The sequence below is a fragment of the Chenopodium album genome, chromosome 3, assembly GCF_948465745.1.
Source record: "Chenopodium album chromosome 3, dcCheAlbu1.1, whole genome shotgun sequence".
In the NCBI taxonomy this organism is placed as follows: Eukaryota; Viridiplantae; Streptophyta; class Magnoliopsida; order Caryophyllales; family Amaranthaceae; genus Chenopodium; species Chenopodium album.
In genome coordinates, this window is record NC_137836.1 from 82223807 (window position 1) to 82338766 (window position 114960).

A 114960-nucleotide genomic window follows, 5' to 3' on the forward strand; every position below is an offset into this window, starting at 1 on the left:
TCTCTCGATCCTTCGTTGAGAAAGCTTAGATAAATAGTTCTAGCAATGGCCACTTACAAGAACTAACAATGAAACCACTTAAGCTCAACTAATTAACATCCCTCATTAGCTAAATCAACACATGCATACAAGTATTTGTGAATTCATCAATGGTTTCAACCATCCCAAGTAAATAAACTACTCACAAAACATTATAAATTGCAAAAGCTAAGGAATTAACAACTAAGAGCATGAAATCAAACACTAAATTAACATAAACAAGTAATTAAACTAGAAAATATGCAAAAATAAGTAATTAAAGCAATAAAATAAGAGAGAGAGTAAGAAATTCTCATTGATATTGCAAGAAATAATCAAATCTTCAAGTCTCCTTCCTTCAATTCTTCATATTCCAAGCTTTCAACAAGTTTTTCCCACTTTCTCTCTCTAGAAAATGAGAGTTTCTCTCTCTAAAAACCCTAACCTAAGCTAAAATTACACTAAGAAGCTCTCCCTTTTACAATCGGAGCTAAGAAGGTATTTATATTACCCCAAATAGAAAGGACGGAGAAAACGAGAAAAACGACCCGTCTACAGGTCGGCACGGACGTGCCAAAGGTTGCACGGACGTGCAGACCTGTTAAAATACGAGCAGTAGCTACTGCCTGACCTTGCACGGACGTGCTTCATTTGGCACGGACGTGCAGGGACCTGCACGGACGTGCCACTTATTGGCACGGACGTGCAGCCCTTTTCTGGCGAAACAGCTTATTTTCGGAAGGTCATAACTTCTTCGTTACTCATCGGAATAAGGCATGTGACCAGTCGTTGGAAAGCTCTCGAGATGAACTTTATTCTCCAATTTGAATCACTTCAAAATGTTAAGTAGAACAAAAGTTAGAGTCAGTTGAAGTTGACCCTTGTGCAAACAATCCTTCAAAGCTTTCCATTTCTCTTTAAGGCACTCATCCTTCTTCCTCCATTGCTCTATCAACCAAGCTTGCCCTTCTCCTTGTTCACTCATGATTGATCACATCCATATATGGTGCTAAAAATAGCTACATTACATCAAAAACACAAACAACCCATGAAGCATGGATGGTACAAAATTTGTATAAAAATAGGATAAATAATGAACTTTGATGTCGAATAATCACGAAAACAAGGTTCAAAAGTACCCTAAAATCGTACCAAATAACAAGTTATCAAATCCCCCCAAGCTAAGCTTTTGCTAGTCCTCGAGCAAAACAAACATGTCAAATCAAGAAGGAAGATAACTTGCTAATGATCAAACCAAGGAGAGGTAATAAAGAGGAAACACAAAAACACAAATCCGCATGGTAACAACCACAAACACTTTTAGCACAAGTGAAAAGCAATTTAAACCCCTAAGTCGCCTAAGAGGACGAGTTTTTATCTCGTGAGGGTTTCCATTGAGCTTAACCCACAACTCACACAAACTACAACACATCATCAAAAATCATGCATACAATTTCAATTTTTTTTTTTTTTTTTTTTCACCCAAGTCAACTCATCGGGATATGAGACACAAGCAAGACAAGTGAGCAACTCTCAAGAATTACCAATCATACAAATGTACACATGAGTTGGGGGTAAAGAGGAAAACTAAGCAAGGTTGCACTAGGATACTTCTTTATACCTTTTACTAGTTCATTAGAGCACATCTAGATATTCCAAAGTTGCAACAAGCCCTCTTTCGGTTATAAAATCTCAAAATGCAAGTCCCCCTCCCAAAATGCACACCCAAGCCCCTTTAACTACACTCTAACTCGGGAATTACACAATAAACATCAAAATAGATAATGTGTGGGAGGCATCCACAAGTTGACCTCTAGAATAGAAAAAGTGAAAATTTTGAGAATTTTGGAGGAGTTTTTTTTATCTCCCTTTCTTTTTCTATATAATTTTTCTTTTGGTTTCTCTTTTTTTTTTTTGTTCTTTTTTTTCAACATTCATTGCCCTCGCCTCTTTTAACTGTGAGCGGCTCTTTCTTTATTCAAAACATGTGGCTTATTATGCCACTTATTACACATGATACAAGTAGAACCAATTCCCTAATAGAGTTTCATTTTGGGGAGGAGAGGAGGCACATCAAGGGCACAAGGGACCGCAATTCGATTCAAACATATCCTACTTTGGGCAAATTTGACAATATCCTATGCTAGACGTGCAATTGAGCATTCTTTGGCTTTCATTCCATATACACTAATGCAATCAAGATTAATAAGCTTCTAAATGACCCCAACTCTAGCATACACCCATCTAAAGAACTAGTACTCATCACTCAAGAGTCGAGCAAGCAAAACATATAAGCATCATCATTTGAGTCTCATCATTTAACCAATGTCAACCGAAGTCCCCGGCAACGGCGCCAAAATTTTGATAGGCCGTCGTCGAGCCTACCAAAGATAAAAACCTAACTTGGTCTCTCTAATGGGTAGAAAGGGCAAGTAAGGGTCGATCCCACAAGGACTAAGGGGAGCACTAACAAATATTGATTTGTGATAAGCTAAGACAAGTCTTTTTGGGTTTTGAGTTATAAAGAAAAAAACTACAAACAATAATATAAAAAGGATCTTGGGAAGGTATCCACCAATTAAGTCATTCACAAACTACAATTTAACATACAAAACATAGCAATTGGGAATAAATTAGGGGAAGTCATCTAAGGCACCCAACTACTCTCTCAAGCTAGAGGGATTACTTGAATCATGAATACAACCTACTCTCGTGGTTACAAAGCATAAAGCAAGTGTTAAAGCATAATCACGATGACATAAACATTCCCTTGACTGGAAATTCCTATTCTCATGGCATTTCAAGTTAATTAAGCATAATGGAGCTAACTCAAGTTCATCTCTCGATCCTTCGTTGAGAAAGCTTAGATAAATAGTTCTAGCAATGGCCACTTACAAGAACTAACAATGAAACCACTTAAGCTCAACTAATTAACATCCCTCATTAGCTAAATCAACACATGCATACAAGTATTTGTGAATTCATCAATGGTTTCAACCATCCCAAGTAAATAAACTACTCACAAAACATTATAAATTGCAAAAGCTAAGGAATTAACAACTAAGAGCATGAAATCAAACACTAAATTAACATAAACAAGTAATTAAACTAGAAAATATGCAAAAATAAGTAATTAAAGCAATAAAATAAGAGAGAGAGTAAGAAATTCTCATTGATATTGCAAGAAATAATCAAATCTTCAAGTCTCCTTCCTTCAATTCTTCATATTCCAAGCTTTCAACAAGTTTTTCCCACTTTCTCTCTCTAGAAAATGAGAGTTTCTCTCTCTAAAAACCCTAACCTAAGCTAAAATTACACTAAGAAGCTCTCCCTTTTACAATCGGAGCTAAGAAGGTATTTATATTACCCCAAATAGAAAGGACGGAGAAAACGAGAAAAACGACCCGTCTACAGGTCGGCACGGACGTGCCAAAGGTTGCACGGACGTGCAGACCTGTTAAAATACGAGCAGTAGCTACTGCCTGACCTTGCACGGACGTGCTTCATTTGGCACGGACGTGCAGGGACCTGCACGGACGTGCCACTTATTGGCACGGACGTGCAGCCCTTTTCTGGCGAAACAGCTTATTTTCGGAAGGTCATAACTTCTTCGTTACTCATCGGAATAAGGCATGTGACCAGTCGTTGGAAAGCTCTCGAGATGAACTTTATTCTCCAATTTGAATCACTTCAAAATGTTAAGTAGAACAAAAGTTAGAGTCAGTTGAAGTTGACCCTTGTGCAAACAATCCTTCAAAGCTTTCCATTTCTCTTTAAGGCACTCATCCTTCTTCCTCCATTGCTCTATCAACCAAGCTTGCCCTTCTCCTTGTTCACTCATGATTGATCACATCCATATATGGTGCTAAAAATAGCTACATTACATCAAAAACACAAACAACCCATGAAGCATGGATGGTACAAAATTTGTATAAAAATAGGATAAATAATGAACTTTGATGTCGAATAATCACGAAAACAAGGTTCAAAAGTACCCTAAAATCGTACCAAATAACAAGTTATCAAATCCCCCCAAGCTAAGCTTTTGCTAGTCCTCGAGCAAAACAAACATGTCAAATCAAGAAGGAAGATAACTTGCTAATGATCAAACCAAGGAGAGGTAATAAAGAGGAAACACAAAAACACAAATCCGCATGGTAACAACCACAAACACTTTTAGCACAAGTGAAAAGCAATTTAAACCCCTAAGTCGCCTAAGAGGACGAGTTTTTATCTCGTGAGGGTTTCCATTGAGCTTAACCCACAACTCACACAAACTACAACACATCATCAAAAATCATGCATACAATTTCAATTTTTTTTTTTTTTTTTTTCACCCAAGTCAACTCATCGGGATATGAGACACAAGCAAGACAAGTGAGCAACTCTCAAGAATTACCAATCATACAAATGTACACATGAGTTGGGGGTAAAGAGGAAAACTAAGCAAGGTTGCACTAGGATACTTCTTTATACCTTTTACTAGTTCATTAGAGCACATCTAGATATTCCAAAGTTGCAACAAGCCCTCTTTCGGTTATAAAATCTCAAAATGCAAGTCCCCCTCCCAAAATGCACACCCAAGCCCCTTTAACTACACTCTAACTCGGGAATTACACAATAAACATCAAAATAGATAATGTGTGGGAGGCATCCACAAGTTGACCTCTAGAATAGAAAAAGTGAAAATTTTGAGAATTTTGGAGGAGTTTTTTTTATCTCCCTTTCTTTTTCTATATAATTTTTCTTTTGGTTTCTCTTTTTTTTTTTTGTTCTTTTTTTTCAACATTCATTGCCCTCGCCTCTTTTAACTGTGAGCGGCTCTTTCTTTATTCAAAACATGTGGCTTATTATGCCACTTATTACACATGATACAAGTAGAACCAATTCCCTAATAGAGTTTCATTTTGGGGAGGAGAGGAGGCACATCAAGGGCACAAGGGACCGCAATTCGATTCAAACATATCCTACTTTGGGCAAATTTGACAATATCCTATGCTAGACGTGCAATTGAGCATTCTTTGGCTTTCATTCCATATACACTAATGCAATCAAGATTAATAAGCTTCTAAATGACCCCAACTCTAGCATACACCCATCTAAAGAACTAGTACTCATCACTCAAGAGTCGAGCAAGCAAAACATATAAGCATCATCATTTGAGTCTCATCCTTGGGCTTTTTTTTTTTTGTGTTTTTTTTTGTTTTTTGAAGTTATGATAAAGAAAAGAAGAAAAAGCATGAATATCCAAATGTACAACTATGAACAAATTCAAGCATCAAACTAACAATCAACCCCCCTTCATGAAAGCGTGAAGGTACCCCCCCAAGCTTAGACGAAGCGTTGTCCCCAATGCTTAGAAGAGATAATCAAGAGAGAGGGAGGGAAGGAACACAATCAATCTCAACAAGTACATCTAGTCCAACATCCATAACTACAACGAAAAACCACAACATACAATAAAATCTAGCCCCAAGCCAAACTCTTAAACAAGCAACCAATGAATGGCAAAAATAATTATAAAATCAATAGCTTGAGAAGAGATGAATAGAGGAAGAGATATTACTCAATTTGACGCAAAATTCTTCATAAAATCTTCAAAATTTGGTAGAGTAAGATGTGTCTTCCAATGTAGCAAAATTAAAACTCCAAAATTCTTGTGAATTTGAGATTATAAGATGTAATTTGGAGTGGAGAGATCATAGAGAGTACCTAATTGAGAATCGTTTCATAAAGCTCGTTAGTTCAAATCATCATACAATTAAAATTCATGCACATCATTATTCAAAAATAAACAAATAAAAAAAAAAGGGAAGAAAATTTGCCTTTCTTTTCGGTCTTTGGCTAGACCTTAGCTAGTAAGTAATTTGACAAACTCCTAAGGAGCTTATCATATGCACTTGAGCACATTTCATAAATTAAAACCATAAAAATAAGAAGAAAATTTAATAAGAAGAAGAAAAGAATATACATTAATTTACAAAGCTTCCTAAAATAAAAATGAAAAGATCTAAAAAAGGTCCTAGATTGAAAAGAAGGAAAAATAAAAGTATAACTATCAACAAAACACATTGGAGATTCATTTGGTAAATCAAAAACTATATTTACATCAAATTCACCAAATTGAGTATCATTGGTTGGAAAATGGTCATGCAAATCATAGAATGAAGTACAAAGAGGCTCATGTGAAGTGAACTTGGGAAGAGAAGGGGGGCAAAGGTTTGGAAATGAGACAATAATATCAAGAGTTTTTGAGAAAGGGACATGAGGCTCAAAAAAAGAATGTTCAATTGGTAAAGACTCAACAATTACCTCACTCTCAACTCTATGGTCCTGAAAAGAGGGATTTTCCTCAAATTCATTCCTTTTATGCTTACTTTCCCAAAATTCATCATGAATATCTAGGCTACTCTTTCCAAATTGATAGTTATCCTCAACAACTCTTGAAAATTCATCAATATAATCAAATTGAAGAATACCATCAACATTACATTGGGACTTTAGTAGGCCTATATCATTAGTGGAATTCAACAAACAATCATCAACTTTGTCATCATTCATAATTAATGGTACATTAAGCTCATTATGCAAATTAATGATATTTGGAAAAATAGGGTCATCAAGCAATGGTTTTTCAAGAAGAGGCTTCTCAAAATTTTCATTTTCATTCATTTGAACCCTAGAAGTTTCACTATGATGATTCATGGATGTACAAGTGTTGTTTATGTCCATTTTTTTCCTATACTCTTCACAACCCTCCACAAAACGTTCTAGAGCAAGCTCTAAAGAAGACTTGGGTTCTTGAGGATGGGAGAAATTTCGAAAATCACATTGGGAAGAGGTGTCAACATTATGCACATTAGCCACATCATAAGGAGTATATGACATAAAATTGGAATCCAAGAAAAAATTTGGAGAATTTTGACAATTTGCATCACCAAAACTCGGAACATTAGAATCCAAAACATTATCACCACATTCTTCAAATGAAATTGCATCATTAAAATTATCATATGTCTCGTAATTAGCCATCTCCCAATCATAGGTATCTTTAGCTAGCCACACAAACATACTCCAATTCTCATTAATGGTATTAGACATATATTGACCTTCGGACATGGATTCAACAACAACTCGCATTTCATCATTTAAACCTTCAAAAATTACTTCACAAATATCCACCTTTAAAAGTCTATGACCATAGTTATAACCAATATAATCATTAACCCTATGGAAATATCTCCAAAATGTTTCATTCTCATATTGGGGAAGGGAAAAAATTGCCATTTATTTCAATGGAAGAAACCCCAAAATAAAATTAAAAAAAAAATAATAAAAACAAAAGAAATAAAGAAAAAAAAAAATATGTACAAACACCTAGACTCATCTAATCAATATTTAACCAATGTCAACCGAAGTCCCCGGCAACGGCGCCAAAATTTTATTCAAAACATGTGGCTTATTATGCCACTTATTACACATGATACAAGTAGAACCAATTCCCTAATAGAGTTTCATTTTGGGGAGGAGAGGAGGCACATCAAGGGCACAAGGGACCGCAATTCGATTCAAACATATCCTACTTTGGGCAAATTTGACAATATCCTATGCTAGACGTGCAATTGAGCATTCTTTGGCTTTCATTCCATATACACTAATGCAATCAAGATTAATAAGCTTCTAAATGACCCCAACTCTAGCATACACCCATCTAAAGAACTAGTACTCATCACTCAAGAGTCGAGCAAGCAAAACATATAAGCATCATCATTTGAGTCTCATCCTTGGGCTTTTTTTTTTTTGTGTTTTTTTTTGTTTTTTGAAGTTATGATAAAGAAAAGAAGAAAAAGCATGAATATCCAAATGTACAACTATGAACAAATTCAAGCATCAAACTAACAATCAACCCCCCTTCATGAAAGCGTGAAGGTACCCCCCCAAGCTTAGACGAAGCGTTGTCCCCAATGCTTAGAAGAGATAATCAAGAGAGAGGGAGGGAAGGAACACAATCAATCTCAACAAGTACATCTAGTCCAACATCCATAACTACAACGAAAAACCACAACATACAATAAAATCTAGCCCCAAGCCAAACTCTTAAACAAGCAACCAATGAATGGCAAAAATAATTATAAAATCAATAGCTTGAGAAGAGATGAATAGAGGAAGAGATATTACTCAATTTGACGCAAAATTCTTCATAAAATCTTCAAAATTTGGTAGAGTAAGATGTGTCTTCCAATGTAGCAAAATTAAAACTCCAAAATTCTTGTGAATTTGAGATTATAAGATGTAATTTGGAGTGGAGAGATCATAGAGAGTACCTAATTGAGAATCGTTTCATAAAGCTCGTTAGTTCAAATCATCATACAATTAAAATTCATGCACATCATTATTCAAAAATAAACAAATAAAAAAAAAGGGAAGAAAATTTGCCTTTCTTTTCGGTCTTTGGCTAGACCTTAGCTAGTAAGTAATTTGACAAACTCCTAAGGAGCTTATCATATGCACTTGAGCACATTTCATAAATTAAAACCATAAAAATAAGAAGAAAATTTAATAAGAAGAAGAAAAGAATATACATTAATTTACAAAGCTTCCTAAAATAAAAATGAAAAGATCTAAAAAAGGTCCTAGATTGAAAAGAAGGAAAAATAAAAGTATAACTATCAACAAAACACATTGGAGATTCATTTGGTAAATCAAAAACTATATTTACATCAAATTCACCAAATTGAGTATCATTGGTTGGAAAATGGTCATGCAAATCATAGAATGAAGTACAAAGAGGCTCATGTGAAGTGAACTTGGGAAGAGAAGGGGGGCAAAGGTTTGGAAATGAGACAATAATATCAAGAGTTTTTGAGAAAGGGACATGAGGCTCAAAAAAAGAATGTTCAATTGGTAAAGACTCAACAATTACCTCACTCTCAACTCTATGGTCCTGAAAAGAGGGATTTTCCTCAAATTCATTCCTTTTATGCTTACTTTCCCAAAATTCATCATGAATATCTAGGCTACTCTTTCCAAATTGATAGTTATCCTCAACAACTCTTGAAAATTCATCAATATAATCAAATTGAAGAATACCATCAACATTACATTGGGACTTTAGTAGGCCTATATCATTAGTGGAATTCAACAAACAATCATCAACTTTGTCATCATTCATAATTAATGGTACATTAAGCTCATTATGCAAATTAATGATATTTGGAAAAATAGGGTCATCAAGCAATGGTTTTTCAAGAAGAGGCTTCTCAAAATTTTCATTTTCATTCATTTGAACCCTAGAAGTTTCACTATGATGATTCATGGATGTACAAGTGTTGTTTATGTCCATTTTTTTCCTATACTCTTCACAACCCTCCACAAAACGTTCTAGAGCAAGCTCTAAAGAAGACTTGGGTTCTTGAGGATGGGAGAAATTTCGAAAATCACATTGGGAAGAGGTGTCAACATTATGCACATTAGCCACATCATAAGGAGTATATGACATAAAATTGGAATCCAAGAAAAAATTTGGAGAATTTTGACAATTTGCATCACCAAAACTCGGAACATTAGAATCCAAAACATTATCACCACATTCTTCAAATGAAATTGCATCATTAAAATTATCATATGTCTCGTAATTAGCCATCTCCCAATCATAGGTATCTTTAGCTAGCCACACAAACATACTCCAATTCTCATTAATGGTATTAGACATATATTGACCTTCGGACATGGATTCAACAACAACTCGCATTTCATCATTTAAACCTTCAAAAATTACTTCACAAATATCCACCTTTAAAAGTCTATGACCATAGTTATAACCAATATAATCATTAACCCTATGGAAATATCTCCAAAATGTTTCATTCTCATATTGGGGAAGGGAAAAAATTGCCATTTATTTCAATGGAAGAAACCCCAAAATAAAATTAAAAAAAAAATAATAAAAACAAAAGAAATAAAGAAAAAAAAAATATGTACAAACACCTAGACTCATCTAATCAATATTTAACCAATGTCAACCGAAGTCCCCGGCAACGGCGCCAAAATTTTGATAGGCCGTCGTCGAGCCTACCAAAGATAAAAACCTAACTTGGTCTCTCTAATGGGTAGAAAGGGCAAGTAAGGGTCGATCCCACAAGGACTAAGGGGAGCACTAACAAATATTGATTTGTGATAAGCTAAGACAAGTCTTTTTGGGTTTTGAGTTATAAAGAAAAAAACTACAAACAATAATATAAAAAGGATCTTGGGAAGGTATCCACCAATTAAGTCATTCACAAACTACAATTTAACATACAAAACATAGCAATTGGGAATAAATTAGGGGAAGTCATCTAAGGCACCCAACTACTCTCTCAAGCTAGAGGGATTACTTGAATCATGAATACAACCTACTCTCGTGGTTACAAAGCATAAAGCAAGTGTTAAAGCATAATCACGATGACATAAACATTCCCTTGACTGGAAATTCCTATTCTCATGGCATTTCAAGTTAATTAAGCATAATGGAGCTAACTCAAGTTCATCTCTCGATCCTTCGTTGAGAAAGCTTAGATAAATAGTTCTAGCAATGGCCACTTACAAGAACTAACAATGAAACCACTTAAGCTCAACTAATTAACATCCCTCATTAGCTAAATCAACACATGCATACAAGTATTTGTGAATTCATCAATGGTTTCAACCATCCCAAGTAAATAAACTACTCACAAAACATTATAAATTGCAAAAGCTAAGGAATTAACAACTAAGAGCATGAAATCAAACACTAAATTAACATAAACAAGTAATTAAACTAGAAAATATGCAAAAATAAGTAATTAAAGCAATAAAATAAGAGAGAGAGTAAGAAATTCTCATTGATATTGCAAGAAATAATCAAATCTTCAAGTCTCCTTCCTTCAATTCTTCATATTCCAAGCTTTCAACAAGTTTTTCCCACTTTCTCTCTCTAGAAAATGAGAGTTTCTCTCTCTAAAAACCCTAACCTAAGCTAAAATTACACTAAGAAGCTCTCCCTTTTACAATCGGAGCTAAGAAGGTATTTATATTACCCCAAATAGAAAGGACGGAGAAAACGAGAAAAACGACCCGTCTACAGGTCGGCACGGACGTGCCAAAGGTTGCACGGACGTGCAGACCTGTTAAAATACGAGCAGTAGCTACTGCCTGACCTTGCACGGACGTGCTTCATTTGGCACGGACGTGCAGGGACCTGCACGGACGTGCCACTTATTGGCACGGACGTGCAGCCCTTTTCTGGCGAAACAGCTTATTTTCGGAAGGTCATAACTTCTTCGTTACTCATCGGAATAAGGCATGTGACCAGTCGTTGGAAAGCTCTCGAGATGAACTTTATTCTCCAATTTGAATCACTTCAAAATGTTAAGTAGAACAAAAGTTAGAGTCAGTTGAAGTTGACCCTTGTGCAAACAATCCTTCAAAGCTTTCCATTTCTCTTTAAGGCACTCATCCTTCTTCCTCCATTGCTCTATCAACCAAGCTTGCCCTTCTCCTTGTTCACTCATGATTGATCACATCCATATATGGTGCTAAAAATAGCTACATTACATCAAAAACACAAACAACCCATGAAGCATGGATGGTACAAAATTTGTATAAAAATAGGATAAATAATGAACTTTGATGTCGAATAATCACGAAAACAAGGTTCAAAAGTACCCTAAAATCGTACCAAATAACAAGTTATCAACCATCATTGGTTAGGTAATGCTCCCTTGAAAGATATCATGATTTGTGATATCCCTCCTCACATGATCAATTGGAAGGTGTCTAATATAATCAGGAATAAAGCTTGGTACTTGAATGATATAGAACATCTTCTTCCACAACATATTCTCAATATGATCAAGGCCACTCCTTTGTCAAGGTTTGCTAACCTAGAAGATTTCATCACTTGGAATTTGAGCAAGGATGGTATTTTTAATATTAGATCAGCTTACCATTTTCTTCTTAAAGGGAAGTGTTTAGCTTCTTCTAATTTAAATTCCTGGAAAAGTTTATGGAAAATTCAGACTCCTTTTAAATATAGAATGTTTTTGTGGAATTGTGCTCATTCGATTTTGCCAGTGGCTGAATCTTTAGCGAGTTATATGCCTCTAATTTCTCCTATATGCTCAAGATGCAATCTTTTCTCAGAATCTCACATGCATATCTTTAGGGATTGTTTTGCTTCTTCTATCTTATGGAGTGATATCTTTGGGAAAGTTTATCTTCCAAAAAATTTTGATTTTAATATTTTTAAAAATTCGACTTGGAAGATTTGGATTAATTATAATCTAAGTTTGGATAGGAGATGGAAACTGATTTTTAGTACTGCTTTGTGGCATATCTGGTTACATAGAAACAATACCATCTTTGAGAATAAGCAAATTGGTCCAATCTCTCTTTTTACTAAGTTCTATTTCGACTATAAGATTTCTAGCTCCTTTTTGCAGGTGAATGACAAAAGGAAAAACAATGAGTCAAGTTCCTCTGCCACAGTTTGGGAAGCGCCTAGGGATGGCTATTTTAAAATAAATACTGATGGTGCTTGGCTCAACTCAGCTGTCTCTTCTGGAGGGGGTGTCATTAGAAGGTCTGATGGTTCTTGGTATGTGGGCTTTTCCTGCAAATATGATGCTATCTCTCCCCTTCTTACTGAGTTGTATGCCTTGAATGACGGTCTCTCGATTGCTGATGATCTAAGGGTTAAGAAAGTGATCGTGGAAACTGACGCCAAGGTTCTTAGGGATATGCTCATGACAATAGGACCTAATCCTCACCACGAGTTAGCTGCAGCAATATGTGATGTTGCTACTGTTCTTTCCAAGTTTGAAGTAGCTGTGGTGACTCACATCCCAAGAGAGGCTAATGAATTAGCTCATCGCCTTGCGGTTTTTGGAAGAGAGATGGTGGTTGGATACAAAACACACTACTTGGTTCCCGATTGCGTTTCTGAATTGTATGAAGCAGAGAAGGAGCGTGTTGCAGGGGCAGCAGCTGATCACTAGTCATGTGGGTGTTCTTCTCTTAGTCTTGGATGTCTATAGCTTTTGGGTTGGAAGTATGGTTGAAAATAGCTGTTAGTTTTTTTTTGGTGGCTGGATGTTTTTTGGTTCACAACTGTTGTACATATAGCTCTTTGTGTTAGCTTTATTTCGGATGTATTTATAGCCTGTTGCATAGGCGTCTTTTGCTGCAAAATCGATCTTCATTGTAATTATGGGATGCTCATTGTAAATATCAAGGCTATAGCCTTTTAATCTATATATCTTCTAGTTATGTTAAAAAAATTACTTCGTATATAGAACCAAACAGTACACAAACTTGCCTACTCCGCAAGTCCGCAACTAGCTGATGCGCAGTAATTGATCACTAAATTGTTTCTTTTCTAGCTATTTAAAAACACTTTACTCATTTTATTAGTGTATTAATTAATTTTCTCTTTACTACGGAGTACATAATTTCGAATCGTATTTAATAAAGGATATACAGTATCAGTTTCTAAATTAATGGGAGCAATGAGTAGAGTATTTTGTATAGTACAATTTAATTCAGCAGGCTTCAATCAAATCATCATATCAACTCATTAAATATTTCCACTCTTTTGACTCTCTTTAGTAATTAGCTTTTAGTTGATTGATATATATCTATTGTATTAACTGGTTTGGTTAGCTAGTTATATCAGCTTTTTTTACTAACTAATTTTAAGTGGCTGATTATGTAAAAGTGTTTAGTAAATAGGTGTTTATTATTAGCTGTTTCAGTGTATTTAATACCAAAAAAAAGGGGGGTTAATTCTTGAATAAGTAAAAATTGCAAAAAAAAAAAAAAAACTCTTATATTGAGTTTTTTCTAAACTAGGGAAGCCTACGCACGCGATGCGCGCGATACAGCTAGCCATCGTAGGGGAGTTATAAATTCGACCCTCAAAGTTTACGTACTTTGAGTTGCTGTTGAATTATACTTGTTTTAGGTCGATCAATAAGAGATTGTATCTTAATTTATTTAATTGTAGAAACATGTTTTGTGTTATGATTATATATTTTGAAAATGATCATATATATTATAACTCACCAATGTACGTATTACTATATAAAAAGGCAATCAAAGCAAAAGGCAATCAAAACTATTGCATCATTCTATGACTACAATAGTTGTGTTATGGAGAGGACAAAACCCTCATTGAACACCCTGACACAAAGGCTATAAGAATTAGTATATTTACCTGCAATTAGATAGTATGTGGACCATATAATGGAGGAGATAGCATTTATGACCTACGAGTATTTAACTGATGATGTATGAGTACATCTTAACTCTTCCCTATAATCATAAATTATAAGTTTTTCCTAGGATAAAAATTGAGATAATGACACAGTAATTAAAGCAAAATACATCTTTAAACAGGCACTTAATCAAAAAGCATAAGACTATAGTATCTCATATGTGAGACATAACTGCTACATTCCGTAGAAGACTCATCAAAAGAGTTGTTTTGTTTGACTCCCCTATAAACACGACTAAAAGAGATTACATCAAAAGTATTACTCTTATGTGTGTTTTTTTTTATTTTTTTATTTTATTTTATTTATTTATTTATTTGTTTATCATTTTAATGGTATCCAAGCAATTACACTCCACCACTAGAAGGTACCATTATTGCATTCATCTGTTAACTCCACCAATCTTGAGATGTCCCATATGTGAGACATAACTGCTACATTCCGTAGAAGACTCATCAAAAGAGTTGTTTTGTTTGACTCCCCTATAAACACGACTAAAAGAGATTACATCAAAAGTATTACTCTTATGTGTGTTTTTTTTTATTTTTTTATTTTATTTTATTTATTTATTTATTTGTTTATCATTTTAATGGTATCCAAGCAATTACACTCCACCACTAGAAGGTACCATTATTGCATTCATCTGTTAACTCCACCAATCTTGAGATGTCCCCAACTTTAACCGGATACGTGCGTCTCTAAATAGCATGCTTATTCACCTCTTCGTATAGCATAAACAAATAAATTGCACAAACTTTACATTTCCTTTAGTATATATAAAAAAACCAACCAGTAGGGTCATCATCCTTATAGAATTATCACTGCGGTGGGTGATGACCAGGGGTACTGGAATGGAAATTGACATGTTAGCAGAATTTTCCAGCAACCAGAATAGAAGTTCGTGAGAAGAGAGTAAATTGAGAAATGAGGAATTTTGGCCTTTTCGGTGGTATGATAAGAAGGAAGATAAACAAAAGAAATAGAGGACAAAAATATGAAAGGTTAAATACTTAAATGCATCAAAATTAATTTTAATTGAAGGCAAATTTGTAAATTAACTTTTTGAAGGATATTATAGTCTTCACACTATTCATAAGAGTATTCTTCCACTTTTTATAAGGTAGGGAAGAGCTTTTAATACCCAATAAATGTATTTAATACCCAAAAGTTTATTCTTTAGCGCCTGTTTATATTTACTGAACTGATCTGAATTGGTTAGAGCTAAACTGAACTGAAATAAATATTTTATGAGAGAAGGAAATTAGGACCTGAACTGAACTGGACTAAACTCAACTGAAATTAAGCTGAAGTGTACAGGCCCTCGATACCCAATAGCTTTTTTAAAATGGTCAAACATATATTAGTACTTAGTAAGTTAAAAGTTCTAAAACCTCTTTATCAAACAAGGCCAAATATTTTTTTTTTATCCATTTTGATATTTGTACACCGTACTATTCAATTTTCACACATACCCTACCATTTAACTTTTTTTTTTTTTTTTTTTTAAAAAAAAATTATACATTAAAAAAAATACACTTTTGACATTATGCAGGATCTTATTAGTTTTATTTATCTCACTAAATACGATTCTAGCTAGCTAGACCCTATAATACGTTGAATGATTCACTTTGTCTATACATTTATCATCCCCTCTCTCATGAATGTGGATAACTATATTAATTAATTATATGTGTTATCACCTTTAAAAAAAAAAAAAAAGGGTTGTTTTTAGTGACCCACAAGTAGTACTCTTATAGACTTAATTACAAAAAATTGTTTCAATATCTTTGTGTTACTATTTTATGAGTAGTCGATCTTTAATTGCTACATATATAATACAAGTATATATATATTTTATCACACGAGTACGTACTATATTATATGTATGGGGGTAATAAAAGATTGGGGGAAAAATAGAAAACCATAAACTTCGTATTTTATATGATGATTTGCATGTGAGATAAAGTAGGTGGAATAATATTCGTTGGTGAGTTGTTCTCATAAAATTAAAAGAAAAAAAAAAGGGCATATATATTGACATATTGTTGATTTGTTGCATACAGGCATACAGCATACTTGCATGCAGCAGCAGGTGGGGGGAATACGTGCGATGACATTCTTATAATAACTTGATTACTACTCAATCGTATACATACAGTACATAATTACATTCCACAACGTACTCTTTACTCCATGTAAATAATGAGGTATTAAAATTTATCTGGTCCAAAAGAAAACCCGACATGATTTAGATTTTGACATGTACGGACAGGCGGACACAATACTTTAGCATGACTCGGCTTTAAAATATACCTGATCTGGCTTGATCTATCCAAACCCAACCTATGTACCTAAATTTGATTGAGGTAATATTATAAATTGTCATTAACATTTGATTTAAAGTGGGGAATTAATTTCAGGATTATGAAGTATTTTTTAAATTATAAAATTAATCTCTAAATTGGTATTCAATCATCACGTCATGTGATTTCTGCACCAATCTAGTTTGCCCTCATTGTCATGTATCGATAGGCTTTCAATTTATTTAACGAAAATTTTGTCATCTTTTTCAATTAGTTAAAAATTTTCTAACTAGTATGTTATTGATGTATTCTTCCAAAAAAAAAAAAAAAAAAAAAAAAAGTATGTTATTGATGTATTACTACTGTATTAGTAATTTACTAGTGGCATATACAGGTGGCTTATTGAGAGGACTAAGGAGTAGAGCTAGCAAAAATTATGTAAAATGTAAGATAATTGTACAATTTAACTACTTATTTTAAATGGGTTGTGTTTCGGCTGATTTTGTGTCTTGTTGTGTCGATTTCGGTCATGTTATCGTATCGTGCTAGTGATTATCAGCTCTACTGAGAAGGATACAATTCATACAAGTTGAAAAACTATTCTCTAAATAAAAGTGACGAGAATTCCACCAAATGAAATATAATGAATGATCTAGTGGAAGGAGCAATACATTAATTTTTTCTTGTGTGGTAACAATTGGGCCATAAGGTCCATAACCATGTATGAAACAATCATTTTCAATATTATTAGAAAGGCGGTTTGATTTAGTGATTCATAATTTCTGGTGTCACAAATTCGATCATCTTAGTTTAATCTATCATCGTATAGACTACAGACTATTGATTTATAGATTGCACTATAACATGATATGCAATTACGATGGTTACTCGAATGAAAGAATTACAAGTATAAAATTCTTTGTATTTATCCATGTGTGATGTGTACCCATTGTTTTAAATAGGGAAAGCAACATAAAGAGTATATCCACAATAAAGAAAAAAAAAAATGCATTGGTAGCGATAATTAATGGAGAAAAGAAGGGGTTGGTAAAGATAATGGAATAATAGTTTTCTTTTGGGAAATTCTCATTGGTAGCCTTGTACTTTTGCGTATTTTCATTGGTAGCCACTTTATATATGAATTATCTTTGGTAGCCTTGCATTCTTAATGTTTTCACTTCCGTAACCCTATTTACTCTAAACTGTTATGTGGGTGTTAAAATTTAAGTGAATTTATTTTTAATTTAATTAATCTTTTTTTTAAAATAATTTTTTTTAACCATCCCCCATCCACTAGCCCAACCACCTCCCTCCCTATTCCTCTCTGCCGGCACCGCTGCTCCGGCTACCCATCCCCCTGACTCCGGCTGCTCATCCCTCACCCTCAGTCGTCGACTTCCCATCCCCCCTAATCCACCGGGCTACAACCACCAATACACCACAAAATCACCTCTTTTCTCTTTCCCTTTTCTATGAAACCCCAAAAAAACGACCATGTTCTTCTTTCCTTTCTTCGGCTGCTCACGATCTTCACCATTCAACCATCATCATTCGTCTACACCGACCATCTCCATAAATCAGAATTATATATCATCAAGAAAAATAAAAAAACCTTGGTCGATTTGGCTTAATTGAATCAATTGATTTGGGCTGAAAGTGGAGATTGTGGCTCTAGATTGTGGGCTAGTGGCACTGCTCGGTAGTGCGGTGGTGTGGTGCTCTTGGTTGCAGGTTGGTGCGACGTACGGTGGCTGGTTGTTCGGAAGCTATTGTGTGGCGGTTGTGAACTATGGAGCTGCGCGATTGTTGGTTGTTGTTGCGGGTTTGGGCGTGAGGGGCTAGGGTGTTGAGAATTGGGTTAGGGTGTTGAGAATTGGGTTAGGGTGTTGGGGTGTCGGGAATTGAGCGCCGGTGGGAGGGGGAAGCCTGGACACCGGCTGTTGAGGGGGAGCGGGGAGGGTGGTGATTATTTTTTTTAAAAAAAATTAATGAAATAATGATATACTTACATAACTAATTAACCTTAGTTTAGTATTTTTAATTATTATAAAATTGATTTTAGGTTAAACTTAACAGCGAGTTAACAGTTTTAGCAAAATATGGTTATGGAAGTAACATTTCAAAAGTAGGCAGCTACCAAAGATAATTCATATACGACGAGGCTACCAATGAAAATACTCAAAATTACGAGGCTACCAATGAGAATTTCCCTTTTCCTTTCCATGCCTTTTATGTTTCATAAGTTTTTTTTTTAACATTTCATAAGATAAGATTTCGAAAATGAAATAAAAAATTAGTAATATATGAAGTACATGTAATTCTTAACAATCTTGATGTAACAATCCTAAATCTACTCCTTCACTTAATTTATCAAAATTAACTTTGATCACCTCCTTACTACTTACTAGTAATATGATTATAGAAAATACTATTATGATATTATCACAAACTACTTACTAGTAATATGATTATAGAAAATACTATTATGATATTATCACAAATTTACAATGAGTGTGTCAAAATTAATTTTAAATTCCGTAATAAATCACTGGTATGCCAAATATCTTTCCCATCAATCCCATGATTCAACATTCGGCTGTCGGTTGACAATTCTACATTTTTTTAAGTCCAATTTTGACCTTTAATATATATATATATATATATATATATATATATATATATATATATATATATATATATATATATATATATATATATTTTATAAAAAAACTCTACATTTCTTTAATATTTTGAATGGAGTATAAAGGTTAGTTCCACCATTTCCAGATTAAACATTCATAAACCTAAACCATGGCATTAACACTAATCTTCATCATCTTCACCATCTTTCTTTCACCAACCAAAGCAGAAAACATCAAACTATTTAGAGAATACATAGGAGCAGAATTCACTAATGTCAAATTTTCAGATTTACCCATCAACCCAAATCTTCAATTTGATTTCATTCTTTCTTTCGCAATCGATTACACAAATTCAACATCATCCCCAACTCCCACAAATGGCAAATTCAACATCTTTTGGGACACTATAAATCTCTCTCCTACCCAAGTTTCCTCCATTAAAAACAAACACCCAAATGTTAGAGTTGGGTTAAGCTTAGGAGGTGATAGTGTCTCCAACAACCCAGCTTATTTCCAGCCAAAATCAATCAATTCCTGGGTTTCCAACGCTGTTTCTTCATTGACGCATATCATCGAACACTTTAAGCTCGATGGTATCGACATCGATTATGAGCATTTCAAAGGCGATCCTGATACTTTTGCTGAATGTATTGGACAATTGATATCGATACTTAAGCGAAAAGGGTTGGTGAAATATGCATCAATTGCTCCATTTGATGATCAAGATGTACAAATTCATTACCAAACTTTGTGGAAGAAATATGGGCATGTTATAGACTATGTTAATTTCCAGTTTTATGCATATGATAATAGTACAACAATTCCTCAGTTTATTGATTATTTTGAGCAACAAAGAAAGAATTACAAAGGGGGTAAGATTTTAACAAGTTTTATTAGTGATGGAAGCAAAGGATTAGCTCCTGGAAAAGGGTTTTTCTCAGCTTGTGAAATGCTCAAGAAAAGGCAACAACTTTATGGGATTTTTGTTTGGTGTGCTGATGAATCAAAGAATCTGGGTTTTCGATATGAGAAACAGGGTCAAAATTTGCTAGCTTCTCTTTGATTTCATTATAGTTTTCATTTGATTAACTTTTGAGTTATGCTAATTTAATATAGTGTACTTCTTATGTAGTACGTCATTAGTTGTATGTGTTATGTAACTTATGTACGTGTGTTTATGTTACATAACGTAGTCGCTTATTACTCAATGTATTACTTTAAATCTTTAATCCTCTCTATTTATTGAAATATATTTTAGTCAATGAAATATGAATGTTTCTATTCATTTGTGTATTTTAGAGAGTATTGATTGTTCTAAGTAAAGTCTAAATTCCTACTTTTAATGTGCATACATAAGTATATTTGAAAAATTAATTAAAATTAAAATTATAAGGAGAGAGTAGATCATATTAATGAATGAACATAATAATAATAATAATAAGATAAAAAAAAAAGAAGTTTATTATTAAAGGGTATTGTCTTTATAGTGCTATAATAATTGGCACTATAAATACAATACCACTACATATACTAGTACTCTAATAGATGAATATTGGCAACAATCTAGTATTCCTCTAACAACCTATAATAACCAGAGAAGGTACTTATTTAGATTCAGCTTGTGGGCTGGACTCCCATTGGGCCTTATTAATGGATCTTTACATTGCAAGACTTTCAATTAATCTGGCCCACCTCCTTCTACCATCAAGTTATCATTATCATATTTTTTATGTGGTCATTGAACAATGCTAAACTAAAGAAATACTCCCTGATTTTTTTTATTAAGGCTCCATTTGGTTTCATATAGAACATTAAGGGCCTATTCACTTCAGCTTAATTTCAGTTCAGTTCAGCTCTAATCAGTTCAATTCAGTTCCACTCCTAATTTTCTTCTCTCATAAAATGTTCATTTCAGCTCTGTTCAGTTCAGTTAAGCTCCAATCAGTTCAGTTTAGTAAATGTGAGCTAGCTCTAAGGCTCCATTTGTTTTCATATAAAACATTTTCAATGTAATTTATTAATTTTTATGGATAACACTCTTGCAAAATTAGTTTCCTTTCATTGGTTCTATGTAAGATAAGTTATGCATGGAGAGAGGATAATGAAAGGGACGAGATTAAGAAAGAGTATAGATGGGAGGAAATTAAAAGGGGGGTGGGAGGAAATGTGGTGTCCCTTCCTTTTAAAAGGAAAATGTTTTATACCCCTTTACAAACCAAACAAAGAAAAAGAAAAAGAAAAATAAAGAGCAATGAAAAAAATCATTTTCATGGAATAAAACATTTTTCAACCAAACACATCCTAATTCTTAAAATCATAAGGATATTTTGGTTAATGTTTCTTAAGTGAGGATAAACAAGAATATTAACGGGAAGAGTGTAAAATCATCAGCCAATAGGACCAACTAATTAATTATCGCACTATGTATAAGAAATTTAAGGATAGAAAAACAAAATTTCAATTATCGTAACAATTTGGCATAATCTAGCTAGTTTCTTTTATGAGCATACATCCTTGCATTGTTCTCTCCCCTGATTATCTATCGACCTTAAATCATTTTTATTGAAATTGAATTATTTTTTCTAAATATAATTTTTTATATATAAAATAAAAACTAAATACTTCGTACTATCTTTAATTTGTAAGATGTAAATAACATGGTTATAATCTTATTGTGTATTGGATATATATATAAGACTACAAGAGTAAAGGTGATAAATCATTAGGTGGAAGGTGCCTAATTTAGATTTTATTTAGTTAAACTTTTCAATAGAATCTTAACTTGGAAGGAGAAAGAGGAATTTGACACCCTTTTGCCAAGAAATCACACGAATTAAGATGAATGACTTTTTGTGTTTTATCTTTGTTTAAATTTCTAAGGTAATAAATGACTGTCCTTTTCTTATCATGGTAGTCTTTTGTTGCTATGATTTGAGGGCATGAAGTATATATTAAAGATAGAGATCAATATGTTGAAAGCAAAAAGGTTGCGTCGAATAATTCAATAGTAAGTCACACACTCACATACATATCTTTGCTCCATGATTTGATAGTTCATCTTCATCTATCTTAACCAAAACGTACATCTTCGATGCACATTTTATGTCATATGAAATGAAATGTTTCGCCATCCAAACAAAGTTGATGAGATTAGAACCTTCTATCATTGAAAGATTCACTAGCTAGTGTTTTATCGCCAAATAATCCTAAATTTAATTATGATATTCTTATCTTTATATTAAGTGTGCGTGGGTAGTAGGACTGTATTATAGAGCACGTTGAACCTATTTAACTAATTATTTTACATGTATTTACATGAATAAATATAGATATTTAAAAAAAAAAAAGTTGTTTTCTTAGCTTATTTACTCTCATCTACATTTTTTTAAAAAAAAAAGAAATAAATAATACTAGTAGAATTTAGTTGTAGCAACTTTATTTTGATTGAGGTGACGCTTGTTTTTTTGTTTTTTGGTTGATTTCACCATTGTATTGAAATATGTCAAAGTCAGAAACTAACCAAAGTCTTTCATTTTATACATTGTTATAATGTTGTCACATTATGAAAAAATATAAAGGCAAGTAGGCAAACAAAAAGGTCAAAGCAATCAATCTGTAAAACGGAGTAAAAAGAAATTAGGTCAAAGCAATTAGAATTCTTCAAAAAGAATCATAAAATCACAAATTTACTCAATTTTAAAGTTTGTTGTCTTTTCATTTTGGGGCGTTGACTTGGATGCTTAAATCCACCGGCCTATGGTGTTTGACTCTTTTTTTTTTCCATCTTTAATTTCTAATAAGATTGTTACTACTTATTATTTGGCCTTTGGATGTTGTTAATTGTTATACTTCAATGCTATCACAATCTTTAATCTAAAACCTAATGGATTAATCAACTATTTACTTCCTTTATTTGTTCCGAAAATTTACAACAATTTAATTTTTGTCGCAATTTATATATGAGCTATTTATTTAAAGTTATATGTGTATGACTATATCATTAATCCTTGTGACTCTCATTTTCTTACTTTGTAATAATAAAGCTTAAAGATTCGTTATATAACCAACCGATGGAAAATGAAGATACGAGTAAAAGATAGGATCATTACTTTGGGCCTTCCTATATTATTACAGACCTAAAAATGAATTGGGACATATTTGACAAGATTTTGCAAATCCAGAGTACTGTTATTGGTGTTACAAAGCCATAATGCACAACAGTGTATATGTTTGGGATTTTTTCACATTGCCTAATTGCTGAATTTTCAAGGCTTGAAGCTCAGATGACCATTTATACAAAATTATGCATTGACTTATCCTAAAAGATCCGTATTTCTATGCATTATTATTGTGGCTTCAATTTCTTATTGTTATACTCTTACTATTTGTCTTTTCTACTCCAGTTATTACTTGAAAACACTATGTAATACAAATTATTCCATAGTTGTTAGCACAATAGTACATAGTGGATTTTGTTTTGTGTTGGACATTAAAAGAATACACAATTTAGAAGAAAGAGCGTTCATTCACACTAGAATATACTTCGTACTTTGTATGTCTATATAACTATTACATGCATATAATGATTTATTCTGATAGGCCGGGTATAATTGTATAGTACTATGTATTTTCTAAACGATCTTAGTTTCTTTCAACACATTAAGCTAAAGAATCTTAATACTATTGCTACACATAATTTTCTTCTAACAAAAAACATAATTTTCTTCTAACAAAAATTAAAACATATATGAGATATATATGCCTAATTACAAAATGAACTCATACGAGAACTTTGAATTTAATTAATCTTTCATGTAAACGCACATTTGGCATTAATATTGGCCAAACATTGGATTTCCCTATTTCCCATAGACCCATAGTTCATTTAAGCTTTCTTAATGTTATACGTGTCTCCTCCAAATTAATACAATGTACAATACTAAATTATTCTTGATTCATATATAGACGATACTCAACTTAAATCTTATGCATCTCCTTTCAAAAGCTTTACTACAAGTATTCAAGTAATAACATCCACATATTTTTTTTATGGTATCCACTATATTGTGTTGAACTCATGAAAACAGCATTGCCTAGTGTTTGGAATTTGCCGTTACTAAATACCAACACATGGTGAGTTGGTGACTTAAAAATAAAAATAAAAAAAAAATTAAAAAAATTAAAAAAAAATAAAAAAAATCCAATGATTACAATGCTGTCAATGTTAACTTGTTGACCCCATTAATTTTGACAAAATAAACACAAACATACTGGACGGAATATTGGTCCAGTGGGCCAGACCAAGCCCACATTAACTATCAATCTATCATATTTGATTGCAATAGAATCAAATCGCCTCAAAAAAATAATCCTCTAGAAAGTCTGGAAAGTAGGCCCACAAACCACCTTCTCTTTGCGCCTGCTAAGAGTCTCAATAGAATAGGGTATGCATTTATTCAACTTAGGTTTATATTTTAGGATTATAGGGGTAGGAACATGTTCCCTTTTTTTTTTCTTTTTTTTTTTTCCTTTTTTACATAGCTTTACTCTTGTTATTGTGCTCTAAAGTTTCCATTTCACTTGAAATTTATGGTAGTGAATATCACATATTCTTAATTATTTTCGAATACACCTACAGATAGACATATTTTAAATTTCCTAGTGTTTTTCTTTTGATTGAGAAATGTATTAACAAAGACATGGTGAATAGGTAGCAAGTTAACAGTAGATACTATCGTTACATAATTTAGCTCATGCATGCGAGACCTTTTATACAAGTAGTGATTAGGTTTGTAGGAAAAAGAAAGGAAGTAAATAAAATCAAACTCATAGATGTCAACAAATTATCCAATTTTAGTGATGAAATAAATGATGTAATGGCGATTATGGCGTAGGTTAAATTTAGATCGGTGACGGATATAACGTAAGTTTAATAGATTTGACCGAACTCACTAAAAGTCTATAGAAAAGATTTGGAAAAAGTGTTTTTTTTTTTTTTTTTTGGGAAATGCTAATATTGAAAACAATACCCCTATCTATAAGCTATAAGTAGGTTAGCCTTGTGTGCTTTATGAAAATGGTTTTGTTACACATTATTTGGAAAACATGTAGTAATCATATTTCATTATATTTTTAAAGAAGCAAATGTTGGAACCTACAAGGGGAAAGTGTAAAAGAAAATGATGGTATATATAGTTTAGGCGGAAAAAAATTTCAAATGAAATTGAGAAGTGTCCATCAATAATGTCAATAATGACTTATTTTAGTATACCAAATGACTTACTCAATTCCTACATCCTTCGTTTATTTAGATTAGTACTCCACTATTGATTTACGAAATCTATTTTAACTTTGGGCCTGTTCATATTTACTTATTTTCAGTTCAGTTCAGCTCCAATCAGTTCAGTTCAGTTCAATTCAGTTCCAATCAGTTCAGTTCAGTTCAACTCTTAATTTCCCTCTCTCATAAAATATTCATTTCAGCTTAGTTCAGTTCAGTTCAGTTCAGCTCCAATCAGTTCAGTTCAGTTCAGTTCAGCTCCAATTAGTTCAGTTCAATTCAGCTCAGTTCAGTAAATATGAACAGGCCCTTTGTCTAATAATTAAGCTTTGGATGGGTAAGTCCACATTTAGGATTTATTATGGTGCCTCATGTTCGCAACTCGCAAGTGTGGAAGAGCCTAATAATCAATATGTAGAAATTAAGCAAATAAAAACTATAGAATAATCTCAAACTTCACACAAAAAAAAAAAAAAAAAAAAAAAAAAAAAAAAAAAAAAAACCAGATTGATTAAAACATTTGGAGCAATAATATGTATAGTCATATTCTCAAACCTACTCACTATGATGCCCAAGAAACATTCATAATGAACACTCTACCAAACTATACTAGTCAATTGGTCATATTGCCTTTCAACTCTTCTCTACTTCCACTTCAACTCTTTAATTAGGCCAACGTTAGGCATACACTACTACATATTGGTCTCTTATTTTTAGAGTGTCCCACGAGATACTAACTAGAACATTACATGCAAGCTATCTAATATTCTAACATCTCAATAAACACATAATCTACTACTCAATTACGTAAGTACGTAATGGAAACAATTAACAATTACAGGCTATTCTCAGTTTACACATAATATTATACTACCCGATAACTTTCAAAAGTAAATAATGCGAATTATATGCTATTCTAAGTTTACACATAATATACTAAGTTGATAACTTTTGAAAGTAATTAGTGCACAAAACACGGCCATACAACTTTGTCACAATCAAGTCATACTTCATGCTAACATAGTAACATACATGAGCAACGTACACATACATAATGAGTATACAAATATAAAAATATAACCCCTTTAAATTTGTTCACCTTCAATAATATTGTGTGCATGATTACTGTCAATATAATTAAATTACAAGATGCAAAAGTTATGCAAAATACAAGTACATACATTATTTTTCCTCTTTCCTTTTTTTTCCCCTCTTCTAGCACAGTAGTAATAATAAAGGGATTTACTAACATGTGGTGAATAATTATTTTCAATTTGTAGTCATTATTAACAATACCCTAATAGTGTTGAGAATTTCTCATATTCTAGTCATGATTAAACGACTATCTATGATAAGAAATCTTAAGAAAAAATTGGCAAAAATGAACAAGATCTACAGAAAAAAAATTCCATCATTTAATGTCAGAAAAACCTTCCAATGATAGGGCGACAAATAAAATGATCAAGTTTTTTTTTTAGGGCAAATGATCAAGTTGTTATAATGACAAAAATATATTGGGAGGGAATGAAATTATATGAAAGTGACAAGACAAACCATGAAAAAAAAAATTAAAAATAAATAAATAAATAAAACATGGGTTAAAAGGAAACAAATTAAAACTTCTTACGTACATTTGTGTACAAGGGGTGTACAATACAGAGTAATAATCAAACAATTTTAGAGTAGCTTTAGACCTAATTTGATTTTAAGGTAATTAGGCTATGAGATAAATTTTATAATATGATAACCTAGCTTCAAACAACACTGGAATTGAACTTTTTTTAAAATGAATTATTATTAATAATTAAAAGAGTGAGGGATAACTTAAAGAGCTCCCCTCCCAATTTTAAGTGATCCTGAGATCGATTCCTATCACATGTCCTTGTGGCTCTCTAAACACCAAAAAAAATAGTAAAATAGAGTAATTTTTATTTATTCTAGCATAACTTTTGATGGAGTACCTTTACTAGTTTTATTAAAAGTTTTGGAGGAAAAAAAAAAAAAAAAGGTTGTACTCTACTCCATGTGTAATGTAATGTAAGTATTCATGCAAAAAGGAATGATGGAAGCCCATTGATTCTGAATTGGTCGTTGCCCAACCATGTAATGAAACGTCAAGGTACTTTCAATCTAGTTAGTTGCTCTCTATCACATTCATATAGTAATGTAATGTACCTGCCTATATATCTATATTGCTTCAAAGTCCATATTCTACATCATTTCACTGTACATTATGTAGTGTATGTTTTCCAGCTTTATTTTGATCTTATATGGGTACCCGGCCCGTTTTGAAACTGTGCTGAATCTGATGCCACTGACTGAGCTGAGGTCCCCTACACAAACAATATTATGGGAAATTTTTTATCTAAATTTTTATACTCCGTATGTGGCTGGTCACCGTGTGGCCGGGGTTACTTAAGGGGTTAAGTAACTCCTAACCGGCTGAGTAGTTTTTATAAGTAACTTATGACCGATTAAATACCTCTGAATAATTAACCCTTAACCGACTAAGTAACTCCTAAATAAATAACCCTTGAGCCCTGACAGACTAAGTAGCCCCTGACAAGTAACCCTTGAATAATTAACTTCGGTCACACGGTGTTTCAAGTTACGCTGATATGCTGTATTTGGGATATTGAAGTCATAAATGGTTGAATCACCACTTTAATTATTTTCATTTATGTAAAACTTTGCACAAAGGAGGCTTTGATTTAGGGTCTGTTCAGTTCAGCTTAATTTTAGTTCGGTTAAATTTCAATCAGTCCAGTTCTGTTCAGTTCAGCTTAATTTTAGTTCGGTTCAATTTCAATCAGTCCAGTTCTGTTCAGTTGCTAATTTCCTTATCTCATAAACAATTCATTGCAACTCTATTCAGTTCAGTTCAGCCCCAACCAGTTCACTTTAGTTATTTTCAATAAATCAGAACAAGTCGTAATAGGTCATGTAATTTCACATAGATTACTTTTTAAGAGTATAAATTATCGAATTAGTTTGATGATGACAAGTGCTCCTTCTATTTCTTTTCGTCATATTCACATACGTACTTATTCAGATTATGTTTGTTAGAGTCTATTCTCATATATTGAACTGAGCTGAGCTGAACTGAACTAAGCTGAACTGAAATGAATATTTTATAAGAGAAGGAAATTAGGAGCTGAACTGAACTAAACCGAGCTAAACTGAACTGAAAATAAACGTATGAGAACAGGCCCTTAGTGTAATTTTCTTTTTATCATTATTAATAACTGTAGTTTTGCGTTAAGAAAAAAAATTATAAAATGTTATTTCGAAAATGTGTATTTGAAACAAATTTAAGAAAAGAGGTTATCAAAATGTTTGTAGGATTAAAAATTAAAAGTTGTAGCAAGCATGCATCAAGAAAGCAACAAGAGTCATGTTTTGATTAAGAAGCATGCTTGGAAAGATAACTATGTCTTTGAGATAATAATGATAGCAAGTTTTGATCAATTAAAAAGTTGTACAAACATTTTATTTATTTATTTATATATATATATATATATATATATATATATATATATATATATATATATATATATATATATATATATATATATATATATATATATATATATATTTGGTAGGTAAGATTTTACAATCCTAGATAAAGTTTATGTATCCAAATCAGGAAATAATTTAGGAAAAAAAAAATCCTTAATTTTGATCAGCTTCAATCTGATGACACTGATGAGGCAAAACCTGTTCGATCTTCATTCTCATCTACAATGTTAAAATACCTCAATGGCATGATTGAATCATTGAATGGGTGCAATCATGTAAGTTTTTCTTAATCCTAAATTTTAAATGGTTTATTACTAAAAATGTAACTACATTTTTTGAGATTAATTAACTTATTACATATGAGTAAATGAAAACACCATAGATTTTTAAGCTTTAACAAAGCTAGTAACACAGATTGAAAAAAAAAAAAAAAAAAAAGTCATTCTCTTTTGTCTCAAATTAAGTGTTACATATACTTGTATTACATTTGAGAATTACATATCAATACGAATTCAAATTATACACTTTTAAGATGCTAAAATTTCACATCAAAAAATCAACATATCTACATTTATAAGAATATTAGGTCATAATGGATGTCACTAAGTTAATTAAAGTCTTGAAGAATACAACTTAGGGCCTATTCTGATTTACTGAACTGAGCTTACCCGAACTGAATTTATTGGAGTTGAACTTAATTGAATATTTTATGAGAAAATTAAGAACTAAACTGAACTTAACTTATCGGAGCTGAATTAAAATGAACTGAAAATAAGCTAAAGAGAACAAATCCTTAATATGTTAAATATCGTGTACTCATAAATCATTAAATCTTATAACTTTACACCAACAAAAAAAAAAAAAAAAAAAAGGCTATCGAATACTCGAATTACACTTATTAGTTATTACAAGACCGATGAATTACCTGTCTTATTATATACTTTCTCCGTTTATTTTAAACTGCATTGCTTTCCTTAAAAAGGGTGTTTTACTTTTTTTATAATTAAATTCATCACTTATATTTGGTAATTTTATTCTATATTTTATCAAATCTACATACTCTCTCTGTTTTTAAATATTTGCTCCACTTTTCATTGTCGGTCAGTTTTTAAGTTTTTGCTCCGATTCTTTATTTTGAAAAACTTTTTTAATATTTTATAAATTTGTATTTTAAATGTAGCAAGTATTTAAAAACGAAAGTAGTAATAAAAATACAACTTATAAAATAAAAAAATGAAAAAAATATAATGTGTTATATTATGTGGAATATGGTATTCACATGGGGGCTGAATATAAAAAGGATAAAATGCTGCAAATTGAGTCTCTTTCTCAACGAGTCTATGTTCCGTAGACCCCCGCCGGAAAGAGAATCAAAATAAAATTGGGTTTGGGTGGGGTTTTCGTTTTCTATCTTTTTACTGTTGCTTATCTTCACTTTGGGCCCTTTTTCTTTTTCCATCCTTTCTTTTTAGTTTTTACTGTATTTAGCCTGTTATTAGTATTACTACCTATAGAACACATGGGAAAAAAAATTTACTTTTGATTTTAGATGATAAAAATATACTTCCTCCGTTCTGTTAATATTGCAACAAGAAGGAAATTACGCATCCCAAAACACATTTTATATGCTAAATATCTATAATTGTGTAAGACTAAAAATTATAAAAAGTTGATATTGTGAAAGTATTATATGAGACGAATCCAACAAGATCCCACTTGACTATATTTTGCTTAACGTATAACTCATATTATATGGTCAAACAAGAGTGATGAATAGTGCAAAAAGTCCATTGTTGCAATATTAATAGAACGGAGGAAGTACAATTTTATTAACATACCAACCAACAAATAATTAACAAAATCTATTTTCGCAAATATTTGAAGGTTTTAGATAAAAATAAAGGACATCTAACTCTCTTTTGAGCTAATTGAACATAATAGAATTTCACTTAGAATTTATAGTTATCGATAATTAGATCATGAAACATAGCCTAAGTTAATTCCTAGATGAAACCTTTAAGGGTCCCCGAGGCAAAAATTAGTACTATATAAAATATAATCATGAAGTTAAAAGACAGCAGTGTAAAATAAGAGGATTGATTAGACTTTACATGAGATTAAAAACTCTTTATTAAGGTATGATTAACATAGATTAAGGAAAAGGATACTGTAATTACTTTTTTGGGTGGGGAACTCAGGAAGTGGTGGTACACTGGTACTGCTAGAGAGACAAGAATGTAGGTAATGAGTCAACGCTTTTGCATTAGAGAAAAGCTCCTAACAATAACCTCATATATATATATATATATATATATATATATATATATATATATATATATATATATATATATATATATATATATATATATATATATAAGTTGGCAAGAGCACAAAGAATCTTCATTTATATTCAATTGAATTTTCAAGATCTTGTATTTCATTTCTGAAAAAAAAAAACACTAACCATGTATTGTCATAATAACGGCTCTTTTGTTGATCATTCCACTGATTTCATTAACCAAAATTACCCCTCTAATTTATCGCCAATGTTAGTCCAGTCTCTTGCAGGCGATTTTGATTCTATTAATGAAGCTTTCATGCTAGCAAACGCCAATGGGAATACAAGTACAGGGAGCGGGTGTACCAGCAGTAGTTATATAGGCTCACCAAATTCACCTCTAAGTTGTACCAGTAGTCACCCACCAAATACTTCTGCTTCTTTGATGCAGCGAAGCCTTAGTAGCCACTCACTCCATAAAAACGGGTTTTACCAGCATGTTTCATCTCCCGTTGGACTTCATGATCTGGATATTGGGTCAGTTAGAAGGGTTTTTAGCACAGGTGATTTGGATCAGGTAATTCTTCAAATCATTTTAAACTATGTTGAAAAGACCCAAAAATTAATGATATGATCTAATTAGTTACAACTTAGGAAATCTATTAAAACGACAATATATACAATTATACATAGATCAGGAAACGCCACTTACTTTTAAAACCAGATTCCTTCTAGTTAACATGGTTGTTCATTCTTGTGACAGGGACTCCAAACCTTACGCCACCACCACCCGGTTGGAAGTCCATTAGCAAATGAAAGTACGAGCATTATCATTGAAGGTATGACTAAGGCATGTCGCTACAGTCCTGAAGAGAAAAAAGAAAGAATTGAGAGGTACCGCAGCAAGAGAAACCAGAGAAATTTCAACAAGAAAATTCAGGTAAGACTTGAAACTGTACATTCTTCAAGATTCCAATATTCTAGCCAGCATAACCACAATATTAACCTGGTAAATTGAAACATGTCCAACTCAAGACAAAATCATACTAAGTTATGTTAAATGAATAGCCCCTTGAAATTAAAGGATTTGGTGACATGAGAAAGCCAAAATATATTCAGCGTAAAGATATTCAGTCATCTAAATAGCACTGTAGATTAAAATGAGTAGAACAACCAGGTACTAATCGTGTATGAAGCAAATCAAACACTGAATTTCAATTATCATTAGCAAAACCTACAAACCCTAGTCCAGATGATTAATTTGTATTTGATAGCATTTTATATCTTTGTCATATAGCACAGAAAGACCACCTAACTAACTCTTCAATGGTTGCAATGCTTGGCCATCAGTACGCATGCAGGAAGACATTAGCAGACAGCAGGCCAAGAATACGGGGTCGATTTGCAAGGAACGATGAAATCGAACAGCCTACCACTTTCCAAGACCTACAATGGAATCAGATGGCAGGCGATGAAGATGATGAGGATGAAGGGCAGTGGATTCATCTCCTGAACTCCCTTTCAACAAATTTAGTTCCTTGAAGAATGTCCATTATCAGTTAGAATGCTTGTTAGACTTTTAAGTGTCAAACATTGTTTTCAAATTGCAGCATACAGCAAGCAGCAATCCTAGGAATTCATCATGTATATAATTCTGGTGGGTGAAGTATCCTAAGTAACATGGTACTAGAATTGATAAGCATTCAAAGTAGTTTGCATAGTATTTTGCATGACGGGGTCATGCATGTAAAAGTAAATGTACACCATTTTGAATGCCCCAATCAATTAAGAACTAGTTCAAGTTCTATGCCATTATTTGGCCCCATAGAACATTAAATAAAAGTTGGACAGGCTTTTAGTAAGAATGCTGTAATATCTCTACATATTTTAATCCGTAACACTAATAATATGATTACACTTAATTATGCATACTCAGCATATTATATTGATGAAACTCATAATGATAATCAGCAAAAACTATGACAAAAAAATCTCTATTTTGGCGGCCAACTTCCCTTTTGTCGGCCGCTCGTGGAACTAACATATTATAATATTAGTAAAACTACCTGCCCGTCTTTGACGGAATTGCTAGCCAATTTTCTAGATGATTAGATTAATATAAAATAATTCATACTCTATGTAAGCCCAATGCCTTCATCGTGTCATCAAATGGTTATCAACCCGCGGTGTATTCAGAATATGGTTTACAGTATCATCAAATGGTTACCAACCCACGGTGTAATCTAAAATTTGTAAATGATTATTTTTTTAACTAATAATGTGGACACCTATCATGTCATTGGTAGTTTTTTAGCTTTCAGTTTTTACTTCATATTAGTCAAATGCCTAGCATATTTCTTTTTAGTAACTATTTCAAGTATTACAGTCTTCAATTAATATTTAGAAACTTCAGACTCCGGTTTGTTGTATATACATCCACCCCTATTATTAACCATACAAACGTGTCCAAAACACAATACTTCCTCCTTTCTAAATAGCAACATATTCCTTTTTAGGATATAATTTGCAATGTTGTTTTATTAGGCCAATGATTCTGTCAATCTATCGATCTCTTTATCACATAGGTCTCCAAAAATACCGTGCAAGTGTGCAACCCCCTTCTATGTTGTGACTGACTGAGATAAGGGGGGAGAACAGGGGGAATACATTCAAAGATGTTAACTGTCTTAAATATCAAAGTTGGACTCTAGAAAATTTGGCATGTAAATAAATATCACACAAATTTATAGATATATATGTGTAATGTACACCATATAATAATGGTTACCTTCCTCGAGATTAATTCACACAATTTTAAGCTGGTAGTTTTACATAGTTTTGCATTTTTAAATCACAAAAGCAACTTAGTATTTTGTCTCCTTCCTATTAACAAAGGAAAGTTGCAAATACCAACATTTTTCAGAATATACCAAAATTGCACTAAATTCTAGACAGTTTGAATTCGAATATAAGTGAAATTATAATAATTTAACTATTTAAGCTCTTGAAAATATTGTCAAGCGGTATATATCAGGAGAAAAGAAGATAAAACCTATCGGAATGAACTAGAGAATAATAAAACATCTGTAGTCTGATAGCTAGAAAATCCCCCAGAAGATAGTGGCCTGGACTCTGGAGGATAGGACCATCACAATCTTATAATTTAGAAATATCACATAGAACAGAAAATGGCTATGCACATGACAAAATAAAAAAAGATGATAAAAGAGGAAAAGAATTAAGTTACTGACCGACATAATGCTTACTTCTTAGATCGACATGGAGCCGCAACCTACCTGACCCCTATTAAATGGGAAAAGGCATTAGTTGTTAAAAATTATCATTATCTTTCATTATAGAATAAGATGCACACAAATTATTCAGATGATAAATCATATAAGCAGCAGCCGCCAATTGTTATAATTATTTTGTTAACCATTATACTTCCAGGTGCCGGTAAGGCTATGTGCCTATGTCCCACCAGAAATATAACATAAGATACGCAGCTAGCACATGAGTAGCACTTCTATCAGTTAGCAAAAGAGTTGGGAAACTTGCAGTAGAATCCAGGAAGTATTAAAAGAAAAAAAGGAATCACACGTTTAATCATGAAAATAAATTAAAACCTCATGGGGACACCTAGGGATTTACACGCACCAATTTCAGCAAAGATTTACTCAGTACCAGCTTCCTTTAAGCTTGTTTATTTATAAGCTAGTGCAAGGCAGGAACTTTGTAAGGTTTCTCTAGCTCAGGTAGCAAGACCTGATGCCGTATCCCTATGCATTTATTCCCTGCAAGAAAATCCACTTCTGGTTGGAAAGAAGGTATACAAAGGCAATTATATCGTTAGCTTCTCATCTCCAACACCAAACAGTGAAAAACAAAAGAAAATATTTTTATTAAAATAATACGAAGTAGCAAAAACAAGAATCATCCACCTTCACAATTGAATTGAGCAGCAACACATACAATCTGACAGTGAGGTCTAAATGCTAAAGACAAGGAAGCAGCTGGGTAAAAAAGGAATGTTCCTCAAGTATATTCTAGGAATCCTTTAATCTAGAGAACACAATCATTAAGATTAAAGGCATAGGGAGGCATGGTACTTTTGTATATACAAGTGGATTAAGTAATGACAAAAAAAGGCTATAAACCTTAAATAATCAGGTTTATGGGTCTATTTACTGAAAGACGAGTCTCCATCATAAGATGCCTTCCAAGCAAAATGCAAAGTATCAGACTAGATGAATTTTTGTAATAGCCGCTATAACATAACATTATAAATAGAATTGACTAATCCACTACCCCATCTCCTCCAGTGAAACAAGTAATAGTCCCCAATTGCTTAGCCATGAAGAATTCAGAGTCTTACACAGCAGAAACAAAATATTTCAGCAATAATTTCATTGGATGGACCAGTGTATTGGAATACGGTATGTTCTATTGTGCAAGCACATGAATGGGTATGGGAACATAATTGGCTATATAATATAATTTCAAATATTCAACAAGTACACCAGCATACTATAACCCGATTCACAAATTCCTAAAGAGCTTTTCTAGGGGGTGGATGAGCATGTAATACTATGGTGGATGCACTGAGGTCATTTAGAAGAATAGAGCATACCTGACAGTGAATCTTGACCTGCAAATATTATCAATGGAATCCACAATAAGCATATATAAATTTTCATCCCATCTTCTTGTTTATTTTTGTCATACAACAAATAACCAAACACCTAATTACGGAATTTCCACTTGAATCATAAAAATCAAGAAAGGCTGTTTTATAATGTAAAGACCACTGTGCAGCGGATTATAACTCCATTCGACAATATATTGTTCTGTGACAAGTGTTTTGAAATCACAATGAGACATCCATTAAAGAACAATACTGCAAGAGCAATAAAGCAGACAATACAATCAAAATCACCAGTACAGAGGGTTCTCGTTAAATTTCATATACTAAATAAGGTGACACATCACTTGTGAGATTTTCTCTGGTGTCTACAAAAATAAAAATGAATAATTAATTAAAATCATGAGATATTGTACATGTGACTACATGACCATGCTTATTTTCTATGACCTAGTCCACCTAGAAGAGTCGATACATAAAATGATTCAACAAAAGTATGTTAATCACAGGTCATGGACAAATCAGTAGCAGGCAAAATAAAATGATCATGCTAGAGTAAGCCAAATAGTGTCACAGCAAATGGTTTAAACGCCTCCTCATCAAGCACTACCTTGTTACTTCTCCAAAGAAATATTTTTCTTCCATCTCTTTTTATAGGTCCACCCTCCATAAACCACTCCCTCCCATATCACTTACCCTATCTCTTACACTCAATCATCTCATTCGGAGGGGTAAACACAGGAGATCAAATAAGAATTATGTGTGCAAAAATTCAAGGAACATGACATGCGGTTTTCCTATTCACCACTCCAAATTGAGGTAAAAAATAAGCAAGAGTTAGGAATACCCTCCCAAGATATCTTATTCAAGAGCCACCATTAAATAAATAAAGAGTATGTCGGTGGAAATTTTCAAACTCAATTTAAAGTAGCTATCCTCTCACACGTTACCAGACTCTAGTATTGGAATTAACGAAGCCACTTACCCATTCAAGTCCACTCAAATTTTTTCCTCTAGAAGAAATGGGTCAAGATAATTTGTTAAGGAGAGAAAAAACTAAAGGTCAAGATTGTTAGTCTAAGCAGGAGATTTTTCTTGAGTACATGCTTCTTTTACAGGTCCCTGTTATTTAATTCTTTACTTAATGTAAAATTAAAAATCCCAATGATCTTTTATCGGATAAAAATGAAGATTTTTAAATAGCCTTTTTTACATATAATGTTATAAAATAATAATAATAATAATAATTGGTGTGGATGATGATTTCAAGAAGCAAATTTAGGCCAGTGCACCTTACTGAAGTGAGGGCCGTGAGGCACACTAAACAAAAAAATGAAAAAAATTTAGAAATAAATAAATAAAGTTGCGCTTATTTCACACATAGCTTCAGCTTCATAGTGAGAACCTGTAACATTGTAAGGTATTCTCTCTCCAAAATATTTATTTGATACTAATATGCCTACTCCAGCAGCCTTAGAATGCATCTTAAAGACTATATCTAATAAGCAAGATCCAAACTATGGTGTCTTGGAACAGTTACAATACAAAAGATGATTGCTTGGATGTAGTTATATATGAAGTACTCTAATAAAATGGAAGCTACGCTCAAGAGTTCTAGAAAATTAAACATTTACATGTAAATATTGTAAGTAACAGTGGCAATTTCCATAAATTTTTGGAAAATGTAGAAGGGTTAACTTCAATAAACTTCCCAGGATTAATTTTCCTGTGGTTTCCTAAATAGTAAATATCCTTCATTTTTCCCGAACTTACAAAAAACAAAGAAAATAAAAAAAGCCCTTAATCATTTGCATTAGTCAGTTAATACCCAATTTCTAATGATAGAGTAGGAAATTACAGTAATGTTATAGGATATTAAAAAAATAAACGTACCAAAAAAGCAAGTAAGACCATCATTTCAGCTAAGGAAATGCAAGGATATATAGTCAGCTGTCCCTCAACTCAAAAAAGTAGGGATCAAAGGAAGGACTTCCTAGTCTTTATTTAAGTAAAGAACTTTTTTACTTCCCAATCCTGCAGTTTTCTGTTTTATTATCAAGTTTTCTCACATTGGACTAATTTCTAATCCTTTAGTCTTATTCAGACAAGTAATCGTGAACAAAGGTTTAAGTTAACTCTTATTGGGGGCCCCCCAAACTCCCAAACAAATCAAGCTGAACTTTCATTATGGCTCATGGACTCACAACCATATGGCTACATGGACCTGTGAAGGACCAAAAGATAATACAGGTTTGAGAAGGTTTGAACATCTTATTTAAGAAAATAGGTGAAGTTATTTGTACAACCTTAAGTCTCAAATATAACGTAGGTCAGATAATGAGAAGTAATGCAATTGTCCAACTATGAAAATATGAGCTCGTGATAAGAAAATCTCTTCTAAAGAATTTATGTTGCACAAGTACATGAATACATGATGTAGACAAAAGGCTGGTAATAACAAAGCTCATAAATTTGTATATACTGCCTGACATGTACAACAGCCAACACAGCCCCAGAAAAACTTCAAAATTTCTCCCTATACTGACCTCTTCCTGGTCTTGAGGAAAGAATTTCTTTTCTTAAATTGAACTTGAAATAACCGCTTAAAAGGAAACCTAATAGCTTTGCCTGTATCCCGTCGCTTCACCTTATGATTACCTGCATTTTATAGCGTATAGACAGTTAGCAAAAGCATCATTTCAGGAATGAATACACCACTTGTCTTAATCGTCCGTTCCAAAATAAATGATTACTTCTATTCCTGGTAAGTTTCTACCATATTTTATCATTTCACTCTTTTCCCATTATTCCACTCAAAAAATATAATCATCACTCTCATGGTCCCCACTTTAGTAAATATAAAAAAAAATATATATATATATATATATATATATATATATATATATATATATATATATATATAATAAAAATTTTAAAAAAATAAAAATAAAAACAATCTCTTTCACATCCCCTCTTTCATAGTTTCACAATCCCCATTATCTTTTCATTAAAATAATTAAATTACCCACTTGCACAATATAACACTGCTACAAACAAACACTCAAAAAACTCCGCACAATCCCAAGGGATGCATTTATTCAACAGGAAGTAAAACAACTTTAGAGAATCTATTTCCAAGAAACACAAATAAGTAGATTTTAATTCCTCTGTTTTCCGGCAGCTTTTCTAACCTCCCTTAACAACATCAACATCAAAGAAAAACTACTTAGGGAGGATTACATAATAATGATATACTGCATGATGGTTGGTGTATTGGTTGAACTTCAGTCAAGAATTTAACGAAGCAATAGAAAGAATATGCAACGAGAACATAAACAAATTACACTATAATAACAAGATAGGATTAGTACATCACCTAATTTATTTTTGCCCAAATATTGATGATCAGCTTCACCAACCTCTTGAACGTGTTTTCTACATTTCATCATGTCATCTGAAAACATAGATTTTGCAACTAAAAGATCATTTCCATTTTTTTCATGTTGGTGAGGATCCAATGGTAGCATGGTATCGGCAACTATAAACTCTTTAGAATCAGTTTTGACTTCAGTGTGATCTCCCTTATGCTCCTCAATTTCTTCCACCTCCTCCAGTGGTTGCTGATCACAATGTAGTAAATAATCACTACTGTTTCTCTCACTAAATGAGTCCAAATCCATGACATTTCTAGCAGGTAAAGTCGAGTTTTTATCAGCTACTGAATCTTCTTGTGGTTCCAGAGGTTTTCCATCTAAAGATGAATTAGAAATGTATGATATATATGACTGATCAAAGGATAACATCTCAGTTGAGATCTCAGCATCTGTACTGTTCAACACATCAGAAGCTAACTTCAATTTATCAGTCTGTAAACCATTGCAATTAAGACCCTCAGATTTCACCAAGGCCTCCTTCCTTGAACCAGCAATACAGCCCACATCCAAACCATCATCTTTTGAAGTTATTTCCTTCAAACTATCACTCAATACATTTTCTGCATTATTAACATGATCCTGCGGCGCTAATTTATGTAGAAATGGAGAGGTGGTGGTTTCAAGTGCATCAGAGCTCTTCAACTCTTGTAGAGCTATTGCAGAATAAATACTGTCATCCTCATCATTATTGCAAGCCAGCAGAGATTCAAGCAGAACTGCTTGATTATTGTTTTCAGCAGCATTACCCTGTTGATCCATGCTGCACATAGAAGTAGGCTCACTTTGCAATTTCTCAATCTTTTTTAACACCTCGAGATCCTTGGAAGTTGACTTAAATTCTGTAAAGTTACTGGACATACATTGTTTACCCTCTTCTCTAAAACTTGTATCGTTTAATTTTAAATCATGTGATGACATATGAACATCAATAGAAGAAGAATCAATGCCTTTAATGGTTTTGGAAGTTTTTCCAGACTCGGCAATTGCCTTTTCCATATCATCTAAAAACAAATCACCTTCGCCACTAGAAATAGGATCCCAATCAATATGATCAACAATCCAAGGCTCTTTAGGACCAGTTTGCACTCCAGGTTGCATCAAGTCAACTCTCATTGCCTCTTTGTAAAACTGCTTTGTCCTTATACCATCAGTTAGTAACAGTCTGCAGGGTAAAAAATACAGGTAGTTGTAAGGAAAAGGGTAACAGCAAGTGACATATATCAAGCACTAATCATGCCCCCCAAGCTTGCCTGAAGAGGAAAATAGATGCAGGAATAGAGGTTTCAAAAATGAAAGCAAACCTGCAATTCTTAGATATAGTCGCTTTCGCACACTCATTTGAAAGCCCAAGCAACGATAATAGATTAGTCACATCATTTGGACCTCTAAGCTCAAGAACTGAAGGAGCAGCACTGGATACAATTAAGTTCTTGCCTTGAGTCCACTCCACCAATAACTGATGTCAATAAATTGCTCGAGTTATTTATGAATATGGTATAAGAAAAGTTCAACAACTAGTCAACTACACATATTAACCCCTCTCCAACCGCAAACGAGTTTTCCCAAATAACAAAAGCAGTAGTTCTAATCACAATAGCAACATTCAAATACCCTTATTTTTGTAGTCATACACTGGATCAATTTTTTCAACAAAAATAGCAAAACCTTCCTTGACACTGACAAATAACACTACTGCTAATACTCACATATAAGAGATACTTAATATTCGAGGTACTTCCAAAATACATGTCATGCAACATTTTCGCAACTCGTTTTCAAGGCAAAACAATTACAATCCAACAATTAGTGTTTATCACAATTCCATAATATCACTAAATTAGCAGTAAATAGCAATGTTAAATAAATATTAGCTATATTATAAATCAACAATCATCACACCTTGGCATTGGAAATCAATTGCCTCCTCAGTTGAACATCTTGCGTAAGACTTGAGTACATAATCTCAAAGTAAACCCCTCGCTGCGCATTCGAATTCGATTTCCATTTCAATCAAACAAATACACAGAAAACAATACAAACACACAAAGAGAGAGATTCAAACCGCGATAGCAGCTTTAACCATAGGAAGTTTCAGTCGAAACGGCAATTTCTCAGCAAAATCAATCGTAATCAAATCAACCTATCAACAGAAAATTCAACAAAATTAAAATTCCAAAGTTATCCATTAAAGCGATAAATGCAATTGAAAAAGAAAAAATATGATGAAAAACCTGAGATGATTGACAAGCAATATCAAAAGAATTCTGATTCAAAGGTCTAACAGCGATCAAATCATAAGTCTTGAGAATCGGATTACCCGAATTCAAAGCAGAAGCTTGAGCAGATGTTTCAACCGACATTGTCAAACGAGTGTACTGACGAAACGCAGACTTTTCGGGAACTCCGAGGAGACGACGATGAAAGGAAACAGTTGAAGAGAGGAAAGGAGAGGCCTTGAGGAGAGAGAAAAGCGGAAATGGAGAAATTGTACAACGGTCGGATTCAGACATTACACCTTTGATTGTACGATTGAAAGCGATTCCAGAATAACCTAACTCCATTGCTTTAACAACTAATTTCAAGCGAGTTTGTTTATTTGATTCTGAATATGGAATGTTTAGATCGAAGAGCTGCATTTTTTGCACCTGTTTTTAGCTAAGGTTGAGAGTTTATCAATGGCGAAATTTGGTGTAATTTGCAGAGTGCAGAGGTTTTTAGGGTTTAAAGATGACGAAGACGAAGACGAAGACGAAGACGAAGACGACAATCAGGAGAATATTGGGCCAGACCTATTTTTATTTGGGTAAAACTCTAGCAAAATTTAAGTTCATCAGCCTGCTTGTGGGGTGAAGTTGTCTTTTTCTGAGTTAAATAGGGGAATAAGAGTTTGTTCTCATAGACTGAACTCAGCTGAACTGAATATTTTATAAGACAAGGAAATTAGGAGCTGAATTGAACTGAACTAAAAATATACGTATGAGAATAGACCCTAAATTTACCTGTTTAAGGGACTGTTCTCTTCAGCTTATTTTCAATTCAGCTTCAATCATTTCAGTTCATTTGAGTTCCTAATTTCTTTCTCTCATAAAATATTCAACTCAGCTCAGTAAATCAGAACAGGCCCTAACAGCATGAAGGCAACGAGGCTAAGGACCTAAGGTCGACGAATAATGGGAAACCACCTTCTTTCTCTATGTTATTTACTTATATACACCCAGGTGTACCGTATGCCCGAGCAAATGACCCCAGGGTGTACATAATAGGCTTTCTTCTTCTACGAACCACACCAACGCCGCCACCACGAACGCCAATTGTGGTTGAGAATGTCGGCACAAAAGAGATTTTGATCCTAAATGATTAGTATGATCCTACTTTACACTCTTTGCCAGTGTCTTTTTAGGGATTGAGGCTATTATTAATGAGAAAGGAAGAAGAAGAGGACAACACGAAATGAGTAGATCGGCAGGATAACAAAGAGATGTGGTAGTTGTGATAGGTTTTGGGTGGCTGTGATGCTGGTGGCGTGGTGGTGGAAGATGGTTTAATTTTTAAAAAATAAATAAATAATGAAAGAAGTTGTAACAAAGTAGACTGATTTGTTAATGGGAAATTCTCAATGGTAGCCTCCTGTTTTTGCTTATTTCCAATGGTAGCTAATTTTTTTTTTTCGATTATCTTTGGTAACCCTAAACTTTCATTATTTTACAACCGTGACCTTAATGATGATTTTTCCGTTAAATCTAACTTACTACTCAACTAAGGTTACTATTAAAAAAAAAAAAAGGAAAAAAATGTTAACTATTTAAATTTTAAAAATTAAATTATTAAGAAAATAAAATACCCATCCCCAACCAGCCTTGACCTCCATTGACAAGCATCCCAGGAACCACCTACCGACCAGAATCCCGCTGGCCACCGTCGACCAACATCCCCAATCCCTCCGTCCACCTTCGAAACAACCCCTCATGCCGACAATCCAAATCAGACCCCACGATGTTTCCCCTAACCCCGACCCTTTCTTTCTCTCCAAACCCCGACCCCAACCCAGACCCCAATGGCGTGGCTAGGCACTCTGCCTGGCTACGCCGTTAGGCATTGCTGCGGCTAGGCAGGGTGCTCAGTCAATCTACTACGACGCTCAAACTAGCAGCAGGGGCAGCAAGTCGGCAAATTTAAGGGCGGAGCAGGGGGCTGCTGCTGCCGTGGTCGGGCATCAAGCCATCAATTGGTCGCGGTTGTGGCTGGGCTTTGGCCTGGCTACGGCGGGCGTCGGCGGCTGCCTGTTGTGGTATTTTTAGGGATAGATAGAAGATAGGGGTAGTGGTTGGCTTGTTGTCGTGGGGGTTTTGGGGTTGGGTGGTGGCAGGCTGGAAGCCATGAAAGAAGGGAAGCTAAGGAAAGAGAATGGTTGAATAGAGACAAAAAAAGTTGACCATGGTTAAAGTTAACGGTTTTAGGCTTAATAAGGTTACAAATGTAAGTTTTTAACAATAGAGGGCTACCAAAGATAATCGAAAAAAAATTTGGCTACCATTGGAAATAAGCAAAAACAGGAGGCTACCATTTAGAATTTCCCTTTGTTAATTGATGAATTGAGTAGCCTCATAAACTCTTACTCCGTATCATGCTTTGTATATTGATCTGGTGTAAAGCCAATTTTAAAGGGGTATTGGACTGAATCAGAACGAAGTTTAAAAATTAAAACTTTCAATTTGGAAACCTAATTGATTGATTAAATTTGAACTGAATACTGTCCATTTTTCAATTTAAACCGGTTCCCAATGTATTAGTAGTTTAGTACTGCTGAAACATGATAAGATCAACACTAAGTTCATGTCTCAGAACAAACGCCTAAGTTCTAATTTTCAATTTAACTAGAGGGTAAAGTTACAAAGGCAACGTTGATGATAGTAATTTAAAAATAAAAATAAAAAAAAAATAAATAAAAAAAAAAACCACTTTATTAGCAAGGATATTAATCTAAAAGCTTCCAAGTCAACAGTTTATAACTAAAGAGTAGATACTAATGTACAATATTTGCTAAATACCCTAAAAGCTGCATGATTGATACAATGCTAAAGAGTATTTGCAATGTGCTGTGGTAATTAGGTAGTAATTTTTCTATGGCTTTTGCTACTGCGCAAGTATTTGTAATAAATCCCTGTCTTTCCAATCTGATTCTTAGAATGACCATGTACGTCAGAGTGATCAGCTAGCAGCAACCTGAGGTTGGGTACTTCCCAAAACTAAACTTTTCAGCGTTGGCATCAGGCTCTCCAGAAGCTCCTTCTTGGTTGCAATCCTGTCTGATGCACAGTCGTCTTCCTGATATATTAAGTGAGTTGGCTAAATGTAAGAGACATTACATCAGTGGAAAGAGAAAAAAAAAAAGAAAAAAAAAAAAAAAAAAACTCAGGCATCTATTTAAAAAGACTGGCAAATTTGTATCAACCCATTAACATTGTTATGAGGGGAGCACTATTTCATGATAAGATCAACACCAAATTCATGTCTCAGAACACAACGCCTAAGTTCAGATTTTTCATGGGGCAGAATGTTCTCAGGAAAAAAGAAAAAAAATTTAGGCCAGTAAAATAAATATGCATGTTGTTGTAGATGAAAATCTTGGTGGGGCCATTAGTTCCTCAATAATAGAAAAGATTACAAGATGATCATCCCTGAAAATCTAGATGACAAGCAAAGCAAAAATATAATAACAGAATCAGCAATCAAACTTGAACATATTATAGTCACTCACATCATTTGTAGATGCTGACAACAATGCTAAAAGTGTCACCGTTGCAGAATGATAGTCCATTAAGGTTTTGAAAGCCGAATCATCCAACTTATCCTGAGAGAAGACAAAACACACTGTTTAGATGCCCTAGCAGTCACCATAATGTGTTCTGGATAAAGTGTCTCAACCCAAAGGTAAATAAAAGTAGAGTAAATGACCATATTTTTGTGGTTTCTTCACAGGTATGTTGTACAAACAAAAGTCTTTGAAAGGCCATTAAAGAAGGAAAAAATCTTTACGAAGAAGAATTCAGAGAGCATACACTGCTTCTTGACATAGAAACATGCAGAATAACAGACATATGACCATAACAGAACCACAAAGGTGTCATAATTCTACCCCCTTCGACACCATAACACCATATTGTACATGAAATTCTGTGAACTGTTCATTTACAAGCAGCAAGATGACACAGATATTTTACACCAAGACATTTCTAAATAATGCAATTATACATAACAAGATGCATTTAAGATTTTCACAGTTTGGACAAGGATGATTTCTCTGATGTTCGAATCTCATGCCGAGTATGGCACAAGTCCTTAATGAAAATCCAGTATAAAAACCTAGCATTTAAGATCTCACACAATAGAAGCAACAATGCAACCACGTACGCATTACCTTCAACCGAGAAACAGCAGTAGACATGGCTCTTCCTGGAGCCTGAAGAGCTTTATTATGAATCTATGAAAAAACGAAAACAAACTCATCAGGGAAAAACAAACAGAAATTTCATGTGGCAAAGAATACAAGATGTCAACTGCACAGTGTCAACTGACCTTCAAATAAAGCAAAGAGACGACTTTTGGTAGAAGTAAAACTGGGTCATTTTCCATGGATACTTGAGATGTGAGATCCTGGATAACATTACACAAAATCAAATCATGTTCTCTAATATACCATAGGGTTAACTCAAAATTCAAGTAATTTGATTACTTAGGTTCTATAATAACTTTATTTTAAGATACATTAGGTTTAACCATTGCAATGCCACGGGGTAGCCCCAGTGCCATGGACACTTGATTTGAACTCAGCACACCCACATTGTCCCTACCCACAGTAAAAGGTGTATATTGAGCTAATCTTACCAAGCCAATATAGGTCGATACAGACCATCAATTATGTGCTATGCAAGAGTAGACATCACAACTAATGATACAAAATGCATTTTCCAAAACACATACATCCCATATTCTAACCACATAAATCTGACGGATAGTATTCCAAGATATATAATATAAGATGAGTTAGATGTTCTGCATTGCCTTTTACTAACTTGACCTTTTCAAAACATATAGGCATATCCAGTAGTGCAATTGTTTATCCTGTTTAAATTACCACCTATGAAACATAATCCACAGTAAGAAAAAACACATTCCCACTGCTGAGCACTAAAAAGCACTTATATTGCATGTCAAAACTATATATACTAGGTCAGCAAGATTCGACAAAAAGTTATTGTCTATCTAATCATCTTCCTTCATTCATTAACGCAAAACTTGACCCAAACAATAACAAGTACACCATAACATTATTCTCTCATCAGATACGTTGTGATATGAATGCAATAACAGAAGTTATATGAGGGATAGGCACCCCAGGTCAGAACAGAAGAAATAAAAAAAACAGGAGAGACATACCTTGCGATACGAATGCAATAGTGCCTTTTCCAATTTCTTATCAAGCTTCTTCAAAAATAATCCACTAAAGAAACAAAATCCATCTAAATTGTTAGTTATCAAAACCAATATCAAAGGACCAAAATATTGCTATGCAAAATTTATCCCAGCATTTGACACAAGACTAAAAACCTTCAATGCCCGGAAGCATCAGCTAGGGGTAGTAGAGATCATAATTACCTTTCTTCCACCAATGTTGCCAATGCAGTCATGAATACATCCACTTGCTGTCACATGCAGAAATTTAAAGTATTACTCATTAAGAAAAGAACTGAACAAAAATACATCTGAACTATTATTCTGCCCAATAAAATTACGTTCCACAAGTAAGCAGACATCAATCGCTATTAAATAGCACACAGGTCAACCAAGGCAAAAGTAAGCTTAACAACATGGCATCCTGAATAAGCCTGGACTTGGGGTCAGGCTTGAGAACCATATCAGAAGCTGGTAAAAGAAAGTGGTAGTAATTTGAAATTTTTAACATATATAACATGGCTTTCAGTAAATTTTCAAGTCCTTGGGGACTACATGACACCAAGAAAAGCTTATTTTGAAGGCTGTGACAAGATACACATCAGCCATACCTGTTGGGGCATAGGATCACCCAATGTCCTTGGGGACCAATAATCTATCAAGACCCCTAAACTTATTGAACCTAGTGAACACCATAAAACAAAGAAAAAAGACTCCATCAAGACACCATTGGAAGATGAAGAAAAGAATTGGAGGAAAGTCACCTATATCCTAAACTTCCAAGTAGGCATTGCAAGGTCACTTCAATATTTGCCATCTTGAGCCCAAATAAATACGGGACCAAAATGGCAATTTTGGGCCCTGAAGCACCATCAAGAAGGTTATACTTCACAAATCTTTAAACTTAAGGAAAATTCCTTAGGTTCCGAGTCCCAATGATCTTACTCCACAAGTCTTAAGTGTAATCCCTGCACCTCCATATATAGATTTTAATTTACAACTGATTATACTTCTAATGTTGCAGTTGCTATCCTTCTCCTAGATACCAAAAAAAACACTTCAATCTTACACTTAAAAGTAAGGACGCATTTGAGTCAAAAGTGTCAGGGAATCAAAGAGTATTCTCTCTAGCTCCTATTGAGATACTCAAATCTTCTAGGAGGAGGCAAGGAGCTCAACGTTATGATTTGATATGAAGAGGGGGCAAGGGGGGCATATAAGGTAGTGCAATATAATTTAGCATAGTCTTGAGGAGGAATGTAAGTGAGTTAGTTAGAGAAGTAACACCATAAATAAGAGAAGATTAGGAAGGGAATAGCATCAGGAACATTGATTGAGTAATTTGGCTTAGCTTAGTAAGCTAAATTGGGAGAGATTCCACTCTCAAATGTGGAATTATTGTTCACATTTGATGTAATTCCCATCTTATTAACAAAAACCATCTTCCTCTTCCTATGTTTTGCTATAAATGATGCTTAAGCTATTTAATTCTCAGTGTTATTTGTTCCTTAAAATCAATGAATAATTGCGATGAACTGAATTCAAAAGCACATATCTCTCAATGTACAAATGATTTTAAAGTGGATGAAGTTGGAGGTGAAAGTTAATCTCGTAGCTTTCCTACGATTGATCATATGCCCATTTTAGATAAGAAATGAGAAAGTTTATGGCCGTTTTACGAAGAACTATCAAAGGTGTAAGTTCTTGTCGAAAAGTTTGCTTGAACTGTCAAAGGGTACTGTTAGGGTTTCCTTATGTCATAAAAGGAACCTTTGAGTTGTCATTTAGGTTGAGCCACATCAGAAAGAACCCCTGTAATCCTCTTGTTCTCCATTGAAGATTAGAATAGCTCTAAATCCCCCCCCCCCATTGACCAGGTCTTATTTACCGAACCAAGTAATCCTTTTGTATTTTGTTTATCTTCATCTTTTATAGTTTCATTAACTATTGTTCTGCACAAGTCAAACACAAAACCACCTACTACCTCCGTTTCTTTTTAGTTGACACGTATTCCTTTTTCGGAAGTTTTTTTTTAGTTCACACGTTTCCTTTTAGGGTAAATTTTTTACCTTGCATTTACAAGGTACCCCACTTGCTTTATCATTCTCTCTCACACTCTCTCCTCTCCTTAATACATGTGCCTAAATCAAACGCGTCAACTAAATAGAAACGGAGGAAGTATTTCATAACACTTAGCACTTGTGTGAATAAAAACTTTCAAGGCATTGTGGTCCAAAGTACAAACAACTTCAGCCAACCTTGAAAGTCAACTCGTGATCTTGGAAGACTAACCTACAATTTTTATCTACATATACTTCAGCCAACCTTGAAAGTCTGAAAGTCAACTCGTGATCTTGGAAGACTAACCTACAATTTTTATATACATATTTTGACTAACCTTGAAAGTCTGAAAGTCAACTCGTGATCTTGGAAGACTAACCTACAATTTTTATCTACATATTTTGACTACACACCCCCACACCCACCCACCCCCCCCCCCCCCAACACACACACACAACACACACACCCACCCACCCACACACACACAACACACACACACACACACACACACACACACACACACACACACACACACACACACACACACACATTCAAGATACTACTCAGCTACTGGTGTCTGGTGGTCACCAAGGAGTATTAGCCTTGCAATGTGGTCATTGTTGACTCATTTGGGATCCTATTTGCTTCAGGTTATAATTTAAAGTTTTAAACTAGATATTCTAGTAGTACTAGTTTCTAAACACCTAGGGTGCAGCGATATAGAAGTCCAGGAGAGGTCTTCAAGATTGCATGCGGTAAGCAAAAATCAGCAAATGAAAACTATACAGGGTGACAGACTAACTTCAACTTCAACAGAATAATGAATTTAACACAAGATTTAGGACACACATATTGTTCATCAAAAAGAGAAGAAGAGCACAATGCATAAAGCACATAGAGTAGTCAAGTGCAGACGGGAAAAAAGTATCTTCACAGGAAATGTTTTAGACAGAAAGAAAAAGAAGCAAGAAATCAGTTTGTAAATGATGGGTATATCAACCTTTCCTTCCAAAGACTCCACCAAAGTGACAGCCTTGACTGAAAGTGAACCATGCAAACTCTTTGCCTAAAATAAAACAAGAACTTGATCACATACTAAATCCCAAACTCCTTTGGTCTAAATCAATATGTGCCAAAAGTTAGTCCTACATAAACAGAAAACAGAAGCCACTTAAATACATACAATGGAAGTCCTTTCCCCAGAACTGAGAGACATAGACTCTGAATTTTGCGATTCTTCTACTGGAATTCCATTCTTCAATTTGTTGTAGACATCCTGAGTTCCAAAAGGCCATTACTTCACATGAAAAAATTAATTATTAAAAAAAATTAATTACCACAACATTAAAGATGACAGCCTTGCGACAACAGTACCAAGTTACATAAAAGCATGTCAGCAATTGAGGCTCCAGTAGTTCTAAGCAAATGTCTGTGTAATACAACCTGCAACAAAGTAAAAGGGGAAAAGATAAATCACCAACACCAATGAAAAAGTGATAATTTACCAAGTGACGTGTAACAGAAAAGAAGTTTCTCACAAATGTTGCTTGGTCATCTTCAAACAAGTCCAATGCTTTTTCATAAATCTGCATATTCATATAAGACTGGACAAGAAACAAAGAGATAAGATAGGAAGAAAGTGGAAATGCAAGACATACTAAAAGCCATAGTAGCTCCTAGATTCAACAGATTGGCCGCCATTCACTAGCCTAGTTATAGATAAGAGAATTGATATGCTATTACAGCAAGATAGCAAGACACAGTCACACAAGAAGACAAACCTCATCAAGCTTCTTTTGCAAGTTATCAAGCACACGTTTCATTCTATCTGAATTTTCAGCTAACATTGCCCTTCTTCTTTCATTCCATGAAGTGACCAGCATAGGCCTCAACTGATTTGCCAGGGGTTTAAGAATTGTCTCACGATCATCCACATCTATATCACAAGAAGACTATGTAACAACTCTAGACAATAGATGATAACAGTAAGTAGAACAAATAATTATTTCACCAACCTTGCTCTTCAAACTCAGGAACCAAAGCCAATACTTTATTGATTATCCACTCCTCTGAAGGAACACCAACACTATCCTCTTTTGATCTTTTTGACTCTGAAACATGTGAAACAGAAGTATCCTTGCCTTTTCTCTGGTTTCTCTTAGATTTCGAAGGAATAGGTTCTTGTTTATTTAGATCACTTTCAGCGGCAGAACTCCTAGGATTCCCTGAAGATTTTCCTTTCTTCTTCTTTGAACCTCTATCCATGGCTGGTCTATTTCCGCCCTCAGTACTGACATCATTGGACTCGGATAATCTACCTGAGTCATTCCCACCCTTGCTTTCCTTGGTTGGTTGTTTCTCATCATCTATTTTGGAAGCAGTAGATATAGGAATGGTGGTTTGCATCTCTTTATCTAGTCGAGTGAAGACATCCTTTACAATAAAACATACAATTTGCAAGCATTCAATTTCATTAGTAAATTATAAGTTAATCTTGTAAGAGAGGTAAAAAAAAAAAAAAAAAAAAAAAAAAAAAAAAAAAAAAAAAAAAAACAAACATAGGAGAATATCTGTGATCCAAACATTTAACCAAGTCCTTAAACATGCTCATCATATATTAAAGTCTTGGTCAGGCTAAGAGTTGAAAAGCCGATCGACTTTCAAGGATCCATATCACATACCTTTATAAAGCCATCGCTAAGGACATATGACTCTCCCACAATGAGTGCTCTGTTGGACTGAGACCAGGAATGACTTATATTAGGACAAGCAAACATACCATAAAATGAATGTATTTTTTTATGGACTCAGAGATGTCACCTTAAGTGCAGACTGTACAGATGGGCACAAGGACAAAATCTTATAAGCATCTTGTGAGTCACATAAAGAGGGCAGCACTGTAAGAGAATCAATCCTGAAATCCATCACGGATCAGATCTACGGAAAAAGAAAAGTTCAATAGCATACAAGTGAACTAACACAGTAGCCATACATGTTCTCTACTACAAAGGTAAAGTTAACATGTCACGTACTTTTAGTAAATTATACGGGAGCCATGAAAAATTACAATGAGAGTTGAGGGCTGAAACAAGCAAGCAATCTAGTTGTCATGCAATAGAGTTTCTAACTGACACAAACATGACTGACATTCTAATCAAAACAGAGCCACCTAATCTAAAAACACTTACCAGCTATTACGTTCAACAGCATCCTCTATAGCTGCATCTAACATCTCAATCATTGAGGGGTGAATAAACATAGTTACCAAAGGAATGCCTTCAGGATACCTGGACTATATTGAGGGCATTAAATTTCAGTTAGAAAAGGGGAAAATACAATTAGGATAATTAACAGATCAGTAAAAGGGCAGCAGTTTACCTGTAAGTACTGCATGGGCTGGGGTATTCCTAATTTTTGAAGAGAGTCATAGCTTATGAAGGAATTCTGCCATAAAATATAAAGGAAACATGAGAACTCACCACATGGAATAAACTAACATTCCTTCATTATGTCTTTGAGAGAAAGCCCTTTACATAAAATCTATCTAGCCTGTTCCTATTAAGATCTGGACACCGCAATGAATATATGTAGAAAATTACTATATATGGCACATGGACACATGGTAAACCAGTAGTCCAGTACACTTGATGAGCAAGTAATTCACATTTGTATGGAAAATTTCTACAGGGTAAAATAATTTCAGGTACAGCTTGCACACTTAATGTCACAATATAAATATACAGAGAGGAGGTGGATATAGGCTTGTAGCACAACATTTCAGGTAAGCTTCAAACCTGTGAAAGGAAAGAATCCACAAATTCCTTCTGAGCTGAAGCAAAGACCTGGTAAAATCATAAGTCAATCCACGTGTAACTTTTATTCATCTATCTAAAAGAGTGGTAAGAAACACAAAATAAGGGACCCTACAGCAGGTGTCCAATGAACTCCAGCACGAAGAGAACCAAGGATTTCCACTTCCTTCAGCAACCCATTGAACAATGTCTGGAAAAATGAGTTGTCCACAGCCACACCAGTAGCACCATCCATTCCTTGCAGTAACTGCTGCAAAGAGCTCCACAAGGCTGACAAATTCATTGGAACTGTTATACCCCTTGCAGCACCGCGAACCATTGCATTTACACGTGCAACATAAGCAGGGGTATACAGTTGCCCACCTTCAAGTCTACCTTTAATCTACATACCACACATGGATGTGAAGCAACAGAAATCCACATTAATATTTTAACTCAGCAAAATTCAAAAGAGGGGAATTGTTTGTTGATCATCATCTTTCAAGAAAGCATCATACCAAAGTCCCAAGCCGTGACTCCAACATTGATGATATCAGCTCAGAACCCACTTGTAGTTGTGCAGCAAGCTCAGCCACGGCAATCTGACTGCATTCCTGAAGTCTTTCATTAATTTCTTCAGCCATAGTATCCCAATAAGATTTTGAAATAATTTCTCCTTGAATTAACATAAGCTCAGGATCATCAGACACTACAAATTGAGCCTGTCTCTCAACATGATATAAATCAACACCAATACTATCGGTAAGATCAATCAAAGAAACACGCCCTAGCCTCTTAACTTCAGAACATATTTCCAAGCGTAATTGTTCCTGTTGCATAAGAGTTATATAATAACTTCGTAAATTCAAGTCCACTGTCAAAACATAAATCATACCAAGAACATACTATATAAAAACCACTCAAAAGTTGCAAAACTATTGTATGCCCAGCCCAATGCTGTCAAATTTTCAAGTTTATATCCAAAAGTAAACTATTCTTAAGATTTTTAATCGTAATGATTAGAATTTAATTGACTTATTCAAGTATTCAACAACGAGGTCTACGACGCTTTATATTCATTCTAAAGTAGGAGATGATCATTGCATACTTAACTAAAGGATCAACTAGAAAATCCTATCATTTACGCCGCCTAAGATAGAATTGTGCAGCACAATCAAGATGAATCGGCATAGTGTTGATGTTGAATTAAATTACAAAACTTATAAGCATGCAAAAACATTCAACAATCATAACTTAAGAATTCAATAGCAGCTATGCAGTATTTCTATTCAATTGCCACAACAAAAACTCATCAAATTGAATTAATAAACTAAATCAACAATCAAATTCAAATTTAATTGCAAAACCCTAAACCTCTGAAATCGATCACATAAACAAAAATTGAGTCCAAATTGAGATAATTAAATAAACATAAAATTCAATGAATCGATCAAATGTGAAATTGTAAAAGATAAATTGAAAGAGAGAGATTACAGGAGTGATGTATTCTTTGCCGGAAACAGTGTGGAGGAGATCAAAATCGATGATTTGAAGGTCGTGAAGTTTCTGAACCAATTCGACGACATTTCTATCTGATAATCGAATACTTGATTTAGCTTGTTGAGCGAATTCGAACTGTTTCTGCAATTCCAACAATTCTTCATCCATGGTTTGTAGGAGAGAGAAAGAAGTTTCTTCAGTTCTTCAATTTAGCTCTAATGAAAGTTATTATGGAGTACCTATTTAAGGATTTGATTAAAAAGAAAAACAAAGTTTATGAATTTTATTACGGAGTACTATATTTGAAAATGGGAAGGATTGTTTTATGGGTAATGCTATATCTTTCCTTTTTTAGTATTAAGTTGAGAATTTATCGACTATTCATGAATAAATTGGTCCAATAAACGTCTATTTATTGTCAATTCTTTCCACTTTTAGCTTCTTATATGTAACCCTTAGACATGTAACATAATACAGGACGGTATTTCAATAATTTACAAAATATGGCCACTTCTTGTAAGGAGTATTAGTCTATGTTCCTCAGACATGTCTCTAGCATTACTCGTGTTTGACATGGATATGCGTAAAGGCTTTGTTAATATGTAAAGTATATACATAGAATCCATATATCGAATTTGAAATGAATTATAATGTGTAAAGGAATCGTTTATGAACTCGTCTTGGTTGTTGTAATGTTCTTGTTTAGTACTGCTACCTTGTTTTCGTCATTGTTTCTTGTCCTATAATAGCACTAAATTACAAGAGAAAGAAGGGTATAAAAAGTGATAAAAGTACAGTATTGATTATATATATCCACACTCAAAGTGGAGATTAGCAAAATTACATAAGGCCTCCGGATGTTGTACATAAGTTAGGTACACTTGGACAAAAAAAGCTCTTATTATTTTTCCCTCCCTATAATCTGTCACCACTTAGTACTTAGTACTTACCACCGTGGTGATTTTGATTAATAATAGATATAAACAGCTGAAACTGATGCAGAAAAATGTGATAAATTTACAAATGATCGACGAGCTCGGAAGAATTTACATAGGACAGTGATGCTGCATCAGTAACTGTGAGGCTTTGGAGCTGCTGTGAGTCAGTGACTTGAGAGAATACAACATACAGCTTTAGAGATTTCAAATTGCATACATTTTTTTGAACTTTTCTGCATTTAAAATCTCTGTATCAGACATTGCTGAGACAGACCAAGACCTTGACCGGCTTTCTAGGGAGGATTTCCGAAGGCTCTTTGCCTCCATTCGATGTTGAATCACCCAGTAACACATGGTACCCAAAGTAGTCACCATGATTGTTGTTCCTATGATTGTCACCCCAATGGCAAGCCACCTCTCTTTAGTTCCTACTACAATAAAAGACAGCGCCAAGAATGACACGGAGATGAGAACGCATGCCAACCACATGAGTTTGTTAATGATTGCCATCATTTGCTTCTTCGCCTTGCTCTCTATAACTACTACAGAGGTTTGAACCACGACAACAGCAAGGGAGATAAAAAGGGCAATCGAGTCAAAAACAAAGAAGATTATAAATGCTGCATTTGGTGCAATGTTTGCTTCTCCAAGGGAACTTCCCGGAGGTATATTGTTCGGGTCATCAACATATTGGCCTGGAACAGTAAATATGGCTGCAAAAGCAACGGTTGCTATGAGCACAGCAACCACGGTGGTGGAGTTGATGGCATTATTGAGGCCCTCAGTGTGCATCTTGTTGATCCGTTTTGCAATTCCTTGGACACGACGTCTTGTTTGGCGAGTGTGCTCTAACTGATGATGGACTTCGTGTTTTATGTCGCTCACGGTTTGCTTAAGTTCACGGGCATTTTTACTGGTTGCTTGAGGCTTGATAACTTTGGCACTCTGAACCCCATGCACCCGGAGGGTTTCTGAAATCTGTGGATGCGACATTTTCTCGGCGGTGTCAAGGGCAGTTTCACCAGCCCTGTTAACAACTGTGGTGTCTGTTCCATCTTCAGCTAATAATCTAGTTACAATCTGTGGCATAGAAAGAACTAATCAGCTTCACTTCACAGTATATGGAACCAAAGCAGTTCCTTTCAGCACCTCCACAATCTACTCAATGGATTACATATATAAAAACTTGTTCCTAAAGGAGTATCATCAGATGCTGTCATAAGAGAGCACTGGATCTATATCAACAGGCTATAAATCATACAATACAAGGGAAGCAATGAAGTAAGATCAAAACAACTAAATTTCCCAAGATTAATTCCTAGACCTCCCATGATTGCTGTTCTATTTTCCTTACCAGACAACACAATTCAGCACACAAATAAAAATGCTAGTAATCTACATATACGTGACCCGTGATATTTAGTAAAGCCGTAAAGGCTCCAAAGGCCAAGGGGCTATGAGCTATCATCATCTAGTTCTTGAAATCTTTATCAAAGTTCAAAAGTCATGTACATTGCCACCTAGGTGACTATCCTAACTGTAAGTTTCATTTACCAAAAGGATCATCTTATTCTATAAACAACTCCAACCGCAATGTCCACCATGAATCATTTCAGCAATAGACATATATATAACTAAGTAGGGGAAAAAAATTGATGTAAACCCACCTGACACCTGCCTTTTCTTGTAGCTATATGCAATGCTGTATTGTCCTTACTGTCAGTCATATTGATCAAAGCAGGACCAGCCTTAATCAGCTCTTCCACAATCTCAAGATTCTGACCCTTCACCGCCATGTGAAGTGCTGTCTGTCCCTTCTTATCGGTCCTTGTTATAATCGCAGGCTCCTTCTCCAAGAGAGCCTTCACTACAGCCACATGCCCATTCCTCGCAGCAGCGTGCAAAGCCGTCTTACCATTACTCCGAGCAATGGTTGCCAGGCCACTCCCTGACTCCAACAGGAAATTCACCACCTCGATATGCCCTTGTGTTGCAGCAGTCTGCAAAGCAGTTGTGTTGGATGTATCATAGGTCATGGACAGATCAGGGTGTGTCTCCATTAGCAATTTGAGTGTCACTGCCACAATTTAATCACAGACAATGTCAAAAACTGATGTTTTCCAACTACTAAACAAAACCTGCAAGTTCTATACTTGTACTGATCTTGCAAAATGATGTAAAAAACATACCCAAATCCCCTTGTTTCGCCGCGACATGAAATGCATCATATCCATTCTTAGCCTTGATGCTAGCAGCAACAGGATCATAATACTTGATCAACTCTTTAATAACTTCAATCTGCCCATATTCTGCAGCTGAATATAGTGCTGTTTCACCTGCCTGATTCTGTTTTATCAGCAATTCCTTCAATTCATCCTCTCCAATTCCACTCAATATATCTAAAACATCTTCCAAATTACCAGCTCTTGCTGCAGCATGAAGCTTTGTATCATCCCTTTTCCCAGTCAACTGTTTTGTCATCTTTTTCTGGGGTGGGCTTCCTGCCTCCATTTTTCAATCAATTTTTCCCAGAAAATACCTTTTTTTTTTTTTTTTCACAAATTCATGCTGGAAAAACCCCAGATCAATAAACCCTTCAAATTTTATTCAATCATACTCCCAATATCAAATTCTGGGTATTGTATTATTTACCTGTAAAATAATTTTACAAAAAAAAAAAAAAAATCAAACATGAGAATTAGTTATTGCATTTTAGCATTTATGATGAAGGCAAATTCCTTAATAACCACGGATGCATTAAAAAGCCCATGAAAATCCAGTATATATTAAATTCAATTATTGGTTCATTAAAGTTTGAAAGTGGGTTATAATTAAATCAAATTAAATTATGCAAAAAAAAAAAAAAGCAGGAAAAAAAAGAGAGAGAGAATCACCTGAACACGAAGAAAAACAGCTACTTTTGCTCTCCTCCATTAAAACAACATACCCTTTTATACTTTATATTTAAATTTTAATATATAGTTTTAAGGGGATGAATTTACAGGGCTAAGAAAAGGAAGAAGACAATCAATCAAAAATGTTGTGGCACATGTTAAGCAACTTTTATTAACTTTTGGGTATAAAAAATCTGGAAATTTAGAAGAGAACCTAAAATAAAAATTAATAAAGATGAATTCTTTATGTAAAGCTTAGATTGCAAATAAAAATTGGAGAGAGAAAAGAGGAGAGAGAATAGGAGCAAAATGCTAAAAGAAGCAGTGTGGGTGTCTGGAGTGGTGGTGGGCAATTAGTTGGGTCTCAATTCTCAACCACGCGCTGTATTTTGACATTCCCATGATCAACATATTCGTTTAGTTTTCACCACCCACATAATAAAACAAAAGTATCTTATCGGCTTATGTAAAATTTGTAATAAAATCACGCGTTAATCGGTGTATTATGAACCTGTGTAATTTGTTATACTCTAATGGAAATGATGAATGAAAGGCAATTGAACAGGGTTGATTTTACAGAGTTAAATACAATTAGACAAGTTGGTTCTTTATGTGGGTTTTGCATGGAAAAATTTAGGTTTTAATTTTGATGTATTTGCATTATCTTTCAGATAAATTAAATTGATGATGTAAAATTATTATTTAAAGAAAATAACACTAAGAATTATGGTAATTTTATTACTTATGTGGAGTACAAAATTTCATTCATAATATAGCTAGATTTATAATAGGCATGTTAATTTAATTATTTCTTCTTACCTTTTCTCAAAAAAAAAAATGTTAATTCAATTATAAAGCACAAATAGAAGTATTGAACACAGCATAGAACAACTTTGAATGCAAGTGACAATTCACTTGTCTAGCATAAAACAACTTTGAAGGCAAGAGTGACCATTCAATTTGTGTCAAATAGAACATTCCACTATTCATTGTTTACCTTCAAACATCTCTTTCACAACTTGTAAATACCTCTATTCTCCCCACTAGTCCCCTTTATCCTTGATCTCCAATATGTTATGTGTTGATACTATTTTTATAAATTAGATAAAACACTACGTTTTACTTATCTTATTGGATGTGTAAGACGATAAAATGACAAGTTTTTTTGAAAAAGATATAAAGTAGATTCAACTCAATTAATACATATAATTAGATATATTGATTATTTGTGGGTGAATTAGTTGCACCCAATAGGCGAAAAAGGCTGAGCTCCAAATTTCTTATTGGTAGAGTATTTAAAGAAAAATAGCATTTGACTTTATTGATGGCTTCTTTTTTAAGTCATAAATATATTTCACAATCTCTTTTTAAAAAGAGTACGCGTCAAATGTTTTTCAACAAATAATGAATGTACATTAATTAAATGTGAATAATATATGTCTCAAAACAGGAAAATAAAAAAGGTATGGTAAGGGTCTGTTCACATTTACTGAACTGAACTAAACTGATTGGAGCTGAACTGAACTGAACTGATTGGAGCTGAACTGAACTGAACTGAGCTGAACATAATACGAGAGAAGGAAATTAGAAGCTGAATTGAACTGATTGAAGTTGAACTGAACTGATTGGAGCTGAACTGAAATTAAGTAAATGTGAACAGACCCTAAGTTGAAAATGTTTGACATCTTATTTATTTGCACTAGGATTTAATTCGTGCAAATAAATGAATTCAAGAAAGTTTTTTCTTAATCCTAAAATTATATATATCAACTATCAAGTGGAAGAATAATTAATAGCATCTCTTTCTCAATTTAATAAATGTATACCAAATGGCAAGATTTTAACCCCAAAGAATTTCAACCAAATTTCAATATTTTCTATATAATAATAACCAATTGTATCAGTTTATACAAAAGAGGAAATAATTATGGTTCAATATCCTGTTGCTTGTAGACTGCTTGGTATTGGGCATCTAAAATAACAACAAAGATCAGCAATGAAATATAAATTATTATAAGGTGAAGTGAATACTCAATATTGAATAGGATGAACCTCTATGCATCAATGCATTTTATTGGATTGTTTAGTGTATTTTTTTAGTAGGAGTATTATTTATTCCAATAGGCCTATAATTACAATGCAAATTATAACTCTGAAAATAATATTATGAACAAGAAAATGTGGATATATTGCATTAAAGAACTATTTATTATTGCATTTTCTTTATTAAGGCCTCCTTTTATTTTAAAATTAGAGCCGGACCGCTAAAATAATTAAGGCGACCCTATATAGATTAATTGAAATAAATCAACAGACAATTTATGAGAAACCACATGCATATATAATTGTATATACATATGAATAAATGGTACGAAAACTAATTAATCTAATACAAATTGTAGATCATTTGATAATATCAAAAGGAATCCAAACTATAAAAACTAACCTGATGACTACCTACCTTCACCATTATCTAAGCTTGAATTTTTTTTATTAATTATTATAAAATCAATAAAATCATTTATGTTTTAATTATTTTATTGAAAAAAAAAACAAATTAGTTTAATAATTTAATTTGTTTGCAATGGGTGAATAATGTCATGTGAAATGATGCAGCATGATTGAGAGTATGGATCAAAATTTATAATAATAACCTCAATCTGATCCACATCATAATTGATTCTGAATTTGATAGACAATTTTATCATCAATTATTATGTTCCTTGTATTATAATTTGACATAGTCATTTAGAAGTATATAAAATTATACACTATGATTATGGAGTGTATATTAATGTAATGCAATTTGCATCTTTGTGATTTATTGAGAGTGGGTTGCTCATGCACTTTTAATTAAAGGAATTAACATCCTTGATGGCTTGATCCTTCCTTTGATTGCGGTGATATGGCATCTATGTTAGTACTCCACCAATGCGTATATCAATTCTCTATTTAATTATGATGTTAAGCATAACCGTGAAGTTGGTGAGAAACTCAATCTTTTAACTTTCAAGGTTACGAACAACCCCACGAATTACATGTATTTGAAAGTAAATAGATAAAAAAATTAATTCACAATTTATCAAGATTCTACTACCTACATAATTTGTACGCGTTTTGCTTTTATTTGTCATTGAACCACATGAAAATATGCATTTACAACAATATAAAAAAGATGCAGCAACTTCAATAGATACAACAAAATAAAAATTGCAATTTAGTATTTCCACCACACGTGCATTATTACAAATTATCCCAGACACCAAAAAAAAAAAAAAAGGAAATAAAAAAAGATGAGTCAGCATAGCACTCCCCAAGAAGGATTCAGCGATACAGCCACAGGCAAACCTTATCATAAAATAGTGGGCTGTCTATTTTCATTCTGGTAAAAATAGACAAATTCATAATTGATTAACATAAAAAAAAGGACACACAATTATAAAGTGGACCATTTTTATTGTTTTGCTTTTGGAGTATTTTAAAACAATAATGTTGCATCATTTAGTTGTTGTTGACTATTGACTCTGGAGTATTGACTTTGAACCATAGAAAATGACCTTACTACTGTAATTTGGATGCCAAGCCTTTTTTGTGTGAGGACAAGTAAGGGTTTATCTAGTTAATTAACTTATATGATGATTGATAATATAATTATCAAACCATTAGGTAATTTAGGGGCCATCTGTATGAAAGCGATGAAGTTAAAATTGCTAATTTAATTAAAAGGTTTGTGTTTGTGATGCATACCTTTTATTAAAAAAAAAAAATCATTATTAAAAGGTTTGTCTTTGTGTTACATATCTTTTATTAAAAAAATTATTACGTAAAATCTTGTTTTTGATTGGCTAGAATTTTGTCAAAGTGAAGAGGTTATATGTCAATTAAAATGTTACGAGTACTTGAGTAGTAGTTTGACAAAAAGTTCATGTTTATTTTACTAGTTGTGCTACAAATTAAATATAAGAGGTTTTTTTTTAAATTAATATATGAAAGAAAACGTACTTAATAAAGGATAGTTAAAGGTATTACAGTTCGCACAAAAAAAAAAAAAAAAAAAAAAAAAAAAAAAAAGGTATTACTATACTTTTTAAATACGACATTATTGATTATATATACAAGCTAGATCAAGGCACCCAAAGCCGTATTATTATTTCACAATAGGAATCATATTCGTAGTCATGTAGTACTTTGTATAATGTTATAGATTAAAATCAATGAGCAATTGGAGACATTTTTGCTAACTATGATTGCAAGCAAGAGAGACGTGACATTGAATGTGAAGCAAGTTTGAGATTTGACATTGAAGGAAGAGCCGCAAAAAATATCTAATCTCATGTAAGAAAAGAAAAAAAGTCAAGGGTGTTGAACTATTAAGGTGTGCTTACAAAAGTCTTCATGCTTTGTCAATTAGTGTTTGAAATCTTTGAATCCCGTTATATCACTTATATATTCTGCCATGCTCAATTGCTCATAAGTAAAACTTCTTTGGTCATTTCGCATAAATAATTCTTCAATCTTAATGTGAGGTATGAAGTATGTTGTAAATTTGTTACGATAATGTTTAGATTAAACTAATATTCAATTGAGCAAGTTTTTGGAGAAAACACATCAATTTAATAATTAATCTACGAAATATTATTCTTTGTACTTATATAATACGTAGTATTCCGTATATACATACTAGTCTATTAGGGATTTAGGGGTAACTTGACCCTCTCACGCTATTACACACGCTATTACACACGCTATTACGCATATGAAAACATTTTTAATTTTTTTTTTTATTATTATAGGTAAGAAAAATAAAGATTAGAAAACAAATGAACACATATTTATTACGGAGTATGAGTATATCATTCATGTAGTTACGGATACAAAGTACTATGCGGTGGAAAAATAATTTTTTTTTTTCAAAAAAAAAGCCTATGACTATTTTACTGAATAACGAGTGCAAAAGTATAACAAATATTGGCAGTTTACCAAAGTTAACAAACCTTATCCTGTTCTCTCTTACTAGTATATGAATATGATGGCTGCATGTAGAATTCAACAACATTTCCAAGGTCTAGGACAGAAAACCAACTGCAATGTTTGACAATTAGGAAATGAGAGATTTGGTTGCTCTTCTATACATAATCACTTATTTGGAAACGTCATCAAATCTAAAACACTACCATGCTAGTAATACAAACAATTAGTTAGGTCGAAGATAGTACCATCGCCACATAAAATATAGTCTTCAAATCCATGCCTAGAATAAAGCTCCCATAAGCTTTACAAAAACTACATGAATTTGAGGGTATCACTCGTGTTTTATAGGGATCGATTTACCCTCAGTTTTGGTTTGCATCCTCCATCAACTTGTAGAGAGCTAATCCGCCATGATGACAACCAGGCATCTTCCACGCCACGCTTTCCAATTCATCCTGTCAATTCAATATAAAATTTAGTACTCCATACTTGCATTGAGCAAGATAGTCAGATGCTTGAGGTAGTTGTTATGGCTGTTAGTCCATATGAAGTTATGAACAATCAACACTCAGAAATAATAACAGTTCAGAGCCACAAAAATAATCACTAGAGTTAAAATCAAATGGACAATGATCACGATCCAAGTAAATATGAATGAATAACCTTTGAAATTGTACAAAGTTGAGTGGACTCGAAGCCATCTTGAGCTGAACTGTATAACTTCTCAATTTCTTTTGACTGAAGTGAGCATTTCATAAAAAAGAAAGCAGTAGGTCGCACATTCAGTTCCCTCCTTGATATACCAATGAAAACTGGGTTGGACTGCATTAGAAAAGAAGGATTTACCATCAACAATAGCACTAAAGAGGAGCTCTTAACCATAAATGAAACCCATACACATATTATGCTTAGTTATAGAGCACAGGACCACGAAAAAAAAAAAGTCTGCAGGGTTAATCCAATGTGCAAACAGAGCTAAGACGGGGCAAATACCTGACAAAGCTCTCATAAAAGTATATAACAATTGCCTTAGGCTTATTGCGAGGTTCATGCTCAAGGCAAGCAGTTTGTGAGTGGGGATCAGATGCATATAAGCTTCACAAGTTAACAGCAGAGAAGCTTCCCAAGACACCAAAATAATCACAAGAGACTCCAGCAATGTACAACCAAAACAGCAGAGAAGAACTTCAACTCACCAAAGATATGGCTGGCACTCCAGTTTCTTCTACTACTTCACGAACAATACTATCAAACATCTCCATAGAAACTCTTCTACACAAGGATTCAGGATCCAAATTGTCATGAGATATAATTCCAACCTCTTCGGGCTGTAAAAGATGAATGAGAAAAAATATATAAAATAAATAAATAGAACAGATCAATATTTACAAGATGATAAGATGACTACTTTGGTGATTAATGCAAATTGGTAGCAGGATCATTATCCAAATTCCAAAACATCAACAACTCTACAAGATAACAAGACTAGGCCACGGAGCACCTTTATGTATATGAAGTACTCCTTAAAAGCCATATTACATTCTGGTCAGAGAAGATGAGGGCAACAACCATTTCATACAAATTGCAGGAATTCAACAGTCAACCAGTAGCTGCACGCCTGCACATACTCAAGTGCGCATTCGTGTTAAAGCGCATGTGCAAAAGTATCTTTTTATATGTGGGTGGGGAACTGGGGGGAGGGGAGTGAGAAGCAACTCAATGAAAAATAAAAGCATATGCTGCAGCAATGATAAGATTTAAATCTGGAGAATCTCTGATAACTGCAATTACCTCTGGATGACCACCAGGGAAAACAAAATGACCGGGAAATTCCCCCACATTATTACTTCGTTTCAGCACAAGAATCTTTCCATCAGAAGTCTCTACAATTCCACCATTACCAAGTGGATTTGAAGTGTGTTGACATCGTACAGTTTCATCTATAAAAAACCATATGCCAACAGTAATTTAGTATTCACCCAAAAGATGGACTTATTTTATTTATTTATTTATTTTTTAAAAAAGGATACAGCAAACTGAGTACATTTACAGTAATCAATCAATACAGCAATTAGGATAAAGAAAAGGTTGATATATTGGAAGAAGGCATTTATTATAATTGGAAGTCACAAGTTCAACTCAATCATCACCAGGACAAGCTTCAACTAGGATAACCAGCAGTAAGCACACTTCAAACACACAGAGTTGTTATTGCTGGTAGAAATGACAAACATAAGAGCATCTTTTTTAATCAATTATTTCAACTACCTAAAACAACAAGCATCAGCTCTATCAAACATACAGTATGTCGGCTATTGATTGTAGAAATATGTCCGATATTCCCAGTGACATTTGAAAACATCTATGGAAGCATAATACCTGCACAGGATATGGTGTTTAACAAGTCTTGTTCCAATTTAATATCACATAGATCTTTAGCAGTAAAATTGCATTCACGTATGAAACAAAATGCAGCATTAAGGAATTTAAGATTGATAAGCTACCTTCTGATTGAACTAGAAACTTTTCCCATAATGGATTTAGGTTTGTTCCCACGAAAGTCCTAAATAAATGTAAGCAACCATTCTCATCAGTCAAACAATAAACTATCAGAGGAAAACTTTCACATACAAAACTGCAGATGGCCACACCACAACAAACTCATCGAGGGAGGGGGGCACTAACAGTAGGGCAGGGTTTGGAGACAACATTGCCAACAATTATGCAAATTCAAAGAGCCAGATGTAAGGAGAACTACACAGTAAATTGCTCGAGTAAAAATTTACAATGAACTAGTAACACATACAAAGTAGGAGAAGGCCAACAGACTTATAAACTCTCGAATAGAACTTAAGAGCCACCATTAGATGATACTTCAGTTCTGCTTAACAATTGACTACATAACTATTGTCCAATGATATATAGAGTAGACTAATATGTAGGTAAAAGATCGTTCTCACTGCAATCTTATAAAAACCTCTCATGAATACCATGATGAAATCTTATACCCCATCAGAGGGAGAATCCTTTATGAGGACCACTAGAGTGACAAACAAATTTAAAGATGAGATATGGAATAACGAGCATGTCTAATCCTATTTGCAAGTGTATGCAGTGACAAGTTCAACACATAATTGACATTCATGATATCCAAACTTCTTAAGTAAAAGTCATGAGAAAGAAAGATATTGACCTGTAATCTGTCAAACCAAGGTGCAAGTTCAAGTAACAATCGCTCTTACAATCAACACCACCCGCACTATGAAAGGCATGTCCACCATACTGTAAAATCAGTTCCGTAAAGTTACTAGGAAATTCACGCATTTGACAACCAATCATGCACCAAATAGAACCCAAGAAGACAAAGGAAAGGAAATCCTAACATCACAGCTACGAATAACGAACGAATAATTTTTCCTACTATAAAAGGAAATATATGCCATTCCAAAAGCGAACATACTCTGAACTTCTTTCCATTATACAATGATGAATTTTGTTGAGCTCTTTGATCCCATATCTACCAAAATACAACAAAAACAGAATAATATCTCAGATCACACACTATAAAAATACAATTATATACAAAGTGATTAATATTGTTTACTTTCATTTTCAGCGTAAATTGTACGAGCTTAAATCTAATCCAAAATAACGATAAATCAAGCGAAAAATTATGAGTACTAATAACCTGATCAATCGATTTTTCAAGGTCGAAATCTGGATGCGGGATACGATCATACAATTTGTCAAAAATCACTGACACCTTCATACATTCATCCAACCAAAACAAAATCAATTAAATTGGTTTAATAATTGCACAATGCTACATAGCTAGTAATCTGTAATTGAGAAAAAATTCGAGATTAATTAGGGTTTGTTCCTTAAAATTGAGTAAAGAGGAGAGAGAAAAGGGGAATATACCTGAGAAGGAAGGAGACCAGATGGGCAGGAAAGCATGAGCTTGTATGGAAGACGAGAGGTGACGTCACAGTTGCCAATTTCCGCCATTGCTGTAAATTGGGAGAGGAGAGAGAAAGAGGGAAAATCCGAGGAGGGAAAGGGTGGGAAAAAGTGTGGGAAATGGCTCATTTAACGCCACCACGTGACAAGCACGTGCTTGTGTCAACATCGGAGTAAAGTTAATTCGGGGGTTTATAGCTTCTTACAACATTTAGTGTATTATACTGATACTCCGTAAGATCTAAGATAGTTTGTATTAACATTTTGGTCGAGCTAGTTAAAAGAATGTTTCTATACCACCCAACTCGCTAATCGAAGATATTTAAGAGAGAAGGGAGTTGGAATGGGAGTAGTAATTCGCGGTCACCATGGAGCTGTGGTTCATGCTGCCTACCAGCAACTTGAACAAGCGTGGAAGGTGAGTATTGTAGAGACGAAAGCTGTTGGATGTGCTTGGGCTGAAGCTAGCAGCTCAATGTTATGCAAATGCGATCAAAGTAGAATGTAGTCCAGGTGCTTAGATGCTCCAAACTTATTCGAGAAGCTTGAGCAGTCGCAAAGCCATTTGATAACTTTAGCGGGGCAAAATCTATAGTTTTGGCTTGCAAATGGCCTTGCAAATTGCAATGTAATGCTACCTCTATCATATTGGAGTAGTGATTGTTTGGAGATTATCAAGAAAATATGAGAGACCGTCAGAGAGCTCGTATGTTGGTATGCTCACATCTACAGGGAGGCAAATGAAGCGGCTCACTCAATGGACTAACTTCGTCCTTTAGAAAGTTCCTCCATAGTATGGCTCGGCATATGCCGTCATTAACTCATTATAAAGAAAGTTGTAGCTTCACGTTTGACAATTAACCATTGAGCTTTCGCTCTTAAAAAACAAGTATGGCACTATCAAAATCACTGTGCAACTATAAAGGAGCTGAAAAAAAGGAATCCAACTCTCTAGTATTACTGAATAGAATACTGTAGTATACTCCATACAATGAAAAACATATGCTCTAGAGCATCTCAAACAGATATAGATATCACCTCTTCGAAGAGAAATTCAGATGGCCACTATCTTACAAAAACATGAAGAAAAAAGAATAACGTTCTGCATTAGTTGCGAATACATACTCTAAAAACACTAAATAATTAGTCACAAAATTTTCCATGAATTGACCACAATAGAGTAACATTACCGTTCTTTTTCAGGTCATGATTCAAGAGCTAAGGGACATCTAACATTACTGTAATACAAAGTCACAAGTTCAGGGAGCAAAAGAGCAGGATACAGCGCAAGTAAACAAAAACCTTTTTCCTGGTATACAGCTAAAAGCCAAGTGCAAAAGAAAAGATGAAAGGAGGCTATTGTATGCGGAAAGGAGGCTTACTCCAAGAAGACAAAACTATGAAGGTAAACAAAAAGTGGAGAGAAAAAGGACCTTTCAAAAGCAGAATTGCAATCAAAATAGAAACTTTACAGAGTTCTAAAAGAGCTCATCACTCCCTCATGTTACTACCTCCTGCTTCATCTTCATCGTCACTTATATCAAGATCAGCGAGCAGCTCATCTAGGGGCACAGAGGGCAACTCATCACCGTCTGTCATAGAAGCTGTTTCCGATGGTTGGTATTCCTTATTGCGATACAGTGATACATTAAACCTCAAATCAGGGTTCTCTTCCAAGTCTCTTAAGAACTCTTCATATTCATTAGCAGCCTTATCATGGTCAACTTTAGCATTGCCAGCATCATCAACCTCCATATTAAGGTTCTTGAGCTTCCAAGCACGGGGCTTCCCACGCTTTCTTTGACGCTTCTCTTCATAGCTCTTCTTAACCAATATCACTTCAGGAAGAACAAGTCCTTTGTATTTGTCCAATTCAGAGTCATTAGGATTAGCCCCATAGAGATCATAACCAAGGGCATGATCCCCAGGGTTTAGAAGATGACCTAAGTGCGTCCTGATGTGAAATATTGTATCATTCCTTCCAAAGTCTGATACACGCGCCACTTGGGCATCTGCCAAAGCATACCTTGAGCCAGAAACAACAACTTCAGGTGAAACATTGTCGATATCCAGCACAATGTATTCCACCAGCCGCCTACTAGAGAGCAGGCATTTGAAAGGTGCCCTCCAATACTGATCAGCATCCAGGAAGCAATACCTCAAGGTGTTTGGATCCAATAACATTAAACTGTTGGTCAGTTTTGTACAAATCACAATGGGACCCAGATTCCCCACACTTACTGCAACTTTAGGAGGAAGACATACAAGGTCCTCACGACAGATGGGGGAAATCTCAACTGAGAAAGTATGCTTATAATTGTAAGTGTTGCTCTTGGAATCCTGAGACACAAGCTCTTTATCACTGCGACTCTTGATGGGAGCAACTTTACCAACAAATTCCAAAAATTTCACAGCATGACTTCTGTTGGAGAAGAAGAAATCGATTCCATTATTCATCTGCTTGATTCTGATAGCCTGGGCCACAGCATCATGCTTAAGAATAAGTTGTTCCAGGTAGAAGAAAGTCCTTCTGTGAGGAACATGTTGTCTGAGTTGAACTGATGCCACCCACTGATCTGGATTCGCCTGGAGCCTATTACAATAATCACACATATTATGGTGCACAACATACTCAACAATATAAGCCTGCTCTAGAACTGCCCCGTGAAGTACTTCCTTTTGAATTCTCAGTTTAACCTTGATCCTCTTAGAATGCGGTTCAGTCCACACAAACTCAGCATGCACCAATGTGACTTTGGCTTTATCCAAATTCAACCTCTTTAGACAAAATGTTAGGAGTTCCCTTGATTCTAGTTGAGCCCTGATCCGAGTCTTCGGAGGCTGCAAATAAGTCTCACATTCAGGGCAAAATAAGATTGTCACTTGCTTCAGCAAACCTTCAGTGATGTCAATTTCAGAACGCAAACACCTCACGCACATGTTGGCAGCATTGGGTTGCATAGGGATACCACATTTGCAGCACAGAACACTGCCAATTGTTTGTTGTACAATAAACATGCCATTTTCCTGAGTCATTGCTACAGAAAAACCAGGAAAAAAAGTCAATAATGTAAATAAGTGCACATAAGCATCAATAATTCAATAAATTATGCAAAAACAATTCTTCCTTAACCTAAACTAATCTAGGATGATCAAGCAGGTCTCACATTAGTTCTTAATACTTAATAGGACTTCTGCGAAAGTGAAATTAACCGGGAGAAATCTACCAAGAAATCAATTCTCAAATAAATCCAAACCTAACCTTTATAAAAGAAAGGTTTAAGACTTCGATCATAATAGAGCATTGCTAAAGAAAAACAATGAAAAGGTGACAAGCAGTAATATTTACAACTAACAATACACAACAGTGTGTTAATTTTTACAAGACTAGTATTTTATATGACCAATGAAACATGTGATATACTCCGTATTTCATAAAGTCAAAAACTTAAAACCCATAGAAACAACTTATTAACACAGAAACATAGAAACAGGCAAACAGTCCATAGTTAAAGAAACAAAGTCACTGAGAAAACATAATCTAAACCAACATCATCATCTTCAAGAAGAAAGCGAGGCTTATATACACACCTAAGATGTGCGAGCTTTCATACAGAAATAGGTACATGTACCAAACAGGCACGGAAAAATGTCAATCCTAAAAAAGGTAACACGGATACGGGCAAATTACAATGCATACCATACATCAAAAAAGATAAATTGATAACTTATTCAACGAAACACTAAATAACTGACATCAAATCTTACCATTAATCTAAAACAAGTAAACAAAGTGCCACGAGCATCATCGCATACACAAAAAATAAAAGGATTTAGTTTAAGTCCTAAAAATCGAAATTGCCACCGCGCAAAAAATAATTAGATAAATTTCATACTTCCAATTGTTATGTTAGTACGATACAACTGCAATATATTACATTCCATCCAGTTCTGTTCATTAATAAGCAACTCGCGATAGTTCATCCAGCTAATAAATAGTTCATTTACAAGCAATTCGTCTTAGTAGACTATATCACGCTACTATTAAGGTTAGGGTAGATCAAATATACAGAAAAAAGCAAAAAAAAAAAAAGCAAAAAAAAAAAAAAAAGCGTCGAAAGGGTCTACTACTGCAATTGCAATTCATAATCAAAACATAAATTATCAACAACCAATGAAATTGCAATTCTCCAATAAATGACTAACCAATAAGCAGAATTCATCATACACAAATAAAATTTATCAGCTAATCAAACAACTTGCACAAGAGTCAGCATAATTCAACGGCAATAAACAACAAATTATATCAATATTCGGAGAAAATTACCCAAATGAACCAAAAATTATATATAAAAAATAATAATCACAATTCATTTGATTATTGCAAATTAATCAATGAAAATTAACAAATTTTTTTTTTTTAAAAAAGGTACCTGAAAATTGAAGATGATAGCTGCCAGAAAACGACGACAAAGAGCAGAAATTAGGGTTTAAGATGGATCGTAGTTAGAAATGGAGAAGTTTGGGGTTTTAGACTTTTAGTGTTTAACAGCCGTTTTATTCATAAAGGTTTCACAACTTATTGCTGATGAAAGTCGGTACCCGGTTCTATAATCAAGTGGCAAAATTGGGCTTTAGATTTTTATTTACATTGGGCTTTTATTTTGTGTTTGGCCCTAATGCAGCCCACTAATGCCCAAAAATGAAGGCATCCTCAAACTGTTCAGCCATCAAGGTATGCACAATTGCACATAGATAGCATCAACTAATAACGTGTTCTTTTCAGCTTAAATTAAGTTAAGTTAAGTTAAGTTCAACTCAATTTCTAATTTTCATCCCTCATAAATAATTCAGTTCAACTTTGTCAGTTCGGTTCAGTTCATTAAATTAGCCATAACTTTTTTTTTTTTTTCCATAAACAAAGACTAAACTAACATGAAATTATCTAAGTTTTAACAAGTTTAGATAAGTAAAAATCAGGTGAATTGATTGTACATTAATAAGGGATATACTACGTATAAAAATTACCGTTAAAAATCAAAGTTTAATTTACCGTTAAAATAAGTTTTTTTAATATAAAAATTAGATAAGTTAATGTTAGTTTAGCCCATTTCATGTCAATATTTCCACTTACTCAAAGAAAAAAAATTCACATAAGTTTTGATATGTAAGCTCACCAAATAAACTCAAAAAATCTTTGTGATGAATTTATTTGTACGAACTCTTTCCCCCAAAGTCTATAAGCTTTGGCGGACCTTGATTTAATAAACTAATTTCCCGCAGTGGTCTTCAAAAAAATCAAAAAATCTAGTTAGAAGCAATAAAAGCTATCCAAGTTCAATTTACAACTGAAATGAGTTCACTGTTCACATAAGTGAAATTCATGAATAGTATGCATCCTTAGATAAAATTTAGGTTAATGAAACTTAGGTAAAGAACAAAAATGCACCATTTAATCATACTCATATTTTAGTAAAGGTTTTAATTTTTTTTTTATTATTTTAATTTAAAGACGAACAATATTATAATCTTGTTCACTTTCTTTTCTTTTACCTTTTTTTTTCTCTCAATAAAAAGAGAAAGGCAAAGAAGAGGTTAATATTTTGGGTACAGTTGGTAGTGATTCTTTGTGCCTCATGTTGATGGGAGGCTATTCATTGAAAAAAGCCTAGCACAAGCCCATAATTTTTTATATAGTGACGTGTACCTACTCTGCTTTGTTGCAAAGTGGGGCGAAATGTCCGTGAAATTCTAATAATTACCGCAACGTCCATAGAGGTAAGTAATTCTTTACCTACCTCATGTTATCTATGTCAAATCGCATTTAAATCATGTATTCTTATGCACTATATCTAGAATTAAACGATTATGCCTAAATTATCTACTCTCTCCGGAACAGTCCCAAAAAGAACGATCCATTTGGGTTGATTACTTGTATATAAGAACGATCCATTTGGGTTGATTACGCGGGTATTAAGGAAGTTAAATAAAAAGAAGTAAAAGTATATTGGAAAGATAAATTTACATGGAGTTTGTAAAAAAATAGAGAGAGAAAGTAATAAAATAACATGAAAAATGAAATTTTTATATGGGGAAGCTAATTTTGCACAAATATTGTTGCAAATTGGTGGTGTTTTAATGCAAATGGGTCATTCTTTTTGGGACAAAGTTTTGACCAAATGGGTCGTTCTTTTTGGGACGGAGGGAGTATATTGATAGCTTAAATTATCTAGGATTAAACGATTATGCCTAATAATTTATGTCATTGTCTACAAAGTCAAACACTCAAACCCGAATTTTTAATCTCATGGTCAGATAACACAAGAATAATAAGCCCAACTTTTGCTAAAATTAACAATTACTGCATTAATTGAACCAAGAATTTAATTTATAGGAATTCCTAAAGATTGTTGGATCTAATTGAATAAACATTCTGACCTAGCTTAATCACCAACTAGCTAGCAAGGGCAGCCAACCATTTCAATTTATCCTTATAGGTATAATTATTTTGCGGCTTTGCATTACCATGGATAGACCATAGCACATTCTAACAGTTGTATTATAAAGCGACCTATACCAAACTAATAATACTATCACCAATATATTTGCTGCTATTAATTAAAATTATTTACTCTTTTGAATGAGATGGTAGTAACAGTTAAGCAATGAAGACAATGGACTTAAACTAGTTTAATAGTTAATGTTAAATCGTTTTTTTTTTTTTTTACCAAATTACATATGTATTTATGGTTTGTCGAGGTATAATATATTTACTTTATCTATTATTCCACCCCTTTGAAAATTTTCTGATTACGCCACTGGTACCATTATTAGTCTTAATTTAAAATAAAGAGTAGATTGAAGTAAAACCTAGAAGTTTGAAATTTCAACCATTAAGTAGACGTTTATGCCTTCTAATAGATCCATATATACAGACTAGTTGTTTATGTCCTACGAGTACATTGCTACTCTATCTATATTTCACACTTATTAGTTATTACTTAGAAGTTAAATCACATTAAGCTTCCAATCTATAAGATCTATGGCACAATAATACTCATGAATATTTATTTATCTTTTTTTTTTTCTTTTTGGAAATTTGGAAACCTACCATCTAATCGACAAGAGTTTGGAAATGGACATTTATTGAGCTACATGCATGCAAATAGTACACTATTTTGACTAGAGATGATAGGAAACTATAGCAATATACTACCCATATAGTTGGTTCTAGGCTTCTAGCTAGACTATTTGACGATAATAAAGATATAAGCCATTTAATATGGATAGTAATTCAAACATGCTGAATCAAATTGAAACTTTTCCAATGAATTGTATTATCAAGTTAATTTAATACTTCGTATGTACATGAAGTGATCGACTTATTCAAAGGACCGGGACACGACATGGAACTGATGAAACTAACATAGGGTGACTTTAACAAGCACGAAGTAATTAATTACCTATGTACATGACTTGATCATCGTGTTATTGTATCTAGTTATTTATTTTTTAAGCCTCTCTCTAGCTAGCCCAATAACATAGTTTTCTTCGTGTCAGTTATAGCTAGAAGCAGTCAAAATTATAAAATTTACCATCCACCTAATTTGAACTCAATCAATCGATCAATGCATATAGAAGACTATACAGGATATTGCAATTAATAATTTGTACGTACTCCTGAATGGCTTCTGCTAAATAATTTATTGTGAACTCAGACAATATTTTAATGAAGTAATTTTTGTATGATAACTACATTATACCCGTATGCAAAGATACATGGGAAGAATTAAACTCGGTTTTATCGATTTTAGAATGAAATAAAGTTATTGAGGTCAAAGTTGATGTCTCTTATTCTCTCTTTATTATCGATTTCACTTGTTTGAGTTTATAATTTGTACGTGCATTTACATGTGATTGTAACATTTTGACATATGCTATATATATCTAATATGTGTGCGTGTTAAGTTTTTTTTTTTTTTTTTTTTTTTTTTTTTTTTTTTTATTTTTTTTTTGGTGCAATGTGTAATGTGTTAATTGAGATAATTGTACATGAAAATTTTCAACTTTTTGTGAAGATGACAATGGTGTACAGCCTGTTGTACTGTGATTTAAACCACAGTAAATGATCCGTTTCCATATAGCGTAGGACATTTTGTGTAGTACTTAAAAGGTGTATGCCTTTATTAAGCAACACAATTTATTGTATTGGCATTCAGTAATAAATAACTAATAATGTAATAAATATAAATGTACAATGACAAATTTCCATGTAATTATATAAAGTACCATATAATAAAAGAATTACGAATACACTATATGTTCCATTCATTCTCTAGCTAAAAAGTTACTAGTACAAAGTATACATCATGAAAGATTATATATATATAAAAAAAAAAAAAAACTATAAAGGCTTCAGAATTTATGAAGCATTATTATATTCAATAAATAAGAGAAAAATACATCAACTAACCAAAAAAAAATAACGATAATTTAACAACTATTACCTTTCATAAAAGAAAAAAGGGCTATTAAATTGCCAAATGAGTAGCTGAGTGCCCTTATATAATTAGTGTCACCCGCCCCCATTTCTAATTTTTTGAAGTATATACCTTAATTAGGCAATAATTCTTGATAGGTATTGAATAATGAATAAAAATGTAAAAATTACCCCAAAAAAATTAAGAATAAATAATAATTTCATTTCCTTGAACATAAAAAAAATATATAGGGCCTAGGTGGTATAAATAAATAAATATATAGATCTATATATTATAGTTCAATTCATTTTTTCTTGGTAATAATTCATTTTTGCTTCATGATCCTCAGGAAAAGTACTAGCGTCTTCATTTTGGATCCAACCAAACATCTCCAAGTAAGGATTAGCCAAATTCTTAGGAGGATAGTCTTCAATAAAATCCTTCCAAACATTGTCACACCCATCTAAGTCTCTTACCACTTCCCACAAACAACTATTACACTTAAACCCTGCCCCAAAGCTAACCATCAACACCCTATCCCCTTTTTTGAGCCTCTTTTTGGACTCCATGTACCCTAAAACATACCATAAGCTACCCGCCGACGTGTTCCCAAACCGGTGGAGGGTCATCCTCGCTGGCTCGAGGTCATACTCACTTAACTTAAGGTTCTCCCCTAAACCGTCTATAACAGCTTTACCACCCGTGTGAATACAAAAATGTTCTACCCCAGTCTTAAAATTAATACTCGGTTTATTACCTGCTTGCTTGTTAGGTCCGGAGAAAAATCTCCGGGCCATAACAGCAAGCACAAATCGAACCACTTCTTTAGTTGGCAAGATCTTCGGGGCCAACTCCTTTAGGTTATCAACCAAACACCGGGCCGCGGATATAGGAAGGTTTTTGCTAAGGTGAAACCCTAGCCTCCCCACGGAATCCTCCATTTGCATGCAACATCCGTACGAATCATCTCTACCACCATGATGCGTCCGTACAAGACACTTGAGCTTTAACATAGCCTTCTTCCTTAAACCCCATTTATTGGTCAAGAGAATCGCGCTCCCACCCGACCTAAACAAACAATTTGACAATATCATGGATCGGTCATTACCCGTGTACCAATTCGAGCTTAATGATTCGGATGTAACAACCAAAGCGTAACGCTCTTTTTCGTGTTTAAACACGCTTTGTACAATACTTATTGAAATTAAGCTAGCACTACACCCCATCCCACTAAGGTTGTACACCTTAACATCATCCCTCATTTTGTAATGGTTCACTACTCTTGAGGCCAAGCATGGTTCGGACGCAAACATCGACACATTTATCACTAAAATGTCGATTTCTTGAGGAGAAAGTTTGGATTTTGAGAGGAGTTTTTCGATACTATCTTGAAAAAACTCGTCCATTTCTTCTAAGCTATCTTTAATTGATGGACTTTCTTCTTTGCCCTTAAGGATGTTTCTTGGGGCGTACGTTTCCTCCCCAATGCCGGAGCTAACCACCGCCTTTAGAAGAAACTTGTACTCATTGATGCCCAAATTTTTGTTCCGGGCAAGGATTTCACCGGAGAATTTTGAACTAACTTTCCGATCATCGGTCGGTTTATAGCATTCATAGCTTAAAATGTAACAATCTTGGTGTCTTTTAATAAGAGCCCATTTTAGAAAATTGAAGAGGAAAAAAAGAGAAGGGAAAAGAAGTAGTAAGATGAAGAATCCCATTTTTTGTTTTTACAAAAAAATTATTTTTGGTTTGAGAGGAAGCTAAAGAATAATTTTTTTATTTATTTTTTGTGGGATGTAAAAGCTAAGAAGAAATGGAGGCATTTAAATTAAAGATATGTAAACTTAGAAATCTAATAAATATAATTGGCCAAACCAACTTCTACCAACTAATTATGTGCATGAATTAGGTCACAAAAGAAGGATCGGACATGTGACTGAAGAAGAAGCTAGTTATAACTTATAAGACTCTTCAAAAGGTAGGGACCTTCTTTATTTCTTCTTCTTCTTCTTTATTAATTAATTAATTATTTATTTTATTTTTTATTTTTTATTGAGGTATCAAACAAAAGTACCATCTTTAAACCCTCATTTTCTTGTTCATGGCCATTGTCTTTGCCTCATTGCTTTTAAAGATTTGCAAAATCGGATACGCTTTTTAATAACCACAAATATTATTAGCGGGATTATTTAATTTTTGAAATTGAAATGTATCTACTTGTATTGAAATTCATCATATCGACAATTACAATATATTTATTATGTAAAGTAATAAAATTGTCCTTTGGGTTAACTTCAATTATTACGTGCATATATATATAATTGACAATTATAAGTTATAACATGTGTTTTTAACTTTTTATCCATCCATCATTCATCTGTCACCGGTTTAATTTCGTTTTTTTTTTAATCCATATAATTGGTTCTGGTGGATGGTGATCCATCAAGTTTGGATGATATTGTACCCCTAATATTTCACACTATTTTTATCAGGAATTATATCTTTAAATTACAATTATAAAATAAATATTTTTTAAAAGATTTTGGGACGTCGTATGATAGAGAAGGAGATGTCGAGATGAAGTGACTTGTACTATGTTAACTCCTATTAGTGGATATGCTTTGTAATAGAAATTTGTTATCAATTCTATCCAATTATTTGAAGTTTCTTGTAAATTAATGTTTTAATTATTTGCGACAGTTGGGAGTACATTCCATTCTTTCATGAGGGAAAGAATCAATTTAATGATCAACTATTTTTAAAATTTGGTCTACCTATAATATTCCGAAAATAGCTTTTGCGTAAAGAAGTAATATAAAAAGGAAAGGAAAAAGAAATACAAAAGTGACCAAGAGTTTTGGAGTATATTATATTATACGGAGTAATATAATATTGAAGATAATGTAGTGCAAGTTAGTAAAGAAAAATAAATTATGAATTTGACTTTATTTGTATCCTCGGCAGAGAAATAATGTGACAAATGAACCAATAATATACAAGAATCTATTTTGAGCATTTTATATACAAGTACACAAAAATATAGAATTTATTTTGAACAACTTGATCCATTTGGACAGTGATCGATAACCTCTTTTTCAATCAACAAAAATTCATTATTTATAAATCAATATACTCCATGCATTTCAAATATAATAAATTAGATTAATATATACAACATGCATGCTTCTTATATTCAATTTGTAAATGATGGAGAAATATATACAAAACTTTGCCTAAACGGCTAAACATCCAACTCAAAGCTGACAAACTAGGTCCAAATCAATCACAAATCTAAAGTGGAATATTAATACTCCAATGGCTATTGTTTCATATGTTGTCAATAATGAAGAAATTAATTGTAATGAATGTGAGAGTAAACTGATAGGCTGATTTATACTCCGCAGTGTATAATATACAGTCTTAGTGAAGTACACGAAAAAGAAAAGTCGGAAACACAAGGAGGGAGTACCGGCCTTTTTACACGTATATAATATAATAATGAAACCACAATAAAGTCATAGTTTGCCAAGTTTTTTTTTTTTTTTTTTTTTTTTTTTTTTTTTTTTTTTTGAATAGATAGTTTGCCATAGTTGGTGATGAAGCAAACATCAATTTCAATTTAAATTTACTAAGTTAGTGATCGAGCTGGTGATAGGAAAGTTCTAGTAGTAGAGTGTTACATAAAGTTTACAGAAAAGTGGTTAATAAATTCAAAGAAAAGGCAACAATTATTAACAGAGCTATTTCATTGGTATGGTAGGTTTTCCCTGATTCGTGTTTTACTAGTACACTTAAAATTGTTCATTTAATGTTATCTATGGTAGTAAAAGGAGGTGTGCAATTAATGATTTAATTATTAGTACAGCAAAGTTTTTTTTTTTTTTTTTTAATTTTTTTAATTTTTTTTTTCTTTTACCTTTGACAGTATTCAAATTTTGGTCAGGTGAATTTTAATTAGAACAGTGAATTCTTCATTGCATGGAGCTAGTAAGGAACTCTGAACACTTTATTTTTGCAGGTGAACTTTAATTGAAGCTGGTTTCTAATTTAATACGGAATTGGAGTACTTCCTCTATATCTTAATACAATATTTTTATATTTACTGTTATATCATTAATGAAGTACTACTCCGTATATTGTAATTTTTACTACTTGTAGCTACTTTGCCATATTAATTTCCTTAATTCTCAATAAGAGAAAAATAATAAAAATAAGAAGTTGATATTTTAGAATTTATTAATTTGAGACAAATAACAAGATTTCACACAATTATGTTTTGAGTTGAAATTATTTCACCATATAAAAACAAAGTGAGGAATGTAAAATTGGCAAAATATTGAGATAAGGAAGAATCATCTTTTATATATTATTAATTGGCAGATACTTCATACAACATACAAGTTATATACTCCATATAATTCAAAGCTAATAGCATGTACCTAAATGTTTACGTGCACATCATCAAATATGTATGATTACATGCACAAACCATGTATCTTCCATGCATAAATTGCCAAGTGCCTACTTCAATTCATAAAAGATGGTATGCATGATTAATTACTAACAATATAATTAATTAGCATTCAATAATTTTGGTTAGAAATATGCTTGGCCTATTAATTACTTGTACAAAACATGTGCAATTGGTCTCAAATTCTGATATCAATATATATATATATCACTAAAAAAAAAAAATCGTATTTTCAAACAATAGTTATTACACTACTTCGTATAATTTAAAATGTCACCTAAACAAAGACTTGATAAACTCCATTAAATAAGTACTAATGGTGATGCTGACGAACCAAAAGAAGAAGACGTCGACTACGTCGTTGAAGAACTGGATTTTCTTTTCTGTCATGCAACGTCGTTTCAACTTTTTCAATAGAAGGTGAAACGACGTCGTCCTCTTCATGACCATCCAGTAAGTCGGATAAGTAATTTTCCAAATCTTCAGGGGTAAATTTGACTACAGAATCAATTTTTCCTTTCTCTCTAGTCTTTGCTAAAACCACTTTATATTTATCATACATCTTTCGATATCTCGCATCAACTTTCCTAATAATTGAATTTTTCATCTCGTCTCTTAGTTTTGAATCTTGTACAACCCATTCCACCTGCTTACGATACTCCTCTTCAAAGTCAACGTTAAATCTCTTAAAACATTCTTTGACTTTATCAAGAGAAATCTCCACCGTTAGATCTTTTGGTAATGAAGATATCACTCTACCCCACCCCATCCTTTCATAGTTTGCAGCATATTGCACCACTTTAGAGGAATGTTTGTTTACCCATTTTTCTCCTAATACGTTATATAGTTTGGTGGACTTTACTTTTGTTACAACATATTGAAGATTATTTGCTAAGAAGAGGTACGAAAGGGATGCATCTTTGTAAAGCTCCGACTTACTATCTAGCTTACCAAGTAATATCAATATTAACCATGCAAAATGTAACGCCACAGGAGACCACATTGTTTCACCTTCAAAATAACTCTCTGGTAACGGCGACTGCAGGCTTATTGGATAATCTGCGAGAATTTTGTCCAATGCAGAGGCGTGATAAGAAAGGTTGACCATGTAGTTCATTTCATATTTGGTCAAAGGGTGGATCCCTCCTCCAGAGACTACGCCCTTTGAGGAGTCTTTATACACATGTGCCTCGAAATCTGCTTCCATTGTTTTCACGGCTTCAGTCACTCGTTCTATAGAGGACCTCAGTTGTGATCGAACAACTGAGGTGAACTCTGACGAGAAGATCTTTTCAATTTCCGAGGTATCTTGGGACATCCCCTCGTAAAGGGTTAGGAACTTGAAGATTTTATCCGGGGATTTCTTTGCGTGTTTTGCAAGTTTCCCAGGGATTCGAGATAAAATTAGGGCAGACTCTTTACAAACATCCGAAAAACATGATTCCGTAACGGATGGCAAGGTGCACGCAGAAAAAAGATGTTCACAAAGATTCTTCTCATGGGAAAATATTTTCACACAAATCTTTATAGAATTCAACCATTTAGTCATTTTAGCATCAATAGTCTCCCAATCTAATTTTTGAACCTGTGATTTCTTCAACTTACGTGCACCTAGCTTAAGTAGGGCATCCTCAACAAAAGACCGCCTCGTAAGCTTATATATCTTAAGACATTTCTTCCCAAACCCGGCACTCATCATACAATCCGCGATCAACTTAAGGTCGGCCATAGTAGATGCCTCCTCCGTGGTCGAGTCTTCGCGATAATTATTATTTGACACGGTGAAAACGGCTAAGTCATTGTTGTTGTTGTTATTGTTATTGTTACACCCTGATGAGGGGTCACTCGACGAGAATATAGAGTGACCCCCCTGAAAAACGGAATAATAATCAATTTGGTGCTTACTATTGGCCTTAAGGAGAGAAAAAAACTCGGTGCTCAAGCGTTTTTTTGCGACACGAAGCAAGTTTTGACACGAGACTATCTTCTTGTGCGAAGGATAATGGTAGGAGAAGTTTGAGGTGCTAGAGAAGTATTGGAGGGCTGCGTGAAGGTCTTTCACGGCTCGCATGAATTCGAGTACTTCTTCGCGGCTATGATGGTTAAAGAGTGATGTGTTTGGGCTTATATCGGAGGTTTCGTAATCCCATGACATTATCACTCTCATTGATGCTTCCATGGTGTCCTCCATGATTGTTGATGATTATATTATTATTGCATGCATTGTATAGTTGTTGTTGATGGTTTGTTTGTGGGAGAAGTTCTTTTGTTAAGGCAATTAATAAGTTTATGATATGAATAACAATGAGAAACTATGAATTTAATTTGAGTGTTATGAGGTTTCACGATCTAAAATGAAGTTTGTTCTTTGGAAGATGGATTAAGGGAGAAAGCACGTAGAATTAGGAATAAATGATGGAGATGAGAATTTTAAGGATGAAAATGAAGAGTTAATATGAATTTGACTATTTTGTAATGAACCTTTAAATTACAAAAAAAAAAAAAAATAATGGCCGATAATAATACTCCGTATGTTTTTTACATCAATATATCAAGCCATTCATATATTATTGTATTTATAAAGAATAATTAATCATGTAATAAAAATCACAAAAATATACAAGTATATATATGAACAATGTGTGTTATTACTTATCCAAGTTTAGATATAAGTGCAAGTATGAGAGTTATATTCTTTGAGTTATCAACATATTGTATGAAAAACATATACTTGTTACTTTCTTAGTCTTAGACTCATAAGGCCTTAATTGAATGAATTGAACTGAACTTGTTAGAGCTAAACTGAATTGAACTGCATATTTTATGAAAGAAGAAAATTAAGAACTGAACTGAAAATAATCTGAATGAAGAGAACAGGCCCTAAGCTCTATTAACTGAGCTAAGGTTTTTTTTTTCCGAGTGCATGTGTTTTGTGAAATAGATACATTACTACCTCCGAATTTTTTTAGTTGCAACTTTGGAATATTTTATATCTCTCAAATAATACCCCAAAGTTGCTACTAAAAAAATCGGAGGCAGTAATTCATTTGCTACATAGGCAACGTAGACAATAAATTTCAATTAAATTGGCCATAGCCCATAGATGATAATGCTCTAATTAATTGACGATAAACTGTAGAGGAATGAACCATGCATCATATGTACAAAATATGAATTATGTTCTTTATTAGCTTTTCTAATACGAAGTAGTTTGTAACTTCTTTTAGTTCTTTATGCTCATGAGTCATGACCCAAAATTAAAAAAAAAGGGTTAAATTAATTCTAATTGCTATATCAAGTTTAACAGAATTATGATGAACAGTAAGGGGATGTAGCTCAGATGGTAGAGCGCTCGCTTAGCATGCGAGAGGTACGGGGATCGATACCCCGCATCTCCATTTTTCCCATTGAATTTTCTTAATTTAATATTATTGCAATAAAGACATTTAATACAATTGAATCAAATTACCAATTAGACCGCATAGCGCAGTGGATTAGCGCGTTTGACTTCGGATCAAAAGGTCGTGGGTTCGACTCCCACTGTGGTCGCTGTTTTCATTTCTTGATTTTTAAAAGTGCTTTACTATGGTATAACATTTTTTTGTTTTAATTGTATTCTTAGCATAATGTATATCTTCATCTTTTAAAGTGGAGTTAAAAATCTATTTTCACATTATCTCTCCAGCATACTTTGCTATATTACATACAATAGCGAATGCAATTCGTTTCTAATGAATTCCAATATAGTTTCATATGGAGCAAGTACCATGTATTTCTAATGAACTCCTAAGTCCCACTAACAACTAATGTATAGGTTTGAAAAAGTGCACCCTTAAATTACACGACTTAAGTTGACCTCTCTACTCTTCTAGTGCTTTGACTACTAGAGGCGTGATAGGTTGCTATCAGGTATGGTCCATACTAAGGGGTGAAAACACTATAAAATCAAAGTATGACTATGAAAGTGCCAATCATTTTAACCAAAGAATATGCCATACATTATAAAATGAATACCGTTAGATCTTAGTCACAAATATAATTAGAATAGGCCATTAGGCTGAAGTACCAGATCCTTAAACTACAACTCATTATTGAAATAAAATGACATTCTTAAGAATATTGCTCCAAAGAGCTTCATCTCCTCTCTCAATCTCAACTCTTAATCTCTCTCTTAAACTCCAATCTTACCTCCCTAATCACTCTCTCACTCCGAATCGTGGGGCCCACACCCACTTCTCAACCACAGTCGAAAATGCCACGGCCACTAAAGTTGGGGGAGATATTGAGATCTCACCGGGAAAGTCGCCGGAGACGGATCTCCCGGCGAGTCTCCGGCGAGAGTTGATGCCAGGACACGTGGCGCTGATATTAGATGGGAATAGAAGATGGGCTGAAGTTAGAGGACTTGGATCTGATGCAGGGCATGATGCTGGGCTTAAGACTTTGCTTCAAGTAATGGGCCTTTGTGCTAAATGGGGTATCAATGTTGCCACTTTTTTCTTGTTTTCGTCCGAAAACTGGCGTCGCCCCAAAGTTAGTGCTCTTCTCTTTTTACCCTTTTCTTGTCTCGTTCATTTTGTTGATGATGGTCATTCTCATTCAATAGTTTCATTGCTACATTATAATAATCAGATACAATTTTAAAAAGATGTGTCTTTGTTACGCGTTATTTTGTCATTAATTTTGAACTTAATATGAAGTATAAAGTACTCCGTACCATATAAGATTTAACATTAAAGTTAGTAAAGTAACTATTATCATAGGAATACTTGAGCAATCATTCATCGTTACAAAGTTACAAGAAGAATTTGTACGAGTATAAATGAGGTGTACAAAAGTACTGAATTGAATCAATATCTTGTTTTAGAAATCAATGTTTCTAGTTTAGACCTTTATTTTAGATCTCAAAAGGGTACAAGGTTGAATGAGGGATTCAAACTTAGATAATTGCTTGTAGTAAAAGTGTATTTATGGTTAGAAATCATGTAAAGATTGAAATATTTCCTCGCATTTTCATCTGAAAGGATTTGCTAGTCTAATAAGGTACTACTTTACTTTCTTTGTACTATGTAGATTAGTGTTGAAAACGTACCTAGTAACTCTTTCAACAATTTTCTAATAATAGTCGACATTGTACATCTTTTAAGTTACTCCTGTCGTAACTATTGTCCTAAAAACTTGATGAAAAGAAATCAAATGAATCTTTATGTTAGCTGACAAAAATCCTAGAAATAATTAGAAAGAAACTCTGTTGTGGCTTTAAATGATCTGATATGGTGCATAAAATTAAACATAATGTTGCAGTGTTTAAAACTCCCAACACAAGCATTTTAAGTCTAATTATGTACTGAGCATCAAAAACCATGTGTTGCAGGCAGAAATCGAGTTTTTGATGTGGCGGTTCCATAAGATGTTGGTGGATGAACTCGAGAATATCATTAGGTTAGTACCTTTTGTAATATGAATACATAGCCCTATAATATAGTATGTCTTTCAGTTGATTAATAAATCCAGACAGTTCATTTTATTGCATATTAGCTTATCACATGAGATTTTGATGTTTAAAGATCAACAGGCAAGGAATAAGAATCTCCACAATCGGAGACACAGTCTTTGCTCCCTGACTCCTTACAGGAGGTTATAGAGCACACAAAAGAAGCGACAAAAGACAACACCAAAACACATGTAATCTTTGCTGTTAGTTATAGTGGGAAGAAAGACATTGTGCAAGCATGCCAAAACATCAGTAAAAAAGTTAGAGATGGCCTGATTGAGCCCAACGATGTGTCTGAAACTCTTATCGAGCAGGAGCTAGAGACTAAGATAACGAGTACTCCTTGCCCTGATTTACTCATTCGAACAAGTGGTGAGCTTCGGATAAGTAACTTCTTGCTCTGGCAATTGGCCTACTCTGAACTCTACTTTACTAAAACATTGTGGCCTGAATTCGGAGAATCAGAGTTTGTAGCAGCATTAGAGTCTTATCAGACGAGAGGGAGACGGTTTGGAGGGCGATTATGAAACATTGATGTATGTTGTAGTGTTGTACCTTTAACCTTCACTTTAGTTAGCCAACATGTTTGATGAGGATATGTTATTTTTTATGTATCTGTTAAGTTTTGAACTTTTTGTCATGTCATTCAGAATGTAAGTTTAGTGTGCATGAAGCTTTGAACTGTTGTCTGATTGAGAGCTGAAACCATTTTAAATTATAGCAGAGAATATGTGAGTTTATTAGATCTAGTGATATAGCTTTTTTTTTTTTAAAAAAAACTTATAAATCAAGGAAAGTGGATTGTCATACAGAGTTTACAATATTCAATCTCTCCTCTCTACTCGAGTTTGATAAATATATTTGAAAAGGAAATATACCTTCATCTTAAAGAGTGGATTCAAGAGTTTACTCTCACATTTTCTCTCCAATAAAGTACCATTTTTTTTAATAAAATATCTATTAAAGTCGATCTTACTACGTATATAAAGTATGCATTCACACTTACAGACAATAATCAATGCCACCTTTGTTACCTTTCCTAAATTTTACAACTTGGCTTACTAGAAAACCAATTAAAATAGCTTCCTCCTCTCTTTTACAAAGATAATTCAACTTGTCAACTTCCTCATATATAATATGTAGTTTATAGTAACAAATTAACAATAATCTAAGGAATTTCGTGAGTCCTTGTCCAAGATAATAATAAATAAGATGGAGGGTCAATTTGTTCTGTTAAACAACTAACAAAGTAACAAGTAGCCCATTATATAAGTTACACCTTAACCTAAGATTGAAATTAAAAAAATTCAACTCTTGAGTCCCTTCAAAGAGCAAAAAAAAAGTTAGAAATAAAAGCTTTTTATCCACCTTACAATTTGGGTTCCACACCTTACTACCTTCCAAAGCAATACGTCCATTATTCTCCTAAATATACCAATACCATAATAATCATAAAAAGCTTAAAATGAAAAATAAAAATAAAGCAAAGTCACATTACATGTTTCATATAAATACTCATAACATACCATAACATAAATTTCCATTCAACCAAGATCTATTGTATAGTGCTACTTTCTTTTTATTCCTACCAAGAGAAGAAAATCAATTTATACACTATGTCCTCCTCGACCTGCATATCAAGCAATCCTATATACAAACCGAAAGCCAATTCCCGGTTTTCGAAACCGATGGAATCTAATGGTGGTGTAACGGTGGTTGATAGCAAGTCATGCAGGCAGTTGTACTTGAGAACCGCCTACACGTTTTCGAGGCCAGATGAGAACAAAGAGAGTTATGGGAACATTGAGAAGGCTAAGAAGTGCTTAAGCAGGGTAAAAGACAGAGTTACTCTGGTTTGTAAAAGAGATTATGATGATAAAAGTTATAAGGTTATGATTAGAAATAATAAGGGTAGTAGTTTGGTGATATTTAGAAAGGTAAAGGAATTTTCTTATGCTTCTTTTTTGTCTATGATCCGTAGGATGCTTTCTTGTACTGCAAAAGTTGATGTTTCTGAGCATTAATAGCTTTCTTTTTCTAATCATACATAGTTGTATACCTTAATATAAATCATCTTTGATGAATATGAATATATATAATCTTGTTATATTTTTGTTTGTTATAATAGATGATATATACTTGTATATTTTTATCACACTTATTGTGATTTTATTTTTCATCTTGTTTGTACATACAATCTCCTAGTATAAATGAGAAGATTGTTTTTGATTAGCCAGAATTGATTATTAGTTCTGTAATACTCCAAATAAAGTCTTGTTATAGGTGATCTTTGGACGGTTGTAAATACGTTAACAAATAATAAATTGGAACGAAATAAGTATGTGACACACTGACACGTGAAACTCTTAACTTTCTCCTTGTTTTGGCCTCGTGAGTTCAATCTATCGTACAAAATTGTTGCAAAACTCTGATGTTGAATGTTAATACAAGATATCTCAAGCTAAAATCTAAAAATGTTTGCATGGAAAGCTGGAAAGGTGGTGTTGGATATAAATTAATGTAGGTTACTTTAATTTGTAATAAGGAATTACGGTTGCTAACTTCATCCCTCAGCTCGTTTATACAGCTCATAGTAAAATTGTACACTACTTTGTGACTCACTCAAAGTGATGAAATTGCAAATACGAGTATGTAAAGAGTTTCTAAATGTTTCATTGTTAAAAAATTACTCCAGATTTTGAATATCACGTTATCACGTATCTTGTCTAATTGTCTATAGGATAAATGACTTTATGAGTAACAAAAATAAATAATTATATAATTTAATAATAAATTCCATAGAAAAAAGAATTATTGTTTCACGTACCCAATCTAAAAGTGCTTTAGTTAGCATAATATGGGTTAATAATCCTTCAAAATTTTAATATACTAATCGTAGTAACTTTAGAGTAAACACAATGGTTGACAATAACAATTGTGGTTATCACTTATTTAATTAATTTATCTATCTTCCATCTCATTTATAACCACTCTTATGCCCACTTAATAACCAATGTAGTCCAATGGTTGACCATTGTTACACATCTTATCTCTCTTATTTTTACCCAACCCCACTACACAATCTCCCTCTTTCATTCAATGACCAAGCAAATTGGCCCTACTATTTCACTCAATAACCAAGCTTTATAACCTGTTTATTTCCACAACCAGGTTATTGCTTTTTATTCCCAAAGATTTCTCTCTCTTCATTTTTTAATTATTTTTCCACATTCTCTCTCCCATAACCATCCTAAATGGTTAACGGTTGGCTATGCTCTTAAGGTTAGCCATACTTGATTTATTGATACGATAACATAAAAAAAAGGTTGGACATAAAATTTTATTTTATAAAATAAATTAAATAAGTTAAATGAATCAATACCATAGCAATTTACTAAAGAAATCAAGTTAATGTCGACACAGTGAATTAAATGTACCAGATATTAAGAGATAATAGACACGTTTAAGTGGTACAAACACAATTTTTTTACGACATGGTCCACTAAGTGTATATTGTGATGTAGTTTTAAAATGACATTCTTAAATTCTTTTGTCATATGTGCCCAATACATGTTAAAAAATAATTAATCAAAAATTCTGATTCCACAAAAAAGATGAACAATTGGTGTTATATGGGAAACTAAAATGAACCATTGAATTAGAAAGGCTAAATCAAATGTATGGTTGTGACTTTGTGAGTGGGAACGCGAGTGTGCGTTTGTTTGCTGACTCATTCCACTACATAACATAAGGAGAATGAATGAATACGATTACTGTTGCTACGTTAGACTTCCACTCGTTTTAAGCCCCCACTCAAAATCTGCGATGTATATTATAGGTGCTAATTTCAAATGGTTATAGGTCCTTTAAAAGTGCTAATTTCAAAGCGTTGATTACAAAAAAGACTAACGTGCTTTTTCACAACCTATTCCTAATTTTCCAATCGATTTGGACACGAAACATAGATTAGGCCGGGGTAACAATTCAGGTCAATAGGTCAAATTTGAGTTAGATTTTGAATTATGCAGTAATGCTTGATAAATGTGATAAGAAACATATAGAACTTATTGTTATTACAAAATAATGTGATATATGGGTCCAATTGAGTTGACTTTAGGTTGTTCGAGCTTAAATTTCTCTCAATAACTTCACTTCGGATTTAAGTTAGATTATCTGATAGGATAAGGGATGATTATCAACACAAATATAGATAATCGATTGATTGTGTGCTCGCACTCTCCCAAAATGATGCATACCCTTAAGACCAAAAATTACGCAATTATGTATCATCATGTAGAGGCAACAGAGGAGCAATCATTGGTGTTCATTTGGTTATGTGAATTTGTGATGGCTTGTAGTTTATGATATCTTGATTGAGACTATTTGAAGGTACTACGCACTATTTCAATCACCACAAATAATTCTAGCTAACAATGTGTGGAAACTGACGAATTTGGTGAATCTAAAGATGACATAAAGTTATTTGGCAAAAGTTTGAAAGAAGAGAGGAAATAGTATAGCCGCTTAAGTACTTCTCATTTCGGTTTCAAAAAAAAAAGAAAAAAAAAAAAGAAAAAGTACTTCTCATTTCTATTTTACTCAATTGAGCCACCAGCGTAAATAGGAGGAAAACCCATTGTTGTAGATAAGGCTCTAATTGAAAAGTCTTATTTGCCTTTCTCACACATTATTGGAAAGTATGTAAAAAGTAAGGAGTATGATTTTGTTTATAAAAGTATGAAAATAAAAAAAAATGAGCTCGTATTTGTAAAATGAATGGATGGTTTATAAAGTTATAGCGATATGTAGGATAGTAAAGTAATATTGACGAAACTTAATAAGAATTATTCTGTATTATATTTAACCAATTTTCCCCGTATACATTGGTCAATACTATAGCAAAAGGTCAAAATAACAACTATCTTGTGTAATTGATGTGTTAGACAACACCGGCTTATTATCATAATATATTAATCTCCGGCGTCCATGTCAAATTTCAATCTTGATGACTTTGTTAATATTTATCCTAGCAGGCCTTAGTAGCCGGCTGCTGGCCTAGTTCCTGTCCTGCCAAATTGAATTCTACAATATGCATATAAACCAAGAGAAGCCAATAACCAATTAAGTTATATACTTACACGTACGGTAGTCGGTAGGTGAGTCAATGTGTGCAACAAAAACAACGTGAGGCCTTCACCAGAATTGCATACCTCCTAAACTACCTGTCTACCTGATCTCCTTCAATGTTGAATGTCTCTCTTGTATATATACGCGTTAATGTTGTTACACTTGTTCGATAATAATGTCATTTATTTAGTTTGTACGTACATTCTTTTGCCTTGATTGATCTCTTTAGAAATATTTCCACTACACTATAGCCCAAATTGAAGACATACAGAAGATCTAAAAGGCGGTTAATATCAATCAGAACTTAATTCATTAGCCTCGGCTAGCAGAATTTGCAGGTAAAAGTTGTAATTAAATTTCTGATTGCACTACATATATATTTCATTGTTTTGAAAAATAACAACGTTCATTGATCAAAATCTCAAATGTCTTGCAACCTTCTTGATCAGATTTAACAAGTTTCAGATGAGGAACAGCAGCAAGTTAGATGAAGCTAGCAAGTGTAAGGATGGTCAACAACAGGTTTCTTTAATAACATCAGTTAAAGAGATTCGTCGTGTGGCTGACATCAACCAAATGAGGTTACAACAGTTAGAACTGGCAGTTGCAAATTTAACCACCATTTGCAGTGCAATTAGACATGATATGTATACCTTGAATTCAGCATCCAATCAAGGCTCGTTAAATAAGGTCCAAGCAGAGGTTGTAGAGATGAAACGGCCCTCCTATACGCGATCAAGTTCATCCGACAAGGATGATGTTTTGGGACTTCAGATGCAGCAGCTAGTTAAACAAGCTGCTGCACTAGGCATTCTTAAGGATTCTAACGCTAGTCCTATTCCAGGTAATAAACACCTCTATAATCAATCATGTAGATTGTCATGTTGCTTATTAACGAGTATGATAGCTTATAATTATATTGCTCGACAATACAAAATCATTCTAATTACGAGTAACATTTTCTAAGGTCAAACTAAAATAAGTTTTAACAGGAAATGAGAAGGCAAATTCAAAGATACAAACAAGACTATCACCAAAGAAAATGCAAACAACACCAAACAAGAAAAGTTCAACAAAACAACCAATTCGAAGGTTGGAATCAACAACAGAGAGGAAAACGTCTATGAAACTCGCAACAGTCAACAAAAACATGGGAGCAAGTAGTGCAGGCAGCAACAAGGCAAGTGCAAGCGCAAAAGTTTCACTGAAATCGACTGTCAAAAGGACTAAAACAACCATTTCCAAAGTCTATGTTGATCAACCAACTCAGAAGCAGGGCAAGGATACTGTGGTCAAGAATGTGCAACAAAAAGAAGATAAAAGTTCGATAAAACTAACAGTCAAGGCTTGTCAAGGTAACAATAAGTCTCAGTCGTCGTCTTCATCAAAATCTCATTCTCCAACTAAGACAAATTCATCACCTGGTGCTGTTAAATCGGACATTAAACCTCGAAGGAAATGGAACACTCCAGAAGACATTATGCTTAAGAGGTAGGACAGATTTTGACAAGATAGGTCAATTTTCGATCATATAGATTCATGTAACATAAAAAACAAAACAAAAACATAAAAAGGCTTTGAAGTTTAAAAATTTGTTTGAACCAAGTTTCGTTCATGTCAATGTGATTCTTCTTAGTCCATCTTGTTACCTTCTTATAAACATTGTACCCATTGACATGAATGAAACTTGGTTCACACATTTTTTTTTTGGTTAAGTGGATTCATAAATAACATGGTTTTTTTATTTTATTTTATTTTATTTTTTGGAAAAATAACAACATGGTTCAATACAAGCAAATTCTAGTCGTACCAAAAAAACAGTGAAGGGCCAAAATTAATTTGAACTTGTCAGAGGCAAAGAGAAAGAAAGAAAAAAAACCCCAAAGTACTGAAACCCTAACACAATTTGAACTCTCTCTTTTATTTTTTTTGGTGCAAAAGGTGGCAAAGCCCGAGAAATACAAACTATTTAGCCATAAAACGAGGGGTAGTAACCCCTAAAATGTCCTTCCTAATAAGTTCCTTTATTTCAATAGGAGGTTCCTCGAAATAAAGACACTTATCAGTTTGAACAACACCTAAATTAGCTAGTTCATCAGCTACTTTATTACCCTCACGAAAGTAATTACAATCAAAAGAACGAATGATGTTACGACAGTTACGAAGCATGTGTACGCCTTCACCCCCAAGGAGATGATAGTTCTAAAGTGCTTCAATGCAAGCCTTGTTGTCCATCTGGATCTCAATTTTGCTTACACCGACCCAAAGTGGTTGCCATCTGCAGCCCAAGTTCAACTGCCATAAGCTCAGCCCTATAGGCACTGCACACACCAAAGTTTGCTGTGAACCCTCTAATAAACCTACCATGGCAATCTCGTAGCACCCCTCCACCACGAGCAGCGCCATCAGTGTTCAAGGCTATCCACCCAGCAGGGGGTGCTTGCTAACGAATCTGATGCTTCCTAGCAGAACGGGAAAAAACAACGCGCATTTACACTCTCACCAATCATAATCTTCTAGGTTTCTTCTGCCTTACCTCAAATGAAAGCGCCTTTGTTCAATGGAATATCAGAATCTCGACCAAAGATCTCACAATTTTGCCACTTCCATGCCCACCATAAAGCTAGTAAGCGCAAAATAAATAGGCCATTTGTCTGAGTGTATAAGACCTTCAGCTTTGAGATTTTTAGTCATCCATGTTTGCAAGTCACCAGTGTAAAAGGAGGGATAGAAAGCAGCCCCACCTACTGATGTCCACAATTCCCTTGCAATAGGATAGTCCGAAGCATGTGAAGCAGAGTTTCCTCTGCATTTGTGTTATATCGATGGCCGGCTCTTCAGATAAGTGGTGCTTGACCCTATTAGCATTGCATAGGACCCTGTCATGTAGGACTAACCACAAAAGACTCTAATCCTTTGCTAAACTTGGGTAGTCCAGGCTAAGTCCCATTTGGGATCCTTCATAACATGGTCTTCATCCTTGATTATTTTCATTGCTTGCTTGACTGAAAAAGCACCAGACTTGGCCCCCTTCCAGTATCAAGTATATTGCAAGTAGGAAAAGAAGTGAGTCAATGCAGTGTTAGCCAATGCCGGAAAAGAGGGCTCAGGTTTCATTCAACAAAAAAGTGATCGTGGTGGTTTTTTTAACAAAGAATGCTTTAAAAGGTTTTTTCTTGCAAAATGAGGCATTTAAAAGGTTTTTTCTGACAAATTTTCATATATATATATATATATATATATATATATATATATATATAGTCAAATGAAAAGTTTCTTAAAATGAGAAGGATTTTTTATGCATAATTTTTGTACTAAATGTGCATATTTTTTTTAACTAAATATGCAAAAAAAAAAAAAAAAAAAAAAAGACTCAAATTTGATGTGCATATTTTTTTTTGAACAAATGTGTATATTTTTCGTTTTCCAGAAAATTAAAAAATTTTATCAGTTTGAAACACAATTATGCACATTCAATATTAAAAAAAATGCACATTTAGTATAAGATATATGCACATTTGTTCCTTCTCATCCTTCTCATTTTAAGATCCTCATTGGATCTGATCTCAACCCTATATATATATTAAATCAAAGAAAATTAAAGCCAATTTACTAAAATTATTATTTACTAAAATATACTTAAAATTTTGAGGTATTACACATACAATTTTTTCAACTGGCTAGATGTCTATTATTTGAAACCCTATATATGTATTAACGCAAATAAATACACAGTAATGTAAATTGCTCACGTAAATCTTAAAAGAGATGAATAAATAATTACAATAAATAAGTTTAGTATTGTAATATAAGGGCCTGTTCTAATTTACTTAACTGAGCTGAAATGAATTGAACTGAACTTATTAGAGCTGAATTGTACTTAACTGAAATGAACTGAACTGAATTAAGCTGAATATTTTATGAGAGAATAAAATTAAAAAATGAACTGAACTTATTAAAGTTGAACTGGACTGAAAATAATCTGAATATAACAGGCCCTAAGTACCAAATTAATTAATTTTTTCCAATTTTTTATTTATTACACTAGCAACTACTGGAGTAGCAAGTAGCAAGCTAGCAACAACGAACCATGCGTCCATGCGGCTTAGCCATTAGAATTTGCTTTCCGAATAAATTAAACTTCCTAATTTTTGTTTACATGGATTATTGGAACCATATTTGTCAAAATCATTACATGGGAGTAAAGCACAAATACGATCCCTAAACTTTCGTATTTGTGCACTTTTAATCCCTCAACTTTCAATTGTGCATTTTTGGTCCCTCAACCACCACTCTTGATGTTTCTGACATAAAAGTTGAGGGACCTTGCCTATTCAGCAAAAGTTTAGGGACCATGAGTTATTATTATTTTTTTCTCTTTTTTTTTCCAGCTATTGATCATATTAATATTTATTACTTACTTTGATTAAAATGAGAAAGAAAACTTTAATTAGTAACCTATTAAACACCACCAGCACCCACCTTGTACCACCACTCTTTCACCACCATTTAGATCCAAAACTCCTCCACAACCACCAAAAACCCACCTGACCAACTCGCACCACACCCAGTAACCACTCTCCCACAGTCTAACCACCACCGAGATCTGAAACCCCACATCACTACCCCTAAGATCGAAACCCAACCTCATCACCACCACTTGAAACCCCACGTCACCACCCACCAGGCCACCAACGAATCAAAACCTCCATATCACTAACCACCATTAACAAACAAAAACCCCACATCACCAGTCACCAGCACCACCAACGAACCAAATCCCAAACTCATCACCACCACTTAGATCTGAAACCCACCATATCATCGCAAAGATCAGAAATGCACAACCACCAATGCCTCACCCATATTGGTAAAAAAAATATCAAACCCTACCCAAATTGCGAATCGAAAACCTTGAAAAGGGAAAATGAGGTAGCAACTTTTAAAAGGGGAAAAGGAGGCGGCGACGAACAGACAAGGTGGAAGGGGGCGACTATGATGAGAACGGACGCGAATCGATCGAGTAGTGGTGGTGGTGTGGTGGTTGTGATAGAAGAGGGAGCCATTGTCATAGCTTGGCTAATTTTTTTTATGGGTGGCCAGGTGGGAGCCATTGTCGAAGGAGATGAGGGAGTTGTAAGCCATGAGACTAGGGGAGAAGGGAGGAGAGAGAAAATTGGAAGGGGGGTTAGGGTTAGGGAAGAGGGGGGAGAGAGAGAGGAAGCCATGAAAAGATAGATAAAGATTAAATTTTTTTCAATCAAAAGAACAAAAGATTTTTAATTGGTTTTAATATTGAAGAACAACATTGTTTTTAATTTAATTACTTTAGATTTCTAATTAATGATTGAGTTTTGGTTATATTGATTCAATGTGGCTAATTTCAGTCCTAAACTTTTTTTCATCATCACATTAGCCACCTCACATATAAAGATTCTTATTAAATAGATAAAATCTGACAAAAAAAATATATATATATTATTGCTGACTCAAGGTCCCTAAACTTTCGCTGACTAGGCAAGGTCCCTCAACTTTTTTGTCAGAAACACCAAATATGGTAGTTGAGGGACCAAAATTGCACTATTAAAAGTTGAGGGGCTAAAAGTGCACAAATACGAAAATTTAGGAATCGTATTTGTGCTTTACTCCATTCATGGTGTATAAAATTTCTTTTTCAGGATAACCAAAATTGAGTTTGAGATACCACCTATCAAAACAAATTACTAATCATTACTTTGGCCTTATATGACTATGGGCTGACTTTTTTATTTTATTTTATTTTTTGAACACGACTATGGTTGACGTTTAGCGGTTTAAAGAGTACTTTTTAGTAAGTTTAAGTAACAACATTTTATAAGATAAAGTCTTTACAGTATAAATTAGCTTCAATCGTTTTAGCCCTTTCTAGCTTTCGAGGTCAAATTATGGGCTTCTATATTACACACCTACTAGTTTTTAAATCATTAGTAAAGCTAAGGAATCGGCAATATTCTTTGTCTATAATCCTTGCATTAATAATTAGATTATATCTTATAGAGTACTAAATTAGCTCACATTTGAAGTGAGAGTTCAGCTCAGATCAGAAATTGCTTAACTCGTATCTTGATTCACATTCTTTTTGAAACTATTAGTCATGTCATTTGCTTTAATATGTAACATTAGCAGTATATTGCGTCATTTTCTTTTGCATTTTTTGATGTTTACTTTTTTATACTACAGTATTAATCATGTCATTTGGCTTTGTACGTCATTAGGTTAGGTTCTACACAGCCTTGAACTGCTTTACATGATTTGATGATCATGTCATATATCTACATCATTTCAATGTACAACAGTTTAAGTAACAACATTTTATCTCACTTAGCTTCAGTCGCTTTGCAGTATAAAGTATTCATTCCTTCTTTTTTTTTTTCGTAAGAAGCATTGTTATGGACAGCTCTAAGTTGTATTCGTAATAGTGTTCAATAGCTTGTATATAAATACTGCCTCCAATGATTTCATTTTCTAATGCAATGAAACAAACATTCTCTTTCTCTCTCTAAATTCGCTCATCTATCATCCTCTTCTTTTATCTTTTACTGTATTTTTACACAATTTTTATAATTCAAACATTACGAAACAAAAATGGCACAATACCAAGAATATCAAGAAAAAAAAGTATTTTGAGATAAAAATAGTTGAAGCTATAGATACATAATGGTAAGAAAAAAAAGTCCTACGACATCATATTTAAATAAAAAATCATTCATTTTAATTTAATTGTTTTACTTTTAGTTTTTATCACTCTAACTTACTTAGTTTCAATCTTTTGCCATTATTTTATTTTTAAGTTTTGTTGCGAACCTATTAAACCCACGTAAAAAACATTTGCATCCCATTTTGTTTAAAAAAAAAAGTTTATTGACTCAAACACGATAAAAAGCTTATGTAATCCACCGTTATTATTGTTGAACTAACTTTAATTAAAACAAATAATATTAAAATTATTTATGTATTAATAAATTACGTGAGATTATTTATAAAATAACAAATTGCGTGTAAGTATGTAAATATTATATTACACAGAGTTAACTTGAATTACAACCGCTCTCGTATCAAGATTAAAATGACAACCGTTTATGTGATATATTTTCGAAGGAATGAGGTAATCCTTTTGCCAATAATCATAATAACTTTTTATCGTATAAAAAGTTAATAGGTCATGATTCACTAATCACATGATCCGATATCAATAATTTATCATTTAACGATAAATATATTACATGAGAAGGTTGGAAAACAACCAACGAATTGGATCTAATGTTTTTAGTCAAGCAATTGTCGGTTTGGTTTGGGTAACAATGGTGTAGATGAAAAAAAACACATGAAAAGTGAGTTATATCAGGTTATAAATTGTCAAAAGTTATTCGAAAGCACTATAAATATGAGACTAAATTATTTGTAAATACGAAATTGAGAAAATGGACTGCGATAACGGACAAAGTATAACAAAAGGTGGATTTGTTGAATCATTGAGAAGTTAAAGTAAGTACGTAATCAATATTTTATAGTAAAATGATATAATATATGGGGTATTTATATTTTATTGCAAGCACTATTTAATTATTTAGTCATTTAGATGGTTTTTTTCTATATATATATAATAGGGTTTATAGGAGCTGGGTTTTGATGCATCATTTATATATTGTTTTTAATATAAAAAGGTGTATGTTGTAAAACTGGCCTTGTCTATTAATATAATTCTCCTCTTTTATATTAATTTTTTATTTTATGAAAAGTAATCCATTGTTAGGTTGGTTATATATATATATATATATATATATATATATATATATATATATATATATATATATATATATATTTGTACTCATTTTGATGATCATTGTTTTTCATCTAATCTTCAAATAACCTTAAGGTTACTTGGGTGTACAATACAGTCGGAAACATTTAATCAACAAATGAGCATATAATTATTTACTCATTTGTTGGTTAAATGAACAAAAGACTCCGGATGTATAGAATAGGCTCTCGTTACACTGTTGAGTATTTGGAAATGACAGAAGACTATCAGCAATAGAAGTTTATTTATCTTACTCTGTTTGTAAAGTCCCCTAGCCAAGAGGTGGTGTGATGGGGAAGTAAGGAGATAAAAAAAAAAAAGTGATGACAAATGGATGGGGTGGCTGCCTGGTCATGAATAGGGCGATTTTAATGAGGCGGCGTGGTCTAATTTGGTGGGTGAAGAGGACAGAGATTCAATGAAAGGGTCATTGCATATACTACCTCTGTTAACTTTTAGTTGTAACTTTGGAATATTTTATACCTCACAAATAATAACCCAAAGTTGCAACTAAAAATTAACGAAAGTAGTAGCAGTTTCGGTAATTTTAATAACCTTGGGGAAAAAAGAAATACAGTATATCATATCTAATTAGTAAAAGGCACGGTTTCGTGGAGGCTAAAAAAGCCAAAGGTTGAAACACAACTAAACAAATGTTGCTGAAGATATACTATTAATACTAATTCCATTGCTTGTTTCACACGATACAACTTACATTGTGATGGTCAAACCAAAAAAAAAAATCAATCAGCCACGACCCCATAATGTTAAATTGAGCATAGATTAAACACAACTGTTTTCTTCCTCTGCAAAATCTCCTATAAATAGTTTTACATACTGTTCTAGTTCATCTACTAAAAGTTCGGAGTTGTAAGTAATCTGAAGTGCCAAAGCAGTAATAGCTCAAGGGAACTGGAGTTCGAAAATTATCCAAACCTTAAAGCCTGGAGTAGGGCAGAATCACGCCAAATCAATGTAGTGCTTAGAAGAGTGAAACTTACTTCAGATGCTGCTCATCATCTAATTCTCAATTATGAAACAAGGCAGAAAACTTACCATGTAGCGGAATAATGTCCAAGCATCGATCAAAGAATCATCACTCCTTCTGGGAGGTTTCTTCATTATATCCTTGTTAGGTGGATTGAATCCCAATGTTGTTGCTGGGGGACCATCAGTGACAAGATTAACCCAAATAAGCTGAACAGGAATAAGACCTTCTGGTATACCCAAAGCAGCAGTAAGGAATATGGACGCAACCTCACCAATATTTGAAGAGATCATATACCGGTATTTTAACAAATAGTGTTAGCCTCTGATAAGATTAAAAACATCAGTTATAACGAAGCACCCCCTTTGATAGGAAACTATGGTGTTAGCTGATCCAAAGTAAAATTTATTACGTTATTCTTACAGCTTGGACAAGTACCAGCTACAATTAGTTGAATTCCAAAAACATATAAGAGCAATCTAACCCTCATTGTCTCTTCCCCTCACACTCTTTTCCCTCATTTGAGCCTTAGGCCCTTTTTGGTTGGAGGAATTTGGCTGGAAAAGAAAAGAAAGGAAAAGGTTTTAATATGTAATTTTTGTATGAGGCTGGCCACATGGTGCGGCAAGGGTTACTTGTAGAGTATTACTAGTTTTGTCAGAGGTTACTTGTAGATGTTACTTGTATTCTGGGGTTACTTGTATGGGTGTTACTGGTTTTGGTCGGGGTTACTTGTAGGGTATTACTGATTTTGTCAAGGGTTACTTGTAGGTGTTACTTGTATTCTGGGGTTACTTGTATGGGTGTTACTGGTTTTGATCGGGGTTACTTGTAGGGTGTTACTGATTTTGTCAAGGGTTACTTGTAGGTGTTACTGATTTTGTCAAGGGTTACTTGTAGGTGTTACTTGTATTCTGGGGTTATTTGTATGGGTGTTACTGGTTTTGATCGAGGTTACTTGTAGGGTGTTACTGGTTTTGTCAAGGGTTACTTATAGGTGTTACTTGTATTCTAGGGTTACTTGTATAGGTGTTACTAGTTTTGATCAGGGGTTACTTGTAGGGTATTACTGGTTTGGTATGAGATTTTGGTTTGGAGTTACTTGTAAGAGTTACTCAGAATACAAGTAATCCCACGATACAAATAACCCATATAAGTAACCTCATAATACAAGTAATACCCTACAAGTAACATATACAAGTAACCCAGAATACAAGTAACACCCTACAAGTAACCCTTACAAGTAACCCCAAAATACAAGTAACCCTAAAATACAAGTAATCCGTGCCGCACCATGTGGCTTGCCACACTGAAAAACCTCTGTCCCATGTTTGGTTTGATGAATTTAAAGGAAAGGAAGGGAAGTGAAAATATAGTCTCTTTACAAATTTTCAGCTTTCCTTTCCTCCCAAATTTGGAGGAATTCGGCTGGAAAGAAAAAATAAAAGCATATTTCCTTTCTCTTCCCTTCATTACATTTCATTTACCAAACATTGGAAATTAAATCTCCTTCTTTTCCCTTCTCTTCCTTTCTTTTCCCCTCCTTTTCTTTCTCTTCTTTTCCTTTACTGACAATGAACCAAACAAAGCCTTAAAGTCATCTTTAAGACATGGACTGGCCAGGTTACCCACATTTTTCATCATGGCAAATCAAAGGGCAAGCGGGATAGAAAGAAAAAACCACTTCATTGTAAAATAGCTTGCAGAAATCTACTGAGTTTTAGGTAACATCTTTTCACCAACTTAACCATTTTTAAACCATTTGCACTGAATTGCACATGGTTGTATGTAGAGGTGTCAAAACCGAACCGACCCGAAAAAAAATTATCCGTTTCGAACTATAACCGATCCGATTTGATCCGATAAATTCAAGGCCCAAATCCGATCTGTAACCGAACTGAACTCAACCCTAATCCGAACTTGACCCGATCTGAACTTAACCCGGCATCGATTTGATCCGACCTGAACTCAACCCGAACCGATTTGACTTGACCCGAGCTCAACCCGATCCGATATTGACCCGAAAAATAACCGATCTAATCCGATTTGTTTTGACCCGAACTGATATTAACCCAATTCGATTTTAACTCGATTTGATTTTTACCCGATCCGAATTTAACCCGATCATAATTAATTATTTACTTTTTTTATTCAAGTTCTTATACTATATATTTACTAATTATTAATAAGTTAACTTTTTGACTACAAAGAAATAATCCGGAGTCTTAAGTTTACTTCATTTACATATCAATTATATTAATTTACTTTCTAAGCTTTAATAAATGTCACAAGATCTAATAAACCTAAACATTAAGCGGGAGTTAATTGATTTGCTTGTAAAGCTCTAGTTAAATGCTGCCTAAAGCCTATTTTATATTTTATGAACTAATAATTCTTTTCTCTAACACCTACAACCAATTATATCAATATAAATCACATTACTACTAGTCTGATGCAACCTATAAGAAACAATTATGAAAGCAAAATAAATGAAGTTTTAAAGGATATATTGTTCGTCAATATATCACTAGCTCGGTGTCACTTCTCACTTATATAGGTATGATAAGTCATCGATAATTATTCAATCTCAATTTTCCTCAAAGACAAAAATTACACATAACTTGATCAAATGAGAAAACTAAAACTTCGTGCTTCGTAATTAATAATCATATTGACCCAATAATAAGGTAAAAACTAAACAATATCTCTAGTTTAAAAATAACCTTATTTGCATATGAATTTGGTCAACTCGACTATATGATTATAACTAGATGAAGCCCGTGCGATGCACGGTTTGTTTGTTTTTTTTAAATAATATTTTTTTTTTTGTATTTATGAGCCTAAAATTTGTTATATATTTAGATAAAATTCCTAGTATTAAAAGATAATATATAATATTTAATTAATTTAAACTTAAAAATCTCATTCGCCAATTTTGCTTACATGGCATTTAAATTATTTAATTCTAAAATAAATTAATAATCTCTTATTTAATTTGCTACTACTAAGATTTATAATCCTACATGGCGCGCTGAGAAAATTAGATCCTACGTGGCTCTCTAAAAACTCGGGAAATTAGATTAGATTATTAAGAATCAGAAACTATATGTATTAAAACCTTTTGGAAAAAAAAAAAAAAAAAAAAAAAACTCCAAATCATCGAAACCCTAAATAGAATTTCAATCAGGAATTTAGATTGAGAAATTGATTAAATTATGGAGATGTTCGATCAGGAAAGGAAATCAATTCAGCCAGTACGACCACCGCCCGTAACTCCTCTACCACCAGATACCTTCCCTCCAACGTCACTCAAAGTTAGTAACTCGTTTTTATTTATTATTTAATAATTTATGATTTGCGAATAATTCTCTGTTTTCTTCTGTAGCTCTGTTCTCGTCGCTCGACAACTTCTTCATCCTCATCATTTGAAGCTTTTGGTCAGCTTGGGTAATTATCATGCTTAGATTTTGTTTTTTTCTTTCTTTAATTTGATTAACATGTGATGTTATTGGATTTGAGATTTTGTATAATCTCTCTTTAATTCGACAATAGTATTTCAATTTGGAGTACTATTTGCAATGTAAAGGCAACCTCTTTTTTTGTTTTTAAATTTTTTTACACTGGGAGTGAACCATGATGTTATTTATGAATCGACTTAACTAAAAAAAATAAAATAAAATTGTAGGTTGAAGCACCTTTTGCCAAGGTCGGATGTACAAATCCATAGCACTCCTATTACAACAGTAGATGAGTATGAAAATGAAAACAGTGTTTGTTGTCAGAATTTAAACTATATACCGCCTCATATGGGCTGTGTTTCTGAAGATGTTGTTTCAGAAGATGATGAAAAACCGTATAATCGTCATTGCCAAGTTGCACCTCTTGTTCAAGTGTTTTCAGTGCGCCTTGACACCCACTTCAAAGATAAAACACCTTGTTGCATATACGGTAAAATTAATGTTATTGAGGTTGGAGATGGAACAACCTTTACTCTCTATGAGCGAGAGACCCATGATCCCGAGGTCTTACAAAAGAACAATGCCATTCTGTCTTTAACGGGACCAATGCTTGGTGAATCTCCTGGTGTCATCTCACAATCTAGAGGAGGAGCAATCATGCAATTGGCTCTTAGAGATTCTGTTCGCGATGTGGAGGTTGTTGGTGGTCAATGTAGTTTGGGGTCTATCATAGAATATGAAGATCATCATTATGACAAACTCCGAACTGCTGTTCTTAAGTGTTTACATGGGTGTGCAAAAGTGTATTATGCAACGGTGCTTTATGGGGTGATGTCGAAAATTCAACTGAAATTCCTCATTGATGGGGATTATGGTCGTGACCTGCCTTCAGATCTTCATCTCATTGTGACTGCACATTATGGAAATAGCAAACTGTATCCAACTCACAATGAGGATTCCAACTACTTTGAGATGCTACTTTTAAAGAGGCCTTTACATGGCTTGGAGCAGACCAACACCAGTGAGTTGATCTGTCAACATGCTGTGGTTGTGCCAGCATATTCTTCTCTTATAGTCGAAGCCAACTTAGTTAGCTCCAGTGGTAAAGGTTTTTGTGGTTCCGTAGAATTCCCAGCAACATATCATGGTTGTTATGTTCACAAAATACGGGTACTCAATGGTCTTGTCCGAGTGCAAGTGGCTTGGGACTTTATCAACCCATATCATCAACTCTGCCAAGGGAGAAGTGTCTGGGGGTATGCTTTATTTTTTCTCCCCCTTATTGTCTCGTGTGCCTTTTGTATTAATTTAACAGCATCTATTCTACCTATTCTTAATTCTTGCTGTATATTCTGTGTTTTCTCTTCAGAAGTTCTATTCCACCTGTGCCTGAACCTGTAGTATTTTGCGATTATTTGGCTGAGGTGTTTTCCATTCGAATTTGTGGGACTAATTATAACGTGCGGAGTGTTTCTGGTAGTATTGTTATTGATGATGCTGCAGATGATCCTTATTTTCTCTTCCAGAGTGATGAAAGAGGAACTTCAGAGTCTGTTCTGCTGGGTGATGGGAGTCTACTACTATCAGGCCCTAACCGAATTGCTCCTAATGCTGACTTTTGTTTACGAACCGATATCAAAGATCCAATGCGGGGGCGTGAAATCAGTATAGGGGGCATGCAATGGAACTTACATAGTCTAGAGAACATCAGCCGGTTCTCTTGGTATGACAAACGCATATGTTCTGTTATTAAGGGCAAGGACGGTTGTGCTGTGGTGCATCATACAATCTTTTATGATGCTGTCCAAGCTACCGTGGAGGCTAAGATGTACTTTAACGGTGGTGCTGATGTTGCCGCGTTTGTCCATGGATCAATAGTTGTTCGTTATGGAGCCTACGAGTATCTGACATCTTATGAAAAAAAATACTTTAAGACTTGGCTTTACAACACCAACAAAAAAGACTCTACATGGGTAGCCAAGGGTGATAACATTCCATTGCCAAGATATTTAGTGGCCGTACCTAGAAATTCATCTCTGATTATTGAAGTGGACTTGATTGCAACTAGTGCTTCGACGGGGTTTCAGTTCCCTGAAGAAGAATTGCGCGGTGAAGCAGAATTTGATATTGGTTCAGATCATACATCTCATAAAATTGAAGGAGCAAGGGGAGTATTTGTCACTGAAATTTGTGTCAAGTGGGCAGGGCGTCTAAGAACTAGGAACCTTTTTTTGGAAGGAAGAACTAAGAGCAACTCCAACGGCAAAGTTATTTTTCCATCTAGCTAATTTATGCCACAATGGTTAAGCTAATTAGCATTTAGATTTTTCAGCTTTATTTTTTAAATAATTAGTATTTTATTAGAGACAATTAATTTCTAAGCTAATTTGCTTGGCATTAGCTTGGCCAAGCTAATTATTAAACTATCCTCCAATGGTTTGGCTATTAGCTTGAAAATTATTAAAATTGCAAGCTAATCCCTAAAAGCAACCATTGGAGTTGCTCTAAGAAGGTTTAGATGTTATTGTATTGATATTTTATGGACTATTTACTATTGGTGACGTGTTTATTAAATATTGACCACTTCAATGCTTTTCGATTAACATTGGGGAAAACTTTTACTCCATAATTTGTATCAGAAACTAATTAACTAATGATACGTGTGATTTAACCATTTGACTAATGTAGTAATGTTGTTAAATATCCTGTGAGAGGCTCTTCGATTTTTGAAAAACAACGCTTATGCAGTTCTCTTAGAGCTGTCAAAGTTGACCCAATCCGAAATAATGACACAAACCCGATTATTAACCGACCTATTTGAACCTGAAAAAATAGTGACCCAAACCTGACCTGACCCAATCTGAAACTAACCCTAGACCCGAGTAAGTGAGACCTGCACCCAAAGACCTGGAGATGACCCGATCCGAATGTAACCCGCAAATTATTGACCTGAATCGAACCCTGCTTGAAACGAAATAGACCCAAACCCTTTTTAACCCGTAAAAACTCGAATTTAACCCGGCTTGTTACTAACCAGAGCTGAATTCACCCCGACCCGTTCCTAACCCGACCCGAATTAACCAAACCTGTTACAAACCGATCCGAAACCAACCCGACTTGTTAACAACCTGACCCAAATTCAACTTTACCAAACCTATTACTAACTCGACCCAAAAATTCAGCACAATCTGTTACTAACCTGAACCGAAATCAACACGACTTGTTATAGACCCGACCTAAATTCAACCCAAATTGTTCCTGATCCGATTTCAAATCACCTTAAATGCAATTTAGACCACCTTATTATTGTTGATCAAAGCATTTTGTCTAGGGAGACCAAGTCGGTCCAGGCAGCAAAAGAAAGGAGCATCATCCTTTAATTAAAGAGTTAAATATAGGATATATTTGTTGTATGGTCAAAGGAGATAATTATCTTCCTAAATTATAAACTATAGTTCCCTAGTCTAGACCACCTTATAATTATCTAGACTTTTTATGGTCGAATTTGACCAAAAAAACCAATAATGTCTAAAATATGGAGGAGTTGGAGAACAGAAGAGGAGTAGAACGAAAGAATAGAAGATGTTGTTGATGTCGATGTTGCGGTGGTGGTGGGAGATGTGAGGTGGTAGTTAGAGGAGAAAGAAGAGAAGATGAAATAAAAGATGCAGAGGAGAAGAGAAGGAGAACGACGAGGAGAGAGAAGGAGAGGGAAGAGGAGAGAGAAGAGGAAAGAAAGAGAAATAAAGAAAAGGAAAGAGAAGAAGAGCGGCGCATAGGTATTTAGGGTTTGTTATTTTATTTTTTATTTTATTTTTTAAAAAAATCCGACGGAAATCCGTCGTAAATTTCTGACGGAATAAAACTCCGTCGGAAAATATCTTTTCCGACAGAAAAATCCGCTGGAAAATATCTTTTCCAACAGGAAAATCTGTCAGAAAATACATATTTTTCGACGAATTTTTATTCCGTCGGAAATTTGCGACGGATTTCCGACGGATTTTTTTTTCCGTCGAAAATAACCGACGGAATAGAAATCCTTTGGAAATTTCGAAATTTCTGACGGACTTCTGGGTCCGTTGGAACTAATCCGTCACTATTTGCATGTATTCTAGTAGTGTTACAATTTGCACCGAATTCATTAATTTAAGCCTAACACAAACATTTATAACAACATATAAAGATCATATATGGTTCCAAACGGCATTATATGACCCCGAGATGTATTTCCTAGAATCTCAAGGCTTTTCGATACCGGGCCCCGAAACCTCAAAAATTTCTCAAAAAACGTGGATATTAGCCTTCAATTTTGGAATATTTAGACTTTTTCTCGCCCGAAAATAAAAATTGGAGAAATATTTACCATGGTCCCTAATACCCTCTTGGAGTCCAATTGGGTGGGTGGAACCATCCAATTTGCCTTTAAACGGCCAATTTACCGATTTACAACATGCACCGAATTCATTAATTTAAGCCTAACACAAACATTTATAACAACATATAATGATCATATATGGATCCAAACGGCATTATATGACCCCAAGATGTATCCCCTAAAATCTCAATGCTTTTCGACACCGGGCCCCGAAACATTTGAAATTTCTCAAAAATCGTGGATATTAGCCTTCAATTTTGGAATTTTTTGACTTTTTTTTCGCTCGAATATAAAAATTGCCGAAATGTTTACCATGGTCCCTAATATCCTCCGGTAGTCCGTTTTGGTGGGTGGAACAATCCAATTTGCCTTTAAACGACCAATTTACCATTTTACAACTTGCACCGATTTCTATAACTCAACTCTACCACGAACACTTATAACAAAAAATAATAAACATAAATGGATCCAAATGACATTATAAGACTCCAAGATATATCCCCTAGAATTTCAAGACTTTTCAACACCGGACCCCGAAACCTCCAAAATTTCTCAAGAAGTGTGGATATTAGCCTTCGGTTTTTGAATTTTTTTTGACTTTTTTTTTACCCGGAAATAAAATTGCCGAAATGTTTACCATGGTCCCTAATACCCTCTAGGATTCCAATTGGCTGGGTTGAACCATCCAATTTGCCTTTAAACGGCCAATTTACCGATTTACAACTTCAACCGATTTCATTAATTCAAGCCTACCACGAACATTTATGACAACATATAACGATCTTATATGGTTCCAAACAGCATTATATGACCCCGGCATGTATTCCCTAAAATCTAAAGGCTTTTCGATACCGGGCCCCGAAACCTCCAAAATTTCTCAAAAAGCGTGGATATTAGCCTTTAATTTTGGAATATTTAGACTTTTTTTTGCCCGAAAATAAAAATTTGGCGAAATACTATGGTCCCTAATACCTTCTTAGAGTCCAATTGGGTTGGTGTAACCATCCAATTTGCCTTCAAACGGCAAATTTACCGATTTACAACTTGCACCGATTTCTTTAATTCAAGCCTAACACGAACATTTATGACAACGTATAATGATCATATATGGATCCAAACGCCATTATATGACCCCGAGATGTATCCCCTAAAATCTCAGTGTTTTTCGACACCGGGCCCGAAACATTCGAAATTTTTCAAAAAGCGTGGATATTAAGCCTTCAATTTTGGAATTTTTTGACTTTTTTTTGCCCGAATATAAAAATTGCCGAAATGTTTACCATGTTCCCTAATACGATCCGGGAGTCCAATTTTGTGGGTGGAACCATCCGATTTGCCTTTAAATGGGGAGTTTACCGGTTTACAACTTGCACCGATTTCATAAACTCAAGTCTGCCACAGACATTTATGACAACTAGTAATGATCATATATGGATTCTAACGACATTATATGACCCCGAGATGTATTCCCTAGAATTCCTAAACTTTTATACATCGGCCCCCGAAGACTCCAAAATTTTTAAAAAAGCGTGATATTCGCCTTCAATTTTTGAATTTTTTGACTTTTTTTGTACGAAAATAAAAATTGCAGAAATGTTTACAATGGTCCCTAATACCCTTTAGGACTCCAATTGGGTAGGTGTAGCCATCCAATTTGCCTTTAAACGGCCAATTTACCGATTTACAACTTTCACCGATTTCATTAATTCAAGCCCACCACGAACATTTATGACAGCATATAATGATCATATATGGTTCCAAATGGCATTATTTGACCCCGAGATGTATCCCCTTAAATCTCAAGGATTTTCTATACCGGGTCTCGAAACCTTCAAAATTTCTCAAAAAACGTGGATATTAACCTTAAATTTTGGAATTTTTTGACTTTTTTTTTTTTTGCCTATAAATAAAAATTGCCGAAATGTTACCATGGTCCCTAATACGATCTAGGAATCCAATTTGGTGGGTGGAACCATCCGATTTGCCTTTAAATGGGAAATTTATCGGTTTACAACTTGCACCGATTTCATACTCAAGCCCATCACGAACATTTATGACAATATATAATAATCATTTATGGTTTAAAACAGTATTATATGACCCCGAGGTATCCCCTAAAATCTCAAAACTTTTCGACATTGGGCCCTGTAACGTAAAAATTTCTCAAAACGCGTGGATATGCCTTCAATTTTGGAATTTTTTTAACTTTTTTTCGCCCGAAAATAAAAATTGCTAAAATGTTTTCCATGATTCCTAATACCCTCCTGGAGTTCAATTGGATGGGTGGAACCATCCAATTTTCTTTTAAACGATCAATTTACCGATTTACAACTTGCATCGATTTCATCAACTCAAGCGTACTACGAACATTTATGACAACATATAATGATCATATATGGTTCCAAACGACATTGTATAACCCAAAAATATATCCCCTAAAATCTCAAGGATTTTCGACACCGGGCCTCGAAACCTCAAAATTTTCTCAAAAAGCGTGGATATTAGTCTTCAATTTTGGAATTTTTTGACGTTTTTTTCACCCGTAAATAAAAATTGCCGAAATGTTTACCAATGTCCCTAATAACCTTTGGGAGTCCAATTTGCTTGTTGAAACCATCCAATTTGCCTTTAAACGACCAATTTACCGGTTTACAACTAGCACCGATTTCATTAACTCAAATTTACCATGAACATTTATGACAACATATAATGATCATATATGGATCCAAACGGCATTGTATGACCCCGAGATGTATCCCCTAAAATCTCAAAGATTTTTGACACCGGGCCCGGAAACCTCAAAATTTTCTCAAAAAACATGGATATTAGCCTTCAATTTTGTAATTTTGTACTTTTTTCGCCCGAAAATAAAAATTGCAGAAATGTTTACCATGATTCCTAATACCCTCCGGTAGTCCAATTAGGTGGGTGGAACCATCCAATTTGCATTTAAACGGCCAATTTACCGATTTACAACTTGTACCGATTTCATTTACTCAAGACAAAAAAAAAAAACATTTATGACAACATATAACGATCATATATTATTCCAAACGACATTATATGACCCCGATATGTATTACCTAGAATCTCAAGGCTTTTCGATACCAGGCTCCGAAACCTCCAAAATTTCTTGGCGTGGATATTAGCCTTTAATTTTGGAATATTTAGACTTTTTTTGGCCCAGAAATAATATTAATTTTTGAAATGTTTACCATGGTCCCTGATATCCTTTGGGAGTCCAATTGGGTGGGTAGAACCATCCGATTTGCCTTTAAACGACCTTTTTACCAGTTTATAACTTGCATTGATTTCATTAAATCAAGCCTACCACGAACATTTATGACAACAAATAATGATCATATATGATTCCAAATGGAATTAAATGACCTTGAGATGTATTCCCTAGAATTTCAAGATTTTTCGACATCAGGACTTGAATCCTCCAAAATTTCTCTAAAAGGGTGGATATTAGCCTTTAATTTTGAAACTTTTGACTTTTTTTGTTAACCATGGTTCCTAATACCGTCCGGGAGTCCCATTAGGTGAGTGGAACAACTATCCAATTTGCCTTTAAACGACCAATTTATCGGTTTACAACTTGCACCAATTTCATTAATTCAAGCCTACCACGAACATTTATGACAACAAATAATGATCATATATGGTTTAAAACGGCATTATATGACCCCCGAGATGTATCCCATAGAATTCAAGACTTTTCGACACCGAGTCCCCGAAACCTCCAAAATTCATCAAAAAGCATGGATCTTAGCCTTCAATTTTGGAATTTTTTGACTTTTTTTCACCCGAAATTAAGAATTGACGAAGTGTTTACCATGGTCCCTAATACCCTCCAGGATTCCAATTGGGTGGGTGGAATCATCCAATTTGCCTTTACACGGCAAATTTACCGGTTTACAACTTACACCGATTTCATTAACTGAAGCCTACCACTAACATCTACGACACACATATAATGATCATATATGGTTCCAAACGGCATTATTTAACCCCCAGAGATATTCCCTAAATTCTCAAAACTTTGTGACATAGGGCCCCGAAACCTCCAAAATTTCTCAAAAAGTGTGGACATTAGCCTTCAATTTTGGAAATTTTTGGCTTTTTTTTCCCGGAAATAAAAACTTCCGAAATGTTTACCATTGTCCATAATACCCTCCGGGAGTCCAATTGGGTGTGGTTAACCATTCAATTTGCTTTTAAACGGCCAATTTACCGGTTTACAACTTGCACCGATTTTCTAGTATACAACGGCCAATTTAATTAACTTGTACCGAACCCGACTTTAACTGAAATTGACCCAAACTCATTTTAACCCGTCAAAACCCAAATTTAACCCGACTTGTTACTAACCTTACCTAAATTCAACCCGACCCGATCCTAACCCTACCCGAATTTAACCCAACCTGTTACAAACCCCACCCGAAATCAACCCGTCTTGTTATTGACCTGACCCGAATTATTCAACTCGAATTGTTATTGACCCGACCCGAATTTTACCACACCTATTACTTACCCAACCCAAAAATTCAACATGATTTGTTACTAACCCGACTCGAAATTAACACGATTTGTTATTGACTCGACCTAAATTCAACCCAAATTATTCCTAACCCGATTTCAAATCACCTTAAATGCAATTAGACCACCTTATTATTGTTGATCAAAATATTTTTTTCTTGGGAGATCAAGTCGGTCCAGGCCAACAAAAGAAAGGAGCATCATCCTCAAATTTAAGAGTTAAATATAGTATACATTTGTTGTATGGTCAAAGGAGATAATTATTTTTCTAAATTATAGATTATAGTTCCCTTGTATATTGCCATATAATATATATATATATATTCGAATATGATCTGACTCGAAAATGACCTGACCTAATTGTAACCTGCAAATTATTGACTTGAACTTAACCCGACTTATATCCGAGAATGACCCGACTTGGAAATGACCCAACCTGATTATTACCCATAAATTATTGACTTGAACCCAAGAGTGACCCGACCTGATTATAATCCGCAAATTATTGACTTGAACCGAACCCGATTCAAACCCGAGAATGACCCGACCTGATTCTAACCCGCAAATTATTGACTTGAACCGAACCCGAGAATTACCCTAACCCGTTTTAACTCGTGAAAACCCGAATTAAACTCGACCTATTGTTCACCCGACCCGAATGTAACCCGACCTATTATTAACCCGACCCAAACCCGATAAGAAGTATGACCCGACGTGACCCGACTCAAACATGACCTAACCCAAACTCGACCCACAAAGGTTATGGAATTAATCTGAATTGACCAGACCCAAGTTGACCCGACCCACTCTTATTCGACCCAAACCCGGCCTGTTTACTCGAATGAGAGCTCTACTCCATATTATATATTGAAGAAATCTTGAATCATGTTCAGGTGCTTTGTTTATCTATTAATCTTGAGTAGAGTGTTACTGTATTAGCATATCTTGTTATCTTGTAAATTTTATATCTTTATCTTGAGTTCCATGTATTATTTAATTGTCTTTACTTACGATTCACGAAATTACTTAAATGGGATGTGACTATGTTAGGCCCCGTTCTTTAGAGCTGCTTTGCTCTGCTCTGCTCTGCTTAAATCTGCTCTGCTCTGTTTCAATCTGCTCTGCCCTGCTCTGCTCTGCTCTGCTTAAAAATAGTACTTAAAAATAGCTGCTTCAATCTGCTCTGCTCTGCCCTGCTCTGCTTTGCTCTGCCCTGCCCTGCCCTGCTCTGCTTCAATCTGCTCTGCTCTGCTGAAATCTGCTTTGATCTGCTCTGCTCTGCCCAGAAGCTCAAAAGAACAGGGCCTTAGTAGCCTAAAGAATGGTTGTAGGAATGACTATTATTTGGCTAGATTTGCCATATTTATTTAAATAAGTAAATGTTTTGCCTTGATTTTACGAAATAAAATTGTTTTGGCACACCGAATATCAAAAGACCCTACTTTATTTTTTTAGAACATATCTAAACTTTATTTTTATTTTACTATTAGTATTAAATTCTAAAATTATAGCTCTTGATATCACTTAACGATTTCCGTTTGGGTTTCATTAGTGGTAAGCTAATTAATTTTTTTTTTTCTCGTTTTCATGCCAAAAAATGTTAGTTAAAGTTTTGATGTCATTTTAGTTCTAAAGGCTCCAAATTGAGCTCATAACTAGCCAAAAAAAAATAACGTTGTGTTAAAGTTTTGAAATCATTTCTCGTTTCTGTTACTATTAGTATTTGTTGTTTTGTGTGTCACAAAATGTTTCAATTTGCGTTTTATTAAGTTTATTGTTGCGAAAAATTTTCTTGTAAGGTTTAGGGGTCGATTTAGTTCTAAGTATCCAAATTAAGCTTGAAATTGACAAAAAAATAAAATAAAAATAAAATAACATGAGTGTCTTGTTTTGCAAATTCAGAGCTCAATATGATCCCTTAAGAACTTAACCGACCTCCAAAACCTTATCTTAACAATTTTCGAGACTAAAAAATTAACGACACGTAAAACGAGACACTTACGTTTTTATTTTGCCAATGCAGGGCACAATTAAGATCTTTAAGGATTAAAATAACCCCAAAACCTTAATGAACTACGAGTATATTTCAATACGCAAAACGAGGAAAAAAAATATACTACCTCCGTTAAATGTTATCTGCAACTTTTACTATTTTAGTCCGCTAAACATTAAGTGCAACAAAAATATTTCTTTCCTCTTTTAGTAAAAAAAAACTAGTCAAATGTCAACTTTACCCTCATTTAAAAAAATAAAACATAATTTACTAACTATAATCAGATTTACTTAATCACTAATTTCTCACCCAATTTTTACCCCAACCAACCCAATCAAATTTATCAACTCTTCATCTTCAACTCAAGAAACCCAAACCACCTTCATCTTCATCTTCATCTATCTTCATCTTCCCCCATATTTTCTCTCTCCTCTTTCCATATCATTACCTCTCTTTTTCTTTCTCTCTCTTCAACTTTCAAGAAATTGAATTGTGATAGGTTTGTTGAATTGTTGGTGATGATTTCGTAGTGGGTTTCCGTCGGATCTATGGTGGTGGTGGTGGTTTCGTGGGGCTAATGGTGGTTTTGTGGGGGGTTTTGTGGGGGTTTCGTGTGGTTTTCTTGGTTTCGTGAGGGTTTTCGTGGAGGGTATCGTGGGGGGGTTTTGTGGTTTGAGAATGGTGATGGTGGTTTTCGTCGAATCTATGGGTTGGTATTGGTTTCGTGGGGGTTTTGTGGTGGTTTCGTGGGGCTGGTGGTGGTTTTGTGGTGGTTTCGTGGGGTTAATGGTGGTTTATGGGGTTTCGTGAGAATGGTGGTGGTGGAATCCGTCAGATCTAAAATGGTGGGGGTTTCGTGGGTTTGTGGTGGTATTGTGGGGTGGTAGTGGTGATGGTGAATCCGGCGTTGAAGGCGGCGGTGGTGTTGGTGAAGGCGGTGCCGCGGTGGTGTGTTGGTGAAGGCGGTGGGACTGTTGGCTGGTCTTGGTTGTGGTAGTGGGTGGTTGATTAAATATCCAAATATTCTCTCTCTACCTTAATTACATACCCCTAAATACATTAATTACCATTATCAAATTTTGCTTCGTGAACCGCAAACCCTCCTAAAGTTGCAAAAAACATTTAACGGAGGTAGTATTTAGCTGACCACTAAAGAAATCCGTTAAGTGGTACCAAGAGCTATACTTTTAGATTCGATAAGTAGTACGAGTAAAA

The 114960-nt window shown here is 34.0% G+C and overlaps 8 protein-coding genes, 2 non-coding genes and 4 pseudogenes across 14 annotated transcripts; 7 read left to right on the plus strand and 7 right to left on the minus strand.

Moving 5' to 3' along the window:
• The first annotated feature begins 19342 nt into the window (after nucleotides 1-19342).
• On the plus strand, nucleotides 19343-20537 carry LOC145619857 (chitinase 2 pseudogene; annotated as a pseudogene).
• A 10902-nt stretch (nucleotides 20538-31439) lies between these two features.
• On the minus strand, nucleotides 31440-42214 carry LOC145624519 (uncharacterized). Of its 3 annotated transcripts, XM_081677569.1 has the most exons (10): nucleotides 41639-42214; nucleotides 41470-41547; nucleotides 41307-41387; nucleotides 40709-40863; nucleotides 39350-40569; nucleotides 38520-38631; nucleotides 34989-35125; nucleotides 34583-34634; nucleotides 32044-32197; nucleotides 31440-31857 (listed from the first exon to the last, which is right to left on the minus strand). In XM_081677569.1, exons 1-7 carry the CDS (start codon nucleotides 42041-42043, stop codon nucleotides 35119-35121), a joined length of 2058 nt encoding a protein of 685 aa, XP_081533695.1. In that variant the 5' UTR covers nucleotides 42044-42214; the 3' UTR covers nucleotides 31440-31857; nucleotides 32044-32197; nucleotides 34583-34634; nucleotides 34989-35118. The 3 variants fall into 3 exon arrangements, with proteins under 3 accessions (XP_081533695.1, XP_081533696.1, XP_081533694.1); XM_081677570.1 differs by lacking the exons at nucleotides 31440-31857; nucleotides 32044-32197; nucleotides 34583-34634 and adding an exon at nucleotides 34757-34837; XM_081677568.1 differs by lacking the exons at nucleotides 31440-31857; nucleotides 32044-32197; nucleotides 34583-34634; nucleotides 34989-35125 and having other exon boundaries at nucleotides 38336-38631; nucleotides 41639-42213.
• LOC145625519 (uncharacterized) lies at nucleotides 31600-33260 on the plus strand. Its single transcript, XM_081678538.1, has 3 exons — nucleotides 31600-31908; nucleotides 32095-32271; nucleotides 32682-33260. Exons 1-3 carry the CDS (start codon nucleotides 31600-31602, stop codon nucleotides 32871-32873), a joined length of 678 nt encoding a protein of 225 aa, XP_081534664.1. The 3' UTR covers nucleotides 32874-33260.
• Nucleotides 42215-44346: 2132 nt separating the features above from the next.
• On the minus strand, nucleotides 44347-54472 carry LOC145624520 (E3 UFM1-protein ligase 1 homolog). Its single transcript, XM_081677571.1, has 20 exons — nucleotides 54206-54472; nucleotides 53230-53541; nucleotides 52848-53114; nucleotides 52715-52762; nucleotides 52299-52364; nucleotides 52109-52212; nucleotides 51741-51834; nucleotides 51602-51658; nucleotides 50936-51353; nucleotides 50702-50856; nucleotides 50459-50524; nucleotides 50295-50363; nucleotides 50104-50196; nucleotides 49921-49986; nucleotides 47064-47110; nucleotides 46845-46908; nucleotides 45984-46061; nucleotides 45826-45888; nucleotides 45166-45258; nucleotides 44347-44732 (listed from the first exon to the last, which is right to left on the minus strand). The coding sequence occupies exons 1-20, from the start codon at nucleotides 54377-54379 to the stop codon at nucleotides 44616-44618; spliced, it is 2451 nt and encodes an 816-aa protein (XP_081533697.1). The 5' UTR covers nucleotides 54380-54472; the 3' UTR covers nucleotides 44347-44615.
• Nucleotides 54473-54987: 515 nt separating this feature from the next.
• On the minus strand, nucleotides 54988-58412 carry LOC145624521 (ankyrin repeat-containing protein At5g02620-like). The gene is made up of 4 exons (XM_081677572.1): nucleotides 58044-58412; nucleotides 57339-57801; nucleotides 56817-57226; nucleotides 54988-56229 (listed from the first exon to the last, which is right to left on the minus strand). The coding sequence occupies exons 2-4, from the start codon at nucleotides 57658-57660 to the stop codon at nucleotides 55354-55356; spliced, it is 1608 nt and encodes a 535-aa protein (XP_081533698.1). The 5' UTR covers nucleotides 57661-57801; nucleotides 58044-58412; the 3' UTR covers nucleotides 54988-55353.
• Nucleotides 58413-63011: 4599 nt separating this feature from the next.
• On the minus strand, nucleotides 63012-67147 carry LOC145619867 (nudix hydrolase 9-like). The gene is made up of 9 exons (XM_081674558.1): nucleotides 66936-67147; nucleotides 66703-66777; nucleotides 66475-66531; nucleotides 66208-66296; nucleotides 65519-65577; nucleotides 64806-64954; nucleotides 64211-64342; nucleotides 63678-63836; nucleotides 63012-63469 (listed from the first exon to the last, which is right to left on the minus strand). The coding sequence occupies exons 1-9, from the start codon at nucleotides 67101-67103 to the stop codon at nucleotides 63377-63379; spliced, it is 981 nt and encodes a 326-aa protein (XP_081530684.1). The 5' UTR covers nucleotides 67104-67147; the 3' UTR covers nucleotides 63012-63376.
• A 912-nt stretch (nucleotides 67148-68059) lies between these two features.
• LOC145624522 (uncharacterized) lies at nucleotides 68060-71560 on the minus strand (annotated as a pseudogene). The gene is made up of 2 exons (XR_014110441.1): nucleotides 71408-71560; nucleotides 68060-70012 (listed from the first exon to the last, which is right to left on the minus strand). The product of XR_014110441.1 is annotated as an uncharacterized LOC145624522 (transcript).
• Nucleotides 71561-75655: 4095 nt separating this feature from the next.
• LOC145619876 (3-ketoacyl-CoA synthase 12 pseudogene) lies at nucleotides 75656-77388 on the minus strand (annotated as a pseudogene).
• Nucleotides 77389-80241: 2853 nt separating this feature from the next.
• LOC145625520 (exocyst complex component EXO70H1-like) lies at nucleotides 80242-82119 on the minus strand. Its single transcript, XM_081678539.1, has 2 exons — nucleotides 81756-82119; nucleotides 80242-81683 (listed from the first exon to the last, which is right to left on the minus strand). The coding sequence occupies exons 1-2, from the start codon at nucleotides 82117-82119 to the stop codon at nucleotides 80242-80244; spliced, it is 1806 nt and encodes a 601-aa protein (XP_081534665.1).
• Nucleotides 82120-83253: 1134 nt separating this feature from the next.
• Nucleotides 83254-83326, plus strand: TRNAA-AGC (transfer RNA alanine (anticodon AGC)). Its single transcript has one exon. It is a non-coding gene; the product is annotated as a tRNA-Ala (tRNA).
• Nucleotides 83327-83403: 77 nt separating this feature from the next.
• Nucleotides 83404-83477, plus strand: TRNAR-UCG (transfer RNA arginine (anticodon UCG)). The gene has a single exon. It is a non-coding gene; the product is annotated as a tRNA-Arg (tRNA).
• A 552-nt stretch (nucleotides 83478-84029) lies between these two features.
• On the plus strand, nucleotides 84030-86165 carry LOC145625521 (cis-prenyltransferase 4, chloroplastic pseudogene; annotated as a pseudogene). Its single transcript, XR_014110501.1, has 3 exons — nucleotides 84030-84461; nucleotides 85303-85370; nucleotides 85504-86165. The product of XR_014110501.1 is annotated as a cis-prenyltransferase 4, chloroplastic pseudogene (transcript).
• An 873-nt stretch (nucleotides 86166-87038) lies between these two features.
• On the plus strand, nucleotides 87039-87446 carry LOC145625522 (uncharacterized). Its single transcript, XM_081678541.1, has one exon. The coding sequence runs from the start codon at nucleotides 87039-87041 to the stop codon at nucleotides 87444-87446; it is 408 nt and encodes a 135-aa protein (XP_081534667.1).
• A 3558-nt stretch (nucleotides 87447-91004) lies between these two features.
• LOC145625523 (uncharacterized) lies at nucleotides 91005-92044 on the plus strand. The gene is made up of 2 exons (XM_081678542.1): nucleotides 91005-91393; nucleotides 91542-92044. The coding sequence occupies exons 1-2, from the start codon at nucleotides 91015-91017 to the stop codon at nucleotides 92042-92044; spliced, it is 882 nt and encodes a 293-aa protein (XP_081534668.1). The 5' UTR covers nucleotides 91005-91014.
• Nucleotides 92045-114960: the final 22916 nt, after the last annotated feature.

Bases quoted from the DNA above. Each gene is read 5' to 3' on its own strand.
- LOC145619867 (XM_081674558.1), bottom strand. From the start codon at position 67,103: ATGAGCCATTTCCCACACTTTTTCCCACCCTTTCCCTCCTCGGATTTT. The intron at 66,297-66,474 runs GTATGTTCGCTT...CTGATTTTACAG, and splicing joins ATAATGGAAAGAAGTTCAGA to TATGGTGGACATGCCTTTCA. The intron at 63,837-64,210 runs GTGAGTTGAAGT...TTTCTAATGCAG, and splicing joins GAGTGCCAGCCATATCTTTG to TCCAACCCAGTTTTCATTGG.
- LOC145625520 (XM_081678539.1), bottom strand. From the start codon at position 82,119: ATGGAGGACACCATGGAAGCATCAATGAGAGTGATAATGTCATGGGAT. The intron at 81,684-81,755 runs GTAACAATAACA...ATTATCGCGAAG, and splicing joins GAGTGACCCCTCATCAGGGT to ACTCGACCACGGAGGAGGCA.
- LOC145624519 (XM_081677568.1), bottom strand. From the start codon at position 42,043: ATGCAGCTCTTCGATCTAAACATTCCATATTCAGAATCAAATAAACAA. The intron at 41,548-41,638 runs GTTTTTCATCAT...TTCTGTTGATAG, and splicing joins TTGCTTGTCAATCATCTCAG to GTTGATTTGATTACGATTGA. The intron at 40,864-41,306 runs GTGTGATGATTG...TATTGACATCAG, and splicing joins AATTGATTTCCAATGCCAAG to TTATTGGTGGAGTGGACTCA.
- LOC145625523 (XM_081678542.1), top strand. From the start codon at position 91,015: ATGAGGAACAGCAGCAAGTTAGATGAAGCTAGCAAGTGTAAGGATGGT. The intron at 91,394-91,541 runs GTAATAAACACC...AAGTTTTAACAG, and splicing joins TAACGCTAGTCCTATTCCAG to GAAATGAGAAGGCAAATTCA.
- LOC145624521 (XM_081677572.1), bottom strand. From the start codon at position 57,660: ATGGAGGCAGGAAGCCCACCCCAGAAAAAGATGACAAAACAGTTGACT. The intron at 57,227-57,338 runs GTATGTTTTTTA...AAATTGTGGCAG, and splicing joins GGCGAAACAAGGGGATTTGG to TGACACTCAAATTGCTAATG. The intron at 56,230-56,816 runs GTGGGTTTACAT...TCTATGCCACAG, and splicing joins CAAGAAAAGGCAGGTGTCAG to ATTGTAACTAGATTATTAGC.
- LOC145625522 (XM_081678541.1), top strand. From the start codon at position 87,039: ATGTCCTCCTCGACCTGCATATCAAGCAATCCTATATACAAACCGAAA.
- LOC145624520 (XM_081677571.1), bottom strand. From the start codon at position 54,379: ATGGATGAAGAATTGTTGGAATTGCAGAAACAGTTCGAATTCGCTCAA. The intron at 47,111-49,920 runs GTTGATATACCC...TGCATGTGACAG, and splicing joins TGGAGTCTTTGGAAGGAAAG to CAAGTGGATGTATTCATGAC. The intron at 45,259-45,825 runs GTAATGCGTACG...GTCTTCTCTCAG, and splicing joins CTGCTGTTTCTCGGTTGAAG to GATAAGTTGGATGATTCGGC.
- LOC145625519 (XM_081678538.1), top strand. From the start codon at position 31,600: ATGTTAGTCCAGTCTCTTGCAGGCGATTTTGATTCTATTAATGAAGCT. The intron at 31,909-32,094 runs GTAATTCTTCAA...TTCTTGTGACAG, and splicing joins GCACAGGTGATTTGGATCAG to GGACTCCAAACCTTACGCCA. The intron at 32,272-32,681 runs GTAAGACTTGAA...CTTGGCCATCAG, and splicing joins ATTTCAACAAGAAAATTCAG to TACGCATGCAGGAAGACATT.